The sequence below is a fragment of the Lygodium microphyllum genome, chromosome 16, assembly GCF_053477565.2.
Source record: "Lygodium microphyllum isolate KBCC chromosome 16, Lygodium_microphyllum_v1.1.10, whole genome shotgun sequence".
Taxonomy (NCBI): Eukaryota; Viridiplantae; Streptophyta; class Polypodiopsida; order Schizaeales; family Lygodiaceae; genus Lygodium; species Lygodium microphyllum.
Window position 1 is genome coordinate 93,550,256 of NC_141150.1, and position 144,179 is coordinate 93,694,434.

General features: G+C 40.4%; 1 protein-coding gene across 1 annotated transcript; it reads left to right on the forward strand.

Annotated features, from left to right (window-relative positions):
* Positions 1 to 83,422: 83,422 nt before the first annotated feature.
* Positions 83,423 to 84,993, forward strand: LOC148023130 (uncharacterized). Its single transcript, XM_087695322.1, has 4 exons — positions 83,423 to 83,585; positions 83,874 to 83,989; positions 84,081 to 84,254; positions 84,332 to 84,993. Exons 1-4 carry the CDS (start codon positions 83,423 to 83,425, stop codon positions 84,986 to 84,988), a joined length of 1,110 nt encoding a protein of 369 aa, XP_087551448.1. The 3' UTR covers positions 84,989 to 84,993.
* Positions 84,994 to 144,179: the final 59,186 nt, after the last annotated feature.

Here is a 144,179-nt window from a genome sequence, read left to right on the forward strand (position 1 = left end):
TTCAAAATATTAGTTTTTTGGACAAGTTTAGCCAATTTATGATATTTTAGATATTATCTCTTGTAAAAATCCATAAAACTATAGACAACTTCTAGATTAGAATGACATGTAAAAGAAAGCATGTAGCTTTCAACTATTTTGGAAGGATTTTATGTAAAAAGAGAGATGGACGAAATCGTGTGCGTCGCGATCGCTGTTTTCAGGCAGTAAACAACACTCCGAAGTGGGAGATAAAGAAGGAGTGATCTAGGTGAATTCTAGCCAATTGTCCTAATATTTTACCCCCCTTTCAGATCCAATGGAAGCATCAGATTGGTGATTTGAGTAGCATAGAGGAAGGTATTATTTTATTCATGTTTTTGTCTATTAGACTTTTATCTTCTCATAATGCTAAAATAAACTGACAAGCTTCATCTCTGTTAGTATTCTTCTACATTTTCTAATTCTTTTTTAAAGTATTCTTCTACATCTTCAATTTCTTCAAAACCCTTCTCTTCCGTCTACTCCTCTCCCTGAATCTACCTTCACCCTGTTGTCTTTTACCCTCATGGTGGACTTTCGACACCAAACACTCCGACACCGTGTTAGGGAAGTTAATGCTATCATCAGAGGTGAATTCCGAAAGATATTTGGGTTGATTTGGGGCTGAAATCTTCAGTCATATTCAGACAATTATCTACAACACTGTTCTTTTAATTCATTTCTTACTCTACAGAAGACATCTTGTCAAAAGATGCAAGTATTATGTGCCCCTATGGGAGGGCAATGTTTGTAGATCATTCATAGATGCTTTGAGTTGAATTAACAGGAGCTTTTTCTCTTATTTCTTGGTTGTGGTAACTTATCCTTATCAGAAACTCAATTTGAAGCTCTCTTGAAGCAAGTCTCTTTGCCCTACAAGCCTTCTAATTGACTCATAATCTTTGTCCCTAACAGTCTACATTGAATGTAATCATGCAAAGTTGATTCATGCTATGGCATTATGTATGAATGATGGGATGCAGAGATATTTATGATACATGACAGTATATTGTACTTGATTTTATAATTGGTGATTGCTCTTACAGTCAAGAAAATAAGTTGGATTTGAGTTAGAACTTATGAGATAATACTCTTGTGATCTTTGCTAAGAACATGCAATTGGAAGCTCTATTAACATCTTCAAGAACTTGGCTTGAAACCTTCAACCCTTCTCTTATCCCTACCATCTCTGGAGTCTAAGCTCTTGAACCTCCATACATTCTTCTCTACAAAACCCCTGTGGTGACCTTTAACCCTACGCACTGCGACATTGGTGAACCCGACGTGATGGTCGGTGTAAGAGAACTCCAAGATAGGGGATTCTTCAAGAGATACTCTACAACAATTAATGTGCATACTGTAGTAGACTCAGCAACAACAAATCCAAATGTTACAACAATAACAACAAAGGCAAGGCGATGAGAAGATTGATTCCACAGCTATCAAGGCCCTAGAGGAAGTTGGGCGGGAATTAAAACAATTTAATGGTCAAAATGTATGTGTTTTCATTCGCTTGTATGTTGAGAAAATGCTCTTCTTTGGTGTACCGCAACGTGCATGGAGTCACTATTTTGCCAGACTAGCCAAGCATGGTCTTCAAGAAAGAATCCATGGTCTTTTTCAGCAAGATGTGGATTGGACTGCATTCAAAAAAGCCCTACGTGAAGAATTCTTCTTAGAAGACTCTAGCCTAATGATGAAGAAAAGTTTCACTAATTGAGTTGAGAAATCCAACAAAGGTTTAGCTGCAACATCTTTATACCATGAGTTTGAAAGTAAATTTGGACAACTTGATGCTGAATACCAACAAAGTATAGAAGGTCAGAAGATTGAATTATTCCTTAAGGCTACAGATCCCATTCTGCAAGAGAGGCTTGATGATCGCCTAGAAGATGCTTCCTTCGAATCAAAAGTCAAGACTGCATGGATAGATGTTACTGATGCAGTTAACATGATTGCTCAAAGAGAGCGGATGCGACTAAGATTGGGCTCTACTTCAACTTCAACAACTCCATTGATGGAGCTTGTTCCACCTTCAAAGTCCCCTATTCCTTTAACTAATCAACCAACTATTTATACTTCTATTCCTTCTAAAAATGATATCATGGATGAACTCATTAAAAGTATGCATGACCTTCATCTGAATCATATAGAAATTACTTCCAAGGTGGAGAAGCTAGATGTCAAAGTTGAAGAACGAGAACGATCATCAACTCAAAGACCCATGAGAGAAGGCTTTAAGAGGCATTGTATTTGGTGTGACAGCCAACAACATGACAAGAGAGAGTGTTCTACATTCCATGAGGCTAAAGCACACAAACTCGTCTTTTTGGAAATATGGAAAAATTCATGCAGCTGAAACTGGTCTTCCACTGGAGCCAAATTTTGGCAATGGTGGAATGAAGAAAAGATTACAAGATTTAGCTATAACAAATGCCAATGCAGCAATTGATGCAGCTACCTATGGGCTGCAAATTGAGCCAACTAAATCAGATTTGAAAGCTTGTAAAGCTAATGTGCAATCTAAAGTATGGATGCAGACATTAGATCAAATGGAACACGGCAAAGTAGCCAAAGATTATTTGAGTAACACCAGTCAGTGTATTCGAGGAATAACTGGTTGGAAAGAACCAGTAGATTCTTTTTTTTCCTTTGCACATTTGGCTGATGTCAATCATAAATAAGTCTTGATTGAAGAAAAGAGAAGAAGAGAAGATGAATTAGGGCCTTTCTCTTCTGACCCTCCAAAACAGGTAACTAAAAGAATGCTTGAACAACCAAACCTTGTTGAAATTATAACCCTACATCAAGAGATGGAAGACGCACCACAAACAAAGAAGATCGAAGGAAAGAAGAAAGGCAAGTAGCCAGGCTACAAATTGCAGTCTAACATAGAATTTGCAACCGATCTCAAATGAGTTCTAGAAGAATGAATTCTGTGAAGTGAAATTGAGTTCACCTTAGGTGAAATTCTCGGAATTGCTAAACGTGAATTTCATGATGTAATTATTAATGTAATCAAAAGAAAAAGAAAATATGTCAGTGATGATGTTGAAGAAACAGTGCATGTTTTTTTGCAAGCTCTTCAGGTCTTTGTGTAGGATGAAGAGAAGCTGACTGCACAAGGAATTCAGCTTGAAGCAGTTAAAGAGTTCATTGCAGCAATTGAAGTTGAAGATAAAGAAAGCATGGATGTACAAATTAAAGAAGTGAAGGCTAAAAATGTAATGGTTGGTTGGTCCAAACTAGTTGGGTAGCCCACCTCTAAAAAAGAAGGTCATCTATATCACATGCATAAAGAGGAAAAAGGCTGATTCATTCCAAGCAATCACTACTCCCATACACCATGTATTGCACTCTTAAACCATGGTTCTGAGATAAACATCATGGCAAGGAGTCTCTATGAAAGTGGAAAATGGCCTATAGATGTTGATCCAGATTCGCGATCTGAGCAGCATAGAGGAATGTATTATTTTATACATGTTTTTGTCTATTAGAGTTTTATCTTCTCATAATGTTGAAATAAACTAATAGGCTTCATCTCTATTAGTATTCTTCTTCATTTTCAATTTCTTTCTAGGAGTATTTGAGAGCGGAGTTTTGAGCCCGGGATTTTGCAAGTACCTCATGGAACAGAGATTGGGCCTCAACTTCTCCCTCTTGGCTTATCATATCACCGGTCTTCACACAGGATATGGCTGTCCGGATGAAGAGGACAGCATCTAGTCTTTCTCTCTCCTCCCTCTCTCTCTTCTCTATGGGTTGTTCATGTGTACTCTCTTGAAGAAGGAACCGAGTGGAAGAATGAAGGAAATGGTGATGGAGATTGATGGAGATGCTGAAGATTGATGTGCAGCAATGGATTGAGAGCAATGGACACTCCGTCCACTGGTTACCCTGTAATTTAAGATGTCTCGGGTTACGTAAAAACACAGTATGACTATTTTTATGAAGAAAAATGAAGGTTTTTTTATAGTTTATGATGATAATGATGTTTTTATTGGATGAGAATTTGTTTGAGTGCTGACTGCACCATGATTAGTTGCTGTGTATCAAAAAGTGTTGGTTTTGCAATGATTTACATGCTCTATTTAATTCTCGAAAACCCGAAATGCAGGTTTTAAGCGGTAAAATGGTAGTCTTTCCGTTTCGGGTGGGTGAAATATTTTCCCATGGGGAAAAAATGAAAGATAAATTGAATGTTAGTATGCTTAAGTGATTGAAATAAGAAAAACCAGAAAATAGCATTTTTATTAACAAATAAATCAAGAAAATGGAAAAAATAAGGAAAATTTTAGAAAAACGACTCACAAAAATAGAGAAAAATATAATGATTGTTTTTGGATGTATGGTAGTGGAAAAGCATGAGGTTTGGCCTCAGTTTGCCCTATCTCCTTGTCAAAGTTGGTGATTTATCGCTTTTTATACATCAAAACATGACAAAATGAACCTCTACACCTATGCAACGAAAGCAATACCTAAACATAGGGGGTTGGGATATTTGAATGGTGTGAATTGCGTGCCGATTCTTGTTGATTTTCTGATGCATATCATGACATAGAGTTCGTGGTATTTGAATGAAGAGGATAGTAGCACGAGTGTTATCTTGGTGCTATCCTTATATCGCCGCAACGGGTTAGTAAATGCATTGGAAAGGCTAGTTGTGCATCACATGAGTTTGATTGAAAATTATGTTTGAGCACTCTAGGATCATCCACTTTTGCATGTGAATGTTAAGCATGGTGTTAAAATAAAAGGACTGGATGCATAGCACCTGTTCTCGATGATGATGACCTACGCTTGAGTGTGGAAAGGCATCCTAAGCCATAGGATAGATGTTTGTTTCTTGGGGAAGTATTTAGTAAGGACACATGGGTATCTCCTGGAAGACTTTTAAAATGAAAGAGTGGAGTTTGTTCATTTATTCTATATGTTGAGCAGCAATGCATCAAGGGGCCAATCCCTCCGATATAGGAGAGCTACAGTGGGGCTGCGGTGATTTCACCGAGAGGTTGCCTCCCATGTATGTGATTATCGTGGTATTTATTGCCAATGTGTAAGGGTTCTCCCTCTATGAAGTTTATAGAAAGGGAAACGTTGGACTACAAAACTATAAACGCATAGATTAGGCTTTAGAATAGTTCGTCCTTTAGCAATAGATAGATGTTCCTGGCTCGTGAGGCCGTGAGGGTGTGTTTGTATGTTATGAGCATGAGGTCTGCCTAGTGCCATAGCCAGTGCTAGCCCATTTTAGGTCCCATCAGTGGTGCATCTGCCGAGAGCCGCCAACAAGTGGTGGTTCTCGAATCTAGGGTTTTTAGGGACCAAAAAGTTGGTTTATGTCCTCTCTTCCACCAAGTCAACCCACTTCAAGTGGGGATGTGATCCCATCAGTCCAAACTCCTACTGTCAATCCGATTGTCGTCATGGCACAACCCATTGTAATTCTTGCAGGGACGCCAGATCTGCCAACTTTAGGAGTTCCTTTGCCCATGTTTAATGGGTTAGCCGAAGTAGACGCGGAGTTTCACATTTGTGAATTCCAAAGATTAATGTTTAATTACCACATCCAAGATGAGAGACATCTTATGATGTTCTTTAACACGACATTAAAAGGAAGGGCTGCAGTATGGTATCATAGCATAGAGACTAGAACCATAACTACAATCGACCAATTTTATGCAGCTTTCTGAGGAGAATATGCCCCTGAAAGAGGTGGCCAATATTGGTTGCGTGTTTTGAATATAACATGCCAAGACCCCCATGAGAATGTGAAAGCCTATGCCAAGAAGCTTAAGGAAGTATTTCGTAAGTTACGAACTTACATTCCTATTCCGCCAACTGCCCAATTGCAATACTTCTTGCATGGATTAGATTTCAATATTCAGGTACAATTGAGCAGTGTGGCTTTGGCTGATATAGACACCGCCATCAAGCAGGCAGAAGGAGTAGAGTCATGATTACAAACGGCCTATTCCTCTCGAATAAATCTTAATGTGGGCCTAGTACCTGGAGGCAATTTACCATTGATGAATGGAAGTCAAGGGATGCCTATGAATAACCCTAATGGGAGAGGAAGCATGGTTCAAAATGTACCTTTGCTGCCAGCTCCTCCCAGTGTGACTATGCCTATGGCTAGTCAGTTGGCTCTACCAAATGTTGGAGGCCAAGCTTCGAACCCTAATGTTGTTCCTATGAGTCAACAACCAATGCCCAATCAAATTGTTAGGCCAATGGAACGACGAATAGACGATCAAGGCTATGAGTCGAGTGCCTCTAATGTCCTTGGCGAAGTTAAGGATATGATGGAGCACTACACTAACATGATTTCTGAACAATATTGGCAGATAGCTGTTGGCGTAAATTTCCTAAGAAGCAGCAGAATCTGATAGGGAGTCAACACCCTGAAGAGGGTGGTCCCTCAAGATTCAGCTGTAAGTGGTGTGGCAGACAACATTTCCCTAGAAACTGACCAAATGTTAAATGTGATATTTGTGAAAAGTCGGGCCACTTAGCCGCTACCTGTTGGAGTAAGATTAGTTCCCTCCAACAAGGGAGTAAACAGCCAGGTCCAGTTAATCATAGAGCGCAAGGTAGTAACCTCCAGCAAAATGATGGACCAAGACAAATACTACAAAGGGGAAAGACCACTATAGAGGAGTTTCCACAAGGCAATGGAGTCAGCCTTATTGACGTTGTATGCGTCAATGCCGCTGAAACCTCTAACCTACGAGCCGTGATAAGAGGCCAAAAGGCTAAAGAGGGTGATAAAGATAATGTAAAATTGGTTGAGGGAGACCCTAAGCAAGGGGATAAGGGGATGCAAGTCCTGAATCCTGGTGTGGAAGGTAGACCTATAAGGCCTGTTGACAGGGAGGTCGATCCTAAGAAGGATGAGGAAGTGCCAAGAAAGAAGGCAAGAGCTTTAAAAAAAGCACCAAAGCTGGTCCTGAGACCAAAGAAAAGAATGGTTTGGCGAGAAAAGAGAGCTTTTGGCTACCTATCATGATTTTGATTTAGCAAGTTCTCTTTGCGAAGTTAAACCAGATGTAAACCTCGTATAGTTGATTAAATTATCTCCACGAGTACGCAAGGAATTCAAGAAGATCTTGTGTATTGGGTATATTGTAGAACCTTTGGGCATAGCACGAGTAGGGGAAGATTGGTTTGATCATGCTGAAAAGAATTGCCCTCGGGTTTTAGCATACGTAGATGGAATATTAGTAGAGCATGCTATCGTAGACAGTGGGTCCTCCGTCAATATCATGAGTTCAAAGTTGATGGAGAGGTTGGGTCTAGGCATCCAAAAATATAGCTGCACCCTTCTTAGAATGGCTGATGATAGCCTAAGGCAACCAGAAGGTTGCATTACTAAAGTCCATGTTACAGTTGCAAGTGTAGAATGCTTCTTGGACTTTAGGGTGATAAGATTTGCAGGACGTCCTAGCTATCGAGTCTTGCTAGGTAGGCCTTGGATCTTACAAACAGACTATCAAGTCGATATACCCGCCAGTCGAGTGGTTCTAGGTAGAGGTGCTAATCGAGTAATAGTCGATGCTTACCTTGGGTCTCCTCAAAGTGAGAGAGCTTCTTTATCCTCTACTGAATTAGAGACAGCAGATGATCCATCTGGTAGTGAGACATCGTCCAGCGATGAATCTAAAGAGGGGTCCACTATAGAGGATATTTATCAAATAACTCTAAATGAGCCGATAGAGCCGCAAGATAGGATAAGAGACGCGGATGTGATTGAGTTGGACCTTGGCACGCCGAATGAGTCGCGGCCAATTAAATTAGGTTCCATGCTCAGTTCAGCAGAAAGGGAGGACTATGTGTCCTTGATTCAAGAATTCCCCGACATCTTTGCTTGGAGTTATGACAAGCTGAGAGGTATTCCTCCCAGTCTGGCTATTCATACTATTCCTGTAAAAGAAGGCAGTCGTCCTGTGTGTCAGAAGGTAAGGCGTATGCCATTTGAATTGAGGGACGGACTGTTTCAAGAGCTACAGAAGTTAAGGAAAGCTGGTTTAATCTTCCTTGTACAACACACAGAATGGTGTTCACCAGTGGTTATCAGGAAGAAGAAAAACAACCAGATCCGCCGACTATGTGTAGATTTTAGAGAGCTGAATAAGCAGACAATTAAAGATTACTACCGGTTGCCATTTATTGAACCGTTGACATTTATTGATCAAATTTTGGATCAATTAGTGAGTAGGGAAATATATTCGTTTATGGATTGCTTTGCGGGTTACAACTAGATGGCAATTGCAGAAGAGGACAAGTTGAAAACAACTTTTATTACGGTCTTTGCTACTTTTGTGTACCATGTGATGGCCTTTGGATTGTGCAATGCACTTGGATCATGGAAATGAACAGTAGACAATACCTTTGGTGACATCTCCCCATATGAGTTGAAAGTATTTATCAATGACCTGGGGGCATCCACTGTAAGGGAAAGGACGTTGATTATCTTAAGAAAGTACTTTGAGCGCTACAGACAATTTTGTATCGCTCTTAACCCACGGAAGTGTGTCTTTGGAGTGCCTTATGGGCTATTGCTAGGCCATGTAGTCAGTTCAGTAGGAATCGCAACTAACCCTGAAAAGATCAAGGTTATAGTTGCTATGAGTCCACCATGCACTCCGAAAGAGGTACATAGCTTTTTGTCATCGATAGGGTACTATCAGAGGTTTATAAATGCCTTGGCAGAAAGGATGTTGCCATTAACGAACTTATTATCCTTCAGCTGTTTATTTGTATGGAGCGACCCTTGTAAGGTAGCTTTCGAGGATGTGAAACAGGAGCTAGTAAAAGCACCAGTTTTAAAAGCACCTAAAAGAGGCGAGGTATTTTACATATTTTCAACAGCCATCGTACATAGTATCAGCTGTTGTTTAGCCCAAATTTAGGAGGAAAAGTGGTATCATCCGATAGCTTTCGCTAGTCGGAAATTGGGCATATAAAAAATTAACTACATCTACATGGAGAAGTTGTGCCTTGCGATGGTCTTTGCGACTAAAAAATTCAGGCACTACATCCTCTATGAGAAGGTATTTTTCTATACGAAGGCAGAAGGGCTTAGATTGCTTATGAACAAGCTACAACCGCCTAATCGTCTGGCAAAGTGGTTAATCACTTTGCAGGAGTTCGATTATGAGATTAAGAGTAAGCCACCAAGGTTACAGGGGATCGTGGAATGCCTTGTGGATTTTGGGGAGCCGAAAGAGACTTTGGCTGAAGGAAGTGATATTGAAGAAATATTTAAAATTGATACAGCTTCTATCCCATCTTGGTATGCTGCTATCATGCATTACCTATCAACAGGAGAGACTGGAGTTGGTTTATCAAAATCAGAAAAAGAGGAAAATCAAACAATAGGCTTTGAAGTTTTCCTTGATCGCAGGAACACTATATCGGGAGGGTGTTGATGATATCTATCGCTGACGTGTAATGCCTGATGAGGTTTCTTTCATCTTGGAGGAGTGCCATGACTCTACATGTGGAGGGCACTTTGCTGGATGGTTGACAGCACAGAAAGCTTTAGGAGCTGGATATTGGTGGCCGTCCATCTTCCAAGATTCCTTTGAGTACCTTAAGAGATGTGATACATGTCAAAGACATGATAGTAGAGAGAATAGAAAATGCCTACTTATGCCTGTCATGGCTATCCTTCCATTTGAGAAGTGGGGCATTGACTTTGTGGATCCTATCACCCCGTCGTCTACTACCCAGAAGAGGTACATTATAGTAGCAACTAACTATTTTACAAAATGGTCAGAAGTGCGGGTGACGAGGCAGGACAATGCAAAAGAGACTGCAAGTTTCCTTTTAGAGCAAATTATTTGCCATTTTGGCCCATCGAAGGAGCTAGTGTCGAATCGTGGAACCCATTTTTTTAATAAGGTGATCAAAAGCCTGACTAAAGCTTGGCAAATCAAGCATAACAAAATGACCCCCTATAATCCGCAAGCCAAAGGGCAAGTTGAAAGTACTAATAAGCAGCTTGTGGGTATCTTGTCTAAAATAGTCTCGGAGAAGAAATGAGAGTTTGGACAGGAAGTTGTATGTGGTAGTATGGGTGTACAATACAACGTTCAAGCGAGCTACCGACCATACTCCATTTAAATTAGTTTATGGGAAAGAGTGTGTGTTATCCCTCGAAATCGAGTTGCCAACCATACGGTTTGCAATTAACCACTCTTTGGGAGATGAGGATGCACTCTTTGAACGTTTCATGACCATAGCCCACCTGGATGAACTAAAATTGCAGAGCTTATTACACCAGGAGGTAGCTAAACGTCGGATGAAGCAATTGCATAACCTTAAAGCAAAGAAGTATACATTTAAAAAAGGGAAATTAGTTCTGTATTACGATGTGCGTAGGGAGCTGTTTCCAGGGAAGCTGGAACCTAGATGGGATGGCCCCTACAAGATTGTCAGGATAGTCAAAAATAGGTCTACAGCTCTACTAGCTGATCTGCAGGGAGTAGAATTTAAAAATAAGGTTAATCTTAATAAGATTAAACCTTATTATTTCTAAGTATGCTAACATGGCAAAATGCATTGCAAGTCCATGCTGGGGCTGATTTGAGACCTGCAAAAGAGCTTAAAGCTGGTTGATGGGGCGGTTAATTCCTTATTTGGAGCACCCATATCTGGAGCAGAGATACCATCAGGGGAAACTTATCTAGTGGAGCAAAGGATACAAAGTGATTAAGCAAGAGGACTGAACCTTTGTGTGGGAGATCAAAGTCTTATGCCATCACTGCTTACGAGTGTTGACAAGTATCCCTATTGAGTTTAATGAAGAAGGTGGGATGGAGCCGTCAGTTCATCCTCTAAACATGCTAAATTTTGACTATCATGATTTACGAATAGAGGAGTTCGTGATGGCAAGTTGTGTAAACCCATTGTGGATATACACATTATATTTTGACGGAGCGTCCAGGGGCCCTAATAAAAAAGAGAGTGTTGGAGTAGTAATCCGAGATCCCCGACGTAGAGTTACGATGAAGTTAGCTACTTATCTCGGGGTAGGATTCACTAACAATATGGCGAAGTATAAAGCCTTGATTATGGGACTGCATATTGCCAAGCAAAGTGGTATTCGGCGGTTGTTAGTAAAAGGGGATTCCCAGTTGATCTTGAATCAGCTAGATGGGACGTACACAGTGCGGAATCCCATCCTTTGTATGTATCATCAAACTGCTATGACCCTACTTGAGGAGTTTGAGAGAGTGTCTCTTCAGCTGATTCCACGTTACTGGAATCAATTTGCGGATTTATTAGCAAACCTTACTTATGAAGAAGACCTTTTCTTCAACTGTGGTCCTAGTTTGGATATTGCTATCAATAATGAGACAGGACCCGGTCGCTTGTGGAGAATGTTATCAGAGCATGCAATAAATGGCAGGTGATGGTTGATATGGGTGATGCAAAGAGTAGCAAAGACCCATCTACTGTTGTTATCCTGGACTCATAAGCTGATTAGACAACATGTTATGTGTACACCTCTTGCTATATATACAGGAGAGATGGGTCATAATCTTATGCATTTAGTTTAGGGCTGCGAGCCCTATTTTTCCTCCTTGGAAAGGAGCATATTATTGTATATCTGTACTATTTTGGGGAGGGATGTGTAGGTGCTATTCTGTTTGATCTCGTTAGGACAAGAGGGCTAGTTTTGCGAGGTTTTAAATGTTTTATTTCATTAGGCCAAGAGGGCCAATCAGTTTTTTGTAGTGAAATGCTTTATTTCATTAGGCCAAGAGGGCCAGTTGTCTGTTTAGTACAGGTGCGGTTAATGGTTTCTTGTTTTAGTCCTGTGCTAGACAGGTTTACAAAAGAGCTTGGAAGGAGCCTATTGGAAGGAGCCTATGTTGCACAGAAGCTTCTCGTGGCCCTATCCAGGTGATATCTCTCCTTTACGAGTAACGTGTTTTTATGTTATATGTGTTTGTGTACTTGTAGGGGTTTTTTTTTTTGTTGGGGACCAGCGACCAAGGCATGAAGTCTTAGGTTTAGGTTAGGTATGTCTGAGGGAGGTCTGAGTAGTTGTTGCCTCCTGTAAAGACATTGCCAGGCATCAAAATACATGTTTCGGAAAGTAGTCCTAGTAACCCTGTTCAGCTAGCCTGTTAGGCAGTCATTCTAGGAGTTTTTGTTAGTTGTGAGGCAGTTAGAGAAGCCTGCCAGAGGAAAAAATGATGATTATAGAGAAAAAAACCCTAAATATCTAAAAGAAAATAAATATATACAAAGGTGTGTAAAAAGGGATTCTAACCCCTATAAAAATAGAATAGAAAAGAAAGAAAAATGTAGAAGCAGTTGATCATCGCCTTGCGAAGGCCTGGTAGGTTCCTAGGGACGAGTCAGACCCGAGGCCGATGCCTTGTCTTCCTTGGGGTGGCATCTCACTGGGAAAGAAGAAAGTAAGGAAGGTTGGAGCGAAAATAAAAGTGAGCGTCAGAAAAGGTTTAAGTGTCGCCTCGCGAGGGCTTGGTAGGTTCTTGGGTACCGAGACAGGACCTAAGGCCAATGCCCTGTTCTCCTTGGGTCACTACGCTCAGCTCCCTCCTTTTGATAGTTCTTTTTAGTTTGGTCGTGTTGGAGCAGTCGGTTAGTAACTAGCTTCGAACCTTCTATCAGATTATGCTAGGCCTACTCCTTGTGGATTTCATGCCTTGGTTTTGTCAAGGGGTAGGGTGAGCATTGTGTTGTGTTTTAATATGTATCTATTTTGTATCAGCTTGATGCTTCCTTTGGTTGTTTTGTGCAGATCTATTGTGGGATTTGACGGGTTGAGTCGCCCTATCCCATGGTCACCAATGAGAGTGGATTTTTGAGCCTACGATGTACCTAAAATTTGCTAAAAAATCTAGAATTTAGGGGAAAAAATATTCAACATCGAAGGCGGCGGTTGTGCAGTTAGGACGATTTTAAGCACCAAGCGAAAGATGACTTTTAAAAGGCGTCCGAGTGACACTTGCCGATTTTTTGATAATTTTTTCGACTACGGTACGCGATGCCATGAGCTGCCAGTCAATGTGGGATGCCGAGCCAAACGCGCAAGATTTTTCAGAGGCTGAAACGGAGCCCGGACGAGGAAGAGGCCAAAAATTGACCAAGATACGAAAGGGTGGACAAAATTTAGGACCAAAGGGGGGTGCCCTTTGGGGATTTTAATCCCCCTCTCTCAATTTGAAAGGAGATGGCATGGAAAAAATGTGGAGAGATGGCGTGAAGATGGCGCCGAAAAATGTGCCCCCCCTCATGGATCTTGATTTAGAGACTGCAAAGTACCTCATGGAACAGAGATTAGGCCTCAACTTCTCCATCTTGGCTAATCATATCACTGGTCTTTGCATGGGATATGGCTGTTCAGATGAAGAGGACAGAATCTAGTCTTTCTCTCTCCTCCCTCTCTCTCTTCTCTATGGGCTGTTCATGTGTACTCTCTTAAAGAAGGAACCGGGTGGAAGAATGAAGGAAATGGTGATGGAGACTAATGGAGATGCTGAAGATTGATGTGTAGCATTGGATTGAGAGCAATGGAGGATCCGTCTGCTGGTTATGCAGTAATCTAAGACATCTCGGGTTACGTAAAAACACGGTATGACCATTTTTATGAAGAAAAATGAAGGTTTTTTTATAGTTTATGATGATAATGATGTTTTTATTGGATGAGAATTTGTTTGAGTGCTGATTGCATCATGATTAATTGTTGTGTATAAAAAAATCTTGGTTTTGCAATGATTTACATGCTCTATTTAATTCTCGAAAACCCGAAATGCAGTTTTTAAGCGGTAAAATTGTAGTCTTTTCATTTCGGGTAGGTGAAATATGTTCCCATGGGGGGAAAATGGAAGATAAATTGAATGTTAGTATGCTGAAGTGATTGGAACAAGAAAACCCAGAAAATAGCATTTTTTAACAAATAAATCAAGAAAATGGAAAAATTAAGAAAAAAAATAGAAAAACAACTCACAAAAATAGGAAAAAATATAATGATTGTTTGTGGATGTATGGTAGTGGAAAGCATGAGGTTTGGCCTCAGTTTGCTCTATCTCCTTGTCAAAGTTGGTGGTTTATCACTTTTTATACATGAAAACATGACAAAATGAACCTCTACACCTATGCAACGAAAGCAATACCTAAATGTAGGGGGTTGGGATGTTTGAATGGTTTGATTTGTGTGCTGATTGTTGCTAATTTTTTTATCTATATCATGACATAGCATTCATGGTATTTGAATTAAGAGGATAGTAGCACGATTGTTGTCTTGGTGCTATCCTTATATCGCTGCAACGGGTTAGTAAATGCATTGGAAAGCCTGGTTGTGCACCACATGAGTCTGATTGAAAATTATGTTTGAGCACTCTACGATCATCCACTTTTGCGTGTGCATGTTAACCATGGTGTCAGAATAAAAGGACTAGATGCATAGTACTTGTTTTCGATGATGATGACCTATGCTGGAGTGTGGAAAGGCATCCTAAGCCGTAGGATAGATGTTCATTTCTTGGGGAAGTATTTAGTAAGGACACATGGTATCTCCTGGAAGACTTTTAAAATGAAAGAGTGGAGTTTGTTTGTTTGTTCTATATGTTGAGCAGCACATCAAGGGGCCAATCCCTGCGATGTAGGAGAGCTACAGTGGGACCGCGATGATTTCACCGAGAGGTTGCCTCCCATGTATGTGATTATCATGGTATTTATTGCCAATGTGTAAGGGTTCTCCCTCTGTGGAGTTTATAGAAATGGAAACGTTGGACTACAAAACTATAAATGCATAGATTAGGCTTTAGGACAGTTCGTCCTTTAGCAGTAGATAGATGCTCTAGGCCCGTGAGGCCGTGAGGGTGTGTTTGTTTGTTATGAGCATGAGGTCCGGCTAGTGCCATAGCCAGTGCCGGCCCATTTTAGATCCCATCAGTATTCTTCTATTTCGTCTACTCCTCTCCCTAAATCTCCCTTCAGCATGCTGTCTCTTACCCCCGTGGTGGAATTTTGACACCAAACGCTCCAACACCATGTTAGGGGAAGTTTACACTATCATCAGAGGTGAATTTCGGAAGATATTTGGGATGATTAGGGGCTGAAATCTTTAGCCATATTCAGAGAATTACCTAAAACATTGTTCTTTTAATTCATTATCAAAATATGCAAGTATTATGTGCCCCTGTGGCAGGGCAATGTTTGTAGATCATTCATAAATGCTTTGAGTTGAATTAAGAGGAGTTTTTTCTCTTATTTCATTTGTTGTGTTAAATTATCCTTATCAGGAATTTAATTTAAAGCTCTCTTGAAGCAAGTCTCTTTGCCCTACAAGCCTTCTAATTGACTCATAAGCTTTTTTCCCTAATAGTCTACATTGAATGTAATCATGCAAAGTTGATTCATGCTATGGCATCATGTATGAATGATGGGATGCAGAGATGTTTATGATACATGAAAGCATATTGTACTTGATTTTATAATTGGTAATCGCTCTTATAGTCAAGAAAACAAGCTTGATTATAGTTAGAACTTATGAGATAATACTCTTGTGATCTTTGCTAAGAACATGCAGTTCGAAGCTCTATTAACATCTTCAAGAACTTGGCTCGAAACCTTCAATCCTTCTGTTATCCCTACAATCTCTGGAGTCTAAGCTCTTGAACCTCCATACATTCTTCTCTACAAAACCCCTATGGTGACCTTTAACCCTACGCGATGCGACATTGGTGAACCCGACGTGATGGTCAGTGTAAGAGAACTCCAAGATGGGGGAATTCTTCAGGAGATGCTCTACAACAATTGGTGTGCATACTGCAACAGACTTAGCAACAACAAATCCAAATGTTACAACAATAACAACAAAGGCAAGGCAATGAGAAGATTGATTCCATAGCTATCAAGGCCCTAGAGGAAGTTGGGTGGGAATTAAAACAATTTAATGGTCAAAATGTCTCTGTTTTCATTCACTTGTATGCTGAGAAAATGCTCTTCTTTGGTGTACTGCAATATGCATGGAGTCGCTATTTGGCCAGACTAGCCAAGCATGGTCTTCAAGAAAGAATCCATTGTCTTTTTCAGCGAGATGCTGTAATATCTCTACAACAAAATATTAAAGGACCTAGATTCCATGCAAAAGCAACTCAAAGTAATCTCCCACAATAAAAAAACTTTGGGCTAAGTGTTCCATCCGCGTGCATCAACAAACACCAGCCATGTGTCGTGTATAGGAAGCCGTGGCTCAAAATTGGTAGTCCACCACGGGAACACCCCTTCAAGGGAAAAAGGATAAAGGATTATTTGCAAATTTTTTTAAAACTCCCTCCCCTTCAATCGTTGAATGGTGGGGAGAGGGAGTATGAGCTGGAGTTGTGGAGGGGCATGGGGAGGAGGGCATGTACCATGCCACTTGTGTGGCCACCCCCTACCTTCCTCTCATATAAAACCCCCTCCTCCCAAGCTTGGTGGGGGGATTGATCGTGTTGCTGCTGCCTGCCGTGAGGAGCTGCCCGCCGTCATCCGACTGCTACCGTCGCGCCGCCAGACCACCGCCGCCGCCCCGTCGCCTTCATCATCATCATCATCGTTGTCGTCATCATCTCCCTCATCATTATCTTCACCATCATCATCATCTCCACCCATCACGTTTCCACGTCATCCCTATAATCCAGAAGCTTGGGAAGCTTATCTAAGCCAAGTTCACACCTGTCTCCCGAGGTTTCGAAAATGTGCTCCCCAAGGCCTATTTTCCATGCCGCGAGGAAAATCTCGGGCAGTAGGGAGTTTTGGAAATCGGATAAAGGCCAAGGAGAGTTCACTGAGTCAAAATCTACTGCGTCAATGGCTCCTAAGCAAAATTCGAGAGGAGCGCACGCGGGAGCTTCTACCCAAAGTACAAGAGTGGAAAACTCCCCAATATTGAATGCCCAGGTTCTGAAAATTAACCCCACATGGAAAGGATGCATTAAGCATGTTTTAATTGTCCTAGGGAAGTTTAAATGCATTGGGAAATTTATATACTCATTCGATCTACAAAGTTTAGTTGCATGTCAGGTACTTACATTTGCTTGCACTTCCGTGGTCAAGGGTAGTTGCATTTTTGAACGTGTGTTGCATAAGTTAAAAGATGAAATTGTGCGAAGGCATCCTTGTTGCATCTCGCAAAGGATAGGGCTTACGACACATAATGCACGTACATAACAAATTCATGGTCGTGACTCATGTATAAGATAATTGTAGATAGACATTAAATGATACTTAAATAGTTGCAACGAAAGGAAAAGATCTATGAACTTTGATACTATGCAACTCGTATGCAATGCTAGTTACATTTTAGGATTAAATCGATGATGTATTCATTGGCATCTGGTCATGAAAGAATGATGCATCCATGCATAGAGTTCTTTATCAAAGTTTGAAATTGCAAAAATATGCATCTTCATTAAAATACTAAGGCTTTGAATTCGATGCATCAATGTAGGGTTTATAAGAATTAGTTGACAATCATTATAGCATAGGGCAAGAAAAAGAAAGATCACCGTAGATCCTATAAAGGCAAAAAGGTCTATGGTCTTGAAATTGCATGGAGTGATACATCCCCCACATCTTGTAGTTACTTACATCTTTTAGGGAAAGTACTCACAAGTTTAGAAGAAAGCATTTGCATCTTTAAAGGGAAGATAATCTTTAATCATGGGTTGGTTAGATCAACTAAGTAGTTCACATATAACTAAGTAGCTTACATGAAATTCATAAAGGTATGACTAGTTAGCATATGACGGTCACCTCATTGTGCTAGGTAGGGTTAAGTTATGTTAAAATTCTGCCTAGTATCGCACTTGGAATGCCGATTTAATATTTCTGATCTTAAAGGTCCTACCCACATTCTCGAACTGTTAGGACTATCTAATCACCCATGCAAGAATGATCTAGGGTTCTCACCCTAAGGAATCAGTTGTCCAAATGCTAGACCTCTGCAAGGAATTTAGGGACCCTAGGGCCAAAACGTTTATCGGTCTAGTAAGGTTAGGGTTTTGGATTGGGTCAATAAGACTTCCAAGCCCTATATCTTGATCAAAGGTATTCTTGATCAAGGAATACCGTGTGATGAGAAAAATAATCCCACAAGTTAGGTATTGACACTTATCTCGTGCAACAAGCTTTAACGTCATATGCTCTTGCGTTTAAATCACAAAATAGCATTGATACACCTTAGAGCAAGTTTGAGAGTTCTAATAACAAGTCTAATTTTTTTAGAAATTGAGTAGTCGTCCTGCTTCAACACTCTTCCTTGAATACTGATTTGTGAAGCCAGGGTAGTAATGAACTGCCAAGAAAGCAATTGACCAACCAAGTTAGAGCCACAAGGTTGCCTAGGATTTATTTTCTATAATCTAGGGAAACCTAAGATAGAGACAATTTGGGTCAACAGGGTATAAGCCTAACCCAAGAAGAAAGGGGTAAACAAGAAACTCAGCTTACAAAAACCCTTGGGATCTTACAAAGTCATGATTGATCCAGGATCGAATGCTGGAAGCATTCAGGGAGAAGGAATCACACCTTAGCTGTTGGCCGTTTAAACAACCACTGGAATGCTCGTGATTGTACACTTAGGTGCACTATTTGTACTTCTTTACTCAAGGAACTAATTCAGGAAAAACAACTAATGCTTCAGGTTAAAATCCTGGAGGGAGAGGCAGTACCAGTTACCTCTGACTGTCTACATGACCCTATCCAAGGGGGTTGTTAGCCGCACTGGGTACATGGACCAAACCCATCGCGAGAGGTCTCTCCGTGGGTGCTACTTGGAGCAGGAGGATGCTTGGGTGCCAGGGGAGGCTCTAGCTATAAATTCCTTGCCTCCGGATCATGCACAAGAGTTTGACGTGACTTGAGATGGGATCTCAAGGCCTGCATACTAGTCAATGAGCGGAACTTGGAATAGCGATCCCTAAGGATTGCTGGAATAGCCTTGGGGCAGGTTTATTTGATGTATTCCAAAGATTGGTAAATAAAGATCAAATGTTGAAAAAAGAACTTGCTTGACATTATTTTTTGTGTCAGTGCTTAAATTACGTGAAGGAACCAGTGATTAATTTGGTTAATTAAGGAAGTTGTTTTTACTTGTCAAACTAAATGTGGTAGGTAATTAGATAACTAAAGCAACCCGAGGAAAGTGCGGTGGACATGACTCTGGGTCCATCCTACGGAAGGGTGGTCCCGGTTGGCCGGGAACTTTTCTCAAAGAAATTGACAGCGAGGTAACAATGACCTAGAATCTATAGAGCTAGAGTCCCAATTTATGCTATTTTAGGGGAACGGAATGGGACTATACCTTATGGGCAAAGAGGTCGAGCTTTGCATCCCTCTTGTTTCCCATTCTCCTTGAACCAAGTGCAGTATAAATCTGCTTCGACCCTGATGTTTCTACGCAAAGTATTTCATTTGGGGCTTGATGCTAGCTACCTCCTAAGAACTTGACCATTAGGAAAACCCTGATTCAAGTCGGTCCTAAGTCGGCGGAACGACCGGAATGCTTCTGTTTCGTGGCAGAATCGGGAAGACCTAGATCGCAAACCTTGTGACATTCCTTGTGAGTACCGGGTGGCACTTTCTAGACTCTCTTCCCAATAGGTTGCTAAGACGTGTCCTACAAGTGGACAGGGGGATACGTTACAGATGCAGATTGGACTGCATTCAAAAAAGCCCTGCGTGAAGAATTCTTCTTAGAAGACTCTAGCCTAATGATGAAGAAAAGTTTCACTAATTGGGTTGAGAAACCCAACAAAGGTTTAGCTACAACATCTTTATACCATGAGTTTGAAAGTAAATTTGGACAACTTGATGCTAAAGACCAACAAAGTATAGAAGGTCAGAAGATTGAATTATTCCTTAAGGCTACAGATCCCATTCTGCAAGAGAGGCTTGATGATCGCCTAGAAGATGTTTCCTTCGAATCAAAAGTCAAGACTGCATGGATAGATGTTACTGATGCAGTTAACATGATTGCTCGAAGAGAGCGGATGCGACTAAGATTGGGCTCTACTTCAACTTCAACAACTCCATTGATGGAGCTTGTTCCACTTTCAAAGTCCCCTATTCCTTTGACTAATCAATCAACAATTTATGCTTCTGTTCCTTCAAAAAATGATGTCATGGATGAACTCATTAAAAGTATGCATGACCTTCATCTGAATATTATAGAAATTAGTTCCAAGGTGGAGAAGCTAGATGTCAAAGTTGAAGAATGACGACGATCATCAACTCAAAGACCCATGAGAGAAGGCTTTAAGAGGCACTCTATTTGGTGTGCTAGCCAACAACATGACAAGAGGGAGTGTTCTACCTTCCATGAGGCTAAAGCACAAAAGCTCATCTTTTGGAAAGACAAACAAATTCATGTAGCTGAAATTGATCTTCCACTGGAGCCAAATTTTGGCAATGGTGGAATCAAGAAAAGATTAGAAGATTTAGCTATAAAGAATGCCTATCCGACAATTGATGAAGCTACCTATGGGCTGCAAATTGAGCCAACTAAATTAGATTTGAAAGCATGTAAAGCTAATGTGAAATCTAAAGTATAGATGCAAGCATTAGATCAAATGGAACATGGCAAAGTAACCAAAGATGATTTGACTAATGCGAGTCAGTGTATTCGAGGAATAACTGGTTGGAAAGAACCAAGGCCTTCCTCTTCTGACCCTCCAAAACGGGTAACTAGAAGAACACCTGAACAACCAAAGCTTGCTGAAAATATAACCCTAGATCAAGAGATGGAAGATGTGCCACAAACAAAGAAGACCAAAGGAAAGAAGAAAGGCAAGCAGCCAGAGTACAAATTGCAGTCTGATATAGAATCTACAACCGATCTCAAATGAGTTCTAGAAGAACGAATTCTGGGAACTAAAATTGAGTTTACCTTAGATGAAATTCTCGGAATTACCAAACGTGAATTTCATTATGTAAGTATTAATGTAATCAAAAGAAAAAGAAAAAATATTGGTGATGATGTTGAAGAAACAATGCATACTTTTTTGCAAGCTCTTCAAGTCTCTGTAGAATGAAGAGAAGCTGACTGCATAAGGAATTCAACTTGAAGCAGTTAAAGAGTTAATTGCAGCAATTGAAGTTGAAGATAAAGAAAGAATGGATGCAAAAATTAAAGAAGTGAAGGCTGAAAATGTAATGGTCGGCTGGTCCAAACTAGTTGGGTAGCCCACCTCTCAAAAAGAAGATCATCTACAGCACATGCATAAAGAGGAAGAAGGCTGATTCATTCCAAGCAGTCACTACTCCCATACACCATGTATTGCACTCTTAAACCATGGTTTTGAGATAAAAGTCATTGTAAGGAGTCTCTATGAAAGTGGTAGATGGCCCATAGATGTTGATCCAGATTCGCGATCTGAGTAGCATAGAGGAAGGTATTATTTTATATACATGTTTTTGTCTATTAGAGTTTTATATTCTCATAATGCTGAAATAAACTAACAAGATTTATCTTTGTTAGTATTCTTCTTCATTTTCTATTTCTTTCAGGGAGTATTCTTCTATGTCTTCTATTTCTTCAAACCCCTTCTCTTTCGTCTACTCCTCTCCCTGAATCTCCCTTCACCCTGCTATCTCTTACCCCCGTGGTGGACTTTCAACTCCAAATGCTCCGACACCGTGTTAGGGGAAATTTATGCTATCATCAGAGGTGAATTTTGCAAGATATTTGGACTGATTTAGGGGCTGAAATCTTCAGTCATATTCAGAGAATTAGCTACAATATTGTTCTTTTAATTCATTATCAAAATATGCAAGTATTATGTGCCCCTATGGTTGGGCAATGTTTGTAGATCATTCATAGATACTTTGAGTTGAATTAAGAGGGCATTTTTCCCTTATCTTTTGGCTGTGGTAACTTATCCTTATCAAGAATTCAATTTGAAGCTCTCTTGAAGCAAGTCTTTTTGCCCTACAAGCTTTGTAATTGACTCATAAGCTTTTGTCCCTAAGAGTCTACATTGAATGTAATCATGCAAAGTTGATTCATGCTATGGTATCATGTATAAATGATGGGATGCAGAGATGTTTATGATACATGACAACATGTTGTACTTGATTTTATAATTTGTGATTGCTCTGACAGTCAAGAAAACAAGCTTTATTTGAGTTAGAACTTATGAGATAATACTCTTGTGATCTTTGCTAAGAACATGCCGTTGGAAGCTCTATCAACATCTTCAAGAACTTGGCTTGAAACGTTCAACCCTTCTCTTATCTCTACCATCTCCAGAGTCTAAGCTCTTGAACCCCCATACATTCTTCTCTCTTAAACCCCTATGATTGACCGCGAAGTACCTCTTGAACCTTTAAACATTCACTGTAATCTACTTATCTCTTGAAGACACATCTCTATATATCTTGTCTAGTTTTCTTGCCAAACCCATGTGGTGACCTTCAACCCTACGTGCTGCGACATCGGCTAGAGCCATGTTGAATGAGAAGAGCCTACCAAATGCATATTAAGAAAAGGCTATAATGACTACTGTGTATTTCATGAATCGTATACCAATAGTAGGGATACATTAGGTGACTCCTCATGAGAGGCTTTATGGGATAAAGCTTGACATTAGTCATCTTAAAGTCTTTGGATGTTTGGCATATATACATGTTCCAAAGATGAGAAGAGGAAGAAGCTTGATCCAAAGGCAGAAAAGGCCATCTTTATTGGGTATGCACAAGATAGGAAGGCTTACAAATGCTACAACCCTTCTACTCATGTTGGTCTCAAGAGATGTTGTATTTGATGAGCTGAAGGCATGGCATGAAAATAAGACCATCTTGATGAATGATGATGATATTTGTTAGGAGACTTATGTACATGTAGGTACAAATGAGAGTGTAGAAATTTCTAGGCCTTCTAAAGATGCTACTATATTTGTTAGTCCATGGATAGGTAGATTGAGGAATTTAGCATCTTTATCCACTAACACGGGTATGTCAGTGAGGGGGAGAAATGTGGATAAAGGAAAAGGTAAACTCGATGATGTTACAAGGCCACTCACTAGTGGTTATGATTTAATTGGCACTGACATCTTGGATAGTGAGTTTAGTATTCCATCAGTTGTGACTCTTGGTGTGAGACATAGATACATCTACCACCTCATGAGAGAGGAGAGTCTCATATTGCACCTCAATTGAGGAGATTAGAAAGAGTCAGGAGGCCTCTAGATAGGCTTACATACAATGGCTACACAGTGAGGCACTATGCATATATGGCAACAGTCACTAGCTGCAAGGAACTCACAAAGTTTTCTGAAGCTATTTTGGATGTCATTGGTGTAAGGCAATGGATGAGGAATATTCACCATTGAATAAAAATGACACTTGGTATTTGGTTGATTTACCTGAAAGAAAAATTCATATTGGTTGAAAATGGGTATATAAGGTGAAGTGTGAATCAGATGGCACATTGGAAAGATACAAGGCAAGGCTTATGGCAAAAGGGTATGCACAACAATACGGTCTCGATTATGAGATTCAATCCTATTGCTAAAATGGAAACCATGAGAATAGTGATTGCATTGGCAGCATCTAGAAGATGAAGTATGTATTAGATGGATGTGAAGAATGCTTTTCTTAATGGTGATTTGGTTGAGGAAGTATACATGGATCAGCCCAAGGGCTATGTACATCCATATTTTCCTACATGTGTGTGTAGATTGAAGAAAGCATTGTATGGGTTGAAGCAAGCACCTAGAGCTTGGAATGCTAAGATAAGTGCATGCGTACAAAAAACTTGGTTTCACTATGGACAAGGCTGATCATAGCCTATTCACAAAGAAGACAAGGGTTGGTTATGTGATATTAGTCATCTATGTGGATGACTTGATCATTACAAGTGATGATGTCATGGGAATTGGAGAGATCAAGGAAATGTTAGATGCTGAATTTTTTGTCAAAGATTTGGGTGAAGTGAAGTATTTCCTTGGGATTGAGATTGTTTCTACATCTCATGGTACTTAGTTGTTGCAAAAGTAATATGCACAAGACATGTTAACCAAGTATAGTATGTTGGATTGCAAGTCTTTGAGCACTCCATTGGAGCAAAATGTTAAGCTACTTGCAGATGTTGGGCATGAGATTGAGAATGTCACTATGTATACACAAATGGGGGGTAGCTTGATTTACCTTACCATTACTAGATTGAACCTTAGCTATTTAATTGGACTGATTAACCAATTCATGTAGAAGCCTATGAAGCCTCACTTGGATACAGTGAGGAGGATCTTGAGATATGAGAAGGCTACATCAGATTATGGTCTATTCTATGAGCATGGTAAGCCTTTGGAGCTTATAGGATATACAGATGCTGATTGGGGAGGAAGTGCCTATGATAGGAGATCTACTAGTGGGCATGCATTTTCCCTTGGTAGTAGTATGGTCACCTAGAGAATAGTAAGAAGCAACCTACAGTTGCACTCTCTAGTATTGAGGAAAATTATAGAGGTGTTGCACTAGCTGCATGTGAGGCAGCATGGCTCATGAAGCTTCTTGATGATTTGGGCATGTAGGAAGTCAGGCATGTCACACTCTATTGTGCCAATATGAGTAGTGTGCTCCTAGCCATTAATCTTGTCTATCGTGCTAGGACTAAGCACATTGACGTATATTATCACTTTATCAGAGAAAAAGTGATTACACGTGACATTGATTTGGTCCATGTGAGGACAAAAGACCAAGTTGCTGATATCTTTACCAAGTCATTGGGTAAAGATAAGTTTTTGCATTTCAGAGATCTACTTGGAGTGAAGTATCACACTTGAGCTTGAGGGGGAGTGTTGAGAGTCAAGCTCATGAACCTTGGTTTAGTTGTCTACCTTACTTGGGCCACACTAACTCAACTATGGTTACATTTAGGTTATCTTATTTCTGTATGTTTCATGTGTCTATATACAGTTGACTGTGGATAATAATGATTTGAATAGGGAGCATGGCTACTACCCTTCTGGCCTAGTCTTTGTCCATTTTTATCTCTAGTTTTTTTATAAAAACACAAATACTGACACTGACTCACATACACACACACACACATACTCTCTCTCTCTCTCTCTCTCTCTCTCTCTCTCTCTCTCTCTCTCTCTCTCTCTCTCTCTCTCTCTCTCTCTCTCTCTCTCTCTCTCTCTCTCTCTCTCTCTCTCTCTCTCTCTCTCTCTCTCTCTCTCTAATGCCAAGAGGCATATTCCACAATGGATTTCGTAAGGTTTCGCGGTGGATTTTGTAAAACTATTTATTTGCCATGGTGGATTCCCTAAGGTTTTACAATAGATTCTATAAAACTATATGTATTTTCTGGGGCTCGTACACAAGGTGGATTCCTTGTGCGAGAAGTTGGCAGGGAGGCATGTCCTTTTCAGGCGCGCGTCAGGCTAATTTAATGTGCATGTGGGTGGTTCCACATTGGATGATTCTGCAAAATACATATTTAAATTAATGGACATTTATGAGTTTAGAGTGCACTTGTATTAAATTAAGGTTAGGACAGAGTTCCAACCTATTTTATTATTTTGTAGCTTAAAACTGCTAGGTATTCACTTTTGTGGGTTTTATATTATTATTTTCTAACAATTCTGAATGCTTCAGTTGATGCGTAGAGTAGGCAGTGGTGGCATTGGGAAGCATTGGGCGATTACATGTATTCAAATTACCTAGAAAAAATTATCATTTTTGATGGCATGCATCTTATCATTAAAGCCGCGGCGTCAAAATTTATTGAGGCGCGCTTATTTATTGAAGCACTCAACAATTATTTATTATTTTGTATGCGCATAAGCACTAGGCTTAGATATTTCATTATTGGACATTGTATTTGGGCACAGCCCAACCTTTGGGCCGCCCAACGACTTTCTTTTTTATTGGGACAAAAGCAAACACAAAAGCCAAAGCTATTTTTGAGCTTTGATATGAATAAATTTATAAATACATGCCTTATGTAGTGCTCACACAAGGCATGGGGAGAGATTGCACCCAATTGGTCTCTCTTGGTTCATGTCACGCAAAATCTTTTTTTGTCTTTATAAAGTTTTATGATGCCAGGAGGAATATTCCACGATGGATTTTGTGAGGTTTTACGGTGGATTTCGTGAAACTATTTATTTATTTCCATGGTGGATTCCGTGAGGTTTTATGGTGGATTCCGTAAAACTATATGTATTTGCCAAGGCTCGTACACAAGGTGGATTCCTTGTGCAAAAATTTGATGGGGACACTTGTCCTTTTCAAGCGTTAGGTTAATTAAATGTGCACGTGGGTGGTTCCACGGTGGGTGATTCCGCAAAATACATATTTAAATTAATGGACATTTATGAGTTTAGAGTGCACTCGTACTAAATTAAGGTTAGGACAGAGTTCTAACCTACTTTATTATTTTGTAGCTAAAGACTGCTAAGTATTCACTTTTGCAGGTTTTATCTTATTATTTTCTAATAATTGTGAATGCTTCAGTTGATGTGTAGAGCACGCAGGTTTTATCTTATTATTTTCTAATAATTGTGAATGCTTCAGTTGATGTGTAGAGCACGCAGTGGTGGCATTGGGAAGCATTGGGTGATTGCATGTATTCAAATTACCTAGAAGAAATTATCATTTTTTATGGATGCGCGTCTTATCATTAAAGGCGCGGTGTCAATATTTATTGAAGCGTGCTTATTTATTGAAGCGCTTGACAATTATTTATTATTTTGTATGCGCATAGGCGCTAGGTTTAGATATTTCATTATTGGACATTGTATTTGGGCATAGCCCAACCTTTGGGCCGCCCAACTGCTTTATTCTTTATTGGGACAAAAGCAAACACAAAAGCCAAAGCATGCTAATTGTATTTTTGGGCTATTTTTGAGCTTTGATATGAATAAATTTATAAATACCTACCTTGTGGATTACTCACACAAGGCATGGGAGGAGATTGTACCCAATTGGTCTCTTTTGGTTCATGTCGTGCAAATCTTCTTTCTTGCTTTTTGAGTTTAAGTAGAGTTCTTTGTTCTTGGGGACCTTCCAGTGCTCGCTACATCCGATTTGCACACCACACACACACACACACACTCTCTCTCTCTCTCTCTCTCTCTCTCTCTCTCTCTCTCTCTCTCTCTCTCTCTCTCTCTCTCTCCCCCCTTCATTGAATGGTGAAACTCTATATTGAATTGTGGAAACTAGGCATCCACAATGTTCTTTGCATTTGCTTTTTACACACATACACATGAATTAAGAACCATGCTTTTTATATAAAGTCTCCCAATTATAAAAACTAGGATTTTAGGCACAAATTCAAATACATAGAGCTTCCTGATTACCCAATATATTGCAAGGATATTTTTTCTTTCGAAGTTGCGTAGCAATGCTTGTGGTAGCTGTGTTCGTGATGTTGCAAGTTCGTGATGTAGCTGTGCTCCTAAGGACACTTCGCAATTAAGCGGGGGAGAATGACAACACCTAGAAACTTGCCCTACTTTGTACACATTTTTGGCAAAATTGTACACAAGTGACATCTTATTACCAACCTTTTACATTAATTTAATGCAGATGCGGTGCTTGTTGTTGCTGTTTTTGGAGGCCGTGTCCTTGCAGTTTGGCCAGGAAATGTCGGTCCAAAGGAGTTCTTATATGAGAGGTCCCATGTTGGTGTTGTAATTGATTTACATGTGTGCAAACCCCAAGATTACATGCAACCAAAGCTAGATATAATTTGCTAGATATAATTTTCATTAGGGGGTCAGGATTAGCTTAAGACATAAGAAATTTGGAGGATGTGGTGCCTATGAGCAAACTTGGCCATCTGAGCCTAGAGACAACCAGAAGAAATGGATCCTTAAGGCAAAATACAATAGCAATGGTGCTACACCTCTTGCAAAACAGTCACTTGGATCTATTTCCTACAATTTGAGACCAATGTGTGTGGATACTAGAGGAGAATCAACACTAAGTTGTGATAGTTCCTCAAGACCCTATTGTGTGCCTAAGGTTATTATATCAATAATAGATGGGTTTTGCTACCCAAGCTTCAATGACTATCTACTCCTTCTCGAGCTACCAAGACATTCTTGTCAACAACTCAAACATTTGCATGCCATCAATAACCGCGTCAATAACCACCCTAAGAGACCACACAATCTTAGGTGAGAACCCTTTTAAAAAAAAAACAAAGGAGACCTATTAAACCTATGATTCGAGGGATCTATAGTATCAACAACAAAGGCCTTGATGCAATCCCCTGCTACTTGGACTTCTAAACAAAAGCAAGTACTCCAATCATGAGTATTGTTCCCAAAGAAATCAATGTTACAACAATCTCTAGCTACTATCAATGTCATTGTTATTTAGAAAAATGCATCATTTCAACAATCAATTGTTACCATAGCTATTGGGTGATGCAAATTTCTCAAGGGATAGTTATTTCTTGAGGCTACCGTGGAGGTCTGAGATCAAGCTATTAACTAAAAATACCCATAGGGGTTTAGAAAGAAAGGGGTGTGGTGGTAGTTATGCGGGGGAAAGGGGGGTCATGAAGCAAGTGAGGGCGCCGTTCTTGATCTGTGTGCCGAGGAGAGAGAGACCCTGAAAACACAACAGAGAGAGAGAGAGAGAGAGAGAGAGAGCATATTGCGATTTATCGCAAGCATGGATTTCTCATGCGTGTCTCCCTGTGATATTACCAATTCCCACCATCAAATTTCTTGCTCCTGCTATCAAAGCTTGTCGGCTATGCCATCATAGCCTCCTCCCCATACATATTCGATATTGAAGAATAAAAGCATCAAGGGACTCAGCATTGTTCTCGCTGTCGAAGGGTTTGTGAAAGCAATGTCGCAACCACAGAGGTTATTGGTCCAAGATAGAAGATCAATCAAACAAGATCAAGATTCAATTTGTGAATGCAATGTCAAAAAATGACCCTATAATCAATTTGTTCAAGCCTTTAGTCTCTTGAATGTGGCAAACAGACTTGTTGGCCTAGTTCTTCGGAAAGAAAAAAAGCTTGTTAAGTCATAGAGAACTTCCAAAATGTCTTCACGAGTCATTTTCCCCTCTCCATCTGCATCATAGACTTTATCATTTTCTGTAGTAATAAACTCTGGAACTGATAGTAACTTCTTAGCAGAGAAGAAGTCTTTCCCATTACAACATTGAAAACTGAAAGAAAGGCAAAATCTTCCAGAGGAAGACAATTTCCTGTTATGAAACTGTTTTAAGAGTCTACAGTGTTCTTGAACATCTTCAATGTCATATTGTGTGAGCATAGAGGAAGCATTTCCATCAATTCTATCTATATATGTTCAGCTTCCAACCAGAGTCAAGTTAGTCTTCCAGATTTTTCCTGCACACAGTTTTTATTTACTGTAGCACCACAACGTATTCTTTCCCTATTGTAATGTGCAACATTCGTCCACCAGTCAGCCTTGGACTTCACTTATCTTAGGATCATATTCTCAATGAACTGCACTTGTAAATGCATCCTCGACATCTACCTAGCTGTTGGATGATGACAATACATCACTCGTTCAGGAGTGCAGTCTCAGCGCTCCTTCTCCAATCTTTGTAGCTCTATTGCATAGCTGCTTCCAAACCATTAAGACTAAGATGACCCGAGAAGACGATCTTTCATCAAAACTGTTGTTGCTTCGCTTTCTCTTCTTTCCCGCCACCTTCCACGAGCTCATTATCAGCTAATGCAGTGATCAAAGAGTTCCAGGATACATCATTCCGTTCAGGCATGGTATAAAACCACGTCCTTGCATCATTTGGGCTACAGCACCTCACTAAGAGTTTCTTTGCTTCGACACGCATCAAGGATGGTAAGAAAGGTACATGAACTGATTAGAATACGGTCTCTTTGCATGTCTTGAAACAGTTGGAAGGCCTGCTTTCTTTGACCACTCTGGGTATATGAAGCCGTCGCCTCGGAGATCCAGCCTCATCGTCACGATTCGTCCTGCGTATGCTCTCGTCCGAGGAGAGACTTGCCGTTTCATCACACCACCTATTCTTCACACATTATAACGCGGCCTTATAATGCTCTGGTCACCTTGCATTAAACGCGTAAACCTGCGTAACCAGAAAAGAATTACAATCCTCCATAGTTCAATTTATTCTTGCTTTTTCTTCCTTCTTCGTCACTTCGTGCCTATCTGCTTCATCATCTTCACCACAGCAACTTCGTCCTCCACGTTGAGCCTATAGGTTTGATGAATTTCCTCAGCCCTTCACTTCCTTTGATGGCCGACTTCCCCTCTACAATCTCCTCTCCCTTTTCTGTCCTTTCCTCTTCGTCCCTCAGTCGTCGCAGCTGGGTTTCTTTTTCAAGCATTTGATTGAGACTTTGAAAGTCTGGGCTGTCAGTGGTAAATTTGCTTCGTCAACAGCAGCTCGAGTTGATCGGAATCAGTCGCTTGATTTTATTGAATGGAGCCTCACGATAGGATCGATAGGATTGTTTGGAGACCTTTCAAAGCACAAAAGCTCTTCACTTTGCTTGATCAGAAGGATAGTAACAAGCAGCCGAGGCCTATGAAAAAGGACATTAATACTGCTTCTTCCTATTTAATCCAGCGAACCATCATCGTCTTCTCCTATCTTCATTTGTTTCTTCATCGTCGACTACCTTCGACTTCTCTTCATTTCGCCTCTTTTGTTTTTCTGCAGCCTCGCTCCTTTGTTCCCGTTTCCATGAAGCTCTCTCTTCCCCTCTCCGATTAGCCTTTTTCATTGGCTATTCGGCTTACTTTTGCAGGAGCTGAGACCTCCCCTTTCCTCGCACACGTCCCCTCTGTTCTTCCTCCTGAACTTCCCACAGTTTTTTTTTACGTTTCCCTCTGTTCTGCTTTTTTTGTATATTTCCCTCCTTCCCATCCTCCTTTCTCCGCGTCCCCACGTTCAAAACTTCCCTCCCTTTTCGGATTTCAGAGCGCCCTTTTGCCTCCCAGATTAGCGTCCTTTCTCCCCTTTTTCTGCCCTCATATGTCAAATCCATCAATCCCGGGTCCTCCAAGTTCTTGACAAAGTGCACATGGAGCACAGAACAATCATTGTATATAATCAGTGAGATATGTCTTCCCAAAACACCATGTTTGTGCAGGTAATCTGCAATTCCAAGACCTTTCCAAACCTGTACATTGTCAATGTTGATAGCTGCTAGGTTAAAAATCCAGTATGGAGCAGTACATAGAAGTATAAATGTCACTATATGGACATAACGATTCCCAAATCCTAGCCTCTCCATATTCCACCCAAAAACACAGAATGAACACAGCACTGACAAGACTGCAACTGGTGGATCATTACAGCAATTTAAGAGTACCCATTGCCATTCTGGATCCTGAACAAGAGCACCATCTCTTGACATAAAAGAAACTTCACCACAGCAAATCTTGGGAGCCCGTATGATCCTTAATGATGGTGTATGTTCAAGCTTCTCTTGCTGAATAAATCCTGTTTCCTGAATGTGAAGTTCAATTTCTTCATGGATTTGGAAGTCTTTCCCTTAAAGGACTCAAAATACTATACACACGTGCTGCCGCAAGGCACAAACCAACCCCAAAAGGGCCTTTCTGACCTCTTAAAACCCCAGTTGAGAGTGTAATGAGATCATCTCATTCCATGCCACGACAATGTCCTGATCAAACAGCCCATCAAACATGCTCTCTGCTTCTAAATTGTTGCCACATTTACCATAAATATTAATAAGTGTGCTATTAACAAAAACATCTGAAGTGAAGCCCTTCATGGGAACATCTATTCTCATACGCAGGGAATAAATGTAATCACAACAACTAAGTATGCATAAAGTATTAAATCGCACACACAACTTTCGGGTGGTTTTCACACCTCGAATGCGCAGCAATACGACATCGCAAGGACGAGCTCAAATTGTTCTCTCTCTCATCTTAAAAAGATAAAGAAAGTCCATGGCTGACCGGCTCAAAAGATAAGACATTACAAAAATACCACGTTTTAGGCCGCTTATTCGAGTCGCATCCGAGCTTTTCATGATCTATGGGAAAAATCGGACCTCTACACACAATCCGCTTACTGCCACGATCTGCCAAGAAGGAGAGAGGAGAAGATCATTGCATTGAATGCATTAGAGAATGATTATAATTATCACTAAAATAGAGAGGCATGAAAGGGGGTGCCTTCTTTTGAAGCCATCAATTTGATCAGAGATAAAGATAGGAAGCACCAAGATCATTCAGATAATAGAGGGGGAGATCTTAATTGCAACCAAGAAGAGCAAAAGAGAAGAATTCAAGCCAATGTCTCTTCTTCTTCTTCATCGCCATGTATTCTCCTTAAGAGCCAATCTAGAGCCTCAACGTACTAATATGATCTGAGGTCATGGGTGTGATGCAGAATTTCTCCTCATTCCATCGCCTTGCCTCGCGCAGGAATCTGTGAACAGATGGCAAAGATATACAATTAGATACCCCCTTCTAAGGTCGTCAACATGGAAGAATAGAAAAGCCATAGCTAAAATTAACTCTTGATTAAGAGTCTAATCTTTAACTTAAGAGAAAAAGGTCATTCCTATTGCCATAGGGCAACAGTCGCGCGAGGGTCGGCGAGAGAGTAAAAATTTGATGAGCTCACAATCAAAACGACTGGCCAAATGACGGACTTGCCTTGGCTGGACTACAGGAGGACACGGACTCCAAAGATGCGACAACGATCTGCGGGATTTACGAGTACGTGCCTAAACCGTTTATCTAAAATAAATGATATAGCATGAGTAAATGTTGAGTTTAATATTTTTAGAAAATGCCTTGAAAACCTTTTTTCACAGCTGAATGATTGTCTGTATTTATGTGCGCCTGAAATTATTTTCTAAAAATCAAAAATAGTTTAAAAAATACTCTAAAATGGTTCAAAATTGACACATAAGAATTTTTATAAAATTTTTGGTTGATTCAATATGAATTATGATATTTTTTTGATAAAGAATATGTCTTTAGAAATTTACTCAAATTTTTTCATAATATTTAAAGATTATTTGATATATTTAAAAATTTAAAAAGTGTTATTTTTTTAAAAAAATCATAGTTTTCATTTGAGTAAAATATGTTATGTATCAATAAAAATATGGATTTTTACATGAAAAGATGAAAAGATAATTCTTGATTGCTGATGAAGTTTTGTAAGCTTTAAAATTAAAAGAAACAACAGTTTAATTATATTCTACTGAAAGAAACATTTACATATAAACATGGTGTTTTTATTTGAGGAAATAAAACGATACATGATATACTATTCAATAACACAGAGGTGGGCCAAAAAAAAACATGAGAGATACAATAGTATTTATGATGTTTGTCGATGATAAGAAAATTATAACCTTAAATTAAATTATAAATATCAAGAAACTTAATAAGATAATCATTTTGATGGCATGAGGGAAAGCCTCAGCATCCATATTTAGGATCTATATTTTTTTTGAATTAAAAAATGATTATCTGATGATTGCAAGGAAGAGTGGAGGGCCACTAGGACTAACTAATAAATTAAAGGGAAATATGGGAATTTAAAATGAACTATGTATGTGTTTATGTTAGAGTGCAGAAAGTATCACACCCATGACCTCAGATCATATTAGTACGTTGAGGCTCCAGATTGGCTCTTAAGGATAATACATGGCGATGAAGAAGAAGAAGAGACATTCGCTTGAATACTTCTCTTTTGCTCTTCTTGGTTGCAATTAAGATCTCCCCCTCTATTATCTGAACGATCTTGGTGCCTCCTATCTTTATCTGTGATCAAATTGATGGCTTCAAAAGAAGGCGCCCCCTTTCATGCCTCCCTTTTCAAATAGGAGCAGACGTAGAAGAATGAAGATGATATTTTAGTGATAATTATAATCATTCTCTAATGCATTCAATGCAATGATCTTCTCCTCTCTCCTTCTCGACAGATCGTGGCAGTAAGCGGATTGTGTGTAGAGGTCCAATTATTCCCATAGATCCTAAAAAGCTCAGATGCGGCTGGAATTAGCGGCCTAAAACGTGGTATTTTTGTAATGTCTTATCTTCTGAGCCTATCGGCCATGGTTTTTCTTTATCTTTTTAAGATGAGAGAGAGAACAATTTGAGCTCGTCCTTGCCAGAACAGCGTTGAGTCCCTTGATGCTTTTATTCTTCAATATCGAATATGTATGGGGAGGAGGCTATGATGGCATAGCCGACAAGCTTCGATAGCAGGAGGAGCAAGAAATCTGACGGTGGGAATTGGTAATGTCACAAGGAGACACGCATGAGAAATCCATGCTTGCGATAAATCGCAATATGCTCTCTCTCTCTCTCTCTCTCTCTCTCTCTCTCTCTCTCTCTCTCTCTCTCTCTCTCTCTCTCTCTCTCTCTCTCTCTCTCTCTCTCTCTCTCTGTTGTGTTTTCGGGGTGTCTCTCTCTCCTTCTCGGCACACAGATCAAGAACGGCACCCTCTCTTGCTTCACGACTCCCCTTTTCCCCTCATAACTACCACCACACCCCTTTCTTTCTAAACCCCTATGGGTGTTTTTAGTTAATAGCTTGATCTCAAACCTCCACGGTAGCCTCAAGAAATAACTATCCCTTCAGAAATTTGCATCACCCAATAGCTATGGTAACAACTAATTGTTGAAATGATGCATTTTTCTAAATAATAAGGACTTTGATAGTAGCTAGAGATTGTTGTGACATTGATTTCTTCGGGATCAATACTCATGATTGGAGTACTTGCTTTTGTTTAGAAGTCCAAGTAGCAGGGGATTGCATCAAGGCCTTTGTTGTTGATACTATAGGTCCCTCGAATCATAGGTTTAGTAGGTCCCCTTTGTTATTTTTTTAAAAGGGTTCTCACTTAAGATTGTGTGGTCTCTTAGGGTGGTTATTGATGCGGTTATTGATGGCATGCAAATGTTTGAGCTGTTAACAAGAATGTCTTGGTAGCTCGAGAAGGAATAGATAGTCATTGAAGCTTGGGTAGCAAAACCCATCTATTATTGATATAATAACCTTAGGCACACAATAGGGTCTTGAGGAACTATCACAACTTAGTGTTGATTCTCCTCTGGTATCCACACACATTGGTCTCAAATTGTAGGAAATAGATCCAAGTGACTGTTTTGCAAGAGGTGTAGCACCATTGCTATTGTATTTTGCCTTAAGGATCCATTTCTTCTGGTTGTCTCTAGGCTCAGATGGCCAAGTTTGCTCATAGGCACCACATCCTCCAAATTTCTTGTGTCTTAAGCTAATCCTGACCCCCTAATGAAAATTATATCTAGCTTTGGTTGCGTGTAATCTTGGGGTTTGCACACATGCAAATCAATTACAACACCAACATGGGACCTCTCATATAAGAACTCCTTTGGACCGACATTTCCTGGCTAAACTGCAAGGACACGGCCTCCAAAAACAGCAACAACGAGCACCGCATCTGCATTAAATTAATGTAAAAGGTTGGTAATAAGATGTCACTTGTGTACAATTTTTCCAAAAATATGTACAAAGTACAACAAGTTTCTAAGTGTTGTCAGATTGATCTTGTAATATATTGGTCAAGTATTGGGCACTAGACATTAGATGGTCCAAATGGATGGTCTATGGTCACAATATCCTGAATATTCATGTATGGCTATGTCTCTTTGGGTTTTTAGATTGAAAATATGGCTTTAACCTCAATGTATTCAGATGAATTCATCTATTTGCAATGATAATAAGGATTATAGCAATGGTATTATTGTCTAATTTTGTCTTTTAATGCTTATTATTCATTAAATAATGTAATATGATGAATTGTTCTCTATGTTTTGATAGTCTTTGTCCTATGGTGGATAGGGGTATGGTATTTTGTGGTATTTTGTGATGATGTCTATACTCAATTACACTTAGCAACCATGATAATCCTTCCCTCAAATGTGCTTATGCATAGATGTGATCTCTAGGCCTACCATCTATTGTTTACTCTGATCTATGGGGCCAATGATCTAGGCTGCATTGGGAGTCTCTAGAGTGTGTAACAACTATAGTCTCTTCTTGAAGTGATAATTTCATGCTAGATTCCAATGACTCGTTTGGAAAATTTTAGCCTCTCGAATCATGCTCATAACCTCTGATTTTTGGGGTGGGTCTATTTCACATTGGTTATTTCCATCTTTTGTTATAACAATGATTTTACATATCTTGTCTTATGGTATGCATGTTCTCTCTCCTCCCATCCCTTTGATAGTCATGACATGGGTTTCTTTTCCCAAATTTAATGGTACCATGGAGCAAGATCGAAATGCTCACATTTGACAATTCAAGGTGGCTTATGTGCTCAATTATTTAAATCAAATGGATGATGCCCAATGGGCAATTATGTTCAAAACCACCATGCAGAAGGATGTTACTAAATGGTTGGCAGAGGAACAGGGATGAAATATGTATGGGAATCCTAATAAAACTTTTCTAAGTTGGTTTCAATCATATTGTACCAAGCCTTAGAAACTAGAGCATCTATGAAGCTTGAAACGAGATGACCAGGACGTTTAAACCTATATGGCTCAGCTCTACATTTTGCTCCAATGATCACCAATAATAAGCCTACTAGCAAAATGATGCTTCATTCTATTGATATTCAAGGTTTATCTCGTACTTTGCAAGTAGCTTTGCTTATAGAAGATTCATGATTTGGGTCATTTCAAAGAAAAGACTTAGGGTAGAATACACATTGATGGGTGATTCTAGTAAGAAGTCTAAGAAAGATCCCAGATCCCCTAAAAAAGGAGAGAAATCTTAGGGTGGTGACTTTGATTTGGATACAAACCTAGAGGATGATAGCATTAGTGAGATGAGGAGGATTCATATAAGGATAATGGGAAGAAACCACAAAGTCTAAGATGATGGACAAAGGCAAGAAATCCTCATCTGGAAAATCTACTAGGAACTCCCTGTCGGGCTCCAAGTGTAATAACTTGTAAAGCAAATATCATAGAGCAATTAAACATTTTAAATATTTTGAAAAGAACTCTTGATTCACTTTGAACATTTGCAAAATCATTTTAAGATTTAAAGAAGATTTAAAGGAGCAAACGTGTGTTTAACTTGTAAAAGCACTTTAGAGATTTACAAAAGCGCTTAAGAATATCTATAAAGGAGTTTAGATAATTCAAGTGATATTTTGGACATTGTAAAGTACTTTTGAGATGTGTAGGACAATTCTTAAAATATTAAAAGTGTTTTCGTAACACAAAAGTAGTTTTTATAATTAAGAAAGTGCTTTTATATATATATATATATATATATATATATATATATATATATATATATATATATATAGACATACACACACACACACACACACACACACACACACACACACACACACACACACACACACACACACACACACACACACACACACACACACACACACACACACACACACACACATATACTTTTTAACTTTTTAAAGCACTTTCTGGATGATGGAGAAGCTCTTTTCCTCTTTGCTCTTCTTTTTCTTCTTGTTCTTCTTCTCCATTCATATCTTTTCAGAGCTTGCATAGATTGATTTGGGAGCAATGGACAAAGAGGATGCTTGATAGGCCACATTCAAATCATGGAGCCATTGATGCATCTTTGAGCCTTGGCAAGAATGAGAACGTGTTGATGAGTTCACTACACTCATCATCATCTGATTTTTCATGCTTTTAGGAATCACAGATGGGAGAGTATATTGATGAGGAAGAGTGCATAATTGTGAGGTAAGAAATAGCCATTGCCACATCAATCAAATCTTTTGAATCAAATAAGAGTTCCATCAAGTCCCTTGTTGTGCTTGCAAAGTGGCAACATTTTGATTTTATGTTGCTAGGACATGACGAAATTGTATGCTAAAGCATACACTTTCTTTGTCAACCAATGTAATAGGAGTTAGTGCTCCAAAATGTCACTTGGATTAAATCAGGTCTAGTGCTATCAACTCTTCATGTGTAATTTTTTCTTAGTTTTAGCTCAAAGAATAGCATCGAATAGGTTTAGAGTTGAAATAGTCAAAGGATTAAGGCATAACATTGAGAAAACTCCAAAGAAGCTCAAAAGATTAGTCCATATTGCTTCTAAGGGAGAAAGAAAAGCAAATAATTTTTTTGATTTTTTGTTTGGAAGAAAAGAGGAAAGTGGTCTGGTTTTGGTTGTTTCATTTTCTTTTTTGGTTTTTGGGAAACACAATGTAGTAGAGGAGAAAAAAAAACAAAAAAGAGAGGTTGTAGCTCACAAAAAAAGGAGGAGTTAGAGAAATAACCAAACTTTCAATGTGGCATCATCTTCTCCAACATAAGTGAGGAATACATATGCAAGTTGACTTTTTGTTGGTTGGATCAATGTCAATATTAGAGTTTCACCTCCTTGTGTGTTACGCTATCCCCCACTTCTCATCCCCTTCTATCCTCCATCCCGTAGGCTATTTGCTATCCTTTTTGTGGATATACTTCTTTTATCAAGGCCTATTTGTGGCTTGGAAGAATCCTTCTCTACCCTTAGCCCTTCTAGGCTTTCACAATACCATCATGGGCTCAAATAGCCACCTCACAATGCTTGGGCTAGATGTAGTGCCTCATGGCTTGATTACTACACCTTAATGGCCTCAAACACCTCAAGTACAACCTCAAGTGCAACATAGAAAGGCCATTGCCAATGTGTGGTCATAAGGGCCTCATCCCACAAGGGTGGCCACTTACACACACCCATGGCCATGAAGTTGGCTTATGTGCTGATCATGTTGACCTTGAGGGTTGGCCCATTGACATAGATGCTCACCATCTAGCACCACCATCTTAGATTGCTATGTCATCATAACTTCCCTCAAATTCTAGAATGTTAATAGAGATGCCAAGTGAGAGATAACACTTTTCTTGGGATTTGAACAAAGTATAGTGTAAAGAGATTCCATAATGACATATCACATTGGAGACAAAACAAAAAAGATAAACCTTGAATTGGATGAGACATTTTGTCAAGTTTAACGGCCACTTGTTATGAAACATAAAAAAAAGCTAGAGATTTCAAGCCCTATTTCGTTTGCTTACCATGTGGGGGGGGGGGGGGGGGGGGGGGGAACATGGGGAGGGGGTGGAGTGGTGGTGGTCACCCCCACCCACCACCTATCGGACTGCATGGTGCTACAAAGGGATAGTAGGCCTGTGGCCTCTCGCTCGTTGATGTCATCGTTCTCTTCCTCTCCCACTTCGTTCATGACGGCACCATCGTCTCCTTTTTTTTTCCCCCTCCGGCCACCTGTTCAAATGGCTCGACATGGGGGTGGGTGGTTCCCATGTGGGCGTGCAGGGATATTACATACCATTATGATGGACTTGATTGTCCTAGAGATGGATCCTATTGACATCATTATTGGTTGTGATTGGCTCAAAAAACTTGGCAAATTTTCTTTGGATCAGTCCTTGTATTCTTATAGCCATTCTATCAATCATTGTATTCTTCAATGACATCCTTATTTATAGTATGAATAGAGAGTATCATTTACAATATGTTTAAGAGTTCTTCTCACTGTTAAAGGTAGCAATGGCATTAATTGCAGGAGCCGTCAGTGGTGCATTGAAGAGCCATGGATGGAGAATGTCTAGCATGGCACATGGACTGCTACTTGACAAGGCACATGGGTAGGGAGAAGGCCCCACCACTAGCAATGATCTATATAACACAAGAGACCAAAGCATGGTACTAGTTGTTCCTCGAGCTTATTCATAGCACTGGAAGCCAAGCAAACTGCATCGTGCATTTGAGAGGGAGAAGGAGAGCTTCTCACTGCCACTACTGCCATTTGCGAAGAAGAGGAGGAAGTGCACGAAGGGCGAAGAGGAGCCACTGTCGGGAAGAGGAGCCACTAAATCCATCTGCAGTGAGTGCATTGCTCGCTCTTGGTTTGTTTTTATTTTTTCTCTTTTTCTTCTGCTTGTTTTTGTTGAAAATGATGTGTACTGAGAGAGAAAGAGAGGAAATGAGAGAGGGAGAGGAAGAGAGAAAAAGAAAGAAGGAATGAGAGAGAGAGAGAGAATACACATGAGACATAATAAAGAAAGAGGGAAAGAGAGAGAGAGAGAAGGAGAGAGGAGAATGAATAGATAAAAAACAAAGAGAGGGTAAGATCTTGTTCTTTAATTTCTTCTTTTCTTAGTAGTAGTAGTAGTAGTAGTTCTTTAATTTCTTCTTTTCTTGTTTGTGGTGGTGGTGGTGGTGATAGTAGTAGTAGTAGTAGTAGTAGTAGTAGTAGTTGTTGTTGTTGTTGTTGTTGTTGTTGTTGTTCTTTAATTTCTTATTTTCTTATTTGTAGTAGTAGTACTAGTAGTAATGGTGGTAGTAGTAGTAGTTCTTTAATTTCTTATTTTCTTGTTTTTTTTTGTAGAAGTAGTTCTTTAATTTCTTCTTTTCTTGTTTTTTGTAGTAGTAGTAGAATAAGAAGAGAGAGAGAGAGAGAGAGAAAGAGATGTTTTGTTAAAGGTGCACCTTGGGTGTGTTCAACGCTTTGGGAAGGCGAGTAGTGGTAGTGGTGGTGGTGGTGGTGGTGGTGGTAGAGGGAGAGAGAGAGAGAGAGAGAGAGAGAGAGAGAGAGAGAGAGAGAGAGAGAGGTTTTGTTGTTAAAGGTGAACTTTTGGTGTTCGAGAAGACGAGTACTAGTAGTAGTAGTGGTCCGGTGCAATCCCATGGGACGGGAAACACTCTGACATAGGGTAGCTACTCCCTCATCCCCATGCATAGCATATTAAACATTACATACTGTAGGCATCTGTAGGCAGGTGGAGACTTTGCATACGTTAATTTTGTTGAGTTACAAGAAAAGAAATCCCTTCTTAAACAATTTAAGAAAGAAAAAAAGAATGATAACAAAAACAAATTGTTTGTCATAATGTAGACCAAATGGAAAACGATGAAGGCCGTGATGTTCAAGATCGCAAGGTGTATCTTAATGAGCATGTCCCATATCCTTGCTCTCAATGTAAGTTGGAAATTAGATGAAAACATCAATTGTCTATGCAACACATATGACGCTTCGACAAGTTTCAATCAGAGATCATTGATCAGGTGATCTCAGATTTTGAGCAAATTGTAAAAAATTGTATATCAATCATGCATTATATTTGCAAACTAATTGAATATTATATACAAAAACATTGGATGTGGCCATACAATTTATTACAAGGAAGCGACATCTCATCCCATGGAGGAGTGCACCCTTTGCATCTAGGTACAAGAGTTCATGGGCGTGTGATGGATGGAGTTCCTGAGCCAATCCACCACTACCCAATCTATACCATCAATACTAGAGGAGACATGCAACCTTCTAGAATTTTCTACAATCTTAGAGCCTGAGATGGAGGAAATGATTGATGCATTGATGCCCATGGATGTCAAGACATATGATCCACTTAGAAAGGAAGCTTCCATACCATTATATGATGGGTGCCGAGTATCTCGCCTGAAGACACTACTTGCACTCCTAAGTGTGCAAGAAAAATACAGGTGGAGCGATGCGAGTGTGACCGAGTCTCGACTGAGTTGTTCAAGTACCTTCTACGTATGCTTTGTTGATTTCTTTTCGACACCATCTTAAAAAACAATTGTGCTTTTTCAAGGTGTTTTATGATTTTTTTTCAAGTTACTAAAGTATCATATATTACCACTTGCAAATACCATGCATGAGTCTAGTAATGATGCGTGACATGTTTTACAAAATCTTGGCATGGATTACAATAGTATCCATGCATGTGTCAATGATTGTATACTGTTTGGAGGAGAATATGAGACTATGGAGACATGTCCAAAGTGTGGTGCTCACAGGTATCGATAGGACTTGCAAGGGCAAACCATCCCTCAAAAAGTTCTTAGACACTTTTTGCTTATCCCCCGTATACATCACATGTTTCGTACGTTCGGCATGGTGAGCTCATCATAGATGTACCGATTTAATTTGACTTGTCATCCTCTAATGAACATGTTTGAGTTTACTCTACTCTTCAAGAGAAGAAACAAGAAGGAAAGAAAAGGGGCAAGCATCCTAGTTAAAGGTTATAATCGGATCTTGAGACTGCCACAAACCTTCAAAAAGACTTGGAAGATGCATACTTGGTAGTAGAGTGAAATTCACACTTGGCAAAGTTATTGGAATTGCGAAACATGAATTTCATGATGCAATCATTGATATGCTAAAACAAAAAAGACAATTTGATGGTGAAGTTTTGCAAGCATTGATGTAGGTTGACAAAGACATAGAGAAACAACTTCAGAGAGAATATGATGATGCATATAATGCTAATTTGGAGCAGTCTGATGTTGAAAATGGGTTAAAAGGGAGTACAGATAGCAAGCTTGTGGGGCTGAAAAGCTCAATTTTATAGAGATTTATTGTTGTCATAATAGTTTGGATAGCAAGCATACAATAGTACGTTTCATGCTTTGAATGCCTATAGTGCCTATATGGTATTTTAGGTATGCTACTATGTCTACAATGATGTCTAGCATGTTGTATAAGCTCAAATATGGCTATGACATACTTTGGCATTTGTATTTTAGCTACATTTGATGTACTTGGGCTTTGGTTAGTTTCTTTGAGATTCTATGCTCACTCACTTCTTACGGGTATTGAAGCTTCATTGGACACTTATGCTCCCAGATGTATTTGTGATGCACTTGGGCTTCTTTGATGCTTAGAAGATATGAGCAAGCGCGATGGTCGATGGTCTGCCAATATTCGAGCCATTCTCATGTGGTCCATGCATGAATTTTTGGGATTCGGGGAGTGCTCGGGTAAGTAGTCTTCCGTTCTCGATGGTAATATCTATCATAGCTCGTTCAAGTTTGTACTCATTGGATAGAGGTGTTGGGACAGGTCTGGTTACCTCAGGTTATCATGCATGTCCATTGTGTGGGCCACAGTTAGATTCTCGAAGGTCACGAATCATGAAGAAGATGGTATATCAAGGACACGCCACTTTCTTGCCGGAGAATCATGAACTAAGGAAATGTTTTCTTGGACAACCTCCAACACGAATGAATGCACAAAGCTGGTACGAGCAAAAAATGGTCCACACGAACTCATATCCAAATGGAATGCGACGATTCTCAGTTTTCTATGAGTTGCCATATTGGACCCACTTACAGATCAACCACTTGTTGGATCCCATGTGTATTTTCAAGAATGTGGGTAGCCTACTATGGGACCACATCATCATAGGAAAGAGAGACACTGTAGGGGGTACGAATGGATTTGCAAGAGGTAGGCAAGATGGAGGCGCTTTGGTTGCACTCGAGTGTTGATAGTCACTTGCAACTACCTCGCGCTCCTGGGGTTTTGTCCACTAAAGAAGATCTCCTTCTTGTGAAGAAAATTATCAAGTCTATCCGCATTCCAGTGGGTATGATGCATTCTCTCATGTCCACATTTTCTAAAGATGACCAATTATCAGGGCTAAAATCCCATGATTGACATAAGATATGTCGTGTTTATACTACGAATGGATTGTAAGTGGCTTGCGTATTTTGCTATTTAGAGTGTAGTCGTTGTTTGTAATGCTTCTTCATTTGTGGCAGTTTGTACTACCAATCACAATCGCAAGATGCCTTACTCCAGAAATACGCGGGTCGATTTACAAGTTGTCAAATTTAGTGCAATGGATCTCACAGAAGGAGATCAATATATCCTCTATTGAATCCGCAAGGCGGGGAGCAATGGAGATGGTTTGTCTCTTTGAGAAGTACCCACCAGCATGCTCACGATGCAAACCCATCTTCTAGTGCATCTTGTAGATGAAGTGGAGATTGCTGGACCTGTCCATATGTGATGAACGTTCTTCTTGGAGCACTTCATGAAAACCCTCAAAGGCTTTGTGCAACAACGATCTCATTGAGAAGGTAGCATGGTTGAAGGTTGGTTGGTGTCTAAGGCATTAATGCATATTTCACAGTGGCCACGAACGGTGGATTCAGACAACAGTATGCTATGGTCGCTAAAGAATGATGATAGACTGACCGGAGATGTGGTGGTTGGAAATGGGGTGGAAAAAATAATGAATGTTGCAATGGAGGAGAAAATGAATCATTTTTGTATGTTGCACCATGCCTCCATGGATACGTGTCTCGCTAGGTACAAGTAAGCCAGGAAAGATCGATAAGAAGCACGATCTGAATTTCGACATAGTATGTGCCATCGACCGATTTGATATCCCGAGGGCATGGAGGAGATACCACACTTTATGTCAACGTGATGGTTACTTGGAGCTTTGACCGCAGCATCTTGCGAAGGGACGGAGGCCTCAACTGAGTGGGAATTCTCAAGGGGATGTAGTCCAAAGGTTATGACGTGTTTAGGGTTTTTCATACCCAGATATTATATGCGACAACTAATTGACCATTTCAATAAAGAGTACAAAATATATAGTGTGACACATGGTCATGCAAACATCATTTTCGCATGGAGCGTATTAACAAAATGCGCTCCACAACAGATTGTGGTATCATATCAAAGTTTGAGCAAGACAGCCCATGATGAGCAATGGATCCAAACAACGTTATAGATGAGATGGAGTATTTTGGAAACTTGCAAAGTATTACCACGGTGGATTACTGTAGCTTCTCTATGATTATATTTGATGTGCAGTGGTTTAAAGTGGTACTTGAAGGAGCTAGGGCAACAGCTCGACGAGGTCCATTTGGATTTCTCAAAATAGATTCTGAAAAAAGATGGACGGATTTATGCAACACGTTTGTAATGCTGGCCCATTGTGAATAGGTGCATGAACTCATGTTTTTTAAAACTTTATTACAACATGGCACATATCACAAAAGTTAAATATCTCTTATACATGATTTTGAACATGTAATTTTCTATCCAAACCCCTGATAACCTTGATGGTGGTATATTGTACCTTCAGCTCCTTGAAGTGCGAGAGTATATGATCAAAGTAATGTTCCTAGTGTAGATGAGGACAGTATGCAAATTGAGGGATAGAGGCCGCCGAAAGCTTGGAGTATGTAGAGGGGCCAAAATTGGATAACAATGATGGAAATTCAAGAGTCCAAGAATTCTTTAAGAATGAGGTTGACTCATCATTTTATGGTGACCTATCTATCGACCTTCCAATGTATGCAGAGTTGTGTCAGGAGATTTGGAGCATCCACCTACTCAATTCATTGACGAATCGCTTATAAGGGTACATAAGATATGTGTTTTAAGTAAGATCATTTTTTGAATATTTATATTACCATGCTTTGCTTGATTTATATTGATTATGCTAACATCAATTTTTATATGTGTAGGTGACCTTTGTGGATATTTGGATCTGCACGATGAGTCGAGGGATGAGTGATGAGGAGCTATAGGAGATCTTTACACATATGTCTCCATATCAGATGGCTCGATTCAGAGATATGGCAAACTAGGAGCTGTCTCTCGGACACCATCAGGCAGTTTTGTTAGATCTACTTTAGTGCGCTTTGATACTTCAATTTCTAGTAGATGAGGTCAATGCTCTAGACTTGGGCCGAATGAAGGGAGTTGTATTTTTTTTTCTTTGCAGCACTCCATTACAAACCGTGATCCCACCAGCCTAGAGACTCGATATACAGAGAGACACGGCCTTGCTCATTGATCGACCAATTGTATGGACGCGGCGGCCTAGTAAGTCACTCATCTTTCTTGTCCGTAGTTACTAATTTTGATTAAAATGCATTATTGTATGGTGGACTGATGTGTAGTCGTTTCTTTTTTTGTAGGGTCCGTTCGATGCTCCTTTGCGATGGGATGAGCTTTTGGATGGCAAGGATCTATAGCTCACCCTTGGATCCGTGGAGCGCACATCCTTTTCTTTTTTGGTCATGCGATTTATATAGGCATTTTCTATGCACTATCTTATTATCATCCTTTATATCTTGCCATGATTGTATCTTCGCTTTCATTACGTGATCTTGTATTTATTTTATGTATCAGTATTATGGATTCAAGTACACTTTGCCTTCATGGAGACAAGCATTGTACACTTTATTGTAACTCTTTTGCATAGCCCAAATAAAGCACATAGTGCTATTTGTAGCTACCCTGTCACAAAAATTTTCTTTTTTCCTATAACCATCTCTATTAGCATTGCAAATTTACTGCATGCATCACTATTAGCATCACAAATCGTCACTATCAGTGTTGCTATTTGCGTCGTTATCAGCTTTGAATGTCGGTGTGAGGCATGTATCTTGTAGTGTACAAATCCTGACTTTTCTATTATCTAACTTAAAATAGAAGTTGGAGAAGGGCTCATTGGACATTAATTGGATTTCTTGTCTTAGAAAAAAATGGGCCAATGGCTCTGTGCGTTGACCACAAAAGGATTATGACCGTTCCACAAGATAACCACATCTATGAGAGTTGTATGTGTCTCATCTTGTGTATCTTGTCCAAGCTGATCCACTCCCCTCGCAAAAGTCGCCATCTTCTATATCGAAAGTGAATGCATAGAGTTTGTCTAGCGATGAAATACCTCTAATAAAAACAAAAATAATGGTAAGTAAATACAAATAACACAACAATTCATCTAAGCAAGACCTATGTCAATTAAATCAAGGCATTGAAAGTAGTAAAAAATATTTACCTGATTGTGAGATCTGATTGGTTGACCTTGCACTCAATCATCTCATCAAAATGTTTTCTTTTGACTTGCCAAGACTCACCTAATAGCTGACTCATCCATTTCTCGGATGGGCACTTGCATTGATAGGTAATCTTTGTTTTCTTCAGAACATCACATGAACCAAACAAATGTGCAAACAATGAGAATGGAATAAACTGACTAAGATGCACATCCTTAGAGCCTATGGTGGATTTCATAGCACTATTGATGTTTGATTTTATCTTGGACTTACATGCTCTTGACAACTCCAAGCTACCAATCAACCATTCACCACTAGATAGTGGCAACAATGGGGCATGCTACAATCTCTGGCTTTCTACTACATACAATGAATTATAAAAAAAGATATTTTGAGTTGCAAGTTGACGTGAAGAGTTATTATCATAGATTAAAGAACCTTTTTCTGCATGCCAAAGATGTATCTCGCCACTCAAACATTTCACATTCTACCATTCATGCAAAGTTAACAGATATAGAGCTGTCAGTAAAACAAGATTGAATTAGAACACTACAAAGATTTTTTTAAAAAACTCTGATGCAAAAGAAAAAACAATGATAAAATTTAAAAACTTACTATTTTTTTAATAATCTGCAATGTAGTTCTTGCCATGTACAGAGATTTGTTTGTGCATATAAACATGTTGGATCAACACTTCTATTATTGCACTTGTTCCGTTAAACACTTTTCTGAACTCTAAAATTCTACCTTTCCAATGTTTGCTAGGGATTACAACATCCTTACGCTTGACCTTGAAACTCCCTTGAGTACTTGGGCACATCAAAATACAATCCAACTTATAGTACTTATCACAAATCCAATTACCGCCACTATCTTTCCTATTGAAGACATCCACTGCAAGTATGTTACTGATGTTTTTCCTTCGTGAAGATATCTATGATAACCAAATAGAAAAGTTACCTATCAACATGTGTATAATTTGCAAATGTTCTCTCCAAATGAAATGAAATTTAAATGGAGCAATTAAAAAAAATATTGTACCTGTATTTCTTTTCACAAAGAAGCCCAAAGATGTTGAACAAGAAGTTGACTTATAACAAGACCATTGTTCCTTCACCGACAAATTCCTGGAGTACAAAAACAAAAGAAATATCTAGTCAAAGCATACATATAACTTACGTAGGCTTTGTCCAAATGAGTTGAAACTTAACCATGGAGCAACAGAAAAAAGTAGCAATATACCTATGGCCCTCTTTGCAAAGAAGCCCAAAGATGTTGAAGAATTTGAGTTTTTAAAAATCATTGTTCTCTACCCTCGAAGACTCTTGGAGAGTTTTAAAAAAAAGGAAAACTCAGTATGCATATAGCTTATATACATTTGGTCCAAACAATATAAAATTTAACTATGGAGCAATAAAAAAATAAGATAACATACATGTAACTTTGTTTACAAAGAAACCGTAAGATGTTGAAGAAGAAGTTGAGTGTTCAAATGATCATTGTTCTTGACTGTAAGAGACTCCTAGAGTACCAAAACAAAAGAAATTACATGTCAAAGAATGCACATAACTTGCGCAAATTTTGTCCAAATAAGATAAAACTTTACCATAAAACATCCATGGAAGAGAACAATATACCTGTAAAGTCTTGTGAAGAAAATCTTAGGACTTTGGTAGAACAAGCTCTTCTCTCATAAAACACGTGAAACTCACTCTGTGTTTGTGTAGAGAAAATGAAATTTCACAAGGTTACAGATAGGGCAAGCAACAATGAGGCTATAAGATTTTATCAAAAAAGAAGAAGCGGGGAAAGAGATATGATAAATTTGAGTTCCGCCTAAGAAAGAGGGGGAAACTAAAAAGGGGAGAAAAGAAAATCAAACATTTTTAAAAAAAATGAAAATTTAAGTCACAAACTTCCAAGAAGTGTCAACATTGTATTTCCCACATTTCCCCTTATTTTATTGCTGAGGGAAGATTTGGACCAAGATATGGCTAGAAGATTCATGTTACATGAATCTTGAATCCCAGCTCTCTCATTAGTTAGGCCTATATTTTTTTATTCACTCCTTAAGGGGCAAAAAAGAGAGTCCATATTTCTCCTAATATACCTTTTCTTGAAGTCACCTTTTCAATATGGATATCTCTATGAAAGGACTTCTTGGATTCCCCAAGTAATCTAGGAGGAACAATGTTTAATATTTCATACACTTTTTTATCAATTGTTTGAGTTGGCATAAGCAACTTATCAAATCTATACCTTATCAACTTGGCAATGTGTATATCCTTATTCATCATTGTGACTCCATGTGCATGTGTAGCACAAACATAGATATCTTGCAAGAAATCAATCAAGTAGTCTTTAGTAGATTCTTGAAGACAGGCCAAAGCAGAACTCTACCACCTTCATCATCATCATCATCATCATCATCATCGTTGTCATCATCATCTCCCTCTTCGTTATCTTCACCATCATCATCATCTCCACCCATCACGTTTCCATGTCATCCCTATAATCCAGAAGCTTGGGAAGCTTCTCTAAGCCAAGTTCACCCCCGTCTCCTGAGGTTTCTAAACCGTGCTCCCCAAGGTCTATTTTCCATGCCGCGAGGAAAATCTCGGGCAGTAGAGAGTTTTGGAAATCGGATAAAGGCCAAGGAGAGTTCAATGAGTCGAAATCTACTACGTCAATGGCTCCTAAGCAAAATTCGAGAGGAGCGCATGTGGGAGCTTCCACCCAAAGTACGAGAGTGGACAACACCCCGATATTGAATGCCCAGGTTCTGAAAATTAACCCCACATGGAAAGGATGCATTAAGCATGTTTTAATTCTTGTAGGGAAGTTTAAATGCACTGGGAAATTTATATACTCATTCGATCTACAAAGTTTAGTTGCATGTGAAGTACTTGCATTTGCTTGCACTTCCGTGGTCAAGGGTAGTTGCATTTTCAAACGTATGTTGCATAAGTTAAAAGATGAAATTGTGCGAAGGCATCCTTGTTGCATCTCGCAAAGGATAGGGATTATGACACATAATGCACGTACATAACAAATTCATGGTCGTGACTCATGTATAAGATAATTGTAGATAGACATTAAATGATGCGTAAATAGTTGCAATGAAAGGAAAATATCTATGAACTTTGATACTATGCAATTCACATGCAATGCTAGTTACATTTTAGGATTAAATCGATGATGTATTCATTGGCATCTAGTCACGAAAGAATGATGCATCCATGCATAGAGTTCTTTATCAAAGTTTGAAATTGCAAAAATATGCATCTTCATTAAAATACTAAGGCTTTGAATTCGATGCATCAGCGTAGGGTTTATAAGAATTAGTTCTAAATGACAATCATTATAGCATAGGGCAAGAAAAAGAAAGATCATCGTAGATCTTATAAAGGCAAAAAGGTCTATGGTCTTGAAATTGCATGGAGTGATACATCCCCCACATCTTGTAGTTAGTTACATCTTTTAGGGAAAATACTCGCAAGTTTAGAAGAAAGTATTTGCATCTTTAAAGGGAAGATCATCTTTAATCATGGGTTGGTTAGACCAACTAAGTAGTTCACGTATAACTAAGTAGCTTACATGAAATTCATAAAGGTATGACTAGTTAGCATATGACTGTCACCTCATTGTGCTAGGTAGGGTTAAGTTATGTTAAAATTCTGCCTAGTATCGCACTTGGAATGCCAATTTACTATTTCTGATCTTAAAGGTCCTACCCACATTCTCAAAATGTTAGGACTATCTAATCACCCATGCAAGAATGATCTAGGGTTCTCACCCTAAGGAATCAGTTGTCCAAATGCTAGATCTCTACAAATTTAGGGACCCTAGGGCCAAAACATTTATCGGCCTAGTAGGGTTAGGTTTTTGGATTGGATCAATAAGACTCCCAAGCCCTATATCTTGACCAAATGTATTCTTGATCAAGGAATATCGTGTGATGAGAAAAATAATCCCACAAGTTAGGTATTGACACCTATCTCATGCAACAAGCTTTAACGTCATATGCTCTTGCATCTAAATCACAAAATAGCACTGCTACACCTTAGATCAAGTTTGACAAGTTCTAATAACAAGTCTAATTTTTTTAGAAATTGAGTATTCGTCCCGCTTCAACACTCTTCCTTGAATACTGATTTGTGAAGCGAGGGTAGTAATGAACTGCCAAGAAAGCAATTGACCAACCAAGTTAGGGCCACAAGGTTGCCCAAGATTTATTGTCTATAATCTAGGGAAACCTAAGGTAGAGACAATTTGGGTCAACAGGGTATAAGCCTAATCCAAGGAGAAAGGGGTAAACAAGCAACTCATCTTACAAAAACCCTTGGGATCTTACCAAGTCGCGATTGATCCAGGATCGAATGCTGGAAGCATTCAGGGAGAAGGAATCACACCTTAGCAGTTGGCCGTTCAAACAACCATTGGAATGCTGGTGATTGTACACTTAGGTGCACTATTTGTACTTCTTTGCTCAAGGAACTAATTCAGGAAAAGCAACTAATGCTTCAGGTTAAAATCCTGGAGGGAGAGGTAGTACCAGTTACATTTAACTGTCTGCCTGACCCTATCCAAGGGGGTTGTTAGCTGCCCTGGGTACATGGACCGAACCCGTCGCGAGAGGTCTCTCTGTGGATGCTACTTGGAGCAGGAGGACGCTTGGGTGCCAGGGGAGGCTCTAGCTATAAATTCCTTGCCTCCGGATCCTGCACAAGAGGTCGACGTGACTCGAGATGGGATCTTGAGGCCCGCATACTAGTCAACGAGTGGAACTTAGAATAGCGATCCCTGAGGATTGTTGGAATAGCCTTCGGGCAGGTTTATTTGATGTATTCCAAAGATTGATAAATAAAGATCAAATGTTGAAAAAGAAACTTGCTTGACATTATTTTCTGTGTCAGTGCTTAAGTTACGTGAAGAAACCAATGATTAATTTGGCTAATTAAGGAAGCTATTTTTACTTGTCAAACTAAATGTGGTAGGTAATTAGATAACTAAAGCAACCCGAGGAAAGTGTAGTGGACATGACTCCTACGGAAGGGTGGTCCCAGTTGGCTAGTAACATTTCTTAAAGGAATTGACAGCAAGGCAACAATGACCTAGAATCTAGAAAGCTAGAGTCCCGATTTATATTGTTTTAGGGGAATGGAATGGGACTATGCCTTACGAGTAGAGAGGTCGAGCTTCGCATCCCTCTCGTTTTCCATTCTCCTTGAACCAAGTGCAGAATAAATCTGCTTCGACCCTGATGTTTCTGCACAAGTAGTTCGTCTAGGGCTTGATGCTAGCTACCTCCTAGGAACTTGACCATTAGGAAAACCCTGGTCCTCAGTGGGAACGGCCGGAATGCTTCCACTTCGTGGCAAAATCGGGAAGACCTAGATCGCAAACCCCGTGACATTCCTTGTGAGTATTGGGTGGCGCTTTCTAGACTCTCTTCCTGATGGGCTGCCAAGACGTATCCTACAAGTGGACAGGGGGACACGTTACAGATGCGGATTGGACTGCATTCAAAAAAGCCCTACCCAAAGAATTCTTCTTTTGAAAACTCTGGCCTAATGACAAAGAAAAGTTTCACTAATTGGGTTGAGAAACCCAACAAAGGTTTAGCTGCAACATCTTTATACCATGAGTTTGAAAGTAAATTTGGACAACTTGATACTAAAGACCAAGAAATTATGGAAGGTTAGAAGATTGAATTATTCCTTAAGGTTGCAGATCCCATTCTGCAAGAGAAGCTTGTTGATCGCCTAGAAGATGCTACCTTCAAATCAAGAGTCAAGATTGCATGGATAGATGTTACTGATGTAGTTAACATGATTACTCGAAGAGAGTGGATGCGACTAAGATTGGGCTCTACTTCAACTTCAACAACACCATTGATGGAGCTTGTTCCACTTTCAAAGTCCCCTATTCCTTTGACTAATCAACAACAGTTTCTGCTTCTATTCCTTTGAAAAATGATGTCACGGATGAACTCATTAAAAGTATGCATGACCTTCATATGAATCTTATAGAAATTAGTTCCAAGGTGGAGAAGCTAGATGTCAAAGTTGAAGAATGAGGATGATCATCAACTCAAAGACCCATGAGAGAAGGCTTTAAGAGGCACTGTATTTGGTGTGCTACCCAACAACATGACAAGAGGGAGTGTTCTACCTTTCATGAGGCTAAAGCACAAAAGCTCATCTTTTGAAAAGACAAAAAAATTCATGTAGCTGAAACTGGTCTTCCACTGGAGCCAAATTTTGGCAATGGTGGAATCAAGAAAAGATTAGAAGATTTAGCTGTAAAGAATGCCTATGTGACAATTGATGTAGCTACCTATGGGCTGCAAATTGAGCCAACTAAATCAGATTTGAAAGCATGTAAAGCTAATGTGAAATCTAAAGTATGGATGCAGGCATTAGATCAAATGGAACACGGCAAAGTGGCCAAAGATGATTTGACTAACGCGAGTCAGTGTATTCGAGGAATAACTGGTTGGAAAGAACCAAGGCCTTCCTCTTTTGACCCTCCAAAACAGGTAATTAGAAGAACACCTGAACAACCAAAGCTTGCTGAAAATATAACCCTAGATCAAGAGATGGAAGATGCGCCACAAACAAAGAAGACCAAAGGAAAGAAGAAAGGAAAGTAGCCAAACTACAAATTGCAGTGAAATTGAGTTCACCTTAGATGAAATTCTCGGAATTGCCAAACGTGAATTTCATGATGTAAGTATTAATATAATCAAAAGAAAAAGAAAAAATGTTGGTGATGATGTTGAAGAAACAATGCATACTTTTTTGCAAGCTCTTCGAGTCTATGTAGGATGAAGAGAAGCTGACTGCACAAGGAATTCAACTTGAAGCAGTTAAAGAGTTAATTGCAGCAATTGAAGTTGAAGATAAAGAAAGAATGGATGCAAAAATTAAAGAAGTGAAGGCTGAAAATGTAATGGTCGGCTGGTCCAAACTAGTTGGGTAGCCCACCTCTCAAAAAGAAGATCATCTACAGCACATGCATAAAGAGGAAGAAGGCTGATTCATTCCAAGCAGTCACTACTCCCGTACACCATGTATTGCACTCTTAAACCATGGTTCTGAGATAAAAGTCATTGCAAGGAGTCTCTATGAAAGTGGCAGATGGCCCATAGATGTTGATCCAGATTCGCGATCTGAGCAGCATAGAGAAAGGTATTATTTTATATACATGTTTTTGTCTATTAGAGTTTTATATTCTCATAATGCTGAAATAAACTAACAAGATTTATCTTTGTTAGTATTCTTCTTCATTTTCTATTTCTTTCTGGGAGTATTCTTCTATGTCTTCTATTTCTTCAAACCCCTTCTCTTTCATCTACTCCTCTCCCTGAATCTCCCTTCACCCTGCTGTCTCTTACCCCGGTGGTGGACTTTCGACTCCAAACGCTCCGACACCGTATTAGGGGAAGTTTACGCTATCATCAGAGGTGAATTTCGCAAGATATTTGGGCTGATTAGGGGCTGAAATCTTCAATCATATTCAGAGAATTAGCTACAATATTGTTCTTTTAATTCATTGTCAAAATATGCAAGTATTATGTGCCTCTATGGCTGGGCAATGTTTGTAGATCATTCATACATGCTTTGAGTTGAATTAAGAGGAGATTTTTCCCTTATTTTTTGGCTATGGTAACTTATCCTTATCAAGAATTCAATTTGAAGCTCTCTTAAAGCAAGTCTTTTTACCCTATAAGCCTTGTAATTGACTCATAAGCTTTTGTCCCTAAGAGTCTACATTGAATGTAATTATGCAAAGTTGATTCATGCTATGGTATCATGTATAAATGATGGGATGCAGAGATGTTTATGATACATGACAACATGTTGTACTTGATTTTATAATTTTTGATTGCTCTAACAGTTTAGAAAACAAGCTTTATTTGAGTTAGAACTTATGAGATAATACTCTTGTGATCTTTGCTAAGAACATGCCATTGGAAGCTCTATCAACATCTTCAAGAACTTGGCTTGAAACATTCAGCCCTTCTCTTGTCTCTACCATCTCCAGAGTCTAAGCTCTTGAACCCCCATACATTCTTCTCTCTTAAACCCCTATGATTGACCGTGAAGTACCTCTTGAACCTTTAAACATTCACTGTAATCTACTTATCTCTTGAAGACACATCTCTATATATCATGTCTAGTTTTCTTGCCAAACCCATGTGGTGACCTTCAACCCTACGCGCTGACACATCGGCTAGAGCCATGTTGAATGAGAAGAGCCTACCAAATGCATATTAAGAAAAGGCTGTAATGACTACTGTGTATTTCATGAATCGTATACCAATAGTAGGGATACATTAGGTGACTCCTCATGAGAGGCTTTATGGGATAAAGCTTGACATTAGTCATCTTAAAGTCTTTGGATGTTTGGCATATATACATGTTCCAAAGATGAGAAGAGGAAGAAGCTTGATCCAAAGGCAGAAAAGGCCATCTTTATTGGGTATGCACAAGATAGGAAGGCTTACAAATGCTACATTCCTTCTACTCATGTTGGTCTCAAGAGATATAATATTTGATGAGCTGAAGTCATGGCATGAAAAGAAGACTATCTTGATGAATGATGATGATATTTGTTAGGAGACTTATGTACATGTAGGTACAAATGAGAGTGTAGAAATTTCTAGGCCTTCTAAAGATGCTACTATATTAGTTAGTCCATGGATAAGTAGATTGAGGAATTTAGCATCTTTATCCACTGACATGGGTATGTCAGTGAGGGGGAGAAATGTGGATAAAGGAAAATGTAAACTTGATGATGTTACAAGGCCACTCACTAATGGTTATGATTTAATTGGCAATGACATCTTGGATAGTGAGTTTAGTATTCCATCAGTTGTGACTCCTGGTGTGAGACATAGATACGTCTACCACCTCATGAGAGAGGAGAGTCCCATATTGCACCTCAATTGAGGAGATTAGAAAGAGTCAGGAGGCCTCTAGATAGGCTTACATACAATGGCTACACAGTGAGGCACTATGCATATATGGCAATAGTCACTAGCTGCAAGGAACTCACAAAGTTTTCTAAAGCTATTTTGGATTATCATTGGTGTAAGGCAATGGATGAGGAATATTCACCATTGACTAAAAATGACACTTGGGATTTGGTTGATTTACCTGAAAGAAAAATTCCTATTGGTTGAAAATGGGTATATAAGGTGAAGTATGAATCAGATGGCACATTGGAAAGATACAAGGCAAGGCTTATGGCAAAAGGGTATGCACAACAATATGGTCTTGATTATGAGATTCAATCCTATTACTAAAATGGAAACCGTGAGAATAGTGATTGCATTGGCAGCATCTAGAAGATGAAGTATGTATTAGATGGATGTGAAGAATGCTTTTATTAATGGTGATTTGGTTGAGGAAGTATACATGGATCAGCCCGAGGGCTATGTACATCCATATTTTCCTACATGTGTGTGTAGATTGAAGAAAACATTGTATGGGTTGAAGCAAGCACCTAGAGCTTGGAATGCTAAGATAAGTGCATGCTTACAAAAAACTTGGCTTCACTATGGACAAGGCTGATCATAGCCTATTCACAAAGAAGACAAGGGCTGGTTATATGCTATTAGTCATTTATGTGGATGACTTGATCATTACAAGTGATGATGTCATGGGAATTGGAGAGATCAAGGAAATGTTAAATGCTGAATTTTTGGTCAAAGATTTGGGTGAAGTGAAGTATTTCCTTGAGATTGAGATTGTTTCTACATCTCATGGTACTTAGTTGTTGCAAAAGTAATATGCACAAGACATGTTAACCAAGTATAGTATGTTGGATTGCAAGTCTTTGAGCACTCCATTGGAGCAAAATATTAAGCTACTTGCAGATGTTGGGCATGAGATTGAGAATGTCACTATGTATACACAAATGGGGGTAGCCTGATTTACCTTACCATTACTAGACCGGACCTTAGCTATTTAATTGGACTGATTAACCAATTCATGTAGAAGCCTATGAAGCCTCACTTGGATGTAGTGAGGAGGATCTTGAGATATGAGAAGGCTACATCAGATATGGGCATGCATTTTCCCTTGGTAGTAGTATGGTCAGCTGGAGAGCAGTAAGAAGAGACCTACAGTCGCACTCTCTAGTATTGAGGAAAATTATAGAGGTGTTACACTGGCTGCATGTGAGGCAGCATGGCTCATGAAGCTTCTTGATGATTTGGGCATGCAGGAAGTCAAGCATGTCACACTCTATTGTGCCAATATGAGTAGTGTGCTCCAGCCACTAATCTTGTCTATTGTGCTAGGACTAAGCACATTGAGGTACATTATCACTTTATCAGAGAAAAAGTGATTACAGGTGACATTGATTTGGTCCATGTGAGGACAAAAGACCAAGTTGCAGATATCTTTACCAAGTCATTGGGTAAAGATAAGTTTGTGCATTTCAGAGAGCTAGTTGGAGTGAAGTATCACACTTGAGCTTGAGGGGGAGTGTTGAGAGTCAAGCTCATGAACCTTGGTTTAGTTGTCTACCTTACTTGAATAAGGTTGGGCCACACTAACTCAACTATGGTTACATTTAGATTATCTTATTTTTGTATGTTTCATGTGTCTGTATATAGTTGACTGTGGATAATAATGATTTGAATAGGGAGCATGGCTGCTACCCTTCTGGCCTAGTCTTTGTCCATTTTTATCTCTAGTTTTTTATAAAAACACAAACACTGATACTGACTCACATACATACATACACACACACACACACATACTCTCTCTCTCTCTATCTCTTTCTCTCTCTCTCTCTCTGTCTCTCTCTCTCATGCTAGGAGGCATATTCCACAATGGATTTCGTGAGGTTTCGTGGTGGATTCCGTAAAACTATTTATTTGCCATGGTGGATTCCCTAAGGTTTCACAATACTATATGTATTTTTCGGGGCTCGTACACAAGGTGGATTCCTTGTGCGAGAAGTTGGCGGGGAGGCCTGTCCTTTTCAGGCGTCAGGCTAATTTAATGTGCATGTGGGTGGTTCCACAGTGGATGATTCTGCAAAATGCATATTTAAATTTAAGGACATTTATGAGTTTAGAGTGCACTTGTATTAAATTAAGGTTAGGATAGAGTTCCAACCTATTTTATTATTTTACAGCTTAAAACTGCTAGGTATTCACTTTTGTGGGTTTTATATTATTATTTTCTAACAATTGTGAATGCTTCAGTTGATGTGTAGAGCACGTAGTGGTGGCATTGGGAAGCATTGGGTGATTGTGTGTATTAAAATTACCTAGAAGAAATTATCATTTTCGATGGGCGCGCATCTTATCATTAAAGGCGCAGTGTCAATATTTATTGAGGCGCGCTTATTTATTGAAGCGCTTGATAATTATTTATTATTTTGTATGCGCATAGGCGCTAGGTTTAGATATTTCATTATTGGACATTGTATTTGGGACAGCCCGACCTTTAGGGACCTTTGGGCCGCTCAATTGCTTTATTCTTTATTGGGACAAAAGCAAACACAAAAGCCAAAGCATGCTAATTGTATTTTTGGGCTATTTTTGAGCTTTGATATGAATAAATTTATAAATACATGCCTTGTGGAGCACTCACACAAGGCATGGGGGGAGATTGTACCCAATTGGTCTCTTTTGGTTCATGTCATGCAAATCTTCTTTAAGTAGAGTTCTTTGTTCTTGGGGACCTTCCGGTGCTCGCTACATCCGATTTGGACACCACACACACACACACACACACACACTCTCTCTCTCTCTCTCTCTCTCCCCTTCATTGAATGGTGAAACTCTATATTGAATTGTGGAAACTAGGCATCCACAATGTTCTTTGCATTTGTTTTTTACACACATACACATGAATTAAGAACCATGCTTTTTATATAGAGTCTCCCAATTATAAGAACTAGGATTTTAGGCACAAATTCAAATACATAGAGCTTCTTGATTACCCAATATATTGCAAGGATATTTTTTCTTTCGAAGTTGCGTAGCAGTGCTTGTGGTAGCTGTGTCCGTGATGCTACAAGTTCGTGATGTAGCTGTGCTCGTGAGGACACTTCGCAATTAAGTGGGGGAGAATGACAACACCTAGAAACTTGCCGTACTTTGTACACATTTTTGGAAAATTTGTACACAAGTGACATCTTATTACCAACCTTTTACATTAATTTAATGTAGATGCGATGCTCGTTGTTGCTGTTTTTGGAGGCCGTGTCCTTGCAGTTTGGCCAAGAAATAGACTCACCAAGGCAGCTCATTTTATCCCAACCAAGATTCAGTTTAGTGCTTCTCAAGTGGCCAACTAGTTTATGGAGCATATTTTTAGACTACATGGATTACCGCAGGTGATTGTCCATGATAGAGACTCAAAGTTTATGAGTAACTTTTGGCAGGCGGTATTTACATCTATGTGCACTAAATTGGCTCCATCTACGGCTTATCATCCTCAAAATTGATGGACAGACAGAGAGAGTTAATAAATGGTTGGAGACTTATCTTCGCCATTTTTGCTATGATGTCCAAACCTCATGGGATTCTTGGTTACACTTGGCCGAGTTTGCTTATAACAATTCCACTCATGCAAGCATAGGAGTTTCACCCTTTGAGGCTTTGTATGGTTATAAGGTGCCCTTACCCACAGTCATCTTTAATGAAAAGATCAATCCTCATGGGAAGGAGGAGTTGGAAAGAATGCAGACCCTTCTTCAGCAATGCAAGGTAAATCTAAGGAAGGCTCAAGATCAAATAAAGATGTATGCTGATGAGAAGAGAAGGCCTTTAGAGTTCCAAGAAGGAGAGCTAGTTTTGTTGAAGGTGCCTAAATCCAAGTACTCTAGGATAAAAGATGGATCTAGTAATAAGCTTGCCCACAAGTTTTATGGCCCTTACAGGATCCTCAAGCAAATTGGGGATTTGGCATACAAACTAGAGCTTCCCTCTTCTACAAAGATTCATAACGTCTTCCATGTTAGTCAGCTCAAGCCTTATTATGGTGATCCAGTGGATATAGTTGATGAGTTGCCACCCATTGATAAAGATGGTCTTATTCAGTACATCCCAGAGGCCGTTATAGGTCAGCGTGAAAAGAAGCTTCGATCACATTCTATTGTGGAATATTTGATAAAATGGAGAGGTTTACCATCTGAAGAGGCTTCTTGGAGACCTGATTCTATATTGGATGAGTATCCATACTTGAGGGAGACATTGGTGGCTAAAGCATATTACTTATGGAGCTAGTAATGATGCAGATTGGTTCAGGACAACACATTGTTTTAGAACAGTTTCTATCGTACCTAATTTTTAGAGTTAATCTATCTTTATGGGCTTAAAGTACTTTCAAGAGCTTCGTTTTGATATATGGTACATCCCATTTGGACACTGCTATCAAAAGTTATGGCAGATTTGGTCCAGTAGGGACTGTTTACTCAGTAAGCTGTCTACTTTGTTTTGGGATTATTTGTTGAAGACTTTATGGCTCCATTTTCTTCTGAAGTATTTCAAATCATGTATATAGCTGGGGCTTACTTCCATTCTTCAAATTTAGCTCATGTAGTGGTCATCTTTCATTCATTTCCCATTTGTAAAGCTGTAAAACAGAGTAGTACTCTGTTCTATCCATCTTCTTTCTAGTTATTTCTAGGTTTGTTTTTTAGGACAAAAACTTTTGGGAAGGGATGGATTGTAAGAAGCTAGGAATAACAAATTAGTGTTAATAACATTGATATTATTCCATGTCACACTGACATTGGTATAAAAGGAGAGAAGATGTAATTTTTCATATCTTTTTTGACACAATAATACAATTACAGACTTTCTCTCCCCTCTTGCTCATAGCTTCTATGGCTTCCTCTTCTTTCATGTATTTCTCTCTCTAAATCTAGTCTTTCTCTCTCCTCGTCACTCTTCTTTCTCTCTCTTTCGCAGTCTTCTCTCTCCTCTTTCTCTCTCCCTAGTTCTCTCTCTGACAGGAAATGTCGGTCCAAAGGAGTTCTTATATGAGAGGTCCCATGTTGGTGTTGTAATTGATTTGCATGTGTGCAAACCCCAAGATTACATGCAACCAAAGCTAGATATAATTTGCTAGATATAATTTTCATTAGGGGGTCAGGATTAGCTTAAAACATAAGAAATTTGGAGGATGTGGTGCCTATGAGCAAACTTGGCCATCTGAGCCTAAAGACAACCAGAAAAAATGGATCCTTAAGCCAAAATACAATAGCCATGATGCTACACCTCTTGCAAAATAGTCACTTGGATCTATTTCCTACAATTTGAGACCAATGTGTGTGGATACCAGAGGAGAATAAACACTAAGTTGTGATAGTTCCTCAAGACCCTATTGTGTGCCTAAGGTTATTATATCAATAATAGATGGGTTTTGCTACCCAATCTTCAATGACTATCTACTCCTTCTCGAGCTACCAAGACATTCTTGTCAACAGCTCAAACATTTACATGCCATCAATAACCGCGTCAATAACCACCCTTAGAGACCACACAATCTTAGGTGAGAACCCTTTTAAAAAAATAACAAAGGGGACCTACTAAACCTATGATTCAAGGGACCTATAGTATCAACAACAAAGGCCTTGATGCAATCCCCTGCTACTTGGACTTCTAAACAAAAGCAAGTACTCCAATCATGAGTATTGATCCCAAAGAAATCAATGTCATAACAATCTCTAGCTACTATCAAAGTCCTTATTATTTAGAAAAATGCATCGTTTCAACAATCAGTTGTTACCATAGCTATTGGGTGATGCAAATTTCTGAAGGGATAGTAATTTCTTGAGGCTACCGTGGAGGTCTGAGATCAAGCTATTAACTAAAAATACCCATAGGGGTTTAGAAAGAAAGGGGTGTGGTGCTAGTTGTGCGGGGGAAAGGGGGGTCGTGAAGCAAGAGAGGGCGACGTTCTTGATCTGTGTGCCGAGAAGGAGAGAGAGAGACCTCGAAAACACAACAGAGAGAGAGAGAGAGAGCATATTGTGATTTATCGCAAGCATGGATTTCTTATGCGTGTCTCCTTGTGACATTACCAATTCCCACCGTCAATTTTCTTGCTCCTCTTGCTATCGAAGCTTGTCGGCTATGCCATCATAGCCTCCTCCCCATACATATTCGATATTGAAGAATAAAAGCATCAAGGGACTCAACACTGTTCTGGCAAGGACAAGCTCAAATTGTTCTCTCTCTCATCTTAAAAAGATAAAGAAAAACCATGGCCGACAGGCTCAAAAGATATGACATTACAAAAATACCACGTTTTAGGCCGCTAATTCCAGCCGCATTCGAGTTTTTTAGGATCTATGGGAAAATTTGGACCTCTACACACAATCCGCTTACTACCACGATCTGCCGAGAAGGAGAGAGGAGAAGATCATTGCATTGAATGCATTAGAGAATGATTATAATTATCACTAAAATATCATCTTCATTCTTCTGCGCGTGCTCCTATTTGAAAAGAGAGGCATGAAAGGGGGCGCCTTCTTTTGAAGCCATCAATTTGATCAGAGATGAAGATAGGAGGCACCAAGATCGTTCAGATAATAGAGGGGGATATCTTAATTGGAACCAAGAAGAGCAAAAGAGAAGAATTCAAGCCAATGTCTCTTCTTCTTCTTCATCGCCATGTATTCTCCTTAAGAGCCAATCTGGAGCCTCAACGTACTGATATGATCTGAGGTCATGGGTGTGATGCAGAATTTCTCCTCATTCCTTCTCCTGGCCTCGCGCAGGAATCCGTGATCAGATGGCAAAGATATACAATTAGATACCCCCTTCTAAGGTCGTCAACATGGAGGAATAGAAAAGCCATAGCTAAAATTAACTCTTGATTAAGAGCTTAATCTTTAACTTAAGAGAAAAAGGTCATTCATATTACCCTAGGGCAATAGTCGCACGAGGGTCGGCGAGAGAGTAAAAATTTGATGAGCTTACAATCAAAACGACTGGACTGCAGGAGGACACGGACTCCAAAGACGCGACAACGACCCGGGGGATTTACAAGTACGTGCCTAAACCGTTTATCTAAAATAAATGATATAGCATGAGTAAATGTTCAGTTTAATATTTTTAGAAAATGCCTTGAAAACCTATTTTTTGGAGCTGAACGATTATCTGCATTTATGTGCACCCGAAATTATTTTCTAAAAATAAAAAATAGTAAAAAATGCTCTAAAATTGTTTAAAATTGTCACATAAGAATTTTTTTAAAAAAAATTGTTCATCCAATATATTTTATGATATTTTTTTAATAAATAATATATCTTCAAAAATTTATTGAATTTTTTTCATAATATTTAAAGACTATTTGATATATTTAAAAATTTAAAAAGTGTTATTTTTAAAGAAAAATCATAGTTTTCATTTGAGTAAAATATGTTATTTATCAATAAAAATATCGATTTTTACATGAAAAGCTAAAAAGATAATTCTTGATTGCTGATGAAGTTTATAAGCTTTAAAATGAAAAGAAACAACAGTTTAATTATATTCTACTGAAAGAAACATTTACATATAAACATGGCAGGAGAAATTTATAAGGAGCTGCTCCTGAAAGATGGAGGGAAACTGTAGTTATCCTAGGTTTAGTGTTTTAGTGCCCAATATAAAAACCTAACTATGAAAGTTTAAAAGAAACGAAGTGTGAGATTAAGTATGTTTACTGGAGTTTAGATATCTATAGTTGGACTACTACAAATAAACGTTGTAAAAATAATGGAAAGCTAAACCAAATTAGTATAGTTAGTATAGTTAGTAGTAACAATAACCTGTTTAGTGCAACAACCTGAAAGTTCTGCTTTATTAAGCAAGTACTTTAACGCCTCATGATCAACATATATGGTAAATTTATTTCCTAATAAATAATGATAAAAAATTTCCACCGCAAAAACCATTGATAGGCATTCTTTCTCAATGGTGGTATAATTCCTTTCTGCATCACTTAAATTCCGACTCGCATAATAAATTGGATGATCCACCTTATTATCATCTGCTTGGCGCAAAACAGCCCCTACAGCGTACATAGATGCATCGGCATGAATATGGAATTCTTTTGTCCAATCTGGGGGTGCTAATACTAGTCCTTCAATTAACTTTTGTTTAAGAAATTCAAGTGCTTTCTGACAGACATTGTCCCAAGTAAAAGGAGTATCCTTTCGTAGCAGATTTGTCAAAGGTGATGCCACCTTTGCGAAATCTGAAATAAATCTCCGATAATAATTTAGATGTCCTAAAAAACCACGCAATTGCTTAAGATTTGTTGGAGGTGGAAGTGCAGAAATCTTTGCAATTTTAGCTGGGACCATAGCAATGCCTTCCTTAGAAACAATATGCCCCAATAAGGTTCCTTTTGGCACTCCAAAAACACATTTATCAGGGTTCAAGGAGATACCTACGTCGTCACTACACTCAAACACTTGCATTAGTAGCTCGGGCATTTCTTTTGCTGTACCATAGACACAAAAATCATCTAGAAAGACTTTCATCCATTGATGCAGAAAATCTTGATAGGCTGCAATCATAACCCTTTGAAATGTTGCGGGTGCATTGCACAAACCAAAAGTCATTACTTTATAAGAAAATGTACCCCATTCAGTAGTAAATGTAGTTTTGGATTGATCTTTAGGATGAATTAATACTTAGTTGTAACCACTAAACCCATCCATGAAAGAAAGACAGCTCATGACCAGCAACCTTATCAAGTACCTGATCAGTAAATGGCAAAGGAAAATGATCCTTACGTGTTTTGCTATTCAGCTTTCTATAATCGGCACAAATACGAATCTTCTTACTATTCTCCTTGGGTACTACCACAATAGGGGACACCCGTTCACTATATGCAACAGGATATATAAACCCAACATCTAAAAATTTAGTGATTTCAGCCTTCACTAACTCTGCATATACAGGGTTTGTCGGTCATTGACGTTGACATATGGATTTCGTGCCTGGCTCCAGATCAATATAGTGCTGACATAATTCATCTTTGATACCCTTAAGGTCCTTATATGACCAAGCAAAAGCATCAACGTACACTCGTAAGACTTCTTCAAATCTTTCATGATGTGGCAGTTCCAATTGATCTCCTAAATTTAAATATTTTCCTTCTACCATTTTAAGTTTAACTACTTCAATTTCAGGCTCTTCAATAAATAGAGAAGCTATTCTTCGTGTCTTAATTGTAGGCACATCTTCGGATATCTGCATCGATACATTTTTAAGCAGACTATGCCTAGTACTTGATTCTGGTGCTTCTTACCTCACATTCACATAATGTACTAAGGGGAAAGCCCTATAAGGAATAATAGCCAGGTTATCTTGAGTAGCACCATCAACTTCTACTCCATAGACATTTGCTATCTCATGAAAGGATTTTTTAGTATATCCCTTCCAATATTTATCTAAACAGCCATTATTGGCATTTAAGTCTTTATGAGATTTCATAATAAATGAAGTTTTTACAGAGTCAATTACGTGAGGTATCTGCTCTGAATTACATGGATATTGAGCATGTAACCTACGACGATATCGACCTAAGATTTTGTTATTCTTTTCTAAACATCCTTGATCATCTACACTCCAAGACCATTGATTATCTTTAAGCTTGAGAATTAACGAATGTAGATTCTCATCCTCCTCGCCCTGAATTCTACAGCCCAAATAATGTATGACTTGTTTCAGTTCCACAAAATTCCTAGGTGTTGCAGGTTCAAACCATCTAAGTTGTGGCTCTTGGCCAACCCCATAGATAGTAAAATCCATTACTCTTTCTTTTGGATGAGGCAACACCACCTCTTGTATATATTGCAATTTGACCTTGGTGGATTTAGATTGGACTCGTTGATAACCAATTAGTGGTCCCCTAGAATAGCGATACATCTTCTGCGTAATTCCGTTGGAACGCTTAAAACAATAACACAACCAGGGAACACTCGTAGGGTTTTTCTCTTGAGTCTCTGGCTCAAAAGTACCCTTAGATTTATCTTTTTCCAAAAACCTATTAGTTTTTTCATATTCTTCCCAATAATTCATATCCATAGATAAAGCTTGTTCCATCTGTAACTCCCTACCACTAAATTTAGACTTCTGTTCTTCTAAATAAAATTCTAAAAGCGAGATCTCATCTAGATATTGCCTTTCTCTAAACTGAAATTCTACCTTTTCCTTTTGCAACTTAGTAATCTTCTTCATTGCTTCATTTATAGCAGTCAACGCTGCCTCACGCTCTACTTCCAATGCCTCGTTCAATTCTCTAATAATCCTAACGTAATTACCATGATGTTCATGAGAAGTCTGTGAAAACCTATTAAAAGCCGAAGGTGAATCATCCTCATCCTCATGAGATAGTGGTCTTCGTAAGGGTTTGCACCCATGCTTACTTCTTCTTTCTCTTTCCTTTCTTTCTAGCTGGTAATAATAAATCCTTTTGGCTCTATGTGGCAGTTGTCCAAATCCAAAGGGTAAAGCATTTTCCCCATAAGGAAGAGCTGCTAAGATCCTACTCTTAGGCATACTATTATTATTATCAGTAACATCATCTTCTTCCATACTTTCTGAAGAGGTTATTGAGATGTCAGCCACATCAAATGTCATTAACTCAGGCATCTCTTCCTCCTCTAATTCATCCATAGAAACCTCTTCTAACCTGCTGTATGCAAAAAATGCATTTTCTTGATTATTCTCTTCTTGATCCAAAGATGAAAACCTGGGTAATGGAGGTTGTGAGTACACTCACAAATCCAAGAAACCACAAAGAAGCACTTGAAACCCTTCTCTCTTACATCCTCTATTATGACTATGAATAGACCAGCACATAGAAGATATGGCATGAATTGCATCCTCACTCTCTCTCTCTAAAAATCAAATGTTATGCACATGGAAAGAGAGTGAGAGTTGTGTAGAAACAAGAGAGGAGGAGAAAGAATCATGGAATTGAGAAGATAAAGGAGAGAGGAAGTTGAACCACCTCCTCCAACCACCTTCCCACGACCATTCACATCTTTTTTTAAATTCATGATGTAAAATGATAAAATACATAGTATTTTTATCTAAGGTTCATAGCCATAAATATATTGGCCCAAGTACAAATGAATTTTATATGTCCAAAATATCTCGCAATTTGCACTACATTTGACAATACATAACATGGTTTTTGATCAATTTTGCACTAAATAAAGGGTTCATCATTCTCCCACACTGGAGAGGTGAGCTCCTGCAAACCAAGCTTGGTGAAGACCCGCAACTCTTCATCACTTTGCTTCATCAAAAGGCTTCTTTGACCTTGAAACACTCCCACACTTATTCTTCAAAATCCATGTTACATAGAACACAAGAAGGATCTCCCATCCGCCTTTGATCCACAAAAGAACATCTCCCACAACATAAGAAGAATGACTTTTCCACCATTAACTCCCATGCAAGAAAAGGCCCCGTACAATGATTTTACATTGCAGCATACCCTCACTGATGTTTTATTCGATGAAGATCTCCTCCCATATGGCCTCTTGGTATGTGTTAGACATGATTGCGATTGCAATTTAGACTTATTTTGTGAGCTCCCTTATTGGAAATATGTGATGAAGCTCTACCACCTGGTACAAGACATGTAGCAAAAAACATCTCCAGCCTAAGGGTTTTCTATAATGCCCATATCTCTAGTGTGTTTTGGTGTGAATGGGCTCTTATTTTTTTCATGAGAAGGGAAAGTAGGTATTGCAAAAGAACTTGTCGACCTGCAAACTCCACAATGTGCACAGGAGAGAGAGAGAGAGATAAACTCCATAAAGGGCCACGCTTATGATCGCTCATACCTCCTTTGCATAGCCTCATGTGTGCCGTTTCCTCATCTCCATGGCCTATTGTACATGGGTACCATCGGGAGATGTCAAAGACGTAACCCAGGAGGGAGACCCAGCAGTCTGACTGCACGCAGTGCTCTGCGACCTCCACTCACGTGTACCACTCGCTGTTGTTGCCTCGATTTTTTTCATCGATGGTTCTTGTCTCTCAACATTCGTATTCTGCAGGCTCCTTCTATGCACTCTCTACACTTTGCTCTTCTCTGTTTTTAACCATGCTAAGAACCTTTGACTCTTATCGCAAAGAACAAGTAGAACATGTTACTCATTTGTTGCAGTTTCTTGAGACCACCTCCCTTCCGGCAGATGCACCAAAAAATGGCTGGCCAAGACCAAGCCACTTTTAACCCGGTTGTCAAGCCAACTCCTAAGAGTTGTTGCACTAAACAGGTGATTGTTACTACTAACTATACTAATTTGGTTTAGCTTTCCATTATTTTTACAACGTTTATTTGTAGTAGTCTAACTATAGATATCTAAACTCCAGTAAACATACTTAATCTCACACTTCGTTTCTTTTAAACATTCATAGTTAGGTTTTTATATTGGGCACTAAAACACTAAACCTAGGATAACTACAATTTCCCTCCATCTTTCAGGAGCGGCTCCTCATAAATTTCTCCTACCATGCTAGTGGCGGTTTTTCTAGGAAGTTTTGATGTTTGACATTAAGAAATTTATTTCAAGGTATAGATCCCTTGGATCTATTTGGATATCCCCATTTAAATTCCTTTTTATATTTCTCTTCTCCAACTGATTAAAATTAATTCGTTTTATTTATTTAATTAACAGCAAACATTCAAATCAAAACATCTAACGTTCCAAAAATCCATAATTTTAATTCCTTGTAACGTTTTCCCACTCCGTACTGCAATTTCATCGTTGCTTTTTAGTGTTTAAATACTTAATTCGTTTTGCGAGTATAATGTCCTTTCTTTCTTCTTCTTTACTAAATACAAATCAGGATAAAAACAGGTACTCTCTGCACTCTAACATAAACACATACATAGTTCATTTTAAATTCCCATATTTCCCTTTAATTTATCAGTTAGTCCTAGTGGCCCTCCACTCTTCCTTGCAATTAGCAGATAATCATTTTTTAATTCCGACAAAATATAGATCCTAAATATGGATGCTGAGGCTTTCCCTCATGCCATCAAAATGATTATCTTATTAAGTTTCTTGATATTTGTAATTTAATTTAAGGTTATAATTTTCTTATCATCAGCAAACATCATAAAATACTATTGTATCTCTCATGTTTTTTTTGCCCATCTTTGTGTTATTAAATAGTACATCATGTATCGTTTTATTTCCTCAAAATAAAAACACCATGTTTATATGTAAATGTTTCTTTCAGTAGAATATAATTAAACTGTTGTTTCTTTTCGTTTTAAAGCTTAAAAAACTTCATCAGCAATCAAGAATTATATTTTCATCTTTTCATGTAAAAATAAATATTTTTATTGATAAATAACATATTTTACTCAAATGAAAACTACGATTTTTCTTTAAAAATAACACTTTTTGAATTTTTAAACATATCAAATAGTATTTAAATATTATAAGAAAATTTTAGAAATTTTTTAAAGCCTTGAATTTTATCAAAAAAATATCATAAGTCATATTGGATCAACCAAAAATTTTATAAAAATTCTTATGTGTCAATTTTAAACCATTTTAGAGCATTTTTTACTATTTTTGATTTTTAGAAAATAATTTTAGGTGCACATAAATGTAGACAATCATTCAACTCCGAACAACAGGTTTTCAAGGTATTTTCTAAAACTATTAAACTGAACATTTACTCATACTATATCATTTATTTTAGATAAACGGTTTAGGCATGTACTTGTAAATCCCGCGGGTCGTTGTCGCGTCTTTGGAGTCCGTGTCCTCCTGCAGTCTAGCCAAAGCAAGTCCGTCATTTGGCCAGTCATTTTGATTGTGAGCTCATCAAATTTTTACTCTCTTGCCGACCCTCGCGCGACTGTTGCCCTATGGCAATAGGAATGACCTTTTTCTCTTAAGTTAAAGATTAAACACTTAATCAAGAGTTAATTTTAGCTATGACTTTTCTATTCTTCCATGTCAACGACCTTAGAAGGGGGTATCTAATTGTATATCTTTGCCATCTGTTCACGGATTCCTGCGCGAGGCCAGGCGATGGAATGAGGAGAAATTCTGCATCACACCCATGACCTCAAATCATATCAATACGTTGAGGCTCCAGATTGGCTCTTAAGGAGAATACATGGTGAAGAAGAAGAAGAAGAGACATTGGCTTGAATTCTTATATTTTGCTCTTCTTGGTTGCAATTAAGATATCCCCCTCTATTATCTGAACGATCTTGGTGCCTCCTATCTATATCTCTGATCAAATTGATGGCTTCAAAAGAAGGCGTCCCCTTTCATGCCTCTCTTTTCAAATAGGAGCACGCGCAGAACAATGAAGATGATATTTTAGTGATAATTATAATCATTCTCTAATGCATTCAATGCAATGATCTTCTCCTCTCTCCTTCTCGGCAGATCGTGGCAGTAAGCGGATTGTGTGTAGAGGTCCAATTTTTCCCATAGATCCTGAAAAGCTCGGATGTGACTGGATTCAACGGCCTAAAACGTGGTATTTTTGTAATGTCTTATCTTCAGAGCCTGTCGGCCATGGTTTTTCTTTATCTTTTTAAGATGAGAGAGAGAACAATTTGAGCTCGTCCTTGCCAGAACAGTGCTGAGGCCCTTGATGCTTTTATTCTTCAATATCGAATATGTATGGGGAGGAGGCTACGATGGCATAGCCGACAAGCTTAGATATCAGGAGGAGCAAGAAATCTGACGATGGGAATTGGTAATGTCACAGGGAGACACGCATGAGAAATCCATGCTTGCGATAAATCTTAATATGCTCTCTCTCTCTCTCTCTCTCTATGTTGTGTTTTCGGGGTCTCTCTCTCTCTCCTTCTCGGCAGACAGATCAAGAACGGCGCCCTCTCTTGCTTTATGACCCCCCTTTCCCCCGCATAACTACCACCACACCCCTTTCTTTCTAAACCCCTATGGGTATTTTTAGTTAATAGCTTGATCTCAAACCTCCACGGTAGCCTCAAGAATTAACTATCCCTTCAAAAATTTGCATCACCCAATAGCTATGGTAACAACTGATTGTTGAAATGATTCATTTTTCTAAATAATAAGGACTTTGATAGTAGCTAGAGATTGTTGTGACATTGATTTCTTTGGGATCAATACTCATGATTGGAGTACTTGCTTTTCTTTAGAAGTCCAAGTAGCAGGGGATTGCATCAATGCCTTTGTTGTTGATACTATAGATCCCTCGAATCATAGGTTTAGTAGGTCCCTTTTGTTATTTTTTTTAAAGGGTTCTAACCTAAGATTGTGTGGTCTCTTAGGGTGGTTATTGACGCGGTTATTGATGGCATGCAAATGTTTGAGCTGTTGACAAGAATGTCTTGGTAGCTCAAGAAGAAGTAGATAGTCATTGAAGCTTGGGTAGCAAAACCCATCTATTATTGATATAATAACCTTAGGCACACAATAGGGTCTTGAGGAACTATCACAACTTAGTGTTGATTCTCCTCTGGTATCCACACACATTGATCTTAAATTGTAGGAAATAGATCCAAGTGACTGTTTTGCAAGAGGTGTAGCACCTTTGCTATTGTATTTTGCCTTAAGGATCCATTTCTTCTGGTTGTCTCTAGGCTCAGATGGCCAAGTTTGCTCATAGGCACCACATCCTCCAAATTTCTTATGTCTTAAGCTAATCCTGACCCCCTAATGAAAATTATATCTAGCTTTGGTTGTGTGTAATCTTGGGGTTTGCACACATGCAAATCAAATACAACACCAACATGGGACCTCTCATATAAGAACTCCTTTGGAAACTGCAAAGACAGCCTCCAAAAACAGCAACAACAAGCACCGCATTTGCATTAAATTAATGTAAAAGGTTGGTAATAAGATGTCACTTATTTTTCCAAAAATGTGTACAAAGTACGCCAAGTTTCTAGGTGTTGTCAGATTGATCTTGTAATATATTGGTCAAGTATAGGGCACTAGACATTAGATGGTCCAAATGGATGGTCTATGGTCACAATATCCTGAATATTCATGTATCAATGGTTATGTCTCTTTGGGTTTGTCGATTGAAAATATGGCTTTAACCTCAATGTATTCATATGAATTCATCTATTTGCAATGATAATAAGGATTATAGCAATGGTATTCTTTTCTAATTTTGTCTTTCAATGCTTCTTATTCATTAAATAATGTAATATGATGAATTGTTCTCTATGTTTTGATAGTCTTTGTCCTATGGTGGATAGGAGTATGGTATTTTGTGGTATTTTGTGATGATGTCTATACTCAATTACACTTAGCAGCCATGATAATCCTTCCCTTAAATGTGCTTATGCATAGATGTGATCTCTAGGCCTACCATCTATTGTTTACTCTGATCTATGGGGCCAATGATCTAGGCTGCATTGGGAGTCTCTAGAGTGTGTAACAACTATAGTCTCTTCTTGAAGTGATAATTTCATGCTAGATTCCAATGACTCGTTTGGAAAATTTTAGCCTCTCGAATCATGCTCATAACCTCTGATTTTTGGGGTGGGTCTATTTCACATTGGTTATTTCCATCTTCTATTATAACAATGATTTTACATATCTTGTCTTATGGTATGCGTGTTCTCTCTCCTCCCATCCCTTTGATAGTCATGGCATGGGTTTCTTTTCCCAAATTTAATGGTACCATGGAGCAAGATCCAAATGCTCACATCTGACAGTTCAAGGTGGCTTATGTGCTCAATTATTTAAATCAAATGGATGATGCCCAATGGGCCATTATGTTCAAAACCACCATGCAGAAGGATGTTACTAAATGGTTGGCAGAGGAACAGGGATGAAATATGTATGGAAATCCTAATAAAACTTTTCTAAGTTGGTTTCAATCATATTGTACCAAGCCTTAGAGACTAGAGCACCTATGAAGCTTGAAACGAGATGACCAAGACGTTTAAACCTATATGGCTCAGCTCTACATTTTGCTCCAATGATCACCAATAATAAGCCTACTAGCAAAATGATGCTTCATTCTATTGATATTCAAGGTTTATCTCGTACTTTGTAAGTAGCTTTTGCTTATAGAAGATTCATGATTTGGGTCATTTCAAAGACAAGACTTAGGGTAGAATACACATTGATGGGTGATTCTAGCAAGAAGTCCAAGAAAGATCCCAGATCCCCTAAAAAAGGAGAGAAATCTTAGGGTGGTGACTTCGATTTGAATACAAACCTAGAGGATGATAGCATTAGTGAGATGAGGAGGATTCATATAAGGATAATGGGAAGAAACCACAAAGTCTAAGAAGATGGACAAAGGCAAGAAATCCTCATTTGGAAAATCTACTAGGAACTCCCTGTCGGGCTCCAAGTGTAATAACTTGTAAAGCAAATATCATAGAGCAATTAAACATTTTAAATATTTTGAAAAGAACTCTTGATTCACTTTGAACATTTGCAAAATCGTTTTAAGATTCAAAGAAGATTTAAAGGAGCAAACATGTGTTTAACTTGTAAAAGCACTTTAGAGATTTACAAAAGCGCTTAAGAATATCTATAAAGGAGTTTATATAATTCAAGTGATATTTTGGACATTGTAAAGTACTTTTGAGATGTGTAGGACAATTCTTAAAATATTAAAAGTGTTTTTGTAACACAAAAGTAGTTTTTATAATTAAGAAAGTGCTTATATATATATATATATATATAACTTTTTAACTTTTTAAAGCACTTTCTGGATGATGGAGAAGCTCTTTTCCTCTTTGCTCTTCTTTTTCTTCTTGTTCTTCTTCTCCATTCATATCTTTTTAGAGCTTGCATAGATTGATTTGGGAGCAATGGACAAAGAGGATGCTTGACAAGTCACATTCAAATCATGGAGCCATTGATGCATCTTTGAGCCTTGGCTAGAATGAGAACGTGTTGATGAGTTCACTATACTCATTGTCATCTGATTTTTCATGCTTTTAGGAATGAGATATGGGAGAGTATATTGATGAGGAAGAGTGCATAATTGTGAGGTGAGCAATAGCCATTGCCACATCAATCAAATCTTTTGAATCAAATAAGACTTCCATCAAGTCCCTTGTTGTACTTGCAAAGTGGCAACATTTTGATTTTATGTTGCTAGGACATGACGAAATTGTCTACTAAAGCATACACTCTCTTTATCAACCAATGTAATAGGAGTTAGTGCTCCAAAATGTCACTTGGATTGAATCAGGTATAGTGCTATCAACTCTTCATGTGTAAGTTTTTCTTAGTTTTAGCTCAAAGAATAGCATCAAATAGGTTTAGAGTTGAAACAGTCAAAGGATTAAGGTATAACATTGAGAAATCTCCAAAGAAGCTCAAAAGATTAGTCCATATTGCTTCTAAGGGAAAAAGAAAAGTAAATAATTTTTTTGATCTTGTGTTTGGAAGAAAAGAGGAAAGTGGTCTGGTTTTGGTTGTTTCATTTTCTTTTTTGGTTTTTGGGAAAAACAATGTTGTAGAGGAGAAAAAAAACAAAAAAGAGAGGTTGTAGCTCACAAAAAAAGGAGGAGTTAGAGAAATAACCAAACTTTCAATGTGGCATCATCTTCTCCAACATCAGTGAGGAATACATATGCAAGTTGACTTTTTGTTGGTTGGAGCAATGTCAATATTAGAGTTTGATTACCTCCTTGTGTGTTGCGCTATCCCTCACTTCTCATCCCCTTCTATCCTCCATCCTGTAGGCTATTTGCTATCCTTTTTGTGGATATACTTCTTTTATCAAGGCCTATTTGTGGCTTGGAAGAATCCTTCTCTACCCTTAGCCCTTATAGGCTTTCACAATACCATCATGGGCTTAAATAGCCACCTCACAATGCTTGGGCTAGATGTAGTGCCTCATGGCTTGATTACTACACCTTAATGGCCTCAAACACCTCAAGTACAACCTCAAGTGCAACATAGAAAGGCCATTGCCAATGTGTGGTCATAAGAGCCTCATCCCACAAGGGTGGCCACTTACACACACCCATGGCCATGAAGTTGGCTTATGTGCTGATCATGTTGGCCTTGAGGGTTGGCCCATTGACATAGATGCTCACCATCTAGGACCACCATCTTAGATTGCTATGTCATCATAACTCCCCTCAAATTCTAGAACGTTAATAGAGATGCCAAGTGAGAGATAACACTTTTCTTGGGATTTGAACAAAGTATAGTGTAAAGAGATTCCACAATGACATATCACATTGGAGACAAAACAAAAAAGATAAACCTTGAATTGGATGAGACATTTTGTCAAGTTTAACGGCCACTTGTTATGAAACATAAAAAAAGCTAGAGATTTCAAGCCCTATTTCTTTTGCTTACCATGTGGGGCGGGGGGGGGGGGGGGGGGAGGGGGGGGTAAACGTGGGGAGGGGGTGGAGTGGTGGTGGTCACCCCCACCCACCACCTATCAGACTGCATGGTGCTGCAAAGGGATAGTAGGCCTATGGCCTCTCCCTCGTCGATGTCATCGTTCTCTTCCTCTCCCACTTCGTCCATGACGGCACCGTCGTCTCCTTTTTTTTTCCCCCTCCGGCAACCTGTTCAAACGGCTCGACATGGGGGTGGGTGGTTCCCACATGGGCGTGGAGGGATATTACATACCATTATGATGGACTTGATTGTCCTAGAGATGGATCCTATTGACATCATTATTGGTTGTGATTGGCTCAAAAAACTTGGCAAATTTTCTTTGGATCAGTCCTTGTATTCTTATAGCCATTCTATTAATCATTGTATTCTTCAATGACATCCTTATTTATAGTATGAATAGAGAGTATCATTTACAATATGTTTAAGGGTTCTTCTCACTGTTAAAGGTAGCAATGGCATTAATTGCAGGAGCCGTCAGTGGTGCATTGAAGAGCCATGGATGGAGAATGTCTAGCACAGCACATGGACTGCTACTTGACAAGGCACATGGGTAGGGAGAAGGCCCCACCACTAGCAATGATCTATATAACACGAGAGACCAAAGCATGGTACTAGTTGTTCCTCGAGCTTATTCATAGCACTGGAAGCCAGGCATACTGCATCGTGCATTTGAGAGGGAGAGGGAGAGAAAGAGAGAAAGAGGGAGAAGGAGAGCTTCTCACTGCCACCGCTGCCATTTGCGAAGAAGAGGAGGAAGTGCACGAAGGGCAAAGAGGAGCCACCGTTGGGAAGAGGAGCCGCTGAATCCATCCTCGGACGACCTTTGCAGTGAGTGCATTGCTCGCTCTTCGTTTGTTTTTGTTTTTTCTCTTTTTCTTTTGCTTTTTTTTGTTAAAAATGATGTGTACTGAGAGAGAAAGAGAGGAAATGAGAGAGGGAGAGGAAGAGAGAAAAAGAAAGAAGGAACGAGAGAGAGAGAGAATAAACATGAGACATAATAAAGAAAGAGAGAAAGAGAGAGAGATAGAGAGAAGGAGAGAGGAGAATGAATGGATAAAAAACAAAGAGAGGGTAAGATCGTGTTCTTTAATTTCTTATTTTCTTAGTAGTAGTAGTAGTGGTAGTAGTGGTAGTAGTGGTAGTAGTGGTAGTAGTAGTAGTAGTAGTAGTAGTAGTAGTAGTAGTAGTAGTAGTAGTAGTAGTAGTAGTAGTAGTAGTAGTAGTAGTAGTAGTAGTAGTAGTAGTAGTAGTAGTAGTAGTAGTAGTAGTAGTTCTTTAATTTCTTCTTTTCTTGGTGGTGGTGGTGGTGGTGGTGGTGGTGGTAGTAGTAGTAGTAGTAGTAGTAGTAGTAGTAGTAGTAGTAGTAGTAGTTCCTTAATTTCTTATTTTCTTGTTTGTAGTAGTAGTACTAGTAGTAGAGGTGGTAGTAGTAGTAGTTCTTTACTTTCTTCTTTTCTTGTTTTTTTTTGTAGAAGTAGTTCTTTAATTTCTTATTTTCTTGTTTTCTGTTGTTGTGGTAGTGGTAAATATGGTAGTGGTAGTTCTTTAATTTCTTCTTTTCTTGTTTTTGTAGTAGTAGTAGTAGTAGAAGAAGAAGAAGAAGAAGAGAGAAAGAGAGAAAGAGATGTTTTGTTAAAGGTGCACCTTGGGTGTGTTCAACGCTTTGGGAAGGCGAGTAGTGGTGGTGGTGGTGGTGGTGGTAGAGAGAGAGAGAGAGAGAGAGAGAGAGAGGTTTTGTTGTTAAAGGTGCACCTTTGGTGTTCGAGAAGGCGAGTACTAGTAGTAGTAGTGGTCCGGTGCAATCCCACGGGACGGGAAACACTCTGACATAGGGTAGCTACTCCCTCATCCCCATGCATATCATATTAAACTTTACATACTGTAGGCGTCTGTAGGCAGGTGGAGACTTTACATACGTTAAATTTGTTGAGTTACAAGAAAAGAAATCCCTTCTTAAACAATTTAAGAAAGAAAAAATTAATGATAACAAAAACAAATTGTTTGTCATAACGTAGACCAAATGGAAAACGATGAAGGCCGTGATGTTCAAGATCTCAAGGTGTATCTTAATCAGTGTGTCCCATATCCTTTCTCTCAATGTAAGTTGGCAATTAGATGAAAACATCGATTGTCTATGAAACACATATGACGCTTTGACGAGTTTCAATTAGAGATCATTGATCAGGTGATCTCAGATTTTGAGCAAACGGTAAGAAAAGTGTATGTCAATCATGCATTATATTTGCAAACTAATTGAATATTATATACAAAAACATTGGATGTGGCCATAAAAGTTATTACAAGGAAGCGACGTCTCATCCCAAGGAGGAGTGCACCCTTTGCATCTAGGTAGAAGAGTTCGTGGGCGTGTGATGGATGGAGTTCCTGAGCCAATCCACCACTACCCAATCTATACCATCAATACGAGAGGAGACATGCAACCTTCTAGAATTTTCTACAATCTTGGAGCTTGAGATGGAGGAAATGATTGATGCATTGATGCCCATGGATGTCGAGACATATGATCCACTTAGAAAGGAAACTTCCATACCATTATATGATGGGTGCCAAGTATCTCGCCTGAAGACACTACTTGTACTCCTAAGTGTGCAAGAAAAATACAGGTGGAGCGATGCAAGTGTGACTGAGTCTCGACCGAGTTGTTCAGGTACCTTCTACGTATGCTTCGTTGATTTCTTTTCGACACCATCATAAAAAACAATTGTGCTTTTTCAAGGTGTTTTATGATTTTTTTTCAGGTTACTAAAGTATCATATATTACCACTTACAAATACCATGCATGAGTCTCGTGATGATGCGTGACATGTTTTACGAAATCCTGGCATGGATTACAATAGTATCCATGAATGTGTCAATGATTGCATACTGTTTTGAGGAGAATATGAGACTATGGAGACATGTCCAAAGTGTGGTGCTCACAGGTGTCGATAGGACTTGCAAGGGCAAACCATCCCTCAAAAAATTCTTAGACACTTTTTGCTTATCCCCCGTATACATCACATGTTTCGTACATTCGGCATGGTGAGCTCCTCATAGATGTACATATTTAAGTTGACTTGTCATCCTCTAATGAACATGTTTGAGTTTACTCTACTTTTCAAGAAAAGAAACAAGAAGGAAAGAAAAGGGGCAAGTATCCTAGTTAAAGGTTATAATCGAATCTTGAGACTGCCACAAACCTTCAAAAAGTCTTGGAAGATGCATACTTGGCAATAGAGTGAAATTCACACTTGGCAAAGTTATTGGAATTGCAAAGCGTGAATTTCATGATGCAATCATTGATATGCTAAAACAAAAAAGACAATTTAATGGTGAAGTTTTGCAAGCATTGATGCAGGTTGACAAAGACATAGAGAAACAACTTCAGAGGGAATATGATGATGCATGTAATGCTGATTTGGAGCAGTATGATGTTGAAAATGGGTTAAAAGGGAGTACAGATAGCAAGCTTGTGGCTGAAAAGCTCAATTTTATAGAGATTTATTGTTTTCATAATAGTTTGGATAGCAAGCATACAATAGTACATTTCATGCTTTGAATGCCTATAGTGTCTACATGGTATTTTAGGTATGCTACATGTCTACAATGATGTCTAGCATGTTGTATAAGCCCAAATATGGCTATGACATACTTTGGCACTTGTATTTTAGCTACATTTGATATACTTGGGCTTTGGTTAGTTTCTTTGAGATTCTATGCTCACTCACTTCTTACGGGTATTGAAGCTTCATTGGACACTTATGCTCCCAGATGTATTTGTGATGCACTTGGGCTTCTTTGATGCTTGGAAGATATGAGCAAGCGCGATGGTCGATGGTCTACCAATATTCGAGCCCTTCTCATGTGGCCCATGCATGAATTTTTGGGATTCAGGGAGTGCTCGGGTAAGTAGGCTTCCATTCTCGTTGGTAATATCTATCATAGCTCGTTCAAGTTTGTATTCATTGGATAGAGGTGTTGGGACTAGTCTGGTTACCTCAGGTTATCATGCATGTCCATTGTGTGGGCCACAGTTAGATTCTCGAAGGTCACGAATCATGAAAAAGATGGTATATCAAGGACACACCACTTTATTCCGGAGGGTCATGAACTAAGTAAATGTTTTCTTGGACAACCTCCAACACAAATGAATGCACAAAGCTGGTACAAGCAAAAAATGGTCCACAAAAGTCACATCCAAATGGAATGCGACAATTCTCAGTTTTCTATGAGTTGCCATATTGGACCCACTTACAGATCAACCACTTGTTGGATCCCATGTATATTTTCAAGAATGTGGGTAGCCTACTATGGGACCACATCATCACATGAAAGAGAGACATTGTAGGGGGTACGAATGGATTTGCAAGAGGTAGGCAATATGGAGGCACTTTGGTTGCACTCGAGTGCTAATAGTCACTTGCAGCTACCTCGCGCTCCTTGGGTTTTGTCCACTAAAGAAGACCGCCTTCTTGTGAAGAAAATTATCAAGTCTATCTGCATTCTGGTGGGTATGATGCATTCTCTCATGTCCACATTTTCTAAAGATGACCAATTATCAGGGCTAAAATCCCATGATTGGCATAAGATATGTCGTGTTTATACTACGAATGGATTGTAAGTGGCCTGCGTATTTTGCTATTTGGAGTGTAGTCATTGTTTGTAATGCTTCTTCATTTGTGGCAGTTTGTACTACTGATCATGATCGCAGGATGCCTTACTCCAGAAATACGCGGGCCGATTTACAAGTTGTCAAATTTAGTGCAATGGATCTCACAGAAGGAGATCAATATATCCTCTATTGAATCCACAAGGCGGGGAGCAATGGAGACGGTTTGTCTCTTTGAGAAGTACCTACCCACCAGCATGCTCACGATGCAAACCCATCTTCTAGTGCATATTGTAGATGAAGTGGAGATTGATGGACCTGTCCATACGTGATGGGCATTCTTCTTGGAGCACTTCATGAAAACCCTGAAAGGCTTTGTGCGACAACGATCTCATTGAGAAGGTAGCATGGATGAAGGTTGGTTGGTATCTAAGGCATTAGTGCATATTTCACAGTGGCCACCAACGGTGGATTCAGACAACAGTATGCTATGGTCGTTGAAGAATGATGATAGACTGACCGGAGATGTGGTGGTTGGAAATGGGGTGGAAAAAATAATGAATGTTGCAATGGGGGAGAAAATGAATCATTTTTGTATGTTGCACCATGCCTCCATGGATACGTGTCTCGCTAGGTACAAGTAAGCCAGGAAAGATCGATAAGAAGTGCGATCTGAATTTTGACATAGTATGTGCCATCGAACGATTCAATATCCCGAGGGCATGGAGGAGATACCACGCTTTATGTCAACGTGATGGTTACATGGAGCTTTGACCGCAGCGTCTTGCGAAGGGGCGGAGGTCTCAACTGAGTGGGAATTCTCGAGGGGATGTAGTCCAAAGGTGATGACGTGTTTAGGGTTTGTCATACCCAGATATTATATGCGACAACTATTCAATATAGAGTACAAGATATACAGTGTGACACATGGTCATGCAGACAGCATTTCCACGTGGAGCGTATCAACAAAATGCGCTCCACAAAATAGATTGTGGTATCATGTCAAAGTTTGAGCAAGAGAGCCGATGATGAGCAATGGATCCAAACACCGTTATAGATGAGATGGAGTATTTTGGAAACTTGCAAAGTATTATCACGGTGGATTACCTTAGCTTCTTTATGATCCTATTTGATGTGCAGTGGTTCAAAGTGGTACTTGAATGAGCTAGGGCAACAGCTCGACGAGGTCCATTTGGATTTCTCGAAATAGATTCTGAAAAAAGATGGACGGATTTATGCAACACGTTTGTAATGCTGGCCCATTGTGAATAGGTACATGAACTCATGTTTTTTAAAACTTTATTACAACATGGTACATATCACAAAAGTTAAATCTCTCTTATACGAGATTTTGAACATGTAATTTTCAATCCAAACCCCCGATAACCTTGATGGTGGTATATTATACCTTCAGCTCCTTGAAGTGAGAGAGTATATGGTCAAAGCAATGTTCCTAGTGTGGATGAGGATAGTATGCAAATAGAGGGGTAGAGGCCGCCGAAAGCTTAGAGTATGTAGAGGGGCCAAAATTGGATAACAATGATGGAAATTCAAGATTCCAAGAATTCTTTAAGAACGAGGTTGACTCGTCATTTTATGGTGACCTATCTATCGACCTTCCAGTGTATGCGGAGTTGTGTCAAGAGATTTGGAGCATCCACCTACTCAATTCATTGACGAATCGCTTATAAGGGTACATAAGATATGTGTTTTAAGTAAGATCATTTTTTGAATATTTATATTACCATGCTTTGCTTGATTTATATGATTATGGTAACATCAATTTTTATATGTGTAGGTGACCTTTGTGGATATTTGGATCTGCACGATGAGTCGAGGGATGAGTGACGAGGAGCTATAGGAGATCTTTACACATATGTCTCCAAATCAGATGGCTCGATTCAGAGATATGGCAAACCAGGAGTTGTCTCTCGGACACCATCAAGCAGTTTTGTTAGATCTACTTTAGTTTGCTTTGATACTTCAATTTCTAGTAGACGAGGTCAATGCTCTAGACTTGGGCCGAATGAAGGGAGTTGTATTTTTTTTTCTTTACAGCACTCCATTACAAACTGCGATCCCACCAGCCTAGAGACTCGATATACAGAGAGACACGGTCTCGCTGCATTGATCAACCAATTGTATGGACGCGGCGGCCCAGTAAGTCACTCATCTTTCTTGTTCGTAGTTACAAACTTTGATTAAAACGCATTATTGTATGGTGGATTGATGTGTAGTTGTTTCTTTTTTTGCAGGGTCCATTCAATGTTCCTTTGTGACATGAAGAGATTTTGGATGGCAAGGATCTATAGCTCACCCTTGGATCCGTGGAGCGCAGATCCTTTTTTTTTTGGTCATGCGATTTATGTAGGCATTTTCTATGCACTATCTTATTATCATCCTTTATATCTTTCCATGATTGTATCGTTGCTTTCATTACGTGATCTTGTATTTATTTTATGTATCAGTATTATGGATTCAAGTACACTTTGCCTTCATGGAGACGAGCATTGTACACTTTATTGTAACTCTTTTGTATAGCCCAAATAAAGCACATAGTGCTATTTGTAGCATGCCCTGTCACAAAAATTTTCTTTTTCCCTATACCCATCTCTATTAGCGTTGCAAATTTACTGCATGCATCACTATAAGCGTCGCAAATCGTCGCTATCAGCGTCGCTATTTGCGTCGTTATCAGCTTTGAATGTCGGTGTGAGGCATGTATCTTGTAGTGTACAAATCCTGACTTTTCTATTATCTAACTTGAAATAGAAGTTGTAGAAGGGCTCATTGGACATTAATTGGATTTATTGTCTTAGAAAAAAATGGGAATGGCTCTGTGTGTTGACCACAAAAGGATTATGACCATTCCACAAGATAACCACATCTATGAGAGTTGTATGTGTCTCATCTTGGGTATCTTGTCCAAGCTGATCCACTCCCCTCGCAAAAGTCGCCATCTTCTATATCGAAAGTGAATGCATAGAGTTTGTCTAGCAATAAAATACCTCTAATAAAAACAAAAATAATGGTAAGTAAATACGAATAACACAACAATTCATCTAAGCAAGACCTATGTCAATTAAATCAAGGCATTGAAAGTAGTAAAAAAGATTTACCTGAATGTGAGATCTGATTGGTTGACCTTGCACTCAATCATCTCATCAAAATGTTTTCTTTTGACTTGCCAAGACTCACCCAATAGCTGAATCATCCATTTCTCGGATGGACACTTGCATTGATAAGTAATCTTTGTTTTCTTCAGAACATCACATGAACCAAACAAATGTGCAAACAATGAGAATGGAATAAACTAACTAAGATGCACATCCTTGGAGCCTGTGTTGGATTTCATAGCACTATTGATGTTTGATTTTATCTTGGACTTACATGCTCCTGACAACTCCAAGCTACCAATCAACCATTCACCACTAGATAGTGGCAACAATGGGACATGCTATAATCTCTGGCTTGTTAGCTATATATAGTTTGTCTATATATAGCGCCCCGATCCCCTCTATATATTCCTATCATGTGTGCTTAGTTGACACACTTCTGGGGTTTCATTTCCGGTGTCTCGTGTCTCTCTTCTCCTCTCTCTTCCTCCGTTCCTTGTCTCCCTCGCGCATTGTCCAACATGGTATCAAAGCCCAAGCAGCGCCTGTGAGAGATGGCGACAGGAACGCTGTCAACCCTATGAGGACTAAGCCTATTCGTGCATCGGGAAGATGACCCAGATATACTCTTCTTTCGATAGGGAGAAGGAAACCATGGTTGGGAGGGATCGTCATGGTGGCGGTCGCCTTCGCCTGCCACTTCTACATGATGCTCCTCGTCTGGTCCAGCGCTAAAGATGGACACCATCCCATCAGCACTTTCTCTGACCTTGGCTTCGTCGTGTGCGGCCGATGGGGCCGTGCCTCAGTCAACCTCATGATCGTCCTCAGCCATGGTGCCTTCTGCATCACGTAGCTACCTCATCTTCATCCTCTATAGCATCCCAGCCTTGTCGCTCCCCTCATCAGCTTGTCTCGGCCATCATGGAGCGACAGATGTCATCGATCCTCCAGACATGGCAGACGTCCACCCATTCCTATGAAGCTCCACCCGTTCCTTATGGAGACGTAGCCACCTGTTCCTTCCTCTGCTTCTCCATCGCTTTTTCCCACGCAAGATGCGGGGGACGCAGTACATCCCACGGAGCACTAGTTAGACAACTCCATCGGTCCTATTGAGGAAGCCAAAGACTTGGAGCCTGCAGCAGAGCATGCCGCTGTCTCGCGTGATACTGTAACGGAGCCAGATTTACATGAAGCAGATGGTGATGAAGTGCTTGCACCTCACGATGAAAATGACGTTCATAATTCTGAGCAGGAGGGCTGAAAAGACTGAACAAGATCTTCCACCTATGTCTTCTTTGCTTGCTTCTGAGATTGTGGAATAGCAGGCGCAAGAAAAGCTAGACCTGGAGCCTAAAAAGCAAGAGCCAGAGAAGGTGGGCCTAGAGAAGCTAGAGACAGACAACCAGGAATCAGGGAAGCTAGAAACAGACAATCACAAGACAGGGAAGATAGAGCCAGAGGAGCAAGAGGCACAGAAGCCAGAGACTAAGCCTGAGAAGGTAGAGATACAAGTAGTAGAGATGGATGAAGATTCTCTGCTAGTTGCTTTCCTGAACTTCCGAGCTATGAGAAGAAGGGTCTGATTAAGGCATGTGCTATTGCTGCTGTTGCACCAACATGGGCCGGTCCAATGCCTATAGTCTTTGGAAGAGGGCCTGAAATGCCTATAGTCTTTAGAAGAGGGCTTGAAATGGAAACTAGGTATGGTTTATTGTGGGGCTTGCTGCAATCTCCTGGACTTGGCTGGATGATGTACAATTTCATGGTTAGCAGTCCCAAAAACATCCAGACACAATACCTCTCTCATGTTTATGCTGATCCAAATAATATAACACCATCTTTATTGGATAGTAGGCTTGCCTTAACCAAGCGTGAAGGTGCACGTTGTGCACCTGCTGCTTTCTTGACAGGATTGCTTGACCCTGTGCAAACAAGAGAGGAGTTTCTTGCTCTTTTTGCATATCTGGAAGGAAAAGTCCCTGTGTTGATCTTGTCAGCAAACAAAGCTCCAAAGCGATCCAAAGCAAAGATGGAAACTTTGCAAGGGGCCAAGGGTGTCTCCAAGTATGTGGAAATATCCGATGCCCTGTTTCCTCAGGAAGAATACCTAGATCTTGTTTCATGGATTGGCAATTGGGGCAGCAATGTTTCATGGATTGGCAATTGGGGCAGCAATGACTCCAGTTGTTCGAGTGCTGGTTTTCTTTCTCTTCCCCATAACATATCCAATTAGCAAAGTAGAGGTCTACCCTTTCATTGTTTTGTCTCGTTCAAAAACGCTAATAGTTACTTACCACTAAACACGTGGAAGAAATAGTTTAAGATTCATGATGATCGTCCTCGTTCGTTATTCTAGCTGATGAGGGTCTATATTCCAGCTGATGACACATTATTTCATTTCTATTCTTTCCAGGTGATGAGCGTCTATATTCCAGCTGATGACAAATTGTTTCATTTATATTTTGTTCATGGGGCCCTACATGTGTTATGTTGTCTATAGAGCGGCATCGCGAACCGTCTCTATAGACCTTGTGTTGTTCTAATGTCATCACTGTAACGTTTTTTCTTTAAGTTTTGATGTGACTGATATATTGCTTACATCCCAAGTTCAGTTGAAGGAATTTCTTGGAGATTTTATCTTTTGCAGTGATGTCGCTTATCCTTATTTTACATGTTGTATATTTAGGAGTGATAAAGCTCTTTTGATGCCTCTGAATAGGCTGTTGTAATTCAGGAGTGATGTAGCTCCTTTGATGCCTATGAATAGGCTCTTGTAAGTTCAACTTTGTAATTTTATATTTTGAATATTAATATAACTGTAGGCCTATATAGAGCTGTGGGTTTTTCCCTTGAGCCCCCAAGGGTTTTTTCATCCATAGTAAGGGACCTTTATCTGAGCGGGGGTGTTAGCTCTATATAGTGTTAGCTATATATAGTTTGTCTATATATAGCGCCCAAATCCCCTCTATATATTCCTATCATGTGTGCTCAGTTGACACACTTCTGGGGTTCCACTTCCGGTGTCTCCTATCTCTCTTCTCCTCTCTCTTCCTCCATTCCTCGTCTCCCTCGCGCTATATAGCACCCCGGTCCCCTCTATATATTCCTATCATGTGTGCTCAGTTGACACACTTCTGGGGTTCCACTTACGGTGTCTCGTGTCTCTCTTCTCCTCTCTCTTCCTCCATTCCTCATCTCCCTTGCGCGCTGTCCAACATGGCTTTCTACTACATACAATGAATTATAAAAAAAGATATTTTGAGTTGCAAGTTGACGTGAAGAGTTATTATCATAGATTAAAGAACCTTTGTCCGCATACCAAAGATGTATCTTGCCACTCAAAAATTCCACATTCTACCATTCATGCAAAGTTAACAGATATAGAGCTGTCAGTAAAACAAGATTGAATTAGAACACTACAAAGATTTATTTAAAAAACTCTGATGCAAAAGAAAAAACAATGATAAAATTTAAAAACTTACTATTTTGTTTATAATTTGCAATGTAGTTATTGCCATGTATTGAGATTTGTTTGTGCATATAAACATGTTGGATCAACACTTCTATTATTGTACTTGTTCCGTTAAACACTTTTCTGAACTCTAAAATTCTACCTTTCCAATGTTTTCTAGGGTTTGCAACATCCTTACGCTTGACCTTGAAACTCCCTCGAGTACTTGGGCACATCAAAATACAATTTAACTTATAGTACTTATCACAAATCCAATTACCGCCACTATCTTTCCTATTGAAGACCTCCACTGCAAGTATGTTACTGATGTTTTTCCTCTGTCAAGATATCTATGATAACCAAATAGAAAAGTTACCTATCAACATGTGTATAATTTGCAAATGTTATCTCCGAATGAAATGAAATTTAAATGGAGCAATTAAAAAAAATATTGTACATGTAATTCTTTTCACAAAGAAGCCCAAAGATGTTGAACAAGAAGTTGACTTATAATAAGACCATTGCTCCTTCACTGACAAATTCCTAGAGTACAAAAACAAAAGAAATATACAGTCAAAGCATACATATAACTTACGTAGGCTTTGTCCAAATGAGTTGAAACTTAACCATGGAGCAAGAGAAAAAAGTAGCAATGTACCTGTGGCTCTCTTTGCAAAGAAGCCCAAAGATGTTGAAGAATTTGAGTTTTTAAAAATCATTGTTCTCTACCCTCGAAGACTCTTGGAGAGTTTTAAAAAAAAGGAAAACTTAGTATGCATATAGCTTGTATACATTTGATCCAAACGATATAAAATTTAACTATGGAGCAGTAAAAAAACAAGACAACATACATATAACTTTGTTTACAAAGAAACCGTAAGATGTTGAAGAAGAAGTTGAGTGTTCAAATGATCATTGTTCTTGACTATAAGAGACTCCTAGAGTACCAAAACAAAAGAAATTACATGTTAAAGAATGCACATAACTTGCGCAGATTTTGTCCAAACAAGATAAAACTTTACCATAGAACATCCATGGAAGAGAACAATATACCTGTAAAGTCTTGTGAAGAAAATCTTAGGACTTTGGTAGAACAAGCTCTTCTCTCATAAAACACGTGAAACTCTCTGTGTTTGTGTAGAGAAAATGAAATTTCACAAGGTTATAGATAGGGCAAGCAACAATGAGGCTATAAGATTTTATCAAAAAAGAAGAAGCGAGGAAAGAGATATGATAAATTTGAGTTCCGCCTAAGAAAGAGGGGGGAACGAAAAAGGGGAGAAATGAAAAGTCAAACATTTTTTTACAAAATGAAAATTTGAGTCACAAACTTCTAGGAAGTGTCAACATTGTATTTCCCACATTTCCCCTTATTTTATTGCTGAGGGAAGATTTGGATTGAGATATGACTAGAAGATTCATGTTACATGAATCTTGAATGCTAGCTCTCTCATTAGTTAGGCCTATATTTGTTTATTCACTCCTTAAGGGGCAAAAAAGAGAGTCCATATTTCTCCTAATGTACCTTTTCTTGAAGTCACCTTTTCAATATGGATATCTCTATGAAAGGACTTCTTGGATTCCCCAAGTAATCTAGGAGAAACAATGTTTAATATTTCATATACTTTTTTATCAATTGTTTGAGTTGGCATAAGCAACTTATCAAATCTATACCTTATCAACTTGGCAATGTGTATATCCTTATTCATCATTGTGACTCCATGTGCATGTGTAGCACAAACATAGCTATCTTGCAAGAAATCAATCAAGTAGTCTTCAGTAGATTCTTGAAGACACGCCAAAGCAAAACTCTACCACCTAACTCTTAGACCATATCTATCATAAATGACCTTGATGAGACTAAGGAAAGGGGCCTTTTGATAAGCTTGTCAAAGGACTTCTATGTCTTTTTTATTTCCCTCATTGCATTCATTTTTTGCTTCACCCTCCTCCTCACAAACTTGGTAGCCCTCTCTTTTCCACTACTAGTGAGAAAATGCACCTTGTTTGCCCTTTCCAAAATTTCCAACCCTCTGGATCTTTCCCTTTAAAGACATTGTGCTATGGAGTGGAGCCTTTGAATTTGTCATAGTGTCCATTTGTGTCCCAAGAACTTGGCCTTCACCTCCTTCCAAAGTTTATGCTTGGCCTTGAACTTCACTTGGTCCCCGAGGGTCTACTTAACCTCGGTATTGAGCTGGTTTCTGAGGGCATGCATGGACATGATTGGAATTCTCCCCTTAAGTTGATGGGTTCATGTGCCATTTTTTAGTGAGGATTTGTGTCTTCTCTCTTTTGAGGGCCTCCATGCTCAGGAATAATCTCTAGTGGATTTCTTTGTTCTTGGTTTGAATCCTGCTATTATGTGCCCTCTACTCCCTTTCCAACTTGATCCTTAGGGACTTTCTTTGTAGTATGTCTAATTCTTGCTATTGTCTCTACAACCTACCATTGCAACATTACAAGTATGACATTTGAGATGTAAACTAAATTTTTTTGCAAAAACATGCAAACAATCCGACCCTATAATGCACAAGAGGGATGTCCGATAGTGTGGAAATGTCTTCTTGCATGCCATAGGGTCCACGTGGTTGGTTGTAGAGAAACACAAAATTTCAACAAATGTGTCACAAACCACATAAAATCTATGAAAATTTTGACACAGTTGTTGCTGTAGGTACAAAAAACACATCAACATGTCATTGCCTCTATATCCTTGCACTACAATAATAGTGCAAGTACGAAACTTGATATGTAAACTAAAAAATATTGAGGTGTAAACTGCAAGAGTACACACAAGCCACACTTTACAAGAGGTGAGAATTAGAGTTGTGTGGCAAGGACAATATATGGCAACAAGGATAGATGGACCACACAAAACACAAAAAGGGGGTTACAAGAGTTAGAATGCCATGTAGTGCATCATAGGGTTCCATACAAAATTTCTTGTGCAAAAGAGAGGAAGGTTATCAAAGGTATGTGTAGAACACCATGAGTTGGAAGACCGCATGAAATGGAAGGTTTGGAAGAAGATTACAAGTTTGAGGAAGATTCACACGCTAGTATGAGTTGCAAAAATAAGATGGAAAAACTTTATATGTCGATCCCAAGTCCACATCATTCAGTGCCACGTATACAAAGATTCATAAAGTATAGAGATCCATTTGCAACATGTTGATCTTTGATGTTGCCATGTGTGTGTTTCATCAAAATTTGCATGACCAATCATTTTCCCCATGGTAGGCATGATGTATTTCTTGACTAACATTCGACTTGTGACATCATCATGAATTTGACATTCTATAAATATGTAGATATTCGATCACATAGTACATTTTTTGAGTGAGATCTCAAAGGTCGAGATCACTTTCAAAGGTACCTCTGTTCTACTCTACTTGGGCAAGTCTTCATAACCACTTGGACCAGAAGACATGCAAGGATTGATTTTGGGATTGTCTAATTGTCTCCCTACATGCAATATGGTCTAGATTAAGTTTGGTCATGTCCAAAAACATTGTGATCTTTTAAGGATCATGCTTTTGATCTTGTGATCATGTAACAATCTTCTAATCTTGTAACAATAATGTTCATGATTTGTATGTATTTTGATTTGTGTATATCTTGCAGCAATCATGCTTTTATGCAAGCCTTCTACTTGAGTCCAAAACTAGGAAAGAGCTCCCCCATCTAGCATTAAGATAAAACCAAAGTCCATGTTCTATAATATTACAACACTAACATACACATTTCCAGTCTCATTTAATGTAACGTGCCTTCCTATGTGTCCAAGCACGTTTCAGCGGTCCATCGAGAAATGATTCTAAGAGTCGCCACCCAAAACTCCCATGGAAAGTTTTGGGGTTTGTCGCCTAGGGTTTTCCGATTCCGCCTCGTAACAAAACGTTCACGTCTGAACCCATTAGGATCGACCTAAAATCTAGGTTCTTAGTGGCCAAGGTCTCGTGACAGCATTTTAGCATCGACTTTTGGGCATCCTACTTTACGCAGAGATACCCAATCCGAAGCAGACTCATGGCGCACTTGGTTCAAAGAGAATGGGAAAGGAGAGGGATGCACCGCTCAACCTCTCTGCCCATAGGGCATAGTTCCATTCCCGTCCCCTAAAACGGCATGAATTGGGTTCTAACTTAATAATACCTAAAGGTCAAACGATGGTAAAACTTTGTGAGAAGCCTCCCAGTTCTCTGCAACCACCCTGCTGTAGGACAAACCCATCGGGGGTTCCACCCACCTGCTTCTCTCAATAGGCGTTCTTTAGTTATCTAATTAGGTCCTATCACATTTATGTGTGATATTTAAAATCAGCTTCCTTAATTAAGCCTTTGGGGAACAGGGTTCGTTTATGCAATTTATAGCACAGACATGAATACAAAGCAACCAATCTATTGACAAACAAGTTCAAACAAGTTCCTTAACTTATCTTCAAGTTAATCTTTGTCACCTATCCATACATGAGAAATTATGTATCCCTTCTACCCAGTAGAAGTAACTCGTGCAAATCACATGGCACCACAAATTATGTATCCCTTCTGCCCAGCAGAAGTAACTCGTTCAAATCACATTGCACCACAAATTATGTATCCCTTCTGCCCAGCAGAAGTAACTCGTCCAAATCACATGACAAACAAGTTCAAACAAGTTCCTTAACTTATCTTCAAGTTAGTCTTTGTTTCCTATCCATACATGAGAAATTATGTATCCCTTCTGCCCAACAGAAGTAACTCGTCCAAATCACATGGCACCACAAATTCTATCCTTTATCTAGAATAGGATCTCCCAACATGCCCAGACCTTGGGGGTCACTGAGGTCTTCAACTCCATTCTAGACCTAGCAAGGGGTGTCCAGAGCTCCACCTGACCCGCAAGCTATCTAGGAGTGAAACATCATGCCCTGGTTTGGCCTTTTTACCACTCGACCTTCAGTCCATGAATCGAGCAGTGTCCTTTTCAAGTTTATCCACGGTGCAATCATGGAGGTGATCCACCCGTGCAAAATATCCTTTCTTAATTAATCCAGTTAGGAATCAAGCACAAACAAGTCATTCAGCCCTAATATCATCTTTTAGAAAACATTCCTTTATTCCCATGGCAACTTGTCATCACAGACCTCCGCCATGAATTTACCATCAAACACAAGTACTTTGAATAATCATCCAAACCACAAACCAACAACCAGTTGAATGTAAAAGCATTTAGGATGTTGTTCAATCAACCAACAAAACCAATTCTATTCTTCCCAAGCAATGCAATAATAGACGCGATAACATTTCCATCACATATCTACTCTCCCCCTTGGGATCAAAGAGCGATTCTATGTAAAATTTACTTAACACTCCCTTCCTTTGGCTAAGGCATATGTTAAGGGTTCAAACACTACACACGACATAAGTTCTATAGGTCACTTACATTGATCGATAACCCAACCCTAAATTACAAAATTCATAGTTATCTGACAGATCTCAAGGCATCTTAGTTTTTATCCTTATGATTACTTTCTCGAACTAGCTCTTAGTCAAGCCATGAGGCAAACAAAAAATTATTCTCATATATCAAAAATGTTATAGGCATAACGTGTAAATGATAAGATAAGTGCGAGATAATCTCAAGTAACTAGACTCCAACAGGCCTTGCATTGAGCTAGAATCTAGTCCTTCTTAATATTTGGGCTCTTAGGCTAAGTACTTTTGAAGTATCTAAACTTTAAACTAGTACTTTCTATTCATGATTCTTAATGTCATATTCTTTTAGCAATTATACTATTTGTAACCCTTGATTATGCTTTAACCTAGTACTTGTATGCATAATCTCTTAATGTTGTTCTTTTAATTATAATACCATTCATAACCTTTGATTAATTATTCCTTGTAATTGCTCTACTAGCAAATAAGCCATATGCAGCTAGGTGCAATTAACTTCCTTGATACATGCTCTTTGCAAACTCCATCTTTCGAATATTTGTAATGAATTTATCATTTTCAATAACCCATTCTTTTGCATCATAATATGGGGCCTAACATATCTGTTGCGAGAATCAAATCAAGCATCTATCAATTTGGAATTGGATTGACAATGATGCCTTCACCCGAAGCTTCATTGTTGGTTGTGGGATTGCCATCCGCATGCGACATTCGTCACTTGGGAGCCATCGTCCACAAGTAGATTCGAGAGATAAAGAAGGAGGAATGAATTTGAGATGGGAAAGCGTAAGAGAATATGGCTTAGTCAAAGACCGAGATAGGGAGAATTGAGCTAACTCTCTCCCGTGCAGCCTCTCGGTGTAACTCCTCTCTCTCTCTCTCTCTCTCTCTCTCTCTCTCTCTCTCTCTCTCTCTCTCTCTCTCTCTCTCTCTCTCTCTCTCTCTCTCTCTCAGCCTCTTGCGGTCTCCTTGTGCTTCCTTGTGCCTCACATGCCTCATATTATTCTTCACCCTATTTGAAGTGTTGATTACTACCTGTAAACTGTGATCTTGGCACATGCGATTTTGCCAATCATTCTTTTTTGTATTAAATCTCCAAAACTAGCTGAAAAAACACTTGTTTTTTTTTACATGATATCCAGTTTTAGAAATTCCATATCTTTTTAGGATATTTACAATAAGTAATATCTAAAATATGCTAGTTTTGCCCAAAATTCTAATATTTTTGGACCATCCACACTATACACTGTTGAGATATCGAGCTCCACTCGTGATACGCCAGGGTGACCGTTGTGTATTTATGTCACCGACTTGTCAGTTGTTGCAGATGCGGTTGGTACACCGCCCATGAATAATAGCTACATGATAGCTATCCTTATCTACTCTAGTTCGTGGCTCAGTTAGTATGCCACCTTAGTTAGTTGAGTTTGGTTTGAGACCCATACATAGTAGGGTTCTTCTATTTCTTTGTACGAGAGTTCTTTTGGCTTACACAACTAAGAAGAGGAAAACTGTTTTCAGCCTCCACCCTTGTGTGTATTCCCCCATTGTGCAAGCAAGAAAGCTTCAAGTGAGACTCCTTCCTTCTCTTCCACAGTCTTGACATGGTATCAGAGCCTTGTTCGTGGTAAGGAGCTCAAGAAAGCAAGCCAAGATCGCGGTGTTCTGGTAAGAGGAGTAGTGTTGCTTTCATTTTCTGTTTTGGGAGCAGATCGCTGCAGGTAGCACAGCCGGAAATTGCAAGAGTGCATTGTCTCAGGTTGAGACGCCCTTCGCGGTGAAGCAAGAGGGCAGTATATGTTGCGGGAGAGGCCATTAGCCCTTGGCGACCTTGTTTTTTTTATTTGAGGCCGTTTCGGGGCCTGTTTTGGAGGCGGAAGTTTTCTGCACGCACTCAGGAAAAGGTCCAGTTTTATGCTGTGCAGCCACTGTTCTACAAGTCGGTGAAAAGTTACTGTAGAAATTGCATCATATGCTTGTGCACAGAGACATTGGGAGTTACAGAATCATCCCTGTTGCCTGTTGATGCAAAATCGTCACTAGGAAGTGACTGTGTGGTCAAATACCACTTTCGTCAATTTTGCAGATTTGCCTTTGTGAGGCTGAAACTGTGTTCTTTGCAGTGACAGAACTTTTTGCAGTATTCTGTAATGGCGTCTGATTCTCTTTCACAGATTGTAACTGAAAAGCTTGACAAGAACAACTTCCAAGCATGGAAGTTTAGAATGACGAATTTCCTTATGGGAAAAGGATATTGGGAATTTGGTGCAGGAAATGAAGAAGAACCAGTTCTTCCTAATGTTCCCAATCAACAGCAAATGCAGGCATTCAAAGCATGGCATAAGAGAGCGAGGAAAGTTATGTACTGGCTGTCTATCAGTATTTCAGACTCTATGATTGTGCATATTCAGGATGCAAGTACGCCAAAGGAGGCATGGGATACTTTGTCAAAAATGTATAGCACAAATACGCAAGCCAGGAAAATGCAGCTCAAGCAAGAGTTGCATAATGTGCAAAGAGAAAATATGAGCATCAATGACTACCACATGAAGGTGAAGAAGATTGCAGATGCACTTGCTTCCATTGGGTCGCCAGTGGAAGATGATGATTTAGTTTCTGTGACCTTGAATGGTCTAGGAAAGGATTATGCATAGTTTCGGTCATCCATTTCAGTTCGTGAAAGATTTCCTGATTTTGAGGAGTTGATTGCTCTTCTAATTTCTGAGAAGCAGAGAAATGGTGGTGCATCTTCTTCAGGAGGAACTTCAAAGGAAGCTATCTTCTACTCAAATGCTGGAAGAGGTAGAGGCAGAGGTAGAGGAGGCCGATTTGGAGGCCGTGGTAGAAATTAGAATATGCAGCAAACTCAAGAAAACCAGTCCTATGGAGGAGGACATGGTAAATCTAGAGGCAGGGGGAGCCAAAGAGGTCGTGGTGGATGGCAAAGAGGCCAAAATGCGAACAGTAATATTGAATGCTACTACTGTGGTAAAATGGGTCATATGGCTAAGGACTGCTATAAAAAGCAGAATGACATCATGAATGGAAAACTGCAACAAGGAAATTATGCATCTTCTAGTAGACAGGGTGATGACAGAAATGAGCATTTGTTTATGGTGCAGCACATGAACAATTCTGTGACAAGTGCAGAAGAAAGCAATGATGTATGGTATGTTGACTCAGGTGCATCAAACCACATGACAGGTCATGCAGAATTGATGGAGGATGCAAGGAAAATGGAAAAACCAGGATTTGTGGAGACTGGTGATGATACTGCACATCCTATTGTGCAGATTGGAAAAATTCCTTTGTCTATGCAGGATGGGAAAAAGAAATACCTGTCTGATGTATTTCATGTCCCGAATATCACCAAGAATCTGGTTTCTGTTGGTCAAATGGTTGAGCAGGGCTTGCAGGTCAGATTTAATCCTCATGGATGCTTTGTTGAGGATATGAAAAATAAAGGTCGCTTGATAGCAAAAGGAAAGAAGAAGGGCAGAATGTTTACGTTGGATGCAGACATGCCTGAATTGAGTGCAGCAATGTTTGCACATGGGACCGGTGTAGTTGCAGATATTGATATCTGGCATAAACGCATTGGTCATGTTAATGTACAGCGACTTAAATCAATGCAGGCCCAAAATATTGTTGCAGGTTTGCCTAAATTCAAGGTTGCAGAAATGCATAAGGTATGTGAAGCCTGTCAGTTTGGAAAACAGGCAAGGAAACCATTTCCTAGACATATTCAAGAGAGTAAGAATCCATTGGAATTAATCCACTCTGATGTGTGGACTACTAAAGCTGCATCTCTTGGAGGCTCTCATTATTTTGTCAGTTTTATTGATGACTATAGCAGAAAAGTTTGGGTGTATTTTATGAAAAAGAAAAGTGAAGTTTTTGGGCATTTCAAAACTCTGAAAGCTATGGTTGAAAAAGAAACAGGCCTGCAAATAAAATGCCTAAGGTCAGATGGAGGGGGAGAGTACCTCTCAAATGAGTTTGCAAGGTTCCTACAGGAGCATGGCATAAAGCAGCAATATTCATGCAGTCATACCCCACAACAAAATGGAATTGCAGAAAGGAAAAACAGGCATATTGGAGAGGTATCTCGTGCCATGCTCAATGAAAAAGACTTGCCAGATTTTTATTGGGCTGAAGCAGTTGCTACAGCAGTCTACATAATGAACAGGACTCCCGCTGCAGCAATACATGGAATGACTCCAAAGGAGAGGTATACTGGTAAGAAACCAGATATTTCTCATTTGAAAATTTTTTGTTGCATTGCCTATGTACATGTGCCAGATGAGTTGAGATCCAAGTTGGATCCAAAAGCTGAGAAGTGCATCTTTATTGGTTACTCTTTGCAAGAAAAAGGGTATAGATGCTATAACCCTTCTACTCGTAAGTTTACAGTGAGCAGAGATGTTGTTTTTGATGAGATGAGTAGCTGGTATAAACCAGTAAATGTGATTGATGATGTAGATGCACAAAATGGTAATGCTGCACAGAATTCACAGCAGCAGTCACAAAATATTAGTGGACATGGAGCGTCCTCTAGCAGTGGTTCACATTCTTCGCCATGGACAGGCAGATTGAGATCAGGAGAATCTTCTCAAAGCAATGCAGATAGTGGTATGCAGGTATCACGAAAAGGAAAAGAGAAGGTTGATCAGCCCATGTTTGATGTGAATGCAGGTCACTCTTATATGGATGCTGAATCCAGTGGCTCAGAACAGAGCATTGATGATGAGTTGGGTATTCCTTCTATTGTTACACCTGGAGTAAGGAAGACCAGGGATGTTTTGAGAGCACCTGGGAGTGAACCTATTTTGCACAGGTCTACGAGAGCTAGGTATCCTGTGGATAGACTGAAATATGATGGATTTACAGCCATTCACTATGCATATATGGTCAAAGTGATACAGGAACCAGAACCCACTTCTTTTGAGCAAGCCATGGGAAAAGAAAAATGGGAGAAAGCCATGGATGAAGAAATGGATGCCTTGGAAGCAAATGCTACATGGGAGTTAGTACCTTTGCCTAAAGGTAAGAATGCAATTGGTTGTAAGTGGGTTTATAAGGTGAAGCACAATGCAGATGGTTCTGTGAACAGATACAAGGCAAGATTAGTAGTCAAGGGGTATGCACAAACATATGGCATTGACTATGAAGAAACATTCAGTCCGGTTGCAAGGATGGCAACCGTAAGAGCAGTCATTGCTATGGCTGCATCAAAGGGATGGTCTTTACATCAGATGGATGTAAAGAATGCCTTCTTGCATGGTGATTTGCAAGAAGATGTCTATATGCAGGCTCCAAGAAAACCACATTTGGATGCGGCTAGATGCATACTCAGGTATGTGAAGTCCACATTGCAGTATGGACTATTTTATGAGACTGGGGTTCAGATACAGTTGCATGGATACACTGATGCTGATTGGGCTAGTAGTATTTCTGATAGACGATCTACCAATGGATATGTGTTCTCTTTTGGGAGTGCTGCAGTCACTTGGAGCAGCAAGAAACAGCCTACAGTTGCCTTGTCGAGCACAGAGGCTGAGTACAGGGGTGCAGCAATGGCTGCATGTGAGGTAGCTTGGTTGCATAAGCTACTTTATGATATGCATCAGTCTACAGATGGGCCAGTTGTGATTTATTGTGACAACATGAGTAGTATACACTTGGCAAATAACCCAGTCTATCATGCTAGAACAAAGCACATTGAGGTGCATTATCACTATGTGCGAGAGAGGGTTTTACTAGGTCTTATTGATCTAGTTTATGTCAGCATAGAGGATCAGGTAGCTGACATATTCACGAAGGCATTGGGCGCAGAGAAGCTGCGCAAGTTCAGAGACTTGCTTGGTGTGCAGGAATTGGGATTGAGCTCGAGGGGGAGTGTTGAGATATCGAGCTCCACTCGTGATACGCCAGGGTGACCGTTGTGTATTTATGTCACCGACTTGTCAGTTGTTGCAGATGCGGTTGGTACACCGCCCATGAATAATAGCTACATGATAGCTATCCTTATCTACTCTAGTTCGTGGCTCAGTTAGTATGCCACCTTAGTTAGTTGAGTTTGGTTTGAGACCCATACATTGTAGGGTTCTTCTATTTCTTTGTACGAGAGTTCTTTTGGCTTACACAACTAAGAAGAGGAAAACTGTTTTCAGCCTCCACCCTTGTGTGTATTCCCCCATTGTGCAAGCAAGAAAGCTTCAAGTGAGACTCCTTCCTTCTCTTCCACAGTCTTGACATGGTATCAGAGCCTTGTTCGTGGTAAGGAGCTCAAGAAAGCAAGCCAAGATCGCGGTGTTCTGGTAAGAGGAGTAGTGTTGCTTTCATTTTCTGTTTTGGGAGCAGATCCCTGCAGGTAGCACAGCCGGAAATTGCAAGAGTGCATTGTCTCAGGTTGAGACGCCCTTCGCGGTGAAGCAAGAGGGCAGTATATGTTGCGGGAGAGGCCATTAGCCCTTGGCGACCTTGTTTTTTTTATTTGAGGCCGTTTCGGGGCCTGTTTTGGAGGCGGAAGTTTTCTGCACGCACTCAGGAAAAGGTCCAGTTTTATGCTGTGCAGCCACTGTTCTGCAAGTCGGTGAAAAGTTACTGTAGAAATTGCATCATATGCTTGTGCACAGAGACATTGGGAGTTACAGAATCATCCCTGTTGCCTGTTGATGCAAAATCGTCACTAGGAAGTGACTGTGTGGTCAAATACCACTTTCGTCAATTTTGCAGATTTGCCTTTGTGAGGCTGAAACTGTGTTCTTTGCAGTGACAGAACTTTTTGCAGTATTCTGTAATGGCGTCTGATTCTCTTTCACAGATTGTAACTGAAGAGCTTGACAAGAACAACTTCCAAGCATGGAAGTTTAGAATGACGAATTTCCTTATGGGAAAAGGATATTGGGAATTTGGTGCAGGAAATGAAGAAGAACCAGTTCTTCCTAATGTTCCCAATCAACAGCAAATGCAGGCATTCAAAGCATGGCATAAGAGAGCGAGGAAAGTTATGTACTGGCTGTCTATCAGTATTTCAGACTCTATGATTGTGCATATTCAGGATGCAAGTACGCCAAAGGAGGCATGGGATACTTTGTCAAAAATGTATAGCACAAATACGCAAGCCAGGAAAATGCAGCTCAAGCAAGAGTTGCATAATGTGCAAAGAGAAAATATGAGCATCAATGACTACCACATGAAGGTGAAGAAGATTGCAGATGCACTTGCTTCCATTGGGTCGCCAGTGGAAGATGATGATTTAGTTTCTGTGACCTTGAATGGTCTAGGAAAGGATTATGCATAGTTTCGGTCATCCATTTCAGTTCGTGAAAGATTTCCTGATTTTGAGGAGTTGATTGCTCTTCTAATTTCTGAGAAGCAGAGAAATGGTGGTGCATCTTCTTCAGGAGGAACTTCAAAGGAAGCTATCTTCTACTCAAATGCTGGAAGAGGTAGAGGCAGAGGTAGAGGAGGCCGATTTGGAGGCCGTGGTAGAAATTAGAATATGCAGCAAACTCAAGAAAACCAGTCCTATGGAGGAGGACATGGTAAATCTAGAGGCAGGGGGAGCCAAAGAGGTCGTGGTGGATGGCAAAGAGGCCAAAATGCGAACAGTAATATTGAATGCTACTACTGTGGTAAAATGGGTCATATGGCTAAGGACTGCTATAAAAAGCAGAATGACATCATGAATGGAAAACTGCAACAAGGAAATTATGCATCTTCTAGTAGACAGGGTGATGACAGAAATGAGCATTTGTTTATGGTGCAGCACATGAACAATTCTGTGACAAGTGCAGAAGAAAGCAATGATGTATGGTATGTTGACTCAGGTGCATCAAACCACATGACAGGTCATGCAGAATTGATGGAGGATGCAAGGAAAATGGAAAAACCAGGATTTGTGGAGACTGGTGATGATACTGCACATCCTATTGTGCAGATTGGAAAAATTCCTTTGTCTATGCAGGATGGGAAAAAGAAATACCTGTCTGATGTATTTCATGTCCCGAATATCACCAAGAATCTGGTTTCTGTTGGTCAAATGGTTGAGCAGGGCTTGCAGGTCAGATTTAATCCTCATGGATGCTTTGTTGAGGATATGAAAAATAAAGGTCGCTTGATAGCAAAAGGAAAGAAGAAGGGCAGAATGTTTACGTTGGATGCAGACATGCCTGAATTGAGTGCAGCAATGTTTGCACATGGGACCGGTGTAGTTGCAGATATTGATATCTGGCATAAACGCATTGGTCATGTTAATGTACAGCGACTTAAATCAATGCAGGCCCAAAATATTGTTGCAGGTTTGCCTAAATTCAAGGTTGCAGAAATGCATAAGGTATGTGAAGCCTGTCAGTTTGGAAAACAGGCAAGGAAACCATTTCCTAGACATATTCAAGAGAGTAAGAATCCATTGGAATTAATCCACTCTGATGTGTGGACTACTAAAGCTGCATCTCTTGGAGGCTCTCATTATTTTGTCAGTTTTATTGATGACTATAGCAGAAAAGTTTGGGTGTATTTTATGAAAAAGAAAAGTGAAGTTTTTGGGCATTTCAAAACTCTGAAAGCTATGGTTGAAAAAGAAACAGGCCTGCAAATAAAATGCCTAAGGTCAGATGGAGGGGGAGAGTACCTCTCAAATGAGTTTGCAAGGTTCCTACAGGAGCATGGCATAAAGCAGCAATATTCATGCAGTCATACCCCACAACAAAATGGAATTGCAGAAAGGAAAAACAGGCATATTGGAGAGGTATCTCGTGCCATGCTCAATGAAAAAGACTTGCCAGATTTTTATTGGGCTGAAGCAGTTGCTACAGCAGTCTACATAATGAACAGGACTCCCGCTGCAGCAATACATGGAATGACTCCAAAGGAGAGGTATACTGGTAAGAAACCAGATATTTCTCATTTGAAAATTTTTTGTTGCATTGCCTATGTACATGTGCCAGATGAGTTGAGATCCAAGTTGGATCCAAAAGCTGAGAAGTGCATCTTTATTGGTTACTCTTTGCAAGAAAAAGGGTATAGATGCTATAACCCTTCTACTCGTAAGTTTACAGTGAGCAGAGATGTTGTTTTTGATGAGATGAGTAGCTGGTATAAACCAGTAAATGTGATTGATGATGTAGATGCACAAAATGGTAATGCTGCACAGAATTCACAGCAGCAGTCACAAAATATTAGTGGACATGGAGCGTCCTCTAGCAGTGGTTCACATTCTTCGCCATGGACAGGCAGATTGAGATCAGGAGAATCTTCTCAAAGCAATGCAGATAGTGGTATGCAGGTATCACGAAAAGGAAAAGAGAAGGTTGATCAGCCCATGTTTGATGTGAATGCAGGTCACTCTTATATGGATGCTGAATCCAGTGGCTCAGAACAGAGCATTGATGATGAGTTGGGTATTCCTTCTATTGTTACACCTGGAGTAAGGAAGACCAGGGATGTTTTGAGAGCACCTGGGAGTGAACCTATTTTGCACAGGTCTACGAGAGCTAGGTATCCTGTGGATAGACTGAAATATGATGGATTTACAGCCATTCACTATGCATATATGGTCAAAGTGATACAGGAACCAGAACCCACTTCTTTTGAGCAAGCCATGGGAAAAGAAAAATGGGAGAAAGCCATGGATGAAGAAATGGATGCCTTGGAAGCAAATGCTACATGGGAGTTAGTACCTTTGCCTAAAGGTAAGAATGCAATTGGTTGTAAGTGGGTTTATAAGGTGAAGCACAATGCAGATGGTTCTGTGAACAGATACAAGGCAAGATTAGTAGTCAAGGGGTATGCACAAACATATGGCATTGACTATGAAGAAACATTCAGTCCGGTTGCAAGGATGGCAACCGTAAGAGCAGTCATTGCTATGGCTGCATCAAAGGGATGGTCTTTACATCAGATGGATGTAAAGAATGCCTTCTTGCATGGTGATTTGCAAGAAGAGGTCTATATGCAGGCTCCAAGAAAACCACATTTGGATGCGGCTAGATGCATACTCAGGTATGTGAAGTCCACATTGCAGTATGGACTATTTTATGAGACTGGGGTTCAGATACAGTTGCATGGATACACTGATGCTGATTGGGCTGGTAGTATTTCTGATAGACGATCTACCAATGGATATGTGTTCTCTTTTGGGAGTGCTGCAGTCACTTGGAGCAGCAAGAAACAGCCTACAGTTGCCTTGTCGAGCACAGAGGCTGAGTACAGGGGTGCAGCAATGGCTGCATGTGAGGTAGCTTGGTTGCATAAGCTACTTTATGATATGCATCAGTCTACAGATGGGCCAGTTGTGATTTATTGTGACAACATGAGTAGTATACACTTGGCAAATAACCCAGTCTATCATGCTAGAACAAAGCACATTGAGGTGCATTATCACTATGTGCGAGAGAGGGTTTTACTAGGTCTTATTGATCTAGTTTATGTCAGCATAGAGGATCAGGTAGCTGACATATTCACGAAGGCATTGGGCGCAGAGAAGCTGCGCAAGTTCAGAGACTTGCTTGGTGTGCAGGAATTGGGATTGAGCTCGAGGGGGAGTGTTGAGATATCGAGCTCCACTCGTGATACGCCAGGGTGACCGTTGTGTATTTATGTCACCGACTTGTCAGTTGTTGCAGATGCGGTTGGTACACCGCCCATGAATAATAGCTACATGATAGCTATCCTTATCTACTCTAGTTCGTGGCTCAGTTAGTATGCCACCTTAGTTAGTTGAGTTTGGTTTGAGACCCATACATAGTAGGGTTCTTCTATTTCTTTGTACGAGAGTTCTTTTGGCTTACACAACTAAGAAGAGGAAAACTGTTTTCAGCCTCCACCCTTGTGTGTATTCCCCCATTGTGCAAGCAAGAAAGCTTCAAGTGAGACTCCTTCCTTCTCTTCCACAGTCTTGACATGGTATCAGAGCCTTGTTCGTGGTAAGGAGCTCAAGAAAGCAAGCCAAGATCGCGGTGTTCTGGTAAGAGGAGTAGTGTTGCTTTCATTTTCTGTTTTGGGAGCAGATCCCTGCAGGTAGCACAGCCGGAAATTGCAAGAGTGCATTGTCTCAGGTTGAGACGCCCTTCGCGGTGAAGCAAGAGGGCAGTATATGTTGCGGGAGAGGCCATTAGCCCTTGGCGACCTTGTTTTTTTTATTTGAGGCCGTTTCGGGGCCTGTTTTGGAGGCGGAAGTTTTCTGCACGCACTCAGGAAAAGGTCCAGTTTTATGCTGTGCAGCCACTGTTCTACAAGTCGGTGAAAAGTTACTGTAGAAATTGCATCATATGCTTGTGCACAGAGACATTGGGAGTTACAGAATCATCCCTGTTGCCTGTTGATGCAAAATCGTCACTAGGAAGTGACTGTGTGGTCAAATACCACTTTCGTCAATTTTGCAGATTTGCCTTTGTGAGGCTGAAACTGTGTTCTTTGCAGTGACAGAACTTTTTGCAGTATTCTGTAATGGCGTCTGATTCTCTTTCACAGATTGTAACTGAAAAGCTTGACAAGAACAACTTCCAAGCATGGAAGTTTAGAATGACGAATTTCCTTATGGGAAAAGGATATTGGGAATTTGGTGCAGGAAATGAAGAAGAACCAGTTCTTCCTAATGTTCCCAATCAACAGCAAATGCAGGCATTCAAAGCATGGCATAAGAGAGCGAGGAAAGTTATGTACTGGCTGTCTATCAGTATTTCAGACTCTATGATTGTGCATATTCAGGATGCAAGTACGCCAAAGGAGGCATGGGATACTTTGTCAAAAATGTATAGCACAAATACGCAAGCCAGGAAAATGCAGCTCAAGCAAGAGTTGCATAATGTGCAAAGAGAAAATATGAGCATCAATGACTACCACATGAAGGTGAAGAAGATTGCAGATGCACTTGCTTCCATTGGGTCGCCAGTGGAAGATGATGATTTAGTTTCTGTGACCTTGAATGGTCTAGGAAAGGATTATGCATAGTTTCGGTCATCCATTTCAGTTCGTGAAAGATTTCCTGATTTTGAGGAGTTGATTGCTCTTCTAATTTCTGAGAAGCAGAGAAATGGTGGTGCATCTTCTTCAGGAGGAACTTCAAAGGAAGCTATCTTCTACTCAAATGCTGGAAGAGGTAGAGGCAGAGGTAGAGGAGGCCGATTTGGAGGCCGTGGTAGAAATTAGAATATGCAGCAAACTCAAGAAAACCAGTCCTATGGAGGAGGACATGGTAAATCTAGAGGCAGGGGGAGCCAAAGAGGTCGTGGTGGATGGCAAAGAGGCCAAAATGCGAACAGTAATATTGAATGCTACTACTGTGGTAAAATGGGTCATATGGCTAAGGACTGCTATAAAAAGCAGAATGACATCATGAATGGAAAACTGCAACAAGGAAATTATGCATCTTCTAGTAGACAGGGTGATGACAGAAATGAGCATTTGTTTATGGTGCAGCACATGAACAATTCTGTGACAAGTGCAGAAGAAAGCAATGATGTATGGTATGTTGACTCAGGTGCATCAAACCACATGACAGGTCATGCAGAATTGATGGAGGATGCAAGGAAAATGGAAAAACCAGGATTTGTGGAGACTGGTGATGATACTGCACATCCTATTGTGCAGATTGGAAAAATTCCTTTGTCTATGCAGGATGGGAAAAAGAAATACCTGTCTGATGTATTTCATGTCCCGAATATCACCAAGAATCTGGTTTCTGTTGGTCAAATGGTTGAGCAGGGCTTGCAGGTCAGATTTAATCCTCATGGATGCTTTGTTGAGGATATGAAAAATAAAGGTCGCTTGATAGCAAAAGGAAAGAAGAAGGGCAGAATGTTTACGTTGGATGCAGACATGCCTGAATTGAGTGCAGCAATGTTTGCACATGGGACCGGTGTAGTTGCAGATATTGATATCTGGCATAAACGCATTGGTCATGTTAATGTACAGCGACTTAAATCAATGCAGGCCCAAAATATTGTTGCAGGTTTGCCTAAATTCAAGGTTGCAGAAATGCATAAGGTATGTGAAGCCTGTCAGTTTGGAAAACAGGCAAGGAAACCATTTCCTAGACATATTCAAGAGAGTAAGAATCCATTGGAATTAATCCACTCTGATGTGTGGACTACTAAAGCTGCATCTCTTGGAGGCTCTCATTATTTTGTCAGTTTTATTGATGACTATAGCAGAAAAGTTTGGGTGTATTTTATGAAAAAGAAAAGTGAAGTTTTTGGGCATTTCAAAACTCTGAAAGCTATGGTTGAAAAAGAAACAGGCCTGCAAATAAAATGCCTAAGGTCAGATGGAGGGGGAGAGTACCTCTCAAATGAGTTTGCAAGGTTCCTACAGGAGCATGGCATAAAGCAGCAATATTCATGCAGTCATACCCCACAACAAAATGGAATTGCAGAAAGGAAAAACAGGCATATTGGAGAGGTATCTCGTGCCATGCTCAATGAAAAAGACTTGCCAGATTTTTATTGGGCTGAAGCAGTTGCTACAGCAGTCTACATAATGAACAGGACTCCCGCTGCAGCAATACATGGAATGACTCCAAAGGAGAGGTATACTGGTAAGAAACCAGATATTTCTCATTTGAAAATTTTTTGTTGCATTGCCTATGTACATGTGCCAGATGAGTTGAGATCCAAGTTGGATCCAAAAGCTGAGAAGTGCATCTTTATTGGTTACTCTTTGCAAGAAAAAGGGTATAGATGCTATAACCCTTCTACTCGTAAGTTTACAGTGAGCAGAGATGTTGTTTTTGATGAGATGAGTAGCTGGTATAAACCAGTAAATGTGATTGATGATGTAGATGCACAAAATGGTAATGCTGCACAGAATTCACAGCAGCAGTCACAAAATATTAGTGGACATGGAGCGTCCTCTAGCAGTGGTTCACATTCTTCGCCATGGACAGGCAGATTGAGATCAGGAGAATCTTCTCAAAGCAATGCAGATAGTGGTATGCAGGTATCACGAAAAGGAAAAGAGAAGGTTGATCAGCCCATGTTTGATGTGAATGCAGGTCACTCTTATATGGATGCTGAATCCAGTGGCTCAGAACAGAGCATTGATGATGAGTTGGGTATTCCTTCTATTGTTACACCTGGAGTAAGGAAGACCAGGGATGTTTTGAGAGCACCTGGGAGTGAACCTATTTTGCACAGGTCTACGAGAGCTAGGTATCCTGTGGATAGACTGAAATATGATGGATTTACAGCCATTCACTATGCATATATGGTCAAAGTGATACAGGAACCAGAACCCACTTCTTTTGAGCAAGCCATGGGAAAAGAAAAATGGGAGAAAGCCATGGATGAAGAAATGGATGCCTTGGAAGCAAATGCTACATGGGAGTTAGTACCTTTGCCTAAAGGTAAGAATGCAATTGGTTGTAAGTGGGTTTATAAGGTGAAGCACAATGCAGATGGTTCTGTGAACAGATACAAGGCAAGATTAGTAGTCAAGGGGTATGCACAAACATATGGCATTGACTATGAAGAAACATTCAGTCCGGTTGCAAGGATGGCAACCGTAAGAGCAGTCATTGCTATGGCTGCATCAAAGGGATGGTCTTTACATCAGATGGATGTAAAGAATGCCTTCTTGCATGGTGATTTGCAAGAAGAGGTCTATATGCAGGCTCCAAGAAAACCACATTTGGATGCGGCTAGATGCATACTCAGGTATGTGAAGTCCACATTGCAGTATGGACTATTTTATGAGACTGGGGTTCAGATACAGTTGCATGGATACACTGATGCTGATTGGGCTGGTAGTATTTCTGATAGACGATCTACCAATGGATATGTGTTCTCTTTTGGGAGTGCTGCAGTCACTTGGAGCAGCAAGAAACAGCCTACAGTTGCCTTGTCGAGCACAGAGGCTGAGTACAGGGGTGCAGCAATGGCTGCATGTGAGGTAGCTTGGTTGCATAAGCTACTTTATGATATGCATCAGTCTACAGATGGGCCAGTTGTGATTTATTGTGACAACATGAGTAGTATACACTTGGCAAATAACCCAGTCTATCATGCTAGAACAAAGCACATTGAGGTGCATTATCACTATGTGCGAGAGAGGGTTTTACTAGGTCTTATTGATCTAGTTTATGTCAGCATAGAGGATCAGGTAGCTGACATATTCACGAAGGCATTGGGCGCAGAGAAGCTGCGCAAGTTCAGAGACTTGCTTGGTGTGCAGGAATTGGGATTGAGCTCGAGGGGGAGTGTTGAGATATCGAGCTCCACTCGTGATACGCCAGGGTGACCGTTGTGTATTTATGTCACCGACTTGTCAGTTGTTGCAGATGCGGTTGGTACACCGCCCATGAATAATAGCTACATGATAGCTATCCTTATCTACTCTAGTTCGTGGCTCAGTTAGTATGCCACCTTAGTTAGTTGAGTTTGGTTTGAGACCCATACATAGTAGGGTTCTTCTATTTCTTTGTACGAGAGTTCTTTTGGCTTACACAACTAAGAAGAGGAAAACTGTTTTCAGCCTCCACCCTTGTGTGTATTCCCCCATTGTGCAAGCAAGAAAGCTTCAAGTGAGACTCCTTCCTTCTCTTCCACAGTCTTGACATGGTATCAGAGCCTTGTTCGTGGTAAGGAGCTCAAGAAAGCAAGCCAAGATCGCGGTGTTCTGGTAAGAGGAGTAGTGTTGCTTTCATTTTCTGTTTTGGGAGCAGATCGCTGCAGGTAGCACAGCCGGAAATTGCAAGAGTGCATTGTCTCAGGTTGAGACGCCCTTCGCGGTGAAGCAAGAGGGCAGTATATGTTGCGGGAGAGGCCATTAGCCCTTGGCGACCTTGTTTTTTTTATTTGAGGCCGTTTCGGGGCCTGTTTTGGAGGCGGAAGTTTTCTGCACGCACTCAGGAAAAGGTCCAGTTTTATGCTGTGCAGCCACTGTTCTACAAGTCGGTGAAAAGTTACTGTAGAAATTGCATCATATGCTTGTGCACAGAGACATTGGGAGTTACAGAATCATCCCTGTTGCCTGTTGATGCAAAATCGTCACTAGGAAGTGACTGTGTGGTCAAATACCACTTTCGTCAATTTTGCAGATTTGCCTTTGTGAGGCTGAAACTGTGTTCTTTGCAGTGACAGAACTTTTTGCAGTATTCTGTAATGGCGTCTGATTCTCTTTCACAGATTATAACTGAAAAGCTTGACAAGAACAACTTCCAAGCATGGAAGTTTAGAATGACGAATTTCCTTATGGGAAAAGGATATTGGGAATTTGGTGCAGGAAATGAAGAAGAACCAGTTCTTCCTAATGTTCCCAATCAACAGCAAATGCAGGCATTCAAAGCATGGCATAAGAGAGCGAGGAAAGTTATGTACTGGCTGTCTATCAGTATTTCAGACTCTATGATTGTGCATATTCAGGATGCAAGTACGCCAAAGGAGGCATGGGATACTTTGTCAAAAATGTATAGCACAAATACGCAAGCCAGGAAAATGCAGCTCAAGCAAGAGTTGCATAATGTGCAAAGAGAAAATATGAGCATCAATGACTACCACATGAAGGTGAAGAAGATTGCAGATGCACTTGCTTCCATTGGGTCGCCAGTGGAAGATGATGATTTAGTTTCTGTGACCTTGAATGGTCTAGGAAAGGATTATGCATAGTTTCGGTCATCCATTTCAGTTCGTGAAAGATTTCCTGATTCTGAGGAGTTGATTGCTCTTCTAATTTCTGAGAAGCAGAGAAATGGTGGTGCATCTTCTTCAGGAGGAACTTCAAAGGAAGCTATCTTCTACTCAAATGCTGGAAGAGGTAGAGGCAGAGGTAGAGGAGGCCGATTTGGAGGCCGTGGTAGAAATTAGAATATGCAGCAAACTCAAGAAAACCAGTCCTATGGAGGAGGACATGGTAAATCTAGAGGCAGGGGGAGCCAAAGAGGTCGTGGTGGATGGCAAAGAGGCCAAAATGCGAACAGTAATATTGAATGCTACTACTGTGGTAAAATGGGTCATATGGCTAAGGACTGCTATAAAAAGCAGAATGACATCATGAATGGAAAACTGCAACAAGGAAATTATGCATCTTCTAGTAGACAGGGTGATGACAGAAATGAGCATTTGTTTATGGTGCAGCACATGAACAATTCTGTGACAAGTGCAGAAGAAAGCAATGATGTATGGTATGTTGACTCAGGTGCATCAAACCACATGACAGGTCATGCAGAATTGATGGAGGATGCAAGGAAAATGGAAAAACCAGGATTTGTGGAGACTGGTGATGATACTGCACATCCTATTGTGCAGATTGGAAAAATTCCTTTGTCTATGCAGGATGGGAAAAAGAAATACCTGTCTGATGTATTTCATGTCCCGAATATCACCAAGAATCTGGTTTCTGTTGGTCAAATGGTTGAGCAGGGCTTGCAGGTCAGATTTAATCCTCATGGATGCTTTGTTGAGGATATGAAAAATAAAGGTCGCTTGATAGCAAAAGGAAAGAAGAAGGGCAGAATGTTTACGTTGGATGCAGACATGCCTGAATTGAGTGCAGCAATGTTTGCACATGGGACCGGTGTAGTTGCAGATATTGATATCTGGCATAAACGCATTGGTCATGTTAATGTACAGCGACTTAAATCAATGCAGGCCCAAAATATTGTTGCAGGTTTGCCTAAATTCAAGGTTGCAGAAATGCATAAGGTATGTGAAGCCTGTCAGTTTGGAAAACAGGCAAGGAAACCATTTCCTAGACATATTCAAGAGAGTAAGAATCCATTGGAATTAATCCACTCTGATGTGTGGACTACTAAAGCTGCATCTCTTGGAGGCTGTCATTATTTTGTCAGTTTTATTGATGACTATAGCAGAAAAGTTTGGGTGTATTTTATGAAAAAGAAAAGTGAAGTTTTTGGGCATTTCAAAACTCTGAAAGCTATGGTTGAAAAAGAAACAGGCCTGCAAATAAAATGCCTAAGGTCAGATGGAGGGGGAGAGTACCTCTCAAATGAGTTTGCAAGGTTCCTACAGGAGCATGGCATAAAGCAGCAATATTCATGCAGTCATACCCCACAACAAAATGGAATTGCAGAAAGGAAAAACAGGCATATTGGAGAGGTATCTCGTGCCATGCTCAATGAAAAAGACTTGCCAGATTTTTATTGGGCTGAAGCAGTTGCTACAGCAGTCTACATAATGAACAGGACTCCCGCTGCAGCAATACATGGAATGACTCCAAAGGAGAGGTATACTGGTAAGAAACCAGATATTTCTCATTTGAAAATTTTTTGTTGCATTGCCTATGTACATGTGCCAGATGAGTTGAGATCCAAGTTGGATCCAAAAGCTGAGAAGTGCATCTTTATTGGTTACTCTTTGCAAGAAAAAGGGTATAGATGCTATAACCCTTCTACTCGTAAGTTTACAGTGAGCAGAGATGTTGTTTTTGATGAGATGAGTAGCTGGTATAAACCAGTAAATGTGATTGATGATGTAGATGCACAAAATGGTAATGCTGCACAGAATTCACACCAGCAGTCACAAAATATTAGTGGACATGGAGCGTCCTCTAGCAGTGGTTCACATTCTTCGCCATGGACAGGCAGATTGAGATCAGGAGAATCTTCTCAAAGCAATGCAGATAGTGGTATGCAGGTATCACGAAAAGGAAAAGAGAAGGTTGATCAGCCCATGTTTGATGTGAATGCAGGTCACTCTTATATGGATGCTGAATCCAGTGGCTCAGAACAGAGCATTGATGATGAGTTGGGTATTCCTTCTATTGTTACACCTGGAGTAAGGAAGACCAGGGATGTTTTGAGAGCACCTGGGAGTGAACCTATTTTGCACAGGTCTACGAGAGCTAGGTATCCTGTGGATAGACTGAAATATGATGGATTTACAGCCATTCACTATGCATATATGGTCAAAGTGATACAGGAACCAGAACCCACTTCTTTTGAGCAAGCCATGGGAAAAGAAAAATGGGAGAAAGCCATGGATGAAGAAATGGATGCCTTGGAAGCAAATGCTACATGGGAGTTAGTACCTTTGCCTAAAGGTAAGAATGCAATTGGTTGTAAGTGGGTTTATAAGGTGAAGCACAATGCAGATGGTTCTGTGAACAGATACAAGGCAAGATTAGTAGTCAAGGGGTATGCACAAACATATGGCATTGACTATGAAGAAACATTCAGTCCGGTTGCAAGGATGGCAACCGTAAGAGCAGTCATTGCTATGGCTGCATCAAAGGGATGGTCTTTACATCAGATGGATGTAAAGAATGCCTTCTTGCATGGTGATTTGCAAGAAGAGGTCTATATGCAGGCTCCAAGAAAACCACATTTGGATGCGGCTAGATGCATACTCAGGTATGTGAAGTCCACATTGCAGTATGGACTATTTTATGAGACTGGGGTTCAGATACAGTTGCATGGATACACTGATGCTGATTGGGCTGGTAGTATTTCTGATAGACGATCTACCAATGGATATGTGTTCTCTTTTGGGAGTGCTGCAGTCACTTGGAGCAGCAAGAAACAGCCTACAGTTGCCTTGTCGAGCACAGAGGCTGAGTACAGGGGTGCAGCAATGGCTGCATGTGAGGTAGCTTGGTTGCATAAGCTACTTTATGATATGCATCAGTCTACAGATGGGCCAGTTGTGATTTATTGTGACAACATGAGTAGTATACACTTGGTGAAAGGTGAGAAGGATCGAAGCTTGCACGCGAGCTATGGCGGGAGAGCAATAGCAAGAAAGAGAGAGACAAGAAATGGGAACTCCAACAGTCACAATGTGTGACCGGGCCTTCCTTTATTCAAACTGTTGAAAGGTGAGAAGGATCGAAGCTTGCACGCGAGCTATGGCGGGAGAGCAATAGCAAGAAAGAGAGAGACAAGAAATGGGAACTCCAACAGTCACAATGTGTGACCGGGCCTTCCTTTATTCAAACTGTCACTAAAAAAATAAAGAATAAAGTGACGTGACGGGCGCCCGCCACCTGCAGTGTGCAGTGGCGGGTACTGTCAGTGTAGTAATACATGGGGCGGCACGGCGGAGGCGCCTTTACCCCCAACAACCTCCCACTTAAAGGCGAATCTACCCTAGTGAGAGAGAAAAGAAAAAGAAAAGACAGTACAAATGTACATAGGTACAAGGGATGAGGAAAGGTGACATCTCATCCAACGCCCATCAACCTCCTGAGGAAGGCAAAGCGCTCAGTAGTGAGGCTCTTCGTGAGCAAATCTGCAGGATTCTCGTTAGTGGAGATCTTGACAAGGTCAACAGACCTGTCCTCCACGACACCACGTATGAAGTGATACCTCACCTCAATGTGTTTCGTCTTCGCATGGAAGACCGGATTCTTAGCCAACTGAATGGCACTCATAGAATCCGAATGCAGTGTAGGTGTAGCATCAATCCCAAGGTCAGCAACTAGACGGCCTAACCATATGGCCTCCTTGCAAGCCTCAGTGGCTGCAACATACTCGGCCTCAGTGGTAGACAAAGCCGTACACTTCTGAACCCTGGACATCCAAGAGATAGCCCCTCCAGCATAGGTGAATACATAGCCAGAAGTGGACTTCCTACTATCTGCATGTCCTGCATAATCGGAGTCAGTGTACCCCACGACCCCTGTATCCTGGCTGCCATAGCAAATACACATATCTGCTGTGCCCTTCAGGTACCTCATGATACCCTTCACGGCATCCCAATGTCTGCTGCCAGGTGTAGCCATATAGCGTGCCACAACACCAACTGCATGTGCAATATCTGGACGAGTGGCTATCATGGCATACATCAAACTGCCCACGGCTGATGCATAAGGGATCTTGGCCATCTCGGCCCTCTGCTCATCTGTCTGCGGACAATCGGTCTGTGATACCTTCACATAAGAAGGTAATGGACAGCCAATAGGCTTTACGTCCTGCATGCGGAAGCGCTCAAGGACTTTACGAATGTACTCTCGCTGTGAGAGATACAAAAGTCCCTGATGCCTATCGCGCTTAATGCGCATCCCAAGTATATGTGAGGCCTGTCCCAAATCCTTCATCTCAAAGCTCTTCTTCAGCTGAGATTTAAGAGCATCTAGCTCATCATGAGCTTTCCCTACTATCAGCATATCATCAACATAGAGTACCAAGATAAGCAAACTGCCATCACGGGCTTTCTTCGTGTAAAGACACGGATCCATAGCACTCCTGCTGTAGCCCTGTGACTGCATAAAGGCATCAAACTTATGATACCATTCCCTAGGTGCCTGCTTCAAGCCATACAAGCTCTTCTTCAACTTGCACACTAGGTGCTCCCTGCCAGGTTCTGCAAAGCCCTTAGGCTGATCCATATAGATCTCATCATGCAAGTCCCCATGTAGAAAAGCCGTCTTGACATCCATCTGATATAGATCTAAGTCAAGCTGTGCAACCAAAGCCAAGACTAAGCGCAGGGTGGTCATCTTAACCACAGGAGAGAAGACCTCATCAAAGTCCACACCATGTTCCTGCTTAAAACCCTTTGCTACCAATCTAGCCTTGTATGCCGGCTTGGGGTGTCCAGGGGTACTTTTCAGCTTGTACACCCACTTGCATGGCAAAGCCTTCTTGCCCTTAGGCAAGGCAACCAAATCCCAAGTCTCATTCTTATGCAGGGAGTCTATCTCAGACTGCATAGCCCTCTCCCAGGAGTGACTGTCACCCCTGCGCATAGCCTCATCATAAGTGAAAGGCTCTCCTGCATCTGTAACCAAAACATAATGCATAGAGGGCTGAAACCTGTCAGGTGGACGTCTGTCTCTAGCAGACCGTCTCACCGCAGGCTCTGCTGCCTGTCTAACTGCCTGTCCAACATCCTGACCCTGTGGAGGAACTGCTGCAGGCTGTACTACTGGCTGTGCTGGAGCTTTAGGCTCCTCCTGAAAGATCACTCTGCGGATCTCAACCACCTTCTCAGGCTGCCTGTGCATCTTGTCTTCATGGAAGACGACATCATGGCTGCGTACTATTTTCCGCGCCTGCGGATCCCATAGGCGATAGCCCATCTCTCCTGACTCACCATAGCCAAGGAATATGCATTTAATGCTCTTTGGATCCAATTTACTCCTCTTGTCCTTGGGCACATGGCAGAATGCCTCACATCCAAAAACACGGAGATGCACATAAGAGGGTGGCTTACCAGCCCAAACTTCCTCTGCAACCTGGAAATCCAATCCACTGGAAGGCGATCGGTTTATGACATGCACTGACGTACTAACTGCCTCAGCCCAAAAACTCGGGGGTAGGCCTGCATGGCTAAGCATAGAGCGCACACGCTCCTGAATAGTCCTGTTCATGCGCTCAGCCAAACCATTCTGGGGTGGGGTGTAAGGGGCGGTCAACTGACGCTTAATACCCCTGTCATCACAAAACTGCTCAAAAGCATGCGAGACATATTCTCCCCCATTATCTGTCCTAAGGCATTTCAGCCTATACCCTGTCTGGTTCTCAACAAGAGCAAGCCAACGCTGAAAGACTGCCAAGACATCGGACTTTTGCTTTATGGGATAAGCCCACACTTTCCTAGAAAAATCATCAATGAAGGTAACGAAGTACTTCGCGCCACCCATAGACATGCAAGGCATAGGCCCACAAACATCGGAATGCACCAATGCCAAGGGCTCACTCATGCGTGGCCTACCCGATTTCTTATGCGTAGACCTATTCTGCTTACCATAAAGACAATGATCACACGAGTCAAAACATGCATAATCCAAAGGCGGAAGATACTGCAAACCAGATAACATTTTCATTCCTTTCAAAGACATATGCCCCAAACGGGCATGCCAAAGTGATACATGTGGGATAGAGCCCACTGCCAAAACATGGTCTACAGAAGACCCAGATACAACAAGAGGATAGAGGCTGCCAGCCTTGGCGCCTCTAGCAAGCACAAGTCTGCCTTTGGTAATCTTCCAGGCAGAATCCCCAAAACAGACATGAAATCCTGCATCATCCAACTGTCCTGCAGACATAAGACTACGCGTAAGCGCAGGTACATGACGTACATCCCTGAGCAAAAAGGAACTGCCAGTGGAAAACTGCAACTGAATATCTCCACAGCCCACAATATCAAGAGACCTGTCATCTCCAAGTCTGACTGATCCAGATACAGTACGGTAAGAGTGAAACCACTCACGGTAAGGCGTCACATGGAAGGACGCACCTGAATCCAATAACCAGCACTGTGCATACATACTAGGTGTCTCAGTCAAGTGTGAAGCATCAGAAGAACTAGCTGCAAGTATAAACTCATCACCACCATCGGACTCTTCAGTCTGCGTGACATTAATTTCCTCAATCTTGACGTTGGACTTCGCAGGTACTATGCTGCGATCAGAGGACTTCTCCTGCACTTTATCTTTCCCCTTATCCTTGCGCTTCTCATTGCGCAACTCATGACACTGTGGTCTAATATGGCCCTTTTTCCCACAATGATGACAAGTGACATTTGCATTGCGCCCACGCGACTTACTACGCGACTTGCCACCACGAGATTTAGACCGACCCTTCTGCGAGTCACGGCCTCGGCCATTACCACGGTCATACCTGTCATTCCTGCCTCTAACTGTCAAAGCATGACTACCACGAGAGGCATCCAAGTTTTTGCGATTCACCTCTTCCTGAAGAAGAGCACTCTCAACATCTGCCAATTTTAGAGTAGCACTAGAGGCACAAAGAGCAGTGCGGAATACATCCCATGACTCATTCAGAGTTCCAAGCAAGAAAAGAGGAGTTACTTCCTCTCCAAAGGTGATATCCTGCGAAGTCAGGTTCTTCAGTATAGCATGGAACTGGCTCAAGTGAGCAGACATAGTCGCATTATCCTTCATGCGCAGATCCATAAGCTGCTTCAACCAGTACATCTGACTCGCCGGACTTTTCTTATCATAAAGATTCTTGATCTTATTCCATAGATCCCATGCACTCTGTGCTTCCTCAAATACATTATAATGTACCTGTTCAGTGAGAGACAATACAATCGTAGACTTGCATAGCTCATCAAGTTCAAGCCAGTCGTCATTGTCCATAGTTTCAGGCTGCTCCCCACTCAACCGAAGTGGCTTAATCTGAGATTTCTGCACCAAAACCTGCCATATTTGACTCTTCCAGTAAGAGTAGTTGGTACCATCCAACTTTGTAATGTTAAAGATGGCACTATCATGCGAAGATGACGCCATTATGCAGGCTGGAAATGCCCAAACAGTCCAAAACTGCTTGCTGTTTTACTGCAGAAACTGCCCAAAAATGACCAAAACGGGATCCAAAGGGCGAGCAAAGTGTGCCAAAAGTGGCTGCCCACTTAGTACTAGGTGCGGTACACCAAATCAGGATATTTCAGCATGAAAAGTACACCTCAGTCCACCAATAACTGCTTGCTGTAATAAATTGCAGGTATGCAGTCTAGAGAGCAAACTGTCCCAAAATAGGATCCAATGTCAAGTAAACAATGCTAGGTCCAAAGCCGGCATGAAATGGACATAAGCAAGGCCAATGACAGTGAAAAGAACATGAGCTCAACACCAAGCATGTCAAAATAACATCTGCCAATGAAAGGCACACCCCCAGACACTCTAGGCAAAGTGTTCCTGTAACTGCCAAAACCTGACACAAATAGGTATCTGCTCAAAGAGAAAGATCCAAATATGAGACTCAGCTCATAAGCATCCTGTGAACCAAGAGTACATCAATGCATATCCATAAAGATCGGAGTATGATCCCAAAGTCTCAATGTGTATGTAGCTGCTCAAGACATAAACTGCTCCAAATACATGTAAGTGCTCCAATAGCATGCAACTGTCAAAGGTCAAGAAAGCATGTAAAATGCTCCCACTGGCACAAAAGGCGTACAAAGCGAGCTCAGAAGCTCAAACAACCCAAGAGAAAGCACCAATGATAAGTGACCCTGTCAATGCATCAAGCGCATCCGAGAGAGCATGACATACATGAAGCACCGGTTGTATTAACCATGAAGCAATACATAAGCCCAAATAAGCTCTCGGTCAACTCAATGACATCCAAAATAGCAACCAAGATCAGTGATCAAGTAAGCCGGGAATGCTCAAATACATCCAAATCCAAGCTCCAAATGTCGGTATGGCATACACGAACCAAATAGCATATGTCACGAACCAAAGCATGTAATGCAAAAGCCTAACTGTCAAGCAGAGACATGAGGCATAGGCGGTCCACGAGCATGCCGAGTCGGTCCAAATGCCAGTGAAGACGGAGCTAATGCGAAGCTCAAAAGCATCCCATAATCTCATACATATGCTCCAAGTCGTCCCCAAATGTCAGAGATATCATGCCAAAGCTCAAAGCATACATCCGGTATCGGTAGGTAAGTGCCAAAGCATGTAAAGTACCTTCAGCCCACTGTTATTCCAGCATGTATTTACTGTTCTAAACAGTAGATTTCAGCCCCAAATTCAAGCCAAAATCATGGTCAAACCAAATGCATACATCCCCAATACATCGGGGTAGGAAGTAGACCGCATACGGGCATCAAACAAGGTAACCGGAGTAGAGTATAAGCATTAAATGCCAATGCCAAGGGTGGCTGCCCTGTTTCCAGCACTGTATAACAGTAAATAACAGTCCCAAATCAGCCAATATTTCAAGCCAAAATCATGGCATAATCATGTGCATACATTCCCAAGGCACTAGGCATCATGTAGACCGCATACGGGCATCAAATAGCACAACCGGAATGGAGTATAAGCAACAAATGCTAATGCCAATGGTGCTGCCCTGTTTTCAGCCTGTTATGACAGTTTATGACAGTCCCAAATCTGAAGAAATCAGCCCCAAAAGATCAAGACCAATGCCCAAAGCTTTAATGACATCAAACATGAAGTCTATAGCCCTCTTGATCAAGGTAGAGAGCAAGAAGCAATGGCCAAGTGTGGAGCTGAAGTAGATGAGTGCTCACAGCCTGGAAAAAATGATGCAATCTGCCCTGTTGGTGCTGAACTTGCTGCTGCTCCACATGGGCTGAAAAGGGGGTAATGGGGGGCTCAATGATGGCCCAAGGTAGGCACATACCAAGCCATGAAGGCCCAATGCAAAGGGGAGGGAAGATATGAGCTATGGAGCTCAAGAAGAGTGGCTGCCCTTTGTTCCTGCCTTGTTTCAATCTGAGAATACACTCAAATGCCTGCAAATGCTGAAGCAATACCTCAAGGGCAAGGCCCTGATGAAGCTCAAGAAGGCCAGGATGGAGCTCGGGAAGCCGGGGAGAGTCGGGAGCTCAAGAGGTCGGCTATGGCTGCCGGGATGGAGACCCAATGCGTGAAGCGAGTCGATGCGAAGGTCGGGAAGCACCGAGTCGAGCTCGAGCAAGAGAATGCCAAGCTCTGATACCAGTTGAAAGGTGAGAAGGATCGAAGCTTGCACGCGAGCTATGGCGGGAGAGCAATAGCAAGAAAGAGAGAGACAAGAAATGGGAACTCCAACAGTCACAATGTGTGACCGGGCCTTCCTTTATTCAAACTGTCACTAAAAGAATAAAGAATAAAGTGACGTGACGGGCGCCCGCCACCTGCAGTGTGCAGTGGCGGGTACTGTCAGTGTAGTAATACACGGGGCGGCACGGCGGAGGCGCCTTTACCCCCAACACTTGGCAAATAACCCAGTCTATCATGCTAGAACAAAGCACATTGAGGTGCATTATCACTATGTGCGAGAGAGGGTTTTACTAGGTCTTATTGATCTAGTTTATGTCAGCATAGAGGATCAGGTAGCTGACATATTCACGAAGGCATTGGGCGCAGAGAAGCTGCGCAAGTTCAGAGACTTGCTTGGTGTGCAGGAATTGGGATTGAGCTCGAGGGGGAGTGTTGAGATATCGAGCTCCACTCGTGATACGCCAGGGTGACCGTTGTGTATTTATGTCACCGACTTGTCAGTTGTTGCAGATGCGGTTGGTACACCGCCCATGAATAATAGCTACATGATAGCTATCCTTATCTACTCTAGTTCGTGGCTCAGTTAGTATGCCACCTTAGTTAGTTGAGTTTGGTTTGAGACCCATACATAGTAGGGTTCTTCTATTTCTTTGTACGAGAGTTCTTTTGGCTTACACAACTAAGAAGAGGAAAACTGTTTTCAGCCTCCACCCTTGTGTGTATTCCCCCATTGTGCAAGCAAGAAAGCTTCAAGTGAGACTCCTTCCTTCTCTTCCACAGTCTTGACATGGTATCAGAGCCTTGTTCGTGGTAAGGAGCTCAAGAAAGCAAGCCAAGATCGCGGTGTTCTGGTAAGAGGAGTAGTGTTGCTTTCATTTTCTGTTTTGGGAGCAGATCGCTGCAGGTAGCACAGCCGGAAATTGCAAGAGTGCATTGTCTCAGGTTGAGACGCCCTTCGCGGTGAAGCAAGAGGGCAGTATATGTTGCGGGAGAGGCCATTAGCCCTTGGCGACCTTGTTTTTTTTATTTGAGGCCGTTTCGGGGCCTGTTTTGGAGGCGGAAGTTTTCTGCACGCACTCAGGAAAAGGTCCAGTTTTATGCTGTGCAGCCACTGTTCTACAAGTCGGTGAAAAGTTACTGTAGAAATTGCATCATATGCTTGTGCACAGAGACATTGGGAGTTACAGAATCATCCCTGTTGCCTGTTGATGCAAAATCGTCACTAGGAAGTGACTGTGTGGTCAAATACCACTTTCGTCAATTTTGCAGATTTGCCTTTGTGAGGCTGAAACTGTGTTCTTTGCAGTGACAGAACTTTTTGCAGTATTCTGTAATGGCGTCTGATTCTCTTTCACAGATTGTAACTGAAAAGCTTGACAAGAACAACTTCCAAGCATGGAAGTTTAGAATGACGAATTTCCTTATGGGAAAAGGATATTGGGAATTTGGTGCAGGAAATGAAGAAGAACCAGTTCTTCCTAATGTTCCCAATCAACAGCAAATGCAGGCATTCAAAGCATGGCATAAGAGAGCGAGGAAAGTTATGTACTGGCTGTCTATCAGTATTTCAGACTCTATGATTGTGCATATTCAGGATGCAAGTACGCCAAAGGAGGCATGGGATACTTTGTCAAAAATGTATAGCACAAATACGCAAGCCAGGAAAATGCAGCTCAAGCAAGAGTTGCATAATGTGCAAAGAGAAAATATGAGCATCAATGACTACCACATGAAGGTGAAGAAGATTGCAGATGCACTTGCTTCCATTGGGTCGCCAGTGGAAGATGATGATTTAGTTTCTGTGACCTTGAATGGTCTAGGAAAGGATTATGCATAGTTTCGGTCATCCATTTCAGTTCGTGAAAGATTTCCTGATTCTGAGGAGTTGATTGCTCTTCTAATTTCTGAGAAGCAGAGAAATGGTGGTGCATCTTCTTCAGGAGGAACTTCAAAGGAAGCTATCTTCTACTCAAATGCTGGAAGAGGTAGAGGCAGAGGTAGAGGAGGCCGATTTGGAGGCCGTGGTAGAAATTAGAATATGCAGCAAACTCAAGAAAACCAGTCCTATGGAGGAGGACATGGTAAATCTAGAGGCAGGGGGAGCCAAAGAGGTCGTGGTGGATGGCAAAGAGGCCAAAATGCGAACAGTAATATTGAATGCTACTACTGTGGTAAAATGGGTCATATGGCTAAGGACTGCTATAAAAAGCAGAATGACATCATGAATGGAAAACTGCAACAAGGAAATTATGCATCTTCTAGTAGACAGGGTGATGACAGAAATGAGCATTTGTTTATGGTGCAGCACATGAACAATTCTGTGACAAGTGCAGAAGAAAGCAATGATGTATGGTATGTTGACTCAGGTGCATCAAACCACATGACAGGTCATGCAGAATTGATGGAGGATGCAAGGAAAATGGAAAAACCAGGATTTGTGGAGACTGGTGATGATACTGCACATCCTATTGTGCAGATTGGAAAAATTCCTTTGTCTATGCAGGATGGGAAAAAGAAATACCTGTCTGATGTATTTCATGTCCCGAATATCACCAAGAATCTGGTTTCTGTTGGTCAAATGGTTGAGCAGGGCTTGCAGGTCAGATTTAATCCTCATGGATGCTTTGTTGAGGATATGAAAAATAAAGGTCGCTTGATAGCAAAAGGAAAGAAGAAGGGCAGAATGTTTACGTTGGATGCAGACATGCCTGAATTGAGTGCAGCAATGTTTGCACATGGGACCGGTGTAGTTGCAGATATTGATATCTGGCATAAACGCATTGGTCATGTTAATGTACAGCGACTTAAATCAATGCAGGCCCAAAATATTGTTGCAGGTTTGCCTAAATTCAAGGTTGCAGAAATGCATAAGGTATGTGAAGCCTGTCAGTTTGGAAAACAGGCAAGGAAACCATTTCCTAGACATATTCAAGAGAGTAAGAATCCATTGGAATTAATCCACTCTGATGTGTGGACTACTAAAGCTGCATCTCTTGGAGGCTATCATTATTTTGTCAGTTTTATTGATGACTATAGCAGAAAAGTTTGGGTGTATTTTATGAAAAAGAAAAGTGAAGTTTTTGGGCATTTCAAAACTCTGAAAGCTATGGTTGAAAAAGAAACAGGCCTGCAAATAAAATGCCTAAGGTCAGATGGAGGGGGAGAGTACCTCTCAAATGAGTTTGCAAGGTTCCTACAGGAGCATGGCATAAAGCAGCAATATTCATGCAGTCATACCCCACAACAAAATGGAATTGCAGAAAGGAAAAACAGGCATATTGGAGAGGTATCTCGTGCCATGCTCAATGAAAAAGACTTGCCAGATTTTTATTGGGCTGAAGCAGTTGCTACAGCAGTCTACATAATGAACAGGACTCCCGCTGCAGCAATACATGGAATGACTCCAAAGGAGAGGTATACTGGTAAGAAACCAGATATTTCTCATTTGAAAATTTTTTGTTGCATTGCCTATGTACATGTGCCAGATGAGTTGAGATCCAAGTTGGATCCAAAAGCTGAGAAGTGCATCTTTATTGGTTACTCTTTGCAAGAAAAAGGGTATAGATGCTATAACCCTTCTACTCGTAAGTTTACAGTGAGCAGAGATGTTGTTTTTGATGAGATGAGTAGCTGGTATAAACCAGTAAATGTGATTGATGATGTAGATGCACAAAATGGTAATGCTGCACAGAATTCACACCAGCAGTCACAAAATATTAGTGGACATGGAGCGTCCTCTAGCAGTGGTTCACATTCTTCGCCATGGACAGGCAGATTGAGATCAGGAGAATCTTCTCAAAGCAATGCAGATAGTGGTATGCAGGTATCACGAAAAGGAAAAGAGAAGGTTGATCAGCCCATGTTTGATGTGAATGCAGGTCACTCTTATATGGATGCTGAATCCAGTGGCTCAGAACAGAGCATTGATGATGAGTTGGGTATTCCTTCTATTGTTACACCTGGAGTAAGGAAGACCAGGGATGTTTTGAGAGCACCTGGGAGTGAACCTATTTTGCACAGGTCTACGAGAGCTAGGTATCCTGTGGATAGACTGAAATATGATGGATTTACAGCCATTCACTATGCATATATGGTCAAAGTGATACAGGAACCAGAACCCACTTCTTTTGAGCAAGCCATGGGAAAAGAAAAATGGGAGAAAGCCATGGATGAAGAAATGGATGCCTTGGAAGCAAATGCTACATGGGAGTTAGTACCTTTGCCTAAAGGTAAGAATGCAATTGGTTGTAAGTGGGTTTATAAGGTGAAGCACAATGCAGATGGTTCTGTGAACAGATACAAGGCAAGATTAGTAGTCAAGGGGTATGCACAAACATATGGCATTGACTATGAAGAAACATTCAGTCCGGTTGCAAGGATGGCAACCGTAAGAGCAGTCATTGCTATGGCTGCATCAAAGGGATGGTCTTTACATCAGATGGATGTAAAGAATGCCTTCTTGCATGGTGATTTGCAAGAAGAGGTCTATATGCAGGCTCCAAGAAAACCACATTTGGATGCGGCTAGATGCATACTCAGGTATGTGAAGTCCACATTGCAGTATGGACTATTTTATGAGACTGGGGTTCAGATACAGTTGCATGGATACACTGATGCTGATTGGGCTGGTAGTATTTCTGATAGACGATCTACCAATGGATATGTGTTCTCTTTTGGGAGTGCTGCAGTCACTTGGAGCAGCAAGAAACAGCCTACAGTTGCCTTGTCGAGCACAGAGGCTGAGTACAGGGGTGCAGCAATGGCTGCATGTGAGGTAGCTTGGTTGCATAAGCTACTTTATGATATGCATCAGTCTACAGATGGGCCAGTTGTGATTTATTGTGACAACATGAGTAGTATACACTTGGCAAATAACCCAGTCTATCATGCTAGAACAAAGCACATTGAGGTGCATTATCACTATGTGCGAGAGAGGGTTTTACTAGGTCTTATTGATCTAGTTTATGTCAGCATAGAGGATCAGGTAGCTGACATATTCACGAAGGCATTGGGCGCAGAGAAGCTGCGCAAGTTCAGAGACTTGCTTGGTGTGCAGGAATTGGGATTGAGCTCGAGGGGGAGTGTTGAGATATCGAGCTCCACTCGTGATACGCCAGGGTGACCCTTGTGTATTTATGTCACCGACTTGTCAGTTGTTGCAGATGCGGTTGGTACACCGCCCATGAATAATAGCTACATGATAGCTATCCTTATCTACTCTAGTTCGTGGCTCAGTTAGTATGCCACCTTAGTTAGTTGAGTTTGGTTTGACACCCATACATAGGGTTCTTCTATTTCTTTGTACGAGAGTTCTTTTGGCTTACACAACTAAGAAGAGGAAAACTGTTTTCAGCCTCCACCCTTGTGTGTATTCCCCCATTGTGCAAGCAAGAAAGCTTCAAGTGAGACTCCTTCCTTCTCTCCCACAGTCTTGACATACACATTAATACTAGTGATTAATATAGCTCATAACTGTCGTTCATGTTGTAACTTATGTGAAGGGTGGCTACGGTCCTTGTCAATCTAAAAAAAATGTTGGATTATGACTCTCGGTTTATTTATTTATTTATTTTTAATTAGATAAAAATATTAGTTATTAACATTAGTTAATTTTTTCTTTAGTTAGTAATCTTACTAACTTATTAATTGACTAACTAACTTTTAAACTAACCAACTAACTTTTAATTGCATGGAAATATTACATCCTCCTCCCCTTAGAGAAATCGAGATGTTCTCATCTCGAGAGAACTAGGGATTTCATTCTGAAACCTGTGGGATAAGACCCATCACGCATTCATTGCAACACTTTGACCACTCATAACCATGAGGTCTTTTAAAACAACAACTTATTGTATTTGATATATCCGAATCTCGATTACAAGAGAAAATTTATTGTAGTTACATCTCATGAATATCTTCTAGGTTTTTTTCTAAGTATCTGATAATTTTCTGGTAGGTTCTGGATCACTATCAATCTAGATGCGAAGCTTGTATAACTTCATTCCTTGTAAGTTCAAGTTCTCTTTGAGTCTAGTTGGGACAATTGACATGGATATGCCCAATGTTGTGGCACTAGGAGCATCGTTGTTTAGGGTACTTTGGACATTCCCTTTTGAAATGACCTAGCTCCTTGCAATAGAAATAGTGCGGAGCTTTATCACTTGGGGTCACAAGATTCTTGGTTGTCCTTGGTAGTATTTTCTTCTTTAGACTAATTTTCCCTAGGATCCTTTCAGCAGGTTGAAGTGGTCCTTTATCGCGCAAAAACTTTGTTTCCAAATTGTCCTCTTTTTAGATTTGGACACTAAGATCCATGGTCAATCGGCTTCGCTTGTAATACTAAAGAATAATCCCAAGCTTCGACATTCTAGTAAGACCCAATCTATATCACTTGAGAAGAAACAACTTAAGAGAAATTCATTGTAAGTTATAACTATCATTCCTTGCCAAAGCATCTCTGATTCACTTGTAAGTTCTAGGCTCAAAATTGATACAACTCATATTAATTGGGTTAACTGTAGTTACAATAGTAAGTTTTATTCCAATACAAGTTGTCTTACATGTCGATAAAATTTCTAGGATTTCTAATCATCGATGAAGTGGGTTCTAGGTCTTCTTCTTCATCTGATTCCTCTATATATCCAAAGGCTGCACTTGTGTAGATTTGTTTTCTTGGAGGCTCAATATCTTCTGGACTTAAATCAGCTCTAGCAAAGAACTTGACAAGGTAGTATAATCTGATGAAATCTTAGGCTTCCATCACATCAAACTCAAGCTAAAGTTTAAGAGAATAATATTCAACTCCTTTGTAGTGCTTTAGGTTAATATGCCTTGGAAGATCACAACAAATCACTTACAACATGGATATTCAAGGCTTACTCATAATCCTACACAATCAAGGTCAGAAGGAAGGAAGGAAGTTGACATATGCAACATAAGTTTGCAAGTGTGAAGATCATTTGCTTTAGCTTACATAGAGTTTTGGAGTGAGAATGTCCAAGCTCCTTGAAAAGTGATTCAAGGTGAAACCAACACTAAAGTGGCATTAAGGCTTTAGGATGACAAGGAGTTTGCATCATCAAAAGAAGCAATCACAAGAGAAGAGTAACATATGGTCTCTTCAAATGATTACAAAAAGGGACAAGCACGTGTATGCTTCACTCTTGATTTGTTTTAGTGTTTCTAGTACACTAGGATTGACTTTGTCATATCCATCTTCAATTTCTACTCCACATCTGCATTCTTCATGTTAGATTAGGATGTCTTTTTTCTTCAGTGGTGATGCGTAATTTTGAACTACCACCCACCTTGAGTGTGATCACTAAAATACTCTCCTAGCCATCATCTACTATCGTTCCTTGGATTTTTCATGTTCCATTTGCATCCAAGATCCTAGGTTTCTCTTCAAAAGAATTTTTAGCATTATTCGGAGTTGACCACCACTTGTTTGTACGTCAAAAGTTAGCTTCACTACTTGTCTTGTTATGACAAATCACTAATAGAGCAATCCCTAACATTGTTTGGATCCTGTCTACATTGCCTAAGGCTCTCAAAAACTCTTCTCAAATGCATTACTATTGTGCCACTTGAACCATTGATCATTTTGGATTGCCTAAATTGACATGCCATCTGGATTGGCAAGAATGTGAAACCCTTTTTTATCACTTGTTTTGGCAGTGATGCCTCACACCACAACCCAATCTCCTCTACCATCTTACCACAAATGTAGAGGATGGATGCTACTCCAAAAACCCACGGCCAATATTAATCCATTTTTCAAGATGAGGCTTGTTGTCTTCCGTCTTCCTTACATCATCGCTACCCAGGTATTTTTTTCCATTGATGACTAGCCTTTGAAACAGCTTGAGCAAGGCATTAGCTTATCCTTGCCTCCTCCACACATGTTGACATTCTTACTTTCTGAAGGTGATATGGGGTCTCAAAATCTTATGGTTGGTCAGATTCTTTGTGTCTACTGCTGGAGGTGATAGGGACCTATAGGTTCTATGTATAGGCCATCATTATGAGACTTACTTCCCTCTCAGCCAAATTCTCCAAAGTCTAACATGTTTTGGTAGATCCAAAGTCCTTATTTACTTATAAAATCTGACAAAGGACATGATAAAGATGCTATGAAGTTAATAATGGATTTTTTGAAAGTCAAGAGCTTTCAATCTTCTTTTTGGCACCCAATATATTTTCATTAGTCTTCTTAATATTCCTTTTTAGTTTATTCACCTTCATGTGTTGAGCTTCTTTCTCTACAAATCCAATCTGTGTATGGCATCAAGGTGCCCTTCTCATTTAGTAAACTCTTGCAACATTTGTAGCCAGGGAGTTGAGAGAAAGTGAGAGCCAAAAATCTTTAGTATAAATTATTGGGTTACCATCATGCTCCCCTCTTGCAAGGGCTCTCAGAAGGTGAAAAGAAGAAAACAAGAGGATATAAAACATCAATGGAAGGAACATATCATTGCATTCAAAATTAGGCTTAAAGGGTGGTTTGTCAAAGTGTAACATGTTTACATGGCCAAGAATATACACTTGCCTCCAAAAAAATGTGTTTTTCAACAAATACACTATAAGTATTTAGTTGATAACATATATGATATTTTTTTCATTTAATCAAGTACTAATAACAAATTCTTGGTTGTAAATATATTTCTATCAACAAGTATTGAATGGCAACTTATGGAAAGCTTAAGTGAAATCTTCCATGCAATTCATTAGGTGTTTGCAGAGATTATCTATGCTGATTTGGAGCCCCAAGAGGAACACCAAGGAAAATGGAATTATCTTGCAAGAAAATCTATCTTGTAACATCAACAAGCTTTTATTTCATTCTTTTAACCATCAAAACAAAGAAAACAACAATTCTTCACGCAGCATCATAGTAGATATCTCCCACGGATTTGATAGAATCAACCATATTCTTCAACATATTCACAAAATCCATCAATAGAACAAAGAACACAAGGGAATACACCATCTTTGAATGGAAATACATCACATAGTATTCATCTTCAATATCTTCATAATTCTCTCTCTCAATCTCTCATATACAATCACACTATTTTGATAGATTTGACTATCTCTGACTCTCTCTCTCTCTCTCCATCAATAGCACACCATATCCTCACTACAATTCTCTCATAATAACCCTCAATAATCCTTCTTAGGTCGTGGATGCACCTCCCAAGAGGTATGTCTGATATGAAGAGTCATCAGAGCCATTACAGTGTCTTTTCACAGCTCACTACTGTCACTGTCACTTAGTCTTCTCTTCAGTCTTCAACAGATGTTTCTTCCACCTGTTTTAGCTCTTTTGAACTTAGATTCATCCTTTCCAAAGGTTAGAAAACTTTCCCAAAGTCACACATACATTCTACAAAACACCTACAAAAGGTCTACAGAACAGTCATAGTACAGTACCAGAACAACTACAGTACAGTTACAGTACAGAGACAGAACAGAGACAAAAGATCTACAGAAGGTCATAGAAGGTCATCAAAACCTCATAACTCATACTCAAACCATTCCAAACTCTCAAAAACTATTCAATAAGCTTTCAAAAGATCTCAATCTTCATCAATCATCAATCCATGCTTCATACAGAAGACAATCAGAACAAAATAGAAGCTATACAAAAGGTTTACAGAACCAATTAGAACCTATTAAAACATCACAGAACCTCATATCTCCACTAAAAATCATCATGAACTTCCAAAACATCATCAATATCATCCAAAACACTCTCAAATACTTCCATTACAACCATACATCACTCTAAATCCACCAAAAATCAATCATTCCTCAAAAACAACAAAAATCAGTCAAAAATCAGTCTTTTTCCACTCTCAACATATCCCCACACTTAGAAAGGAAGCATCCTTGCGACCCAAGAAAAGAAGAATATAAGTTCACTAAAGAGCTCAATTTGGATCTTTCTTCATATCTTCAATAATCTTGCCAAAACACGACCCCAACTTATCACCTGTATTTGAAAGAAAAAACACTACTAAAGGAAAACTTCATTATTCATTAACTCATCCGATTAATCATTTAAAAGCCATAACAATTTTTTAAAGGATATAAGAGGTTCTCTTCAGCTTTCCACCATAGGCTTTCCATCCACCAACAATCTTTTGAAAATAGCTCTCAAACAAGTATTCGCAATCAACACGAACTCATCACATACAATTAAGCCAATACATACACAAACACTAACACAACCATCTAAATGACACCTCTAAAAAGAGATATATCATTAAAAATATTCCAAAATACATGGCAAAGGCATCAATGAAGATGATCCCTTTTAAAGGCTTGGTGGTTTCGAAAGGGATCCATGGAGAAGGATTCATCTGCAAATGTCTTGGGAGGATTTTGAAAAAACTGCAAGTAGCACATCCTTTCTAGCAAGAGAAGGTATCTGCTAGGGAGACATAGGGCATGAAAATATAGGACATCCAACTGGTGGGAGTCAATGTTCACATTGACATTCATACAAAGTTTTGGAATGGCCTTTTGATCATTATTGGAATGCCTATGCATGTATGCTAGATACCAAGCAAAATGAGCTGTCAATCTCACCGAAGGATCCAGAGATTGTGAATATTGGTGAGAAAAATGAATATAGTTCCGATATGCTTGATTGGCAGTTGTCCAATCTCCTGGAATAATTGGCCAGTTTATCTGAGGTCCTGTAAGAGAATCATTTGAGCTCCATCCCCTTCTTCTAGAAATCTGATGATATAAACCTATCATATTCACTAACCAACTGAGGTGGGTGAGAGATAGAAGTGGCAGGAGATGGAAGTGGAATAAGTAAAAGGGGATGAAGAGATGGGTAGGCAAAAACATAAAAGGAGGAATAATTTAAAGGAGTGGCTGAAAATTTTAGGGAATCACTTAGGAAGGGTGTTAATTGATAAATAGGAAAGGTAGAAGGTACATGAATGGATGGAGAAGGACATGGTGGAGAAGGGGAAAATACTCTATCTTTGATAAAAGAGCAGTATGTAAATATGGGAATTTGAGGAAAAGATTGAAGTTGGAAAAGAAGAGGTAAGATGGTTGTGGAATTGGTTTGATAGAGGGAAAGATATATATCATAACGATGAGCCATTTGTTGGTAATACAATAGGGTAGGAACAAAAGGACCTAAGGTAGATCTTATCTGATAGGCATTTAAAAAAATGGAGTCAAATGGATTATTTTTGGAAAGATAAGCTAAGAGATCCACCCTCAGTTGGTTAGTGCTCTGGACATAGGTAGGGGCTGTGTTCTGTTTGTGATTTAGGACCACATAATCAATCATGGAATGCCATGAATTATCAGGGCAAGTAGCCACTTTGGAGGAGTAACTCTGAAATATGTCATCTATTCGCAACTCTAAATGGTTGACATACAAAACAGCTTGTAAAACCACGTCTCCCACATACCAAGCCATATCCACTTCATCTAGAATCAACAAGTCTCCTCGTAGATACATATATGACATCAACATGGTATCAATCGTGACAGAATCTTCAAACACCATGCGGACCACCTCTGTCAGCAACTCAAGAGACCAAGTCCCACTCCAACCATCCTCTGGAAGAGGAAGATCCATCGTGGAAAGCTTCATGTAGAAGGCCAACTTCTGTAATTAATAGTGGACAAAGAAAGAATGGTCCGGAGGAACATATTCTTGGAATTGCTCAAATATGGACCATAGCAGATCCATCCTGGACTGCAATCTTTCCACTTTATCTTGGAAGAGAGGACACAAGGTAGCCTGTCTCTGAAAAACTGCCAAGTACTGCTGTGAGAGAGAAGGGATCAAGGGAACATTAGGTCTTGGAGGAACAGACCGTGACTTTGCCAGTTGATCTTGCAACTGCTTGATTTGGGAAGCTTGTGATTCCACGGTGTCATTAGCAGTCTGTAAGGCGGAAAGTTTGACATCTAAGAGAGTTTGAAACTCTTGCGCTTCTTTGGACATCCTCTCCTTTTCCTCGGAGATTCTAGTGACCTCTGATTGAGCCTCTGTTAACTGAATCTTCAAAGAAGATATCTCATCTCTTTGGGTTTCAATCAGTTGGGTTTGTTGCTCCATCTGCTTGAACAAATCTGCCAGGGTATCCTTAGTAGAGGCTAACTCGGATGTTGCCTTATGCAACTGGTCCTTAGACTGCATCAGTTCTTCATAAAAGGAAGCGTACAGCTGTTGAACACAGGCTGTCACTGACAATTCAATGGAACTCTGAATGTCTTTACATAGGAAAGGAATGGTATCTCCCGAGACTAGACTGTTCAGTGAGGGGACTGGTATATCCAAGGAACCTTCTCTATGTGCTCTGAATAGGTTGTTACATGTGAGATAAGCAAGGAGATCATTGCCAAAGGTAGCAGGAATGGGCATGGAAGGAAGAACTGAAGGAGCTTTATCTCCTACCCGCTTCAGGCATTTGCACTGTATGACCAGGGGAGGAGGAGAATCCAGATCCTCTATATCAATTGGTTCTGACTCATTGAAGGTGGAGGAGGTACTGGATCAGATGGAGGAGGTGGAGGCATACTCTTCTGTAAACCTGAGTAGGTCAAGAAGGCAGACAAGTACGATCCATAGGTGACATTGGTAACATTGCCCCTGGTGACTTTGACGAAATGTTGATCCATCTTAGTGAGTAGGTAAGTGCTCCAATCAATAGCTACTCCTTTTAACACCATCCGTGAACCTGTAAAGAGCTCTTTTGACAAGTAATGGTATGGCGTTTTGGCAGGCATAAACCTGTCTTGGAGGAACTCATAGGCCATCTTCCACATAGGATCAGTGATCGTGGAAAAGGAAACTCCTGAAGAGTTGATCACCTTCTTTACATCCAGAATGTCCCGGTCTGTTTTTGTAACAGCTTCAAAATCTCTTCGTTAGAGAAAAGCTGGCGAGTTGTAACAAAGGGTTCACCTTTGTAGGGAAGAAACAGAGCCTTCCCTAGGCCTTGAGGTGTCAAAGTCACGGAAGTACCCTGGACCAGTCCCGACTTCTTGTTGTAGGAGGCCAGGAACTCATCACACATGGCGGGATACTCTGGAAGCAATGGAAAGGAGGCAGCCACGAAAGTCGCGAGTCCCGCCTTCGTAAGAGGCTCAAAAGTGAGTAGGGAAGAGTAATCCCGACTGACCAGCAGGACATACTAGATAGGGGGAGGAGCATGAGGTGCCATTTAGATGGTAAACACACACACCACAACACAGACAGTCACAAAGAATGCCTGCAAAACAACCAAAAGTGATAAAAAAGGAATCAATCCAAAAGGAAGGACACTCATATAGACATAGACGTAACTAACCCAGGTACCACCCCAGACAATACACATCCTGGAAAAATTTTGGCATGGCCTCTACACATATGCGACTGAAAGCTTCATGCGATGCAACATGCAAGCAACCAGATCCCCGTATCAGGCAATAAAGAAAAAAAACTACACAACGTACCCGTAATCGTAACACATGGACAAATCAGACTACCATTAAAAAATGACATCAAGACTGGACCATAACTTGACCATCAATGTCAACTAATAGACTTTTATACGCCCATCCCACGAAGCGAGTTCATTAAAAAGGGGAAATAAGTGCAGTGAGGGGGAATTAATTTAATGAGGGGTTCATTTTAATAAATTATTAACAATGGGTGACATTTTATTAGGTGATAAACCTTAATAAGAAAATGGCAGTTCGTGCTTAAAATTTATAATTACAAATTATTAAGTTGAAACGGTGCTTTAGCACAACCCGGACTACGATGCCCAGACTGGGTCTCTAAATACAAATTCATTAATTAAAAATTAAGAGTGGCGTGGAGCGCTTTTTTGCCAGCGTGTGCTCTTGTGAGCGGTTGGTTTATTTTTATTATAAATTAAAGTGCCTCTTAAGCGCACGTAGCGCGTGCAAAGTGAATGGCTAGTTGATTTTTATTATTATGAGATTGTGTGTTTAGTGCGAATGCGCGTGAAAAATGTGGGTGAATAAATAATTCATTTTAATAATTAATTTGTGATTAAGGAGAAAATAAAAATAAATAAAGCACATCAAATAAATACCTGGAGGGGGTGTGTATGCAATGGCCTGAAGGCGCATGGAAGAGTGTCCCAAAAGGAATGAATCCAGTAAAAGAAAAGTAAAGACCACTAACTGAACAACAAAGACAACACCTTAGTGGATGTGTTGAGTTTGAGTATGATTTTTAATTTTATTATAATGTATTAGTATAGTTTTTTTTTATTTTATATTTTTTTTGTTTGGTATTTTAGGGGATATTATGTGTGGTGGTTGGAGTTATGTGTGTGGTTCGGGATTTGATTTTTAATAAATTATATGTGGTGGTTGATGTGTGTTTTTTTTTTCAAAAGAAAGAATAATTAAATATGGATATGGGATGAAGGAAAAAGAAAATTTCAGTCAGTGAGGGAATATCCACAATTTAGGGTATGAAAATAAGATACGGATTGTTATGATGAAGTGTTGTGTTTGTGGTTTGTGTTTTTTTTTAATTTAATTTAAATAGAGGTACCATGTATAAAAATATTTTAAAGTGAAAAATGAATGGAAAAAGGCCAGGAGGGGTGGGTGGAATTTTGGAAGAATTTTGGAAGAATTTTTTATGTATTTTTTTTGAATTTTAAATGAATTTTTTGCATTTTTGTAGGAAAATGTGAATAAATAGGAAAATATGGAATTTTTTGGAATTGCGGGGGTTGAAATTTCTAGCTAAAAATTTTCCAAAAATTTGCAAAAATCTAAGGGAATGTTCAAAAAATTTTAGAAATTTTTCTGAATGGAAATTAATTTATAAATTAATTAAATCAGTTAAAGCAGGAAAATCAGCTTAATTTGGTAAGTAGGGTCAAATTAAGTCAACTAAGTCATGGCAGTCAAGGTAAGTCATGTAAGGCAAGCTAAGTTAGGTCAGGTTAGTCAAATGGAACTCGGTTAGCCTGGGTTAGGCAAAGTCAGATAAGTAAGTTAAGGCAAGTCAGGGGAGACTAACCTAAGGGGGGGTTGGGGTAACTAGACTAGGGTTAGGTTAACTGAACTAGGGTTAGTTGACCTAAGTATGGTTAGTCTAACTAGGGTAGGGGTAACCTAACTAACTAGGGTTAGGTCAACTAGTCTAGGGTTAGTTAACTCAACTTGGGTTAGTGTAACTAAGCTAGGGTTAGTTTAACCTTGGGGGGGGGGGGAGGGGGGGGGGAAGGGGGGGGTTAGGTGATTAGGGGGTGGGGTTAGACTAACCTAAGTGAGGTTACTGAACTAGGGGGTAGGGTTAGACTAACCTAAGTGAGGTTAACTAACCTAACTAGGGTTATTTTAACCTAATCATGGTTAGTGTAAGCTAATTAAGATTAAGGTGATTAATTAAGGTTAATGAAGTGAAATGAGGTTAGTCTAACTAACCTGAAGGTAGTGAGAAGGAGGAGGAGGAGGAGGAGGGAGGGAGTGGGTGGTCGCAGGGCGGCGGCGTGGCGGATCAGGTGGCGGTGACAGCACAGAAGGGGAGGCGAGGCAGCATTCACTAGTGGGTGGCGGCGCGCGGCTCCTGGACGGGGCGTACCAAGCTAGGCGTCAACGGCGAATTGTCGCGCGGCACCTGGAAGGGCGGGTGGCACGCGAAAGGTGCCGAGGGGAGGCAAAGGGCCTCAGGGCGGCGGGGAGAGGCCCTAGGGCCAAGGCGGAGCGGCAGGGCGCCAGAGCGGGTGGCAATGCCGTAGGCGAGCGGCATAGGCGGGCAAGGCATCGTCAGGGAGGGAGGCACCAGGGAGAAGAAAGGAGGATGGAGGGGGGATAGGAGAAAGGGAGAAGGAGGAGGAGGAGAAGAAGGGGGGAGGAAGGAGACGAGGAGGAGGGAGAATGGGGGAGGAGATATGGTGGAAGGAAGGGAGCAGAGGAGGGTGGAGTAGGGGAGGAAGAGGTGGTTAGGGAGGAGGGTGTCGGGGAGAGAGAAAGGGGGGTGGTTGGGATAGGGGAGGGTGCCCGTGGGGGAAGGGATTTTTAAAAATTAAATAATTAATTTTTTTGAAAAGACATTAAAAATTTTAACAAATAATGGAATTAATAGAAGGCGTTTGCAGTGGTGGGAGCGGAACGGCGCCAGGACGTCGACACGGGGTGCGCTTACGCGACGGGGCGTGGCAAGACGCTTAAAACCGCAAATGCATGCATTCACGCGCGAGACGAGTCACGCGAAACACGTCAAAATAAATATTAATTAATATCTCACAATCCGCTTATCGAAATGAAATGGTGTAAAAACGAAAAATGTACAAGACGGCAGGGGGAAGATAGGGGAAAAGGTCGACGGGGGTTCCGGGGGGAATAAAGGGCGTGCACATACAAAAAACACAAAAAACGGCCTTGAAAACACATACGGGGATTAATTTTGGGAAATCCACTCGCCGGAATGCAAGGCGGAAAGAATGAAAAATGTGCAAAAGAATGTGCCTAACAACCCTATCATGTCAAAACACAGTTTCGACTCTAATAGGACGCGTTCACATGGAAAAAACGTAAAAGGACACACTCAAATACGATCGGAAATTAATAGTAGAAGATCGGTGCATTGAAACAGGGGGTAGTAAAAATGACAAATGTGCAAGGAAAGGGGTTTCACAAGCCTGTCACATTAAAACGCAGTTCCGATAGGGTTAGGAGGCGTTCACATGCAAAAAACACCAAAAAGACACTCAAAAACACTTTTAAAAATAAATAATTAAAAATCCAAAAGTTGGAATAGGGAAGAGAAAAAATGAAAAATGTAGGGAAAGGTGCGATGGACACTGTGTCAAGTCAAACTAGAATTCCGACGCAAACAAGGCAGGTTCACATGGAAAAATATCAAAAAGACGCACGAAAAGGTCTCGAAAAACCGCAAAAATTAATATTGGACAAACCATGCATGGAAATGACATGGAGTAAAAATAGAAAATCTCAGGGGGAAAGTGGTTGTCAGGGCTGCCATGTCAGATCACCGTTCCAAAGCAAGAAAAGTGCATTTACATGGAAAACCGTCTAATGTACGCAAAATCCTTCAAAAATTAATAACTCAAAAATCATGCATCGAAACAGGGGTGGGTAAAAAGGAAAAGTGGATAGTTCGAAGGGACGAACAGGGCTATAAAGGTGGATTGGAAGTTTAGTGAACGTAGGGTGCGTTCACAAGGAAACACAACAAAATAAGGGAGAAAGAGAAATGGAGGAGGAACACCCCCAACGGAGGGGTGAGAGTGGACGGGTGGGTGGGGAAGGGACCCCAGGAGGGTAAAAGAAAGTCATGGTGTACATGCATGATCAAAGTGATGTATATGCAGGGTGGTATGCAATGTAGACGCGCAAGGACGTGTCCCCACACTTAAAACCTTAATGGATAGGGTTGACCGAGCAACAAGGATCTAATACCACACAACAGACCAACCACTAACGTCCCCACACTTAAAACAAGAACATCACTGACAACAAAAAGTGTAGGATTAGAAAAACTTGGCCCGTGTTGTCGAGAATCAAGGTTGATTGTCGATGGCACGTCCACTATCGTTGTCGGTTGCAGGAGGTACCAAGGTATCTTCACAGCACACATCCTTCATGGCAGGGACCACGCGGCAGCACCTAGGGAGGTAGCTGGTAGATGAATCTCATTGGGTCGGTGTCGCTGACGAAGGAGAGTCACTCAGCTTACAGCACTCAGATGGGATGAGAGAACAGTCACTCGCCCCATTACGGTCATCACTCGATGAATAATGATTGAAACCCATATCTCACACCCAGTTTAGGAATTGACAAGGGGGATGATGCAGAGGGAGTACGCCAGGGTGCACAGTTGATGGTGCATCAGTGCGTCCAACCAGTCTGGCATAGGTGCAAGGAGGAAGGCAAGGGAGCCTTACAGTGCAGTGTACAGAACAAGGTGATGTGTCCTGTGATGACGGTAGAGACCCACCCCGTGGGCGCATAGGAAAAAGAGAACATACCTTGCACCAAAGGTCGTAGCGTCCCTCAATCTCACCTCTTGGTAATTGATTGAAGAAACTCCAGTCACACTCAGCCCACCCTCTGCCTCACGCTCTGTTTGATAGATACAGGAGGCAGCCATGTCCTGAAACCCATTGATGTAATCCTCACGGTTACTTGTGCAAAGGTAGTATGCCTTGTGCACATTTGATGGTGCAACTATGCATCCCGCCCAGTGTCGGCATACAGTGCAAGAAGGAAGGCCAAGGAGCCTTATAGTGCAGTGCACAAGAACAAATCATGCTTTGTGCATTGAGAGGCCCATCCCGTGCGTGCAACACTCCATTCACACATCGTACCTCTCATTTGATTTGAAGGGAAAAGACTAGTCACTCGCCCCACCCTCTATCTCACACTCGTTCGATAGTTACAGAGGGCAACCATACTCACTTCCCCATCCGATTAGGATGAAAGCTCACGTCACTCGATTGTTTGTCGATGAAGATCACGTCGTGAGTTGTTTGTTGTTGTTGAAGAGGTGTACCCAGGGAGATAGCCATCAGATCGAACGTTGTGTTAGATAGGAACATGGCGTCTGCTAAAGGACTGTCAAACGCTCTGCAGAAAGGCACAGGACACAACGTACCAAGGGAGGCAGCTTTGGAACTGGATCCTGGGGATGTCAACTGATGAATCCACTTTCTGGACTACTAGGTGTTGCCACCTTTTCCACAGCCAGCTTCCCGCCCAAGGGTGTTGACCACCTTTTCTTGGAACGAGGCCTGCTATGACAGGGAATTTCTTCCTTTTCTCCCATAACAGTTTTTTTTCTTTTCTTTTTTTGTTTTTTTTTCTTTTTCTCCTATTTGCGAGGGTGTCTCCACCTTTTCTCGAAGAATAGATCGTCATGACAGGGACCGAAGTCCTTTTCTCCCATGACCGATATATATATTTTTTTTTCTTTTTCGAATTAAGCAAGGGAATGGTAGAAATACCATTTGTCAGGACCAACCTCGCCACCGTCCGCTAGTGGAAAATAGAGGATAAGTGATCATGGGCGGTAGGTTGGGTTGAGGGGGACAGAGGGTTGCGTCCACCTCATCAGGAGTGGCTGAAGAACGGCTATCAGAAGTAGCATCAGAAGAGTTACAGTGCCATGCCAACAGGGGAAAGGATCAAGTGATTGTGATTGTCAAGATCCCCAAGGAGGGAAGTACTTCTTCAAGTGATATCCATTAATCAGGAAGGGATCATTAGAGGCATCAACGGTCGAGCCATTAGGGTTGACAGCAAGTACCTTATATGGCTCCATCCACCGCTGTTGAAGCTTGCTAGGAAACTTGCCAAATCTTGAATCATAGGCTAGGACCAAATCACCTTCTTTGAACTCCTTATGCTTGATGAAGCTGTCATGGTAGGCCTTACGTTGAGCTTGTGTGGCTTCCATGCACTGTAGAGCCATCCTGCGAGTTTCGTCCAAGCATTCCAAGTGCAGGAGACGACGTTGCAGTGACTCACTATCTCCCAATCGTTCTTTAACTGCCACTCGCAAGGAGGGCAATTCCAGCTCAACAGGGAAAACAGCTTCTGTACCATACACTAGCTGGAAAGGGGTCTGTCCTGTAGCTACCTTATGGGAGGTTCTGTACACCCAAAGGGCCTCTGTAAGTCAATCATCCCAATCACGATGATGTGCGGCAATCGTCCTTGTTAGGATCGAGCAGAGGATGCGATTGGTGACTTCAACTTGGCCGTTGGCTCTAGGGTAATAGGGAGTGGACTTACGATGGCGGATCTTATACAGTTCCGTCAGCTCCTCCATGAGTTTGTTAAGGAAATGAGTACCTCTATCACTTACCAGCTCGAGGGGACTGCCAAAACGGGTGATAATATTCTCATACATGAACAGGGCGACACTATTACCATCATCCCACTTCAGGGCTTTAGCTTCACACCACTTTGTGACATAATCCATACATACCAGGATGTATTTGTTTTGCTTTCTTCTGGTGGGAGGATCGATTGGGCTGATGAAGTCAATGCCCCACTTCTCGAATGGCTTTAGGGGAAGAATGGGTTGCAGTGGCATGGCACATGTTTTGGTGGGTTTCCCCATTCTCGCTGACAAGCATCACATCTTTTACAGTAATCATATGTATCCTTGTGGAGGGTCGGCCACTAGTATCCTGCTAATAGAGCCTTCCTGGCTGTCGCTTCTCCTGCGAAGTGTCCACCACATGGTTCATCATGGCATGCTTTCAATACTGTGCTGATTTCATCCCCTGCAACACATCTTCGTAGCACTTCATCCTTGCCTTTCTTGTACAATACACCGCCTAGCAAAGTGTAGGGAGCTGATTCTAATAGAAGCTTCTTCCTCTCACGACTTGAGATGCCAGGAGGATACTGTTGAGTTGCCAAGAGATTGGCTATGTCCGCATACCAGGGAGTAACTATTTCAACTAGAAACAAAGAAGCATCAGGAAGGTCTGGATCATCATGTTCCTCTTCTTCTGTTTGAGGGATCCGTGATAGATGATCGGCTAGGACATGGGAGCGGCCAGGCTTAGTGTCTACTTCAAAGTTGAACTCCTAAAATAGGAGAAACCATTGCATCAGTCGTCCTTTAACATCTGCTTTGTTCATTAGGAAGGACAGGGCTTCATGATCCACATAGAACTTGAAATGTGTGGACAATAGGTTTCTCCAGTGCAAACACCATTGCCAAGCACTCAAGCTCTGTCTTTCGTTCCCTATCAATGACCTTTTGGCTTGCATAATATATCGGTTGATCTAATTTCGAGGGGCTCTTTTGACATAGGACATCACCTAGCCCTTCAACTGATGCATCTGTATGCACATGAAACTCCTTCGTCCAATGAGGAGGCTGTAAAATAGGTGCTTGAATTAGGCATTGTTTTAGGGTATTAAAGGATACTTCACAATCATCCGTCCAAAGGAAATCAGCTTCTTTCCTTAGGAGCTTGTGCAGAGGGGCTGCCTTAGTTGCAAAATGTGCAATAAATCTTCTGTAATAGCCCACATGGCCAAGAAATCCTCTCAATTGTTTGAGGTTTGTCGGTGGTGTTAAGGTGGCAATCTTTTCAATCTTTGTTGGGTCTGTTGCAATTCCTTGTGTAGAGACAATATGGCCCAAAAGAACTCCTGAGGAGACACGAAAGACACATTTGTCGGGGTTGAGAGAAATCCCATACTCTCGGCATCTATCAAAACATTGCTCTAGGTGTCCCCAGTGCTCACGGATCAAACTATTGACACAGAAGTCATTAAGATACACCTCTATGAAATCATGCAAATGATTCTGGAAGGTAGTCATCATTACTCGTTGGAAGGTGGCAGGAGCATTACACAGTCCAAATGGCATCACTCTGTAGACATAGGTCCCCCATTCCGTGGTGAAGGTTGTTTTGGATTGGTCCTCTTTTGCGATTTGGACCTGGTTATATCCGAGAAACCATCCAAGAGGGAATACAGCTCATGGCCTGCCACTGTGTCCAACAGTTGGTTTGTAAAAGGGATAGGGAAATGATCCTTCTTCGTCTTCGAATTGAGCTTTCGAAAGTCGACACATATTCGAAGTTTCCTGTTTTTCTTGGGTACTACCACAATGGGCGAAACCCATTCACTGTTAGCCATGGGATAGATGAACTCTACTTCAAGAACTTTCAATAATTTGGCCTTCACCAGAGCAGAGTAATTAGGATTCATTTGCCTTTGTCTTTGCCTTATAGGTTTGGCATCGGGCTGTAGATCAATGTGATGTTGACATACTGTAGGATCAATCCCCTTTAGGTCTTTATAGGACCAAGCAAACACATCTAAGTTCTCCTTTAGTAGGTCTCGAAGGACCACCAGTTCTTCTTTTGGAAGATTGAGACCCACTTTCAGGTGACGTTCAGTACCCTCAGCATCCAGGAATGTTACTTGTCTTTCACCTTCCACTTCGCGGATAAATGTTCCACGGATTGCTTCTGGGTAGAGGTCTGACTCTTTCAAGAGAGTTGTATCTTCATCTAATGTCCCACTAGAACCAGTGTCCTCCTTCTGAATAGATGACTCATTCGTCTGTTTAGGTTGCTGGAAGGGTATCAGAGCCTTATTTGCTTTTGTTTGAGTGGTGACCTCTTTAGGACTCAAGGCTTCATCTTCAGAGAATGCATCCAAGAATGTCACATAGCACGGACCTGCTAGAGGCCGTGACTTTGAGGGCTTGGGCTTTTGTTGGGCAGGGGGCATCATCATCATCTTCTCTTTGGACTAAACAGTCACAGTGACAGGAGCCATTGGTGAACTTAATTTTTATTCTTTTAATCCATTGCTTATACAGATTCTGCATACTTTGTGGTCCATTGACCAACCCAAACGGAATCTTAGTCATTCCATCCACTACCCTAAGATATTCGGCCTCTGAGGTCTATATAGGGACATCAACCAGGTCATCCTCTATCAGAGGGAATTATTCATCTACACTTCCATAGCCTACTTCATTTTCTTCCTCATCAGTTTCATCCTCTTCCTTTGAAGGTTTTGTCTTTGCTTCTATAGAAGCTCTGTAGGAGAAGAACAGATCTTCTGCCTCTACATGTGCTTCTACTTCTGTCACCAATTCTGACTCTGCTTCTGCCTCTGGCTCTGGCTCTATATCTGTTACTGTCTCTGTATCTGCTTTGTCTCTGTTCTGTCTCTGCTCTGTATCTGCTCTGCCTCTATACTATCTCTGCTCTATAACTGCAACTGTCATGTAACAGGGAGAACAGTATATTCATGCTTCTATTTCACTCTCAAAGGTGATTTCAGAAGTTAATTCTAGTTGTGAGGCAATAGGTATTCACCCATGGACAAGGATTTTACTTCCCTTGGCAATTGGCTTATAGTGCCCACTATTAGGGACTGTGCCTCTATTTTCTTAGGAAAGATTTGCTTAACAGCTTCTTCATCTCCTGAGGTACCATCTATTGCCTTGTTAGAGGAGTCAGTTATGACTTCAATGGATGTGGATCCATTGCCTTTTTGCGATCCATATAGCTTTAACACCGCTTTGTTGGGTCCTCTTCCTAGGGTTAGGGTTCCTTTGAGCCGGTCCGTCCTGGCTCTTGCTTCAAAAAGCCAAGGTCTTCCCAACATCAGAGGGTATGAAGTCCCATAAGAATTTGGTTTGACCACCAAATATGTCAGCCAATAGTCTCTTCCTGCAAGGGTTATTTTTACATATGGGAGGATGCCCAATGGTTTGACTCTACTTTGGTCTGCCAATCTGATAAGCCACTATGTAGGTTGAATTCCTTGCAACCCTAAGTCCATGGTGACATCCGTCATTATGTTTACTGATGAGCCTCCATCAATGCATCTGAAATGAAACATCCTTCTATCCATACACTAATCTTTGGGGTTCCAGGATCTAGAAAGGCATGAGCCGCATCTACTTCCTTTACAGCTCCGAGGCCTTATTAGTCTTGGTCGTTGTTGAAGGAGCGATCCTTAGTCCACGCCTTCGTGTCAAGATGCTTTTGAATCTCTTTCAGCAACTGGGAGATAGCATCAGCAATTGCCAGAATGTTAAGTTTGGTTTAAAAGCATCTAGGTCTTTGACCAAGTCATAATGTTTAATAGGATCCACAGGCTTCTCCAGCCGGATGGGGAATGGGGCTACACCCATTTTCATCTTTCCTTTTTCTTCTAGCAATTGCAACATCGGCACTTCTTCTATTTTTGGAAGTGCTTCTGTATCATCTATCTCTTGGGCCTCTGGTCCTGTCTCTAGGACTGTCTCTGTAGCTCTCTGTGGCACTGTAGTGCTCTGTTCTGTACTGCTCAGTCCCTCTGTAGGTAGGTTGAACTTCACAGTCTTGGTAGGAGAGTCATTTCCATTCTAAACCACTGGTTCCTTCTTCTTGGTCCATGTAACAACGGTAACTTCCAACTCAACCAAATTGGAAGCAGGTTCTTGTACCTTCTATTGGCTATCAGTGGCATTGGCCTTTACAAGGGCTGGACTGGGACAGTCCTTTGCAGTGTGGCCTTCTCCTTTGCATCAACTGCATAAGGGCTTGTAATCCATTGATCGTCTCTATCACTGTCACTTAGTCTTCTCTTCAGTCTTCAGCAGCTGTTTCTTCTACCTTTTTTAGCTCTTTTGAACTTAGATTCATCCTTTCCAAAGGTTAGAAAACTTTCCCAAATTCACACATACATTCTACAAAACACCTACAGAAGGTCTACAGAACAGTCACAGTACAGTACTAGAACAGCTACAATACAGTTACAGTACAGAGACAGAACAGAGACAGAAGATCTACAGAAGGTCATCAAAACCTCATAACTCATACTCAAACCATTCCAAACTCTCAAAAACTATTCAATAAGCTTTCAAAAGATCTCAATCTTCATCAATCATCAATCCATGCTTCATACAAAAGACAATCAGAACAAAACAGAAGCTATACAGAAGGTTTGCAGAACCTATCAGAACATCACAGAACCTCATATCTCCACTGAAAATCATCATGAACTTCCAAAACATCATCAATATCATCCAAAACACTCTCAAATACTTCCATTACAACCATACATCACTCTAAATCCACCAAAAATCAATCATTCAGTCCTCAAAAACAACAAAAATCAGTCAAAAAGTTAGTCTTTTTCCACTCTCAACATGATTAGACCTTGAGTTCTTTTAGTGAGGATAGGGTTTTTATATATTATGCACAATATGCGGTTCCCTCTAGAGTAGATATACATGAACATATTAAGGATTTGCCATTGCTAAGTCTTTCATCTCCAAATTGGGAGATTCTTGATAAGGCAACGATGCACAGTTTTAAAATCAAAATATATCAAGATATTCAAAAGTCCAAGATGAATGGAAGGATCTCAAGAAGAATACGTCTATCATGGTTTTTACCCTTGCATATTTTTGTGGCGTGCTTCAAAATAGCACATTCACAAAGAACAGAGGTATCTTGGCTAAGTAGAAATTTTGCAGAAGAGGAATTGAATAACATTATAGGCAAGATTTGGGAATCTAGAGAGTATGACCATAAGGGCGATACCATGAGGTGTATTGTATGCTCCCAATCCTTATCTTGGTCTTACAACATCACACGACAAACTCTTGCTTTGGGATTTGACTATAGGAGATACAAACTTAAACTATGCATTTGGATTCTCATGGATTCCGATATAGATTGCATGCCTTTTAAACTTAAGATGCAAGTTATAGCATATGAATAAAAAAAGGAGGTAAATGTTACTTCCAATTGGAGTCTAAAGGATCTAAGAGATACCTTGGAGCTACTAGAAAATACATCCCTTGGATATAAGTTCAAATTCAATGATAAATGAATTGAACTCTCTTTCCCTTGTATGAGTTGTTTGCCTCCCACAATTGTAAGTTTTGAGCCATAAATATGAAAACAATTATTACATTTATACAAGATAAAAATGATTTCATTAAATCAAGAGTACAAAATTGAAGTAAAAATATACAAGGATACAAAACAATAAAGGCAATTCCTCAAGTTTCTATTTGCATCTATTTATCTTCTTCTATCTCCAACACCTTCTCATTCTTTGGCATTGTAACCTCTTTGTTACTTTCTGCAAAGATCTCTAGTCTCCTCATAGGGTTTATTTTCTTTGGTTTCTAGAATAATTTGACTTTGACAAGTACTTTCTTCTCTTCAGACTTAAGAGAAGATGGATGAAACTTTACAAGAGGAAGTGTTGGCATTCCTTTCTTTTTGGAGTTTGCCTTACTAGTCTTTGCAAATTACTTGCCCTTGCCCCTTGCCCTTACCCTTAGTTGAATATTGCTATGAAGGGGAGTCGGGATCAACTGGTGTGTTTTTCCTATCTGAAATCAACTTATTACACTACTCCCTTATCCACCGTATATATGAGTTAGGGTAATTTCAGCACTGTGAGAGTAAATATAACAAGTTGGTAAATTGAAAAAGAGTCCCTAAAAAAACAAATAATATGAAAGAGACTTACATTCACCCCATCTATCTTGAGTATCTTTGAATCTATAGTTCTGTAGTGACATTTGAAATCACTCTCCATAGACAAATATGTGCATCACTTTGCAATGGTACTTCTTGTTAGAGAACGTTATATGGTTTTTCAGAATTAGCAATATCCTC

What these genes read in the sequence shown, in the direction of transcription:
- LOC148023130 (XM_087695322.1), top strand. Translation starts at nt 83,423, where the DNA reads ATGGTGGCGGTCGCCTTCGCCTGCCACTTCTACATGATGCTCCTCGTC. An exon ending in CACCTCACGATGAAAATGAC is followed by an intron (nt 83,990 to 84,080) that starts GTTCATAATTCT and finishes GTGGAATAGCAG; the next exon opens with GCGCAAGAAAAGCTAGACCT. An exon ending in CAGAGACTAAGCCTGAGAAG is followed by an intron (nt 84,255 to 84,331) that starts GTAGAGATACAA and finishes TATGAGAAGAAG; the next exon opens with GGTCTGATTAAGGCATGTGC.